The sequence below is a fragment of the Triturus cristatus genome, chromosome 11 (genome assembly GCF_964204655.1).
Source record: "Triturus cristatus chromosome 11, aTriCri1.1, whole genome shotgun sequence".
NCBI classification, from domain to species: Eukaryota; Metazoa; Chordata; class Amphibia; order Caudata; family Salamandridae; genus Triturus; species Triturus cristatus.
The window spans coordinates 534,262,895-534,407,073 of record NC_140594.1 but is presented as its reverse complement, the minus strand read 5'-3'; the positions used below and the strand labels follow the sequence as shown (position 1 = coordinate 534,407,073).

General features: G+C 44.7%; 1 long non-coding RNA gene across 2 annotated transcripts; it reads left to right on the top strand.

Moving 5' to 3' along the window:
• Nucleotides 1-51,252: 51,252 nt before the first annotated feature.
• LOC146784532 (uncharacterized) lies at nt 51,253-134,621 on the top strand. 2 transcript variants are annotated; one of them, XR_014970891.1, is made up of 5 exons: nt 51,253-51,319; nt 52,087-52,198; nt 89,474-89,618; nt 89,870-90,035; nt 134,404-134,621. It is a non-coding gene; the product is annotated as an uncharacterized LOC146784532 (long non-coding RNA). The 2 variants fall into 2 exon arrangements; XR_014970890.1 differs by lacking the exon at nt 89,474-89,618.
• Nucleotides 134,622-144,179: the final 9,558 nt, after the last annotated feature.

Here is a 144,179-nt window from a genome sequence, read left to right as displayed (position 1 = left end):
GATTCAACAAAACCTTAAAGGGCATGATCAAAGGTCTCCCAGAAAAGCTTAGGCGCAGATGGGACATCCTTTTGCCCTGCCTTTTATTTGCCTACAGGGGGGTTCCTCAAAAGGGGGTTGGTTACAGCCCTTTTGAACTTTTGTTTGGACATTCTGTTAGGGGTCCATTGTGTCTGGTGAAGGAGGGATGAGAGTTACCTCTCAAATCCCCTAAACAGGACATAGTGGACTATGTACTTGGTCTCCGCTCCAGGATGGCAGAGTATATGAAAAAGGCAACTAGAAACCTTGAGGCTAGCCAGGAATTCCAAAAGGCCTGGCATGACCAAAAGGCTGTGCTGACTGTTTACCAGCCATGGCAGAAGGTGTGGGTGTTAGAGCCTGTGGCCCCAGCAACCCTCCAAGATAAGTGAAGTGGCCCCCATACAATTGTTGAACAGAAGGGAAAGGTTACCTACTTGGTAGACCTTGGAACCTCCAGGAGTCCCCATAGGGTACTCCATGTCAACAGACTGCAACCATATGTTGACAGGGCAGACATGGGCTTGCTCATGGCTACTGATAAGGGACAGGAGGAAGAGAGTGACCCACTCCCTGACCTGCTCTCTCAGAACCCTGATGATGGATCAGTAGATGGTGTAGCCTTGGCAGGCAGCCTCACTGTCTATCAACAAACTGACTGCAGAAAAGTTCTCAGCCAGTTCAGACATATGTTCTCACTGACTTTAAGTCAGACTACCTGGTGCACTCATGAAGTGGACACTGGGGACAGTCTGCCTGTTAAGAATAAGATTTACAGGCAACCTGATCATGAAAGGGACTGTATCAGGACAGAAGTCCAAAAGATGTTGGATTTGGGAGTTATTGAACCCTCCGATAGCCCTTGGGCTAGTCCAGTAGTCCTTGTGCCTAAACCTCACACCAAAGATGGCAAGAGAGAAACGAGGTTTTGTGTGGACTACAAGGGTCTCAATGCAGTCACTAGGACTGATGCCCATCCCATCCCAAGGGCAGATGAGCTTATAGATACTTTGGCCTCAGCCAAGTTTCTCAGCACATTTCACTTGACAGCTGGCTACTGGCAGATCAGACTAGCTGATGATGCAAAGCCAAAGACAGCATTTTCTACCCCTAGTGGGCATTATAAATGTGTGGTGATGCCCTTTGGTTTGAAGAATGCACCTGCCACTTTCCAAAGGTTGGTGAATAAAGTCCTTGCAGGCCTGGTAGCCTATAGTGCAGCATACCTGGGTGACATTGCTGTCTTTAGCTCCATCTGGGAGGATCACCTGGTCCACCTAAGGAATGTTTTGGAGGCCCTGCAAAAAGCAGGACTAACTTTCAAGGCCACTAAGTGACAGATAGGGCAGAGTCAGGTTGTGTACCTGGGCCACCTTGTAGGTGGAGGCCAGGTTCAACCATTGCAGAGCAAAATCCAGACCATAATGGACTGGGTTGCTCCACCACCCAGACTCAAGTCAGAGCTTTTTGGGGCCTGACTGGGTACTACAGAAGATTTTTAAAAGGTTATGGGTCCATAGTGACTCCATTGAATGACCTTACTTCTAAGAAAATGCCCAAGAACGTTCAATGGACAGTTAGCTGTCAAAAGGCACTTGATGACCTGAAGCAGGCCATGTGCACTGGTCCCATTCTGCAGAGTCCTGATTACTCCAAAAAGTTCATTGTGCAAACAGATGCATCTGAGTTATGGGTAGGGGCTGTACTGTCACAGTTGAATCATGAAGGTCAGGATCAGCCAGTAGCTTTTATTAGCAGAAGGCTGACCCCCAGAGAGAAACGTTGGTCAGCCATTGAGAGAGAGGCCTTTGCTGTGGTTTGGGTTCTGAAGAAGTTGAGGCCATACTTGTGTGGCACTCACTTCATTGGTCAGACAGACCATAAGCCCCTCTTATGGCTTAAACAGATGAAGGGTGAAAACCCCAAACTTTTGAGGTGGTCCATTTCCCTATAGGGGATGGACTATATAGTGAAACATAGACCTGGGAGTAACCATGCCAATGCAGATGGACTCTTCAAATACTTCCACTTAGAACCTGAATACTCAACTGTTCAAGGTTAGTTTAATGTCACTGCGTCTCGGGGGGGGGGTGTAGGAGAGTAGGATCTCCTTCTTATGGTTACCCCCACTTTTTGCTGATGTAAAACTGTTTTTCGACTTTAGTCTGACTGGGGCCCTGCTATCCAGGAACCCAGCCTAGCTGTTCCCTCTCTAAATGGATTTAATGTACCTTAGGTACACGACAGATTGGGTTCTGGGGTACCCTGATAACTTCCTAGTATATGGTATACTATGTACCCAGGGCATAGGTACCCCAGAGGCCTACCAGGGGCTGCAGCATGTCTTATGCCACCCCTGGGAAGCCCTCCAAAATGACACCACAGGTCTTCTACTGCAGCCTGAGTAAGGTGGTGCATCCACCCCTTACTGAGATATAGGTTCACTATATCTCACCCTATCACTGCACATATAAACCTATCAGTCACCCCTATGGAAGACCTTATCAATCCTGAAGGAAGGGTGCTTGGTTTTATGTGAGAGGGTGCCCATGCATGAGCAGAGCCTCTCTGCAGCCTTCGGAATCTATTCTCCGGGGTTGTCTGTAATGCAGCCTGACCATATACTCCTAAGTGCATTATAACCTCGCGGTAAATGCTAACTTTGGGATGGCTGCACGGAAACATGTCATGTTTGGTGTCAAACACCTTGGAATCATAACCCACACCAGTAACTGGTGTGGGAGTATGATCCCACCCTTCTAGAGGTAGAGACATGACAGCATTGGTATACCCGGTACCAGCTAACAGAGCCCTGGCATCACAAAATGGATGCTGCCAGCCACAGACACAAGTCTGGCCTCCTGCTGCTGACCGAAACTCCGGCAGGGGAGGCCTGGACAATAGGTTTCCTGTCACAAGGAGGTGTTATCACCTCCCAGACTGACTTTAGTGGATTAGGGCTGAGTGGGAGCACTTCAGGAGTGCTTTGAAGTCTGCACGGTACAAAAGGGGGTGGTGATGGACGGAGCATCAGAACCTATCAAACACTCACACCCAGTCAACAGATCTGGGTTTGATCCATCACCGTTCTTTAGCCCACTCTGCCACCCCAGTTCAGACATGGCCATATGCAAATCAGTCTGACCCTGTGCCTCATGGGAACAGTCCAGCCCGAACTGCCAAGCCATGCCTTCCCTGGACCGGAAACAAGCTTCCTAGGACCGGTTTCTGGCATATCAGCTTTGAAGTCTGAACAGGGGGCACATTTGGCGTCCCTCTGCATAGTCCAGCTCAAACCGGTTGCAGGGGCTACCAGCCCCTGCTCTGGTGTGAAACTGATCAAAGGAAATGGGTGTAGCCACCCCTCTTTCCTGACCGTCCCATAGGTGGGTCCCCAGAGTATGTCCAACCCCTTCCTTGGGTATAAGAAAGGAACCCCTGGCTACAGGAATTTAGATTATACCTGGACAAAACTCTGATACAGAAATCCCAGAACTTCAATGATCTACACGACTAGATGACCGAAGAATCTCCCTATGAGTAAAGGAGTTACTCCCCTGCAGGGCAGGCACCGAAGACGCATCTGACCGGTTTGCATCTCCAAAGCTCCCGCCGGACTCCAAAGTATTTGCAACACAGGAGGTGGATTTCCAGACTTCCCAGAGGCTGACCCGAGTCCCCAGCAAAGCTGAGATCCGTAGCCCTCGTGCGTACCGCGGAACCGGAACCCCTAGACACGTGCACATTTGCAAGTACATCATCGTCTTGATGTCCCTTGAGGCTTGCATTGGGTTACTTGTAGCCCAGACTCCGAGCACCTTTTCCCCCGAAGATCGCTGGCCTACACTCCACAAGTGTCCCGTGAGCCGGCCCTTTGTGTTTTTGCTCGAGGTACCTTCACGATCACTGGTCCGTTGACTGGTGGGTCCCTGTGAAGGCAACTCTAACTTTAATTGGGCTTCCCTGGTTGCTCGAGATGTGCCCTGACTCTCCATCGCTTGGGGAGTCCCCAGGACCTTGCTGGTCCGCAACAAAGCATCTTTCCTCTTCCTGCGTAGGTTGTTGTTGCCAAGGCTTATTGTGTCCAATCCTGGCACCGACGCTGCAACACTTGACATCCTTTGTGGGACAGCTCGAATCCAGCTCCTGGTTGTCCTCGATGGCTCCTGGTCCTCGTGGCTGAAGAGTCAAGCTTCCACTCCTCGCACCTGAATCACCTGACATCGGTGGGCATTCATCTATAATGCCCCTGGTCACTGGCAAGTGACCCAGACTCTGTCCCCTCTGCTTTCAGGTTCTTTACATCTTCAATCCAGGCTTGGATCTCTTCGGACACTTCTCCTCTTCCCGTCATCAGCACTTTTCTGCATCCTGCCATTGAAAACGACGACGCGACCAAACACCATTTGACATCTATGCACCCGGCTTCCCTGGGTGAGGTAACACAAGTACTCCGGTGCTCCCATGGGTGTTGGCCCTAGAACCATCTAAGTCCAAAAGGGTTTGTTCCTAGTCCACTCCTAAGTGTCCTTAAACTTTAAAATTCTAATGGCGACTTTCCCCATAGAAGCTAACGGAGTTGGTGGCTGTGTTCACACACTGCACACGTCCCCCGAGGGTCCCCTGTGTCACTACCTTGGGTGGTTACTTGGGGCACAGCGATTCTACCGTCTCTAGGCCTTGTGTCTAGTCAAGTCATGATATTTTAATTGTCACATATGTGCTTTGACCTCTAGCCTCATAAAGAGACTAGTGAGGTGTGTTCAGTAATAAATACATATATTTTATATATATACCTCGTGTGGTTCTCCTTTCATTTGGTCATTCAGGAGATTATAGACTGATAAAACAAGCTGCTTTTCATTACTCCAAGACTTAGCCTGAAGGCTGCGCTCCATAGCTACCACTAGGATAGCTTTCAAATAAGGTTGTCTTTAACTTATCATCTCTAAGGGGTTGTTTGGACTGGTGCAAGGTTCCCACTATTACTAGTGGACAGCATATACCAGGCCAACATCTCACATTGACCAAAATTCAGACTTGGCTGTCAGTCGGACTTGGAGCTGGCTGTGTGTCGGGCACAGTTGGAGCACTTGACTGGGGAGAGGGAGGCCCAGCTGAGTAGAGCTATCAGTGGCTTGGCAAACCGGAGGGCTTCTTGGACCAGGTGGTGTAGTGGCACGTGGAGGTGGAGTCATGCAGACGTGAGACACAGTGAGGGTGGGAGATTGTGGAGGGGTGCCTTTCCACTTCTTGGGGATTCTAAATGGCTTGCCTGACTTTGGATCAATGGAAAGTGGTGTGGACACAACAGGCACACTCAACACCAAGGCTGCAGCAGGTGCAGACGCTGGCCCTCCCTCTGGAGACGTGCAGGATCCAGCGGTACGCTTCGTATGGCCTTGCCTTTTTCCCTCCATCCCCTGTCTACCAGGTGTTCCCCCTACAGTGCCCTCCTTTCCCTGCTTCATTGGGTTTAGAATGAGAGTCGAGGTAGTGGGCGAATCTGCCTTGGAGCCCTTCTTATATATACACTTGGCAGTCACCACCTTCTCAGTGGGCACGGAAATTGTCTGCTTGTCTTTGCGAGACGCTTTTGGGACAGGAGAGTCGTTGGCTGGGGATGGCTCAGAGGCATGTGACCCTGAGGTCTGCTTCTTTGCTTTTTGGCCCCTGGTGTCACCTGACGGGCTTTTGTCTTTGCGCTCTGGGGTGGCTTTGGTTTTCTGTGGGGATGGTGTCTGCGGCCTGGACCACTTAGGCTGCTGCTGCTGCTGTGTGCTACATGTGCTGTATCGTGACCTTGAGGTCTGTGGAGCATGGTCACTATCATCAGATGTAGCCACTGGCATTGGGATGGACAAAGGGACTGGAGCTGGACTCCGAGATTGTGCCAGTTGAAGGGCTGCCGTCACTGCGGAGGACAATGACTGGACAGTCCGGTGCAGCCCAACTGCGTCTAAATGTATGCCCTCCATGAAAGCAACAACCTGAACCAATTTTTTGTCGTGGTCTATGAATGCATTGAGGAGTGCTGTCTGGCCTACACACAACTGGTGCAAAAGGTCCACAGACTCAGCACTGATGGCAGCAGGGGGGACAGGGGCAGGGGCTGCGGTGCCTGGGGTGAAGGACACTCTTCCCCTCTTACTGGTACGAACACGGGCAGCACCAGAGGAAGTGGCTGGGAGGGTAGGCACTGTACGCTGTGTGGTAGAAGACGATGCAGAGTCCCCATTCTCTGTGCCCGCCAACATGGATGCGTCACTGCTGGCATCAGATGACGTTGAACTTTGCGTCTAGGGCTGTGATTTCTCTAGCAGACTCCTGTCCCCCTCCGAGGCGCTGGTCACATCTTTGTCACTGGGCTCCTGTGCAGCTGTTGTGCTAGTTTCCCCACCACTGGTGTCTGTCCCTTGTCCCTCCGTGACCACGGGAGATGCTGCATGAGAGAGAGAGATGTAGGGTCAGTTCAGTGGCAGCAACAGAACAAACATATGCAAGCAAAGCAACCATGAAGATGACTAAATCTACATGTTGCACGCCACCCTGTGCAATAACATTGTGCAAACACCTTTGTTACTCAAACAGTGCATTTAAACAAGAAAACCAGGCCTAAGTGAGCCATGTGATGACCACACAGCACAACATCCTGCATATGGCTCCGTTAGAACAGTAAACAAAATAACTCAGACCTGAAGCCCACCACCCAGAATGCTATTGAAATGCCCAGTACTCAAATACCCTTGGGAAGTACAGGCAGCACAAACGCATGACAGCTGCACCCAGCACAGAGGCCACTTACAAGCCACTGTATCACACTACCAAATTCACATAGCCCCGCACTGGCACAGGCTGTGTACACATGCAGCCACACACAGCCAAAGTCACCCATCCCAGAATACTCACCCCTAATTTGCTGCTGATGTTCCTTCAATCGTGCATCCAGCTCAGGGTGTGTCACGGCCAAGATGCGGCACATTAGTGGTGTCATGCTGAACCGTGCCAACCTGCCAGTGCAAGGGAGCAGCCCCAGTGTCATCTCTGCAATGTTCTTTGCCAACCGTGAGATGTCGTCCCACCTCTTGTGGCAGTGGGTGCGCCATCGGTTTGAGACACCCAGAGCCCGCACCTTGCTCGCAATGACCCTCCACACGGCCTTACGCTGGTGTACTTTGAGCTGCAGGCATGGGAGACAAGAGGGGGAAAACATCAGTGACACAGTGTCATGTAACAAAATCACTCAGAACAGTAGCATGAAACTGATTTATCACAAATCCACATGTTTGTCTTGCAGAGACAGGATTGCGTCTCACATGGTACATCTGCATGTGAGAAGCACACGTAAATGCATGCAGGTGTGAGGGGGGACACAGTACCTGCACATCTCATGTACAAGCAGGATGCCAGCACAGAACGCCATGTGTAATCTGCCCACATCTACTGTCCATTTCAAGGTAGAGCAAGACATACGTCACATATCAACATGTGTTTGGGGGAGACTCACTGTGTCCAACACTGCTCAGGCCTCAACGACCTTGCCCTGTGAATAGCTCACTGTGTCATGTATGTCACATTGAGGGACATGATCTCACAAACCCACACCCTTCTCACAGGGTCTGTCGTGTGCAATCTACAGGGCTGATATGGCTCATTGATGGAGAGTCCTGCAAAAAACACACATGTAACACTTTGTACATTCAGTGATGTGTCCTTGTCAGATTGGGCTGTGACTGTGCAGGCCAGGTGGGCTCACACTGAGATGGACAACAGGGACCCACACAGCCATTCACACAAGCAATCACTGTCCTGACTCATGCATTACCAACTTGCTGCGTCACTGTATGGCTGACAAGACAACACATGTCCCTCCAATCATGATGTGCAGGCAGGGAAACATATGTTGTAGGGTACACCCCCCTTCACCCTAGGAAACAGCATGTTAGGCAGTGCATGACACAACCCCACACTCTCACGCACATACTGCACCAAACTGACTACATGTGTGCCTCCCCTGCACTCCCAACCCCACTGTTGAAGACTTACCACGACATTTGGGTCACCATATAGTTCTTGGGTACTGTGTGAGCACCTCGTCCACCAAGACCTCCAGCTTCTCGCTTGTGAAGGGACTGGCACGGATCTTCTCAGTCCTTGCCATCACCGTGGACATGAGACAGCAGGGGTGGCAGTGGGGGGTGAGGGGTCTCAGGCAGCAGTCCCTGGAGGCAGCAGCAGGTGAGGGGTCTCAGGCAGCAGTCCCTGGAGGCAGCAGCAGGTGAGGAGTCTAAGGCAGCAGGCTCTGTGAGCAGTGGAAATGTGGGGCTCTCTCCCACACATATATAGCCCCCTGTTGTCGTTTCAGTGGTTCTAAGCTGCTGCAATTGGTGTTCCAGGTCAGCCGTTTTCAAATGCATCCAATGACTGGCTCCGCGATGGCGGAGCACGCCTGCCGCGATTTTCAAAATTGCATCATGCTACCTCGATAGCGGATCCCATTGGCTGTAAGGGCATGGTCCATGGTGGTGACACACCGCAGGGGCCAGGCGGGCACTACCGCGGTGGTGCATCTTTCAATTGCATCCACTGAGCAGCTCCGCGGAGGCGGAGCATGCCTACCGCGATTTTCAAAATTGCATCAGGCCACCGCGATAGCGGATCCCATTGGCTGTAAGGGCATGGTCCATGGCGGTAGCTTCCACGAGTTAAGTGCCATACAGAGACATGGGTGACTGGGATTTGGGTAGCGGAGCATGGCAACCGCCATTTCACCATGTGCATATGCCTATCACTACCACAATTGTTTCCCAGGTATTGGTGGTGACACACCACAGGGGCCAGGCGGTAGCTACCGCAAGTTAGGTGCCGTACAGAGACATGGGTGACCGGGATTTGGGTGGCGGAGCATGGCAACCACCATTTCACCATGTGCATATGCCTATCACTACTGCGATTGTGTCCGGGGCCAGGGGCCAGGCGGTAGCTTCCGCGAGTTGGGTGCCATACAGAGACATGGGTGACCGGGATTTGGGTGGCGGAGCATGACAACTGCCATTTCACTATGTGCATATGCCTATCACTACCGCAATTGTGTCCCGAGCATTGGTGGTGACACACCACAGGGGCCAGGCAGTATCTACCGCGAGTTGGGTGCCATACAGAGACATGGGTGACCAGGATTTGGGTGGTGGAGCATGGCAACCGCCATTTCACCATGTGCATATGCCTATCACTACCGCAATTGTGTCCCGGACATTGGCAGTGACACACCACAGGGGCCAGGTGGTAGCTACCATGAGTTGGGTGACATACAGAGACATGGGTGACCGGGATATGGGTGGCGGGTGACTGTGACAGCACCAATGGACACATCATGCTGTGTCAATGGCAATCTGGCAGTCACCCACAGTGCACAGTGGCCACATGGTTGATGGCACGTCATAGTGCACACAATGCCAATGTGCCATGTACCCCACTGCTGAGTACACATACCATGTTTGTGAATGTGATTCCTTAGATTGGCATGTACTCCCTCACATGTCGTTTGTGATATTGATGGGCCTGTACACAGGACAGTGTTGTTATGGACTCCCCAATGTGTACACATGTCAAGGTGTAAAAGTGCTGGGAAAATCACTGCAATGTTTTTCAAGATGAAGATTGTCCATATGTGCCTGTTCGCTTATGTTTAACCATGCACACACTCGTCATGTACGCTCAGCCTGTGGTCATTGTGTTGTTGATGTGTGCCAGGTTCGACTAACGTCTGAAGGTGTGTCAGGTGCAGCAGCTAGGTGTGAGACAGTGGTGTTGCATTTTTACACTAATGCTGGATGATATACTCCCAGGTGTGCCCATGGTGAATGTGGCCATATCCCTGTGTGCATTCTTATATGGCGAGTATGATTTGGGGGTAGTTGCTGTGTGTCAGTTGACAGGTGTATGATTAGTGTAGCTGAAGGAGTCCCTACATGTCAGCTGGTCTGTAACACAATTTTGATGACAGTCATTGTTGGTGTTGTGTCCTCCAAAACGTGAGATGCTGTGCCCATCTCATGATGTATTGCATTGACATGTGTCCACTTTCATCTCAACTAGGAGGAGACCAAATCTGCATTGTCCCTTCACAGTGCTGGCAGACATGGAGAATGAGATCATCCAGAAATTCCGTCTGGATAGAGCCACCCTATATACCCTTTGGGCTCATTTGGAGTCCCACCTGCAGCCTCGCCGAACATATCCAACAGCTTTCACCCCACCTCTAAGGTGATGGCGGCCGTACATTTTTTGGCCACTGGATCATTCCAGCACACAGTGGCCAGCGCAGGTGGGATGTCGCAACCGATGTTCAGCATGGTGCTACGGAATGTCCTGTCCGCCATGATGATATACAAGGACACATATATCCATTTCCCCAGGGGCTAGGAATTGGCTGCTGTGAAGGGAGATTTTTATCCCCTTGGACACATCCCCCATGTTGTTGGTGACATTGATCGCACCCAAGTTGGGATTGTACCACCACAGGCACGTGAGCACATCTACAGGAATCATAAACATTTCCACTCCATAAATGTGCAGGTGGTGTGCAAGGCATATATGATCATCTCGCATGTGTGTGCCAAATTTCCAGGCTCGGCCCATGACTCCTACATGCTGCATAACAGCATTGTACCACAGCTAATGGCTAATCTGCATGGATTGTGGGTGAGTATGCCTAGTCAAATAGCGTGCTGTGTGTGTGACATGCTGTCTTCTGACCCAGCAACATTGCAATGTGTATCTGTGTTTGTCACACATAGGTGACTCTGCATATCCCAACTGTCCTTGGTTGCTGAGCCCACTGCGGAATCCCTGGACACCAGCTGATGTCCGCTACAATGATGCCCATGGGAGGACATGTCATGTGGTGGAGCGTACCTGTAGTCTGCTGAAGTCACGTTTCCGCTGCCTGCACAAGACCGGAGGTGCACTGATGTACTCGCCCGGGAAGATGTGTCGGATTGTAGTGGCATGCTGCATGCTCCACAACCTAGCCATTCGCAAGGAGATCCCCTTGATCCAGGATGATGATGAGCAGCAAAGGCCCCCGCCTGCAAACCATCCCATGTCCAGTGATGAGGACAGTGGAGAGGAGGAATGGGTTGATCTGCGTCAACAGTTCATCGCCCGCTAATTCACTTGAAGGTGAGTGACAATGTACAATGGATCCATTGTCTGATGATGTTGCTGTTGTTGTGAAGGTGTATGTGGGCTGTGTGACTGCAGCCGCTTGTTGACTCAGTGGTGGCAGACAATGTTTCTGGAACAGGGTAGTTTTGTACATCGACAGGATGTGTATGCTGGCAATTGTTGCCCATTGTGATGTGTGCATGTTGGATTATCTGGATGGTAGGTGTTGTGTGATGTCTGTGATGCCACACCCAGACTAGTGAATGTTGTTCTGTTCTATTTTCCTAGGAGCCTTCAACCTCTCCTTGCCTACATAGATTCCATACTCCTGGTACATTGTAATCATGTTGAAGACTGTACATCCTGGAATAAAGGCGGGGTAGACACAACAACATGTGTGTAAGGATTTATTATTTACAATGTTGACATGTGAGGGGGGAGTGAACATTTACATTGAGGTGATTAGTGGAGCAGTAAGTTGACAGTTGTGGTAAATGAGATAATCGAGTGGTCACAACATTAATGTGGTGACCCAGTCCAACAGACAGATGCCATTCACAAGGCAGTGTGGAGAAGGACAGTCCAAAAAGTCAATTCAGTGGTGAAGAGGGTTGCCATCATGGCTGGCTCCGTGACTGGCGTTTGGCAGGTGCTTCACCTCCAGTTACTCCTAGGGTTTTGTTCAGACGGCCCCTTTGTCGCTTGGCAGGGGGGGGCCTGCTGGAGGGCCAGTGGGGTCTGAAGACTCACCCCTCTCTGTGTCCGCAGGGGAGGATGGTGAACTGTCATCCTGCAGCCCACCAGAGGGAGGTGGAGATGTTGGTTGTGGCGCAGGCCTGTCCCTCAGTACCGCCCCTTGCTGGCCCAAGAGGTCCACAATTTGTCCCATGCGGGTGTCGATGGACCTCATCAGCAGGATGAGCTCGTGGAACACTTCTTCCGACCGGCCCGTTCGTCCCTGGGCACGTTCATATTCCCCAAGGACTCTGTTAATGTGGTCCAGGGATTGGGTCCCAGCCTCTTGGTGTCTGTGAGTGACCCTGCCCCTCCCACCTTCCCTGCTGCCACGGACCTGTTGCCTCACCACTGTAGGCACCCGCATCCTCTCCTTTCCCTCCTCAGTCGGTGGTGTGGGGTGGTCATCCTCTGGGACAGGGGTAGTGTTGCAGGCAGCACTGGTGGTGGTGATGTTGGTGGTGATGGTGGTGGTGGAGGATGCACAGGCAGTGACAGCAGGGGTCTGCAGAGACGTTTGTATTGCAGCAGATGTGGTGGGGGGACGATGGGGTCCCCGGACCTGTTGCACCCTGGCACACCAGATGGGCCGGCTTCGAGCTCATCGTCCAGAGAATCCCGGGAGTCAACATCCGAGAGTCCATGTACCGGGGGGGAGACTGGCTCTGCAGGTTGCTGGTGTTGTCCTCTGCAGTGAGTTCTTGGTCACCTGTGGGTCAGATGGGAGATAGTCATTGTAGTGCACCCCAAAAACTTTCTGTTAGCTGTACATCATCCACAGTTTGTATACCACACAGTTGACTATTCATCAAAAACATTTCTATGTGCACTACAGTGCCTCCTGACATGATGCTGTGGTACATGCATTACTTGTCCATGGTGTGAGTTGTCAATTCCTACCATGCACAACGTGCATAATTTGTGGGTACAGGGACATGTTGCCATCTAGGGACTAGCGCAACTAAAAATTTCAGTGAGGACTATTTTTGGCTTACTCTGCCCTGTCAGATGTTACATCTGGACATGAACTGGCCATTGTCATCTCCTGCATACCTTTGTCTTGTAATGTGCATATCTGGATTTGTACCAACAACCATGCTTTCTTGTTTCTCATTTGGTCCTTGCTGCTCTGGCCCCATGGCACTTACACATGGAATTCAGTGTTGTGCATGATTGTGCCCAGACTTTCTACTAAATGTGCATTGGTGTGTCACACTTTGGTTGCTGTGACAGTTTCATTTGCTTAGCTGTGTGCACACTGTGAGTGGCAATAGGATCTGTGTGTATGTGTGTGCAATGAGAGGGCTGGTGTTGTCATGTGACACCATGCTTTTTGAGGAGAATGGCTGTGTGCACATACTGGCTACTTACCTGTTATGTTTTCCCATTTGACTTTGACTTGACACATCTGTGTGTGTGTGTGGTGGGGCTTGCATTCTGCTCAGGGGTGTGACAAGCAAGCTGGATATGTCTACTTACCTGTTAGTTTGTTTGTAGTGATACAATGGCTGACACATGCATCTGGGTGGGAGGGGATGCCCCATCATGATGGTCTGGGAGACGAGTCGGCCTGCGGTGAGTTGTTGTTCAGGCATCACACCCCCAAACAGACCTCCCAGGGAAGATGTCTGCCTACCTGTTGATTTGTTTGTAGCAAGCCAATGGCTTGGAACTGCTTCTGGTTGTGGAGTACTCCATCCTACTTGTGTTGGGACAGGGCTGCCTGTTGGGAGTTGTAGTGCAGGACCACCCCAGACCTCCCTGTGAAGATGGCTACCTACCTGTTAAATGACGGTCAACAATGCAATGGCTGCAACATGCTTTTGGGTGGGGGTGGTGCTCCATCGTGCTCAGGTGTGGGACAGGGTGCATGGTGGGAGTAGTAGTGCAGGACTCCCACCCCGAAAACGGTACCACCTTGGTAACTCTCTAACTACTTGTTAGTTTGTTTGTGGTGAGACAATAGCTTCCAAGTGCTTCTGGTTGTGGAGTGCTCTATCCTGCTCAGGTGTGTGCCTGGGGGCCTGGTGGGAGTATTACTGCAGTCTTCCCACCCACATACACCCCTCCCTGTGAAGATGGCTACCTAGCTGTTAGTTTTTCTGTAGTGAGACAATGGCTTCCAACTGCTTCTGGGTGGGGGGGCAGTGCTCCATCCTGCTCAGGGGTGGGACAGGGAGTATGGTGGGAGCTGTAGTACAGTCTTCACACCCACAAACACCCCTCCCTGCTAAGATGGCTACCTACCTGTTAGTTTGTTAGTAGTGGGACAATGGCTTCCTGATGCTTCTGGGTGGTGTGGAGTGCTACAGCCTGCTCTGGGGTGGGACAGGGGGCATGGTGGGAGTTGTGGTGCAGGCCTCTCACCCCCACAGAGCCTCCATGGCAAGAAGGTACCTACCTGTCAGTTTGTTTGTGGTGGGACAATGGCTTCCAACTGCTTCTGGGTGTGCAGTGCTCCATCTTGCTGAGCTGTGGGACAAGGGGGCCTGGTGGCAGTTGTTGTGCTGGCTGCCTGTGCACATGCCCCCATGGTAATTTTGCTACCTACATTTGGGGTGGATGTGAGTGAGTGAATGTTGGATCTGTGAGACATGTGTTGGGGAGTGTGTGGTGCATATGAATGTACTTGGGCCTAGGAGGTCTAGCTTTGTGGTTGTGCAAGACAGTACATAGCAGTGTGGTGGTAGTCATTTGTTTGTACTTACCAGCCTCCACTCCCCCGGCTACTCCTGTGAGACTCTCTGGATGCAGTATGGCAAGCACCTTCTCCTCCCATACATTGAATGGTTTTGGTGGGATGGGAGGGTCACCGCCAGTCCTCTGAGCCAGCTCACGGTTCTTGCTCCTCTTCTGTTTGACAACCCTCTTCAGGTCATGCCACCCCTTCATGATTTCATTCTTTGAGTGCGGAATGGTCCATACTGCATTAACCTTATCAACTATCCTTGCCTACATTTGTGCTCCTGTAGCTAATGGTGTCTGTTGGACCAGGATACAGGTGTTTTTTCTTGGCCTCGTTCCACCGCGGTCGGTGTTTTTTGGCGGTTGCTCCTAATTTGGATGCCGGATTTTCCACGGTGCCATCCTAATAGGCCCCTAAGTGTGAGTTATAGAAAGTTAAAAAAAGAATTTTTTTAATTATTAAAAAAGTCTAAAGCACATATTCTCTGGGATGGGATGCTTGCGAAATAGGGGTTTTGGGTGTGGGGTGTTTTAATATTCAAGTAATATTTTTTTGATTAATACATTTTTTATTTTATTTATAGTGATATAATATTTTATAATATTTTAATTTAAATAATTATAAAATGTTTAGGCATCTATAATTTGGGAATGGATGCATGTGAAACATGGGTTTTTGGGTGGGGGAATGAATTAATAGTGAGGTATTAATTTTAATGCTGAGTATTATTTATTACTTAATTTGTACATGTTTTTATTGTAAAATCTTTAATTATTTATAATTAATAAAATGTATCAAAGTAATTTGCAGATGAATTCGTTTTTTTTTTTTGGGCAGTTCTAGAGAATTAATTGATATTTAGATTTAATGATAGTTCAATATAAAAATATTTTTGAGTAATAATATTTTGAAAAAGGCATTGGATGCATGGTAAACGGGCTTTGGGTGGGGGAGGGTATTAATAGTCAGGTATTCATTTTAATACTTGAGTATTATTTATACTGTAATTTATTAAAAATGTTAATGTAATTTTTTTAATTAATTCAAATTAATAAAGTTTATAGAAGTAATTTGCAGATAAATTCAGCATTTTTTGGGTAGTTCTAGAGAACTGATATTTAGATTTAGTGATAGAAAGTATAAAAATATTTTTAAGTAATTATATTTTGAAAAGGTATTTACACCTATCCTCTGGGACTGGATGCATGGGAAACAGGGGTTTTGGGCGGAAGAGTGTATTAATACTCAGGTATTAACTTGAACACTTGAGTAGTATTTACTACTTCATTTATAAGTATTTTTATTGTAACCCCCCACCCGCGTATGTCCGCACCGTACCCCAGGCGTACCGCCCACCCGCGTATGTCCGCACCGTACCCCAGGCGTACCCCCCACCTGCGTATGTCTGCACCATACCCCAGGCGTACCCCCCACCCACGTATGTCTGCACCGTACCCCAGGCGTACCCCCCACCTGCGTATGTCTGCACCGTACCCCAGGCGTACCCCAATCCTCGCGTATGTATGGACCGTACATACGCGAGGATTGGGGTACGCTTGGGGTACGGTGCGAACATATGCGTGTGGGGGATACGCGCCGTACATACGGGGGGTGGGTGCACGCACCGTACATACGGGCGGGTTTACGGTGCGGCCATACGCGGGTGGGGGGTACGCACCGTACATACAGGGGTGGGGGGGTTCGCGCCGTACATATGCAATGTTGCGGTATGCACCGTACATGATGACACGGACGATGTGGGTGATGGCGTGTACGGCGCATACCGGGCCCCCTTTTCCTCGTGCATCGCGGCGTACTTAGCTTTTCCGGCACTTTTTAGCTCCCGTAAAAATATAGCCGTGCGGAGTGCTGTGGGTACGAATCGTACTTGCTGGTCCGTAAAACGCTGCCTGACTCCGTGCGGACGTTGCGTACGCGCTGTCCAGGATCGAAATTGTATATATTTTTTAGACGTACGGTGTTTTTTACGATTCGTACGGAAATGGTATTTCTGTACGAATCGTACTTGCTGGTTTGTACGGTGGAATTCCCGGGTACGAGTCGTACGGAGAAAACGCTCCGTACGACCATTTGTACCCGGGTTTTACAGGATCGGAATCGGCACCTTTATGGGGGACATGCATCATTGCTTTTTTCGACTGCAATTTTTGCATTTAGGATGCATCATCCCAGATGCAAAAATCTCTATTGATGTAATCGCAAAATTTACGATTATTTATATTGCGATTGAATTTTGGGATTGCTTAAATTGTGATTTAATTTAGGGAATCGCAAATTCCTAAATGCAATGCAACAAAAAAAATTGTGTTTTTGCTATTAAGAAATGCAAATTACCATCAACTTTAAGTTTAACTTTAAGCACGAAAGTGCATTTTTCAAACTTACATGTTACACACACACATGCCCATGGGTGTACATAACAATTTCAGGGGTGCAGCAGGGTGTTCTTTTCGCACCCATGCACCCTTGAAATTGCAGGCGCATTTTGTGAGTACCTAATGGGCACTCGCAAATTGTGCATGCAATTCCCATTGATTCCTATGTGCCTCTGGGCCCATAGGAATGAATGGGAATCAATTCCTTAATAGCAACATGCAATTTGTGAGTCGCAATTAAGGAATTTTAAGGAATTGCATTTTTTTCTTCTCGAATTTTTTATGCATTACATTTTGCGATTTCTAAATAGCAAATTGTTAAATTCGCTACTTAGAAATTGCAAAATGCGAGCTTGATGCATGTGCCCCTTTGATTAATAGGATTACTTTTAAAAGATTGTTTATATTTTCAATTAAAAATAGTGTCATGAAAGTAATCTTTTTATAACTTTTTTTAAATCAACAGGTTTTTAGAAATGTTGTTATTGCGTCGTCGCGTTTTGCAGGATAGGATGAAGGAACATGGACAAAGACTTTGTGGGTTGCAAAAATAATTTTTGGGCCATTTTTAAACCATTGGTATATGGTTTTTCGGGACTTATGCAGGACTTTAGTCTTGAGAGGATTTCAACGATGGATATTTTGGTTGTGATTTTTTACAAAACATTTTTAATTTTTCATGTTTTTTTAATTTACATTTGAGCGAGAGAGGATTGCATTGATGGAAGCAAGTATTCTTCTTTCGGGATTTTTTGAAGGGTGCGTTTTTTGTAGGCAAGCACAGTACATTTTACAGCTCAATTTTTTGCTGTACAATATGCATTTGCCTAACTGTGTCCATTTTGGTTAGTTTAACTCGGGTCATGGCTTATATCACGGATTATGGATTATTTCCAATGGATTAAAGGACTGCTCAAGACTCTTGGTGAAATGTGGGATTGTACGTAAGTCAAAGAGTTGAAAAAAGAAGACAACTGAAGGTGAGAAACCCGAATTTTTATTTATAATCTACATTTTTTTGAAAAATGGCAACTGAATTAGGGGAATTCTTTGTCAAAACAGGCAAGTAAGGAGGTTTAGGAGTTAGTGTAGATTAGAAATGTAGGATGTGCAATACTATCTAGGTAGTCTGAAGCCACCATCAACGAAAATTGTTGAATTGCACCCAATAGTCGCTCGGACATTTCTTTTGTTCTTTTAAAGAGTCTTAGGTTCAGACTTCCATTTATTGATTGCCCTATTCTCATTTTTTGGAAACTTTGCCCCTTCTTCAAAATTTACAAGCAATAATAGAAGTTAGAATGTGGTTTATCGAGAGATTTTTTTGAGGAGTTGTGCCTCCCTCTAAACAGGGCGAGGAGCAGTTCCACCACTTCACATGGAAACGTGGTTTCCTCCTGCAGCCTGACCTGCTTAGATGGTCAATACATGTGTCTTCTAAGTAATTTAGAAAGGGGCTAAAATGTGTCCTCATTTGCAGTAAAATAGTCAGATTCAGTAATAGATGTGTAGTATTCATCTACACTGTCAGGAGGAACAAAGCAAAGTGCATTTGGTTTCTTCAATTCAAATTGTAGTTTACTGTCTGATCTATAATCCTCAGCTAACGATGTTTTTTAAATTTTTTGACAATATGCCTGTGAAAAGTGAAAAAAACATCCTTGAATTGGGTATCCGTGGACATTTTGTTAATTGTGTTAATCATAGGCAATTCAAAATCAATTAACATTATTTTAGGACTTTTTCTCATGGCCTTAGCTTTTATCATTGACAAAACTTCAGTGTATGTTGAGGATTTTTTATCAGAGAGTAAACTGTACACTAAGGGCACTACTGTTTGATTAATGTAGGCATGAATAGTGTATAATTGGGTGAATGGATTAGGTGTGGATTTAAACTTCCCATCCATCATCCAAATATCACTACTCTCCAATTTAAAAAGATTATGGGGTGCACTAAAGATTAGTATTCTTTTTAGATGGATTTTGTTGTCATGCAAAAGAAAGGGTTCATTAGTGATGGTTACAGAAAGTTCGGGTGGAATGTTAATGTCAGAAAAGGTTTGAGGAGTTACACTGTGGGGTTACATGCCTGTTTTTTACGCTGAATAATTCTGCATAGGTTGGGGATTGTGGGCATACAACTTGCTACATTTAATTTCATTTATATTCTCCATTACCTCTATCATACAACACTTTCCTTGTGGCAAGCACCTGTCGGAGTAGGAATAGTAATTATGCCCTACCACCATCCAGCACTTTCCCTGAGGCAAGCACAAGTCGGAGCTGGAATAGTAAATCTGTCCCCCATCACCTACCAACACTTTCCCTGAGGCAAGCACAGGTCAGAGTAGGAATAGTAAATTTGCCCCCACCACCATACAACACTTTCCCTGGGGCAAGAACAGGTTGGAGTAGGAATAGTAGATTTGCCCCACCACCATCTGACACTTTCCCTGAGACAAGCACAAGTCGGAGCTGGAATAGTAAATCTGTCCCCCATCACCTACCAACACTTTCCCTGAGGCAAGCACAGGTCAGAGTAGGAATAGTAAATTTGCCCCCACCGCCATACAACACTTTCCCTGGGGCAAGAACAGGTTGGAGTAGGAATAGCAGATTTGCCCCACCACCATCTGACACTTTCCCTGAGACAAGCACAGGTAGGAGTAGGAATAGTAAACTGGCCCCTACCACCATCCAACACTTTCCCTGAGGCAAGCTCCTGCCGGAGTAGCAATAGTAAATATGCCCCACCACCATCCAGCACTTTCCCTGAGGCAAGCACAAGTCGGAGTTGGAATAGTAAATTTGCCCCCATCACACTCCAACACTTTCCCTGAGGCAAGGACAAGTTGGAGTAGGAATAGTAAATTTGCCCTACCACCATCTAACACTTTCCCTGAGACAAGCACAGGTTGGAGTAGGAATAGTAGATGTGCCTCACCACCATCCAGCGCTTTCCCTGAGGCAAGCAAAGGTCGGAGTAGGAATAGTTAATTAGCCCACACCACCACCCAACACTTTCCCTGAGCCTGTTTCCTGAGGCAAAAACATGAGGGTGTTAAATTAGTAATATTTTAAACATAATTTTGATCTTTGTCTGCTAATGTTTTATTTCTCAGTTCAATAAAGTTTTTTTATTTTGTTCAGATTATTGTTTACATGTTACTTACATTTGAATCTGTAAAGGTGTGTTCCTTCCTGCTAGGTATTTGGTGTTGATTTATGTCCAAACTCTGTTAATATCAAAAGTAAAATGTAATTTAATTTTTATTCTAGCTTATGGGCTTTTTAAATTTACCTACATTTTGGGCCTCATGTAGGTAAATAAATTTTACCGGTTCTTAAATACCGAGCCGTACCGAATCGGTAAATTAGAATCGGTAAGTTATATGTAGGTAAAAATTCGGTAACAGTTACCGATTCGGTAACATTCGGTAAATACGAATCGGAATTCACCGAATCGGTAAATACCGAGGTGATAATTACCGAATCGGAAAATACCGAGGTGGTATCTACCGATTCGGAAAAGACCGAGGTGGTATCCACCGAATCGGAAAATACCGAATCGGTATGTACGGATTCGGTAAATAACAGCACATGACTTGACGAAACAGCTAATCCTGTGCAACGACAGCCCACCCAACCAGGAACTGCCCACACCCAGGCAGGTGTACACAATTAGCCGACGTGGCCACACCCAGGCAGGTGTACATAATTAGCCGACCCTGGAGAGGCTTGGAGTGCAGAGGAGAGGCAGGGAGCAGTTGCATGTGCGAGCGGGAAACGAACAGCATGTCCAGCCAGAGAACACAGAAAGACGGAGGGGAAAGGAGGAGGAAGCTCAAATTCAGCCCCAAGGAACTCCAGGTGCTGGTGGAGGAGGTGGTGAAGCAGCACCAGAAGCTGTTTGGGAGGCAATCCCTGCAAGTGCCTGAGGCCGAAAAGCGCAACATATGGCTGGCCATCCAGGCGCAGGTCAATGCTGTGGGAGTGACCCACAGGGACATTGAGGTCCTCAAAAAGCGCTGGTATGACCTGAGGATTGTGACCAAGAGGAAGATGGGCGACATCCAGAAGGAGGCCAGCCAGACCGGAGGTGGAACCAACAGGGCACCTGCCCTCACCGAACTGGAGGAGCTGGTGGCGGCCACAATCGAGCAAGAGAGCGTCGTGGGTCTTGGGGACGCCGACAGCTCTGCCAGAGCCGCAACACACCAAGGTAAGACGAAAGCACAGCAATGTAGCCCCCCCTACCCCTATCCCACATCCCCCATTGTGAAACGAGAATCACACTGCAGTCCACACGTGTCAGTGCAGACAGGCAATGCATTCCGGGAGATGTAGTCAGGGCAACACTAACCATGACGTAAATGTCACAGGGCAACAGGGCATGTCACGCACTCGAGGCACAAGGAGACAGAGGACAGATTGGAATGTGAAATGATTTATTGTGACGCTTGCAATGCAGCCCTTCGGGGACACTGAGCCAATGTTGTTTTTCTGTCCACAGATGTGACATCATGCAGTACAGGGCATGCTGCAGGGGAGACGGCACACCTGCCACAAAAATCACCTCTAGCCAGCACGAGTTCAGACCAGGGAGCAGGCCCACTGGCAGCCGCACCACCAACACAGCCAGCCTCGCCGCACACAGAGCCAGCATCACCTCACCGAGAGCCAGCATCACCACAACCACAGCCAGCATCGCCACTCATGTTCGAATCACCGGCCACATCTCCGCTTGCAGGTGTGAGAATGAGGAGGCGTCCAGCAGCCAGGCTACGAGCCTTCGACACCTCGTCAGACGACAGCATGGGCCCAGAAGACCGCACCGGGCACCAGGAAGGGAGCCATCCCACTGTGCCCCACACCTCACAGGCAGCACAGACGGGAGCAAGAGGGCGCCGCAGGTCGCGTGTCCAGAGTCCACCAGCACCCACTGACGGCCATGGTGTCTTCTTGGGGCTCGAGGGCCAAATGTTGAAGCAACAGCGCCTGCAATCAAAGGCAGTTATGTCAGTCCAGAGGCACATGCGGGTGATGAAGACAAGCTTAGTCAACATGGACACAAACATTGGCGGCATGGCTGCGGGCATTCGGGACATGTCCCAGTCAATCCAGCAGTTGTGCAGCAAATTAGATGCTGACATCGAAGCACGGCGCCGGGAACGCCAGAGAAGGGACACTACCAGCAGGGCACTCAACCGTCTGGCAACTGCGACTTCCCTACTTTGCCGGCGCTCTGTGACGATGCAGGAGGGCCTAACACAGTGCTGCAGCGACCTGTCTCGGGGGATGGTGCAGGTGACAAGTGCACTAGGGGTGCTATTGACTAGTCAGGCGTCGACAACTGCTGCAGGGGATGCTGCGGAGCGCATCGACACCAGCAGCAGCATCACACCCCCCGTCCCAGAAGCACGCAGGAGCAGCAGGCGGCTTGGGGTTGGCTCTAGTGAGGATGCACAGGCCGTGCAATCCACCACTGCAGCGCGTATGCGCAAACATTGATGTGGCCCTGCTTAGCCACTTCCCATTGGGTGACGTAACCCTGGACATACTCCTTGTATAGATGGTATATTGCCAGATTGGCCTGTTCATGTGTTCATGGCGTGGTGCCACATTAAACTACGTCATGACTTCTCACAACTCGCTGTGTCCCCTCACTTACTCAGAAATAGTTGCATGTGATCTCTGCCCGTCTCTCTCTCCCATCGATTGCAGTTGGCACTCTAGCTGCGCTGCCCTCTGGCTGGCCTGACTCATCCTCGTTGTCCTCAAAATATGTTAGTTCCACATCTGTACCTTTTTTCGTGGCAAGGTTGTGCAGCATTGCACAAGTGGCAATAATCTTGCAGCAGGTGATGGGTTTGTACTGGCGTGCGCCTCCGCTCTTGTGGAGGCAGCGGAACCTGCTCTTCAGTAGTCCAAACGTGCGCTTCACCACATTGCGTGTTGTTTTGTGGGCCACGTTGTATCGTCTCTCACTCTGGGTTGCTGGGTGTAGGTAGGGAGTGAGGATGAATGAACGGCATGCATATGCACTGTCGCCTGGATGAGTAAGAGGGAACCATCAGTTACATGCCTCTATACACTCTGATTTGCAGGTTTCAAGGGGCGTCACTGTTACTTACCCAGCAGGTATCCCTCTCCGAATTCGCCGGCACTCAGTCGTGTGTAGATCCCACTATTCTGGAAGATGTAAGAGTCGTGGGTGCTCCCAGGAAACTTTGCAACAATATCTGTGATGATGTTCCCTGCATCACAGATCACCTGCACATTGATGGAGTGGGTGGACTTCCTGTTCCTGTAGATGTGCTCTGTATCAGCTGGTGGACAGATTGGGATGTGTGTACCATCAATACAGCCGATGACATGGGGGAACTGTGCCATGTGATAAAAGTCTGTTTTTGTTTTCTGCAGTGCAGCCTGTGTGTTTGGGAAGCTTATGTAGTGGTGCATTCTCTGCATCATGGCATCCAGGAACTTCCTGAAGAAACGGGACAGGCAACTCTGGGATACACCACCCACCGCAGCTATCACCACCTGATAACTGCCGGATGCCAGTAGATGTAGGCTGCAGAGCACCTGCACATGTGGTGGTATGGCGTGCGCCCTTCTTGTTGGCTGGTCCAGGAGTGGGTGCAGGTCCCTTATCAGGTCCATGATGGTTTCGGGGTGTAGCCTGTACCTCTCATGTATCTCTGCATCAGTCAGCTGTAATAGTGTGATGCGCTGTCTGTAGATTTGTTCCTCCCGTCGCCACACCCTCAGTCCTGCTGCCTGTAGACGTAGGCGCCTTGCAATGACGTACATGGCGGCCATGTTGTCCACGCTGTTGCATTTTGGGATTGCTTATGTGCATTGTTGATGGTTACCACCTGCTTTCAATCCGTGTTAATTACCGACTCTTATTTACCGATTTTCCTGGATTTCTTAATTACCGCCTGCTCCTACATGTCATTTTAAATTTTTACCACTTCATATTTACCACTTCATATTTACCGATTCGTTAATTATGTATTCGGTAAACATGAATCGGTATTTTGGAATTCGGTAACTATGAATCGGTATTTACCGCCTCATATTTACCGAAAAGTGGTTTTTGGACTCCTACATCTCACTTGTCTGAATACCGGTCGGTAACGGCATATTTACCGAAAATCGGCCGTTACCGACCGGTATTTCGCTACCTACATGAGGCCCTTTGTTCCTTTTTTCACTTACTTTTTATAGTTAAGATATTTTCTCGAATATCTGCTTTAGATTGGTGGCTACTTTTCAAAATGAATAAATGCTGTAAATAAACAAAAAATTATATTGTATGTACTTGTGATTTATGTGTCAATATTTTGATGCTGTTTTATGGAAAACGTACACTTAGGGGCCTGCGATCCGCCCGCCAAACCACACCGCCAGACGGCCTTTTACCCCCGCCATATTAGCATGGCGGGGGGTACCGCAGCAGACGGAAAGACCGTCCCCTGCTTTTCCACCGGTAGGCAATTGTCTCAATTGCATACAGCTCGGAAAAGGCCCATAATATGGTGGCGGTGCCTTGCAGGCACTGCCATCCATATTATAATGTGTGCGGAAAAATGCCTTTCCATGGTGGAGACTCCGCCATGGAAAGGCATGCAAAGTTCTCTTTGAAGGCATGTTGTGGGCCCCCAGGGGGTTGGGGGGCTGCACTTAGGGGGTACCCATGGTACCCCCCAATATTGGCATGGACAAGGTGTCAGGCACCGCGCGGTCTCACCACCCCAATATGATGCGACCGCCACCGTGGCAGTCGCATCTGGCATTTTAACATTGCTGCGGGTGCTGCTAGCTGCATTATCAACTTGGGGATGTAGCAAGTAGGACTTATCTTCAGACAGTGTACGAAGAGAGTGAATATACAGGGAAGCTTTTAGCCTAGCAGGCAAAAGAGAAAAAGGTCCGAAATTGTATTGAACGTTTCTGGGATGAGCTAGCTAAATCACGACTAACTAGAACTGAGGATATTGGTGATGCTTTTGTTAAGCACTACAAGGGAATCTACCAATTAGATCATCATACGTCCTCTGATTATATTACAGGCTTTCTCCATAATCTGCCAGTCCCTCACTTAAATAGGGAATTTAGAGAAGAACTATTAGAAGAATTCACAAATGAAGAACTTGAATTGGTGATTAGTTCTATGGCATACTGTAAAGCAACTGGAGCAGATGGCCTCCCAGTCGAATTTTACAAAAGATTTGCCTCAACTCTCAATGCACAAATTGTAAAACTCGCTAACCACCTACTTAAGGATGGTGACCCTCCGACATCTTTCCATACAGCAGTAGTGGTTAGCGTCCTGAAGAAGGAAAAAACAGGGAGAATGTCAACTCTTACAGACCCATAAGCCTCCTCAATGTTGATTATAAAGTTTTCATAAAGCTACTTACAAACAGACTTAATAGAATGGTGGGCTCACTTATACATGCGGATCAATGTGGATTTGTAGCCGGGAGACAGCTCTCTACCAACACAATTTTTTTTATAGAAGCATTAGATTATTAATAAAAATAGAACAGAGGTTCAGGTATGGTTTTTAGATGCTGAAAAAGCTTTCGACTTGGTATCATGGAACTGTTTATTTTAATTCTGGAAAAGTTTGGCTTTCCAGATGGGTTCACACAATTAATAAGATGCTTATACAAGGATTCAAAGGCGCACATTCTAATTAACTCCATAAATGTGGGCACCTGTCAAATAAATAGGGGTACTAGACAAGGCTGCCCTCTATCCCCGATCTTATTTGCCTGGCAATTGCTATCAGACAGAAAATGGCTCATATTGCTCCACTTCAAGAGATGATTAATATAAAACTATATGCCGATGATATTGTCCTTTTTCTAAATCCTAAAAAAGGCGCCCAGGAGGAAATCCTGGGGATTTTCTTGGAATTTCAGGCAATAGGAGGCTATAAAAAAATAAGGCCAAGACTGAAATTGTACTGTGCAATTGTTCCACCGATTCGCTATTGTCAAATTTTAGATCAGTGTATAATTCTCGTTCAAAGAGATATCTAGGGATTTATGTGACGGAGAAAGTATCCCGCTGATACAAAAAGTTAAACGCCTTTTAACACGATGGAAGCAACTCCCACAATGAATACTATGCCCTGTGTCACTCATATATGTCTATCCTGCCTCTATTCAATTTTTTAATTTCGGCTGCTCTCTGTGCATTACAAACGTCTTTTTTTTAAAGACCTGGACAGTATCCTCTCATCCTTTTTATGGGCTAATAAAACCCCTAGGATGGCACTTAGCACTTTAAATTACTCTATTGCAGAGGGAGGGTTGTCCCTTCCAAACATAAGGAACTACTACCATGCAAGTTTTGCACACAACAGCTATAGATTTTCCTTTCAGTCAGACCCCCCGGAGGTAGATCATTTATTCATGAAAAAGATTTTAATGGAGTATAAAATTGTAGATCCAACAAGAATAGTTAAGTACCCTAAGAAAGTACGATAAAAGACTCTCCAATGGATTTTTAAACAAAAAACTCAACTGTTAGCATTTTATAGCATCCCTAGAATAAATGGTTTTACAAGGCTGTCTCATCTTTACATGGGGAAAGAGTTTATTAGAAACTGTTGTTTTAAGAAAATGGGAAGAGAATGGATATATGCAAGTTAGGGATTTTGCCAATTGCAACTCCTGGAAGACATGGCCAGAGATAGAAATTGGGCTTCTACACTCTAAAAACATGCTTAAATGGTCATTTATTATTATAAGGCACTTTTTGGAAAATGTTGATGCCAGGAATATAACATAAATTATAGGCATCAGTGAAGCTTTTGAAACCCCGAATAAATCTCTACCCATTTATGAAAACATTTTAGACAGATGGTGGAAAAAAGAAGAGCTACAGCTTCTAAGAATAACTTGGAATAGAATCAACAAACTAAATGCTACAGTAATAAGAGGCGCTAATTTCAAATGTATGCAATTCTATACAAAATGGCTAATTTATAGGACACCATTTTTTTTGCATAATATATATCCACAAATTGAAGATAGGTGTTTTTGCTGCGCTAAAGAGGGAGGTGGCACCTAGTCACATATTGATTGGGATTGTCCTAAAATTGGCAATCTATGAGAAGAAATTGAAAATTATGTTAGAGTCACCATAGATTTCTCTATTTCCATTGATAAATATATTGCAGTATTGGGTTGCTCGCCTAATATGACGTTAAGCAATACACAAGAAGAATGCATATACATATCGGCATTAGTAGCAAGATCCTTAATCCTCCAGAACTGGCGCAGCAATAAGATACCTTCCTTTCAAGCATGGAGAGCGAAACTAAGGGCATCATTAGGATGGCGGGCGGACTTTGCCCGCCCACCATCCCGACGGAAAACGGGACCGCCCGCCATATGTGCGGCGGTCCCGTGGGGGATGTTAGGATGCGCCCGCCACACTGGCGGGTGCATCACGCATTTTAAACATTGCGGCGGGCAGTGCTTTCAGCAGCACCCGCCACAATGCCAAAAGTGCATGTTGTGCATATGCATGCACAACGTTGCAGGCACCGTGTGGTGACTGCCATGTTGTGCATGCACATGCCCCCATGTGCCCCCCCACATCCTGGGGGCCCGCAACGGGCCCCCAACTTGAAGATCCTCATGCCTTTCCATGGCGGCAATGCCGCCATGGAAAGGCTGCCGCCCGCCTGCATCCTGATATGGATGGCGGTGTCTAGAAGACACTGCCACCATATTAAACCCTTTTCCGCCCGGTCGACTTGTCGACCAGGTGGAAAAGCGGCGGCCGGTCTTTCCATCCACCGCGGTCCCCCCGCCATACTAATATGGCGGGGGAAATGGGTGGCGGGTATGGAAGGATGTAGAGCGGATCACGATCCGCCCTACATCCTAATGGGCCCCTTAGTAAAGTCAAAAAATTCGAGAGAAGATACGCATTAAGATCAGGGACATCTAGGAAGTTCGAGAAATGTTGGAGCTTCATAGGTAATTAGTCCGGGCTCTAGGGAGAAAGACTGTTAGTATACGGTATAAAATTGGGGAGGGGGTTTGGGATTTGAAGCAGAATAGCTAAAGCCTGGAAAGATTTATGTACTCTCAGGTTAAACTATGTGACCTATGCTATTCTGTATTAAGCACTTATGCACTTTAATATTTGTATTTTGTGTGCCTCTTGCACCTAGGCATTTTACTACTCTTTATGGATTGTTTCTGCTAAGAATCATAGCAATTGAATGCTTTCTTTTTTAATCTTTGTTTATTGTAATGCTGTTAATTGTAAGATATTTTGAGAACCTATACTCTAAAAGCTTTGCACTATGCACTTTACCCTGTAGTACTGTACTGCATAATTATTTTGAACTCTCAATAAAAAATTATAATAAAAAAAAAAGATTCTCTACAAGTTAGACCACTTACACCAAATGAAATGTGGATAAAATTCATATAAGAAGAAAATCATCTCTTTCAAGAATTAAATAATGAAACCCAGGACATGTACACACAAAAGAACAATCTGGGTTTTACACAATGGTGAAAATACAGGGGAGGTGAGTATGATGAAGTTGTACACATAAATCACAATGCATTTATACATAAACAACAATACAGATATAACACAATCATTCAGGTCAGCATTGTTTTATCCACGAGAAACCCCTACTAGACCTAGCATCTATTCTCACAGTTATAAGATCTAATTGGGCAGCAACGCTTGATTTTGTATACATCGATGTTTGGCCCCTTAAGAACATGTGAGTATCAAAACACATCACCTGGGGTTCTTCATCAGGACTACATACAGTATTTGTGTGTTGCCGTCTAAAAGTTGTCCCAGTGAAATGCTAAAATGTATGGACCTTGCCATCAGTACAAGGTGACCAGTATCTCCCTTGACGGGTAATCATCCATAAAGGTTAGCCCAAGTGTGGCAATCCTGACAGAAATAAATCTGATATGGACATTAAGGGCATTGCGTGCTCCCTTAGGATCTCCAGCGACATCGGGGTGTGGTGGATAATTCAAAAATATCATGCAACCTCTGTGGGATTGAGGATTCAAAGTGAAAAAATGGGGTCTGCCGCCTCCGTTTGCAAAATGTTCCTAAATTCAGGAGCAAGCCTTTTACCTTGAAATCTCTGGCGTCTCACGCTCAGAGTGTAATGGTTAATTAAGTATCCCCCTATCTTTGTCGGCGCCGAGCTGCAATCCGTGAAAAAACGCGGCCAGCTGCCTCCGTTTGCATAAGCTTACATACATCAAGAGCAAGCCTACTATCTTGACATCTCCGGCGTAGATGTCATAGAAGGTTGGCATTTTCCTGCCTTAGTAGGAATTAGTACCTGTTCCCAGTCCATGCGACACATGACTGGGTGTAGCTGACAGTGGGGCTTTGTGTATTCCTCCTACACAGCCACAGGCAATAGAGAGCTTAGGTGTGCCTGGATGGCAGGATGGGAGGGCAAAGCTGGGCCCAGCCCTACCTAAACTTCAATAGGTTGTGTCCTGCCTTCACACAAAGGGCTGAAAATCCCCTGCAGTTAGTCTGGGGCCAGGACAGTGGAGGCAGGATATCTTGAGGCTTCACAGGGAATTCTAGAAGCTTCTCCCACGTTCCAGAGGAAGCGCACAAGGTATAAATATTGGACCTCAGACACTACCTCTTAGGGAACACTTCTGGACCTGTGGATAATCTGCCAGGACAAAGGACTGCTGAGCTGCTAGGGGACTGACACTTCTGAACTGCTGCCATGATGGACTACTGTCTTGATGGACTGCTGCCTTGCTGTGTTGACCTGCTGCCCTCTTGTCTGGGTGAGAAGGACTGGACCGGCAACCGTAGAACCCAGGAACACCAGAGTGACTCCAAAGGATAGTCGGCTGGCCTTCTGACTACAGCCTCAGGGACAGAAGGCTCCAACAACCTTAAACACAGCCCCTGGACTCTACCATCTGTGAGTATACCCCGCAAAGTTATGCCACCTTAGTCGTGGAACCTTGGAAGTGGGCCTAAGGTGCTCTGCCAGACTTTGCATTGCAAGTCCTCGTTGATGGGATCGTCGACGACCAGGCAGGACGATGTGTCGCAGTCTCACCGCACCTCTGAACTGACACAGAGCTTCAGCTGTGTAACACATCTTTGATGCATATCCTCGTAACGATCCGCAAACCAGGATTGAATGTACTTTGTTCAGTGGGCCAAACTGGGTTTTTTGTAGCCGGCCTGCGCTCCATCACAGTTAGCCTGAACACATTGCTTTGTCCCAATCCAGTGCAACCAGATATCCACAGTTGCCCTTTGTCCTTTTTTGCACTATTTTTACTGAAATATTTAGACCTGCATATCTCTGGTTCTACTGATTGTATTTTTGTCATTTTGGTCTTGTTTGATTTATTAAAAGTTACTCGGTTATTGCTAAACTGGTGTGGGATTCTTATTTGGTGTGTTTTCACGCTGTTACTGTTTGAAGTGTTGAACAAATACTTTACACATTGCCTCTGAGTTAAGCATGACAGCCCTTTGCCAATCTACCTGATGATTGAGCACAGGTTAATTTAGGGTTTGCTTGTAACTTCACCCTGAGAAGAATTGTGGTTGAGGCTTGAGAAGCATTTACCCAACGCCCACCCAACCCGTCACCCAATGTCTTACACACTTTTTCCAGGATTATATTGGCTCCTAAACAGCAGGAAGATGACCTTCTTAATGAAGCGGGAGAGGTGCCATGTGCTCTTACATGCACTTGCCACATGTTTGCGTGCATGCAAAGCTTTGTTGTCTTTTTTGTCTCACTCCTAAATATGACTTCAAGTCAATACAAGCCAAAAAAAAGCATCGCTCCCACTTGAAGGTGGGTTTAGGCAAGCTGACTTCCTCTCAGGGCCTTTGCTTTTACTTTTCTCTCAATGCCACAAGCTTTGTGACTTGGCAGGTGGAGGAAAGATTCAGACCCTGGCCTACCTCCTTACTACATCAGCAGCAAAAGGGAGACAGCTGAGGATTTAGGGGAGGGAAGATTGATGGGAACAATGGAACATGAACATGGCTCCTAGAAAGCCATGTTTAACTTATTTTCTGGTCTTGTCCTATAATCTCTGAGTCAGAGATTGCAAGGATGGCAGCTAGGGTCACAAAGTGCATACCGGGGGACACAGCTGCTGCCTCTCATAAACCCTAAATGACGTAAATGATTGTTTGCTCCATTATGTGCAAGTAGTATCTAATCCACTTTCTAGTCCACAACATGTTGTTGGTATACCGCTTTAAGTCATACCTGTAAACACAAATTGTGGCAAAATGACTTAATATAAAGGCTAATGAGGACAGAAGTCACCCATTGCATAGATTGACTATTTACATGGCTATTCAGCACAAAGTGTGTTACCATTTGCTGTATGTTGTGTTGTCAGTAGTTCAGCTCATCTAGCTTACTTGTAGCTTGCGTTCATTAGACAAGAGCCTATATTTCTGTGGGCCAATTTGATGGTTGGTATTGTATGCGATGTACTGTAGATTGGCTTTTTCATAACGCACACATATCCTGGAGTGTCCTGGCACTGGGGGCTTCTCGGCATAACATCTGTCTAGGTCCACTTATCCCTTTTCTGTGGTAGTGCATCCATCTAACATGTGCCCAGATTGCATTTTTACCCTGTGAATATTCTTCTTCTAGTGATAGTTAACATTGGACTTTCAGAACTGTGTGTGAAACATATGAATTTATTTGCTGAAAGCACCATTTGATATCATATTATTTTGCTATTTTTGTCGGTGAGGAGAACTACTCAGCCCTACATCAGTTCTCAGACCTGAATGGCTCTGATCTGCCCACTTCACTTGCTCCATGCACTTCAGACACCGATTTAAGTTCCAACACTACAAACATTCACCAGCCAACTCTACTGTCTCTGGACGTGTCTCACTATATTGCACTTTAATGATTTTACACCCACTGCATCTACATTGAAAGAAAAGTATATAATTAATATTAACAGATGAATAGCTATCAATAGTGCAGCAGTGCAAAGGCACCATGGTCCGAGGCCTGAGGAGCCTACAGCATCCCTATTGCAGCTCTTTTCCCTACCAAGCCAGTGGGTGGTGGCCCATTTTTGCTGCATGCACATGGGTCCACAGTACCTTTGCTACGTCACTGATTATCAACTTATACCTACCTCCCGAAATCAGTATGGGTGCAATTAAGAAGAGAACACACATACTGTCCTTACACTGTAGTAGTAAGTCCATATTGCAGATGCAATATTATCAACTCCGTGCTTAATTTGAGCCGGTGATAGCCGGTGGGGAACCAGCACTGAATATTGTGGACCAGCACTTATTTTTCCCCATCAAACATATGCTGAGAACAACTGAGGGAAAAAAAAACTCACAGCAAAAAGATGGAGGAAGATAAAGACGGAAAAAACGTCACAAAGAGAGAAAGCAGGAACCTGCAAGAGTGAGATTAAGGGGTAAGGCGTTCTTGGTACTTGAATACAAAGGCATCAATTGAATTCAAGACTATGAAACCTTGTTAAGTTGGCGCACCAACATTTATTTTCACTGGCCAAGGGCTTTGGGCAACGGCACTCATTCTTTTATAAATTAAGCGCTATGGCAACCTCGATGTAGTGACATACAGTCTTGTCTCTATTAGTACTCCATAGGAAGAACATATGAAATGTGGTCTGATTTCCTCTACACTGCCTCATGGCTTGACATATTGTAAAATGATAAAAGTTTCATGAAAAAGATGGAGAGAAGAAACTGCTGGGTGAAAGGGAAAGGGCAGAAATGTGCCCTATTCCACATCATACGGTGCATTCCTGTCCTTTCCTAACACTGGCGCCATTTTGGCTGCCTACCGCCAACACGGCCACCTTTGCCTCATGTTGCAAGGGTGCCTGCGTTGTAGGCAGGATTGTTCATGTGTGGTAAGGGACACCTTTCTGCACAAAAACAATGCTTGGAGGCATTTTACTCTTCGTATGTGTTTTGCAGAATACAGCACACGCAGAAAGAGGAAAGAACGAGGAGAGACAAAAAGATGCCTGGGGAGGCGTAGCATTTTGACACATTGCCAGGTCTACCACTAATGGTAAATCTGAGATTGTGCCAAAATCCATGGGTTGATGTGTGGGAACACCCATGCTCCAACAAGCAAGCATCTCCCTGGAGCAGAGCAAAGCAAGGTAGCGATTTGCACTTCCTTGCATTACTCCAGATTTAGCAAGCCATGTAGGACCACGGAAAGTAAATCTCACTTATGTTGTGCATCGCCCTTGCGCCCCCTGATAAATGCATAATGCAGTATTTTACTGAAGATGTTACTGATCTTTTATACGCAAAATATGGATGCACTGCAAGCGAAGTCCTTCGTTCTTTTCTCCCTGGTATAATGATTCGAGGTTAATTCGCTCGATTTTACACTTCCAAGAGTTACCCAGTCTGTTTAGTGCAAACCACAGGCTTTTAACATAATCTATATTCATGCATTTGCCCTAATTGCTAAATAGAAACAACTATACGTCTTTTCTATTGCATTTACGTCGTCCAATACTTTGTTGAGTAACATCTTTGGCTGCACAATACTGTTTGTATTTTAAGTAAGTGAACTTGAAACCCGTCCAAGACACCTAGAGGTCCATTAAAGCTCTGGTGATCAATAATGGATTCCAGCGGTTCCATTACGGTGAGAGCGCTGCGCGCTATTGTTTCCCAGAGGCCCCCCATTATGTATTTCATAAATGGAAGGCATCAGGCTACGGCCGACTGTTCAATTTCCCAGAACACTTTTAGTTGACCAACTTTAACTCACAAGCTTTGAATAGCTCAATCAAAAGTAGCTTGTCTTCAAATTTTGGAAGTAGGTTAGACATAAAAGAGGGACTTAAGAGCCATTATGTGTTGACTGTGAAATATTATCAAGTAATGGAAGTCATACCCCCCGGTATTTGTCATTTCTTTGTATACTTTTAATTATGTTTATCTCATGTTTTTAGTTGATATTAGCTGTGTGTTTAATTGTGTTATTTGGTAACAGTGCTATTGTAAGGTGTTTGTAACAAGTGGATTTACAACTGAAAGTGTCTACTTTTTTTGTGTGTATTTTATCCTTTTGTGATTTTATATTTCTGTACTTTTATGGCCCTAGCGGCCGAAATAAAGTTAAACTGAACTGAACTGGAAGTCATAGTTATCACTCAATTGAGTTTTTAGGACCTCAGGATGAATGCCCCAGTAATCCTGCTGGGGCGGGTAACAGGTGTTAGGTAGGTCCTAGTGGCATTTTAACTGGTGTGGTGAAACTACAGCATCACATATTTGGATAGAAACCAGTCCCCAGGTGAGAATCGATCGGAGAAATGTCTTTATCAGCACGGAAACACCCATCCCTCCATGGTATCCCAGAGACTGGATTACATCCACCCTCTTCGGAATTCAATTCAATTCAATTCAAAAGACCTTTATTCGAATTACTTGAATTCATAAAAGTACAAACATAAAAACAATTCATCATTACAATATACAATACAATATCTCTAAAAAATTTTATAAGGAATTAAAACAACAATCTTTCAGGGATTTTCCATCATATTGCGTACACGGATTATTAGTCTTAGGAAGGTGCTAGTACGGAAAATCAGTTCCTCAGAGTCCAGGGAGAGTAACATTTGACAAGACTCCATAAGAGAAAGGGGTCTGTGTTTCCTAAAATAGGGTGTTAAAAACCAGTTGATATATTTTAAGTAAAATTTGCAAAAGAATAAAAAGTGTAACTCATTCTGCTTACTGGTGCTATCACAGGGGCACGGGTTGCGGTCAATAATTAAATTGTAACCCAAAGGGAAACCCAGCATGAATTTTATGGTGCCGGCCCTTAATCGAAATAACAGAGACCTCTCCCAACTAGTCATAGGTAGAGTGAGATAAAGTGGGAGAGGTTGCCTGGGCAGGTCATTCTCGATATATCTAATAACCGTAGCTTTCAATGTTTCCCTTTCCAACCGTTCTGCCTCATAAAGTGCATATAGTGCTTGTCTGACCTCTACCTTGTCTTGGCATCCAATACTGGAGGGATCTACAAAGAGATCACCTTTATTCACGGCGCTTAATGATTTTGAAACTCCCGCTAACCATGGGATTAAAAGCCCATGATCACATTTAAGACAGTCTTTGATTATGTCTTGTGTTAGCGAGGCTGCATTATTCCTCCAAATTCTCAACCAGAATAGAACTGGTCTGCTTCTAATGAAATCACAAACGTAAGGGAGGTTTAGCTCTTTATGGCAGATAAATTCAGAGGACGAAATTGGGGCACCCAAAACTTTTCTACAAAAACGTGTCTCTTCTCGTTGGATGCCGGGATTTTTAGCAGTAGCCCAAACTTCGGCCCCATAGGTGGCAACAGGAACACACTGTAATTTAAAAAATTTTAAAATAGCACTGGTTGCACCTAATTTCTTAGGGCGTGGGAGACTCAATATTGAGTTGATGGCCTTCGAGAACTTGCTCGTGGCGTGGGCAGAATGCCCACTCCACGAGTTGTTCGCAGCGAAGGCCACCCCTAGATATATAAAAGAGTTTACGGAGTCAAGTTTGTCAGACCCGATGTGGATGGTGTTAAGTTTCCGTTTACCAGGTCCGCATGACATAACAAAGGATTTTTTAAAGTTCACACGCAGGTCCAAGCCCTCCATATGATGTACAAAATTTTCCACAAGCACACGGAGGGCATTAGGGGTGCGGCCCATAAGGACCGCATCATCTGCGTATAATAGAACTGGCAAGGGGTGCCCCTGGATAATTGGGACATCTCTGGTTACTTGTTTTAGGGCCTTTGCTATGCCATTAATATAAATGATGAACAACAGGGGTGCTAAAACGCACCCCTGTCTGACCCCCCTGCCAATTTTTATAGCACCAGAGACTTCTCCTCCTGACCCAATCCTGACTTGTGCCCTAAGATCGGTATGGAGATGTGCCAGGAAGTGTACTAAGGGCTCGTCCAGTCCATAACCGAGAAGCATTGACCACAGTTTTGATCTGTTTACCAGATCAAATGCGGATGAAAGATCCATGAAAGCGAGATATATAGGAGAGGATCGGGCAACGGTATACTTATCAATTATTAATTTTAAATTCAAGCATTGTTCAACCGTGCCCACCCCACTCCTGAATCCCATCTGACATGGGTCCAATAGGTCAGAATCTTCAGCCCACTCTACCACCCTATTGTAAATTACTCGCCCAAGTATTTTTAGAGTATTATCCAAAAGCGAAATTGGTCGGTAGTTTGCTGGATCTGACCTATCGCCCTTTTTATAGATTGGAACAATAATACTAAGGGACCATGTCTCGGGGATGGACGCTCGTGTCATACTATTAAAAACATTATATAAAATTGATGCCCATAGGTCTGTGCTATATTTTATAAAATCTATAGGTAGGCCATCTGGTCCAGGGGCCTTATTACCTAGACTCTCTCTAATGGCTAGCGTCACCTCAGGGAGATCAAACCGTAAGTCTCCCAACTGTTTCAGATCCAAGGTAATTATTTCTTCAGCGGGAGCAGCATAAATGTTGGAGAAGTGGGCTTCCCAGGTAGGGCCAGTTATATTACAGCCAATAGGGGATACATTTTTACCCATATCGCGCATTTTCCTAACAGCGGGCCAGAATTGCCCGCTGCTCTTTAAATTGGCGCTATCAACCAGGGACTCCCACTGTTCCATCAGAAGTGCCGCCTTCCTTTCAGCTATTTTTTGTTTGTAAAATTTCCTAGCTGTTTGTACCTCCGCTGTGTTCCTTGGTTTGGTGGTTAGTGCCCTACGTAATTCCCTATTTGCCATAGAGCAGGCCGAATCGAACCATCTAGGGTCCTTCGTCTCAGGGGGTATAGGGACTAACAAATAATTTTTAATTGCCACGCATAATTTCCCAAAATCGGCGACTATTCTGTGACAATCTTCATCCATTGATAGACAAGAGTTTACCAATGCTAGGTGATCATTTATTACGCGGTCAAGTAGGGCTTCACAGTCAATTCTCCTCCATTTAAGACGGAGACCGTCACCCGATGGCGTGATATCTCTTGCGCCATTGAATTTAGCATGTATTGGGCTGGGGCCCAAATACAAGGTGACTGTAAGAGGGTTATGATCTCCATATAGGGTCTCTACCACATTTGAGTCAGTAACACAGTCTGTTAAGTGGGGGGATGTAAAAATAAAATCAATCGTTGATTTTGAATCTCTCCCTCTAAACGTGGGGGCGTGGGTCAGTCCTGGGGATTGGCTTGTTTCCATAACATTACTAAGAATGTGGTCGTTTAAAATCTTAACAAGCTCAATGCCTCTGCGATCTGCTAGATCGGGACAGCTTTTGTCCTCTGCTTGGTATTTACTTGAGATTTTTGCATTAAAATCACCCCCAATAAGGATCCCTGACTTCTCGCCTGAGCCTATATTCATATTTGCATCAAGGTGTACCAATAAATTAGAAAGTGCTGCATAATTCCTATTTGGTGTCGAATTAAAATCATTATTATAAAAATTGATTAAATAAATCAAGGTCTTTCGTTTATATTCGAGGACCTGAATATTTGGGTTCCCCAATGATAGGTCCTTAAAAGTGCCGCCAGCCAATATTCTGATCCCTATAAAGAGTCCTCCCATTGCTCGACCATGGGCGGGCTTAGAGGCGGGTACACTAAAACAGTGATAGCCCTCTAAGTACACATTCCCTGTAGCCCAAGTCTCTTGAAACATGATGACATCTTTGCCATCCAATAGCTGGACCCACTGGGGGTCAGACAGTCTTGATCCGATGCCTGCAACATTCCAGCTAAGGATGGACAGATCGTAACCACTTTGCCTGCCTAGGTGTTTGACACTGGTGGTCTGCTTGTAATTAGGTTGTGGCGTTAATGTTGCGTCCTCACATGCAGCTCGCGATCTGTCAGTAGTAGGCTGTGTGGCCATAGATTGAAATGGGACAGTATTGAAAAATGTAATTCCAGGCCCCACTAATGTCGGAGATACTAATGTAATGCTAACACTAGGGGCTGGTGAGTCAAAGGGCCTGCTACAGACATTCTCCACCAATGATGTGTTGATCGAACTTCCAAGAGCATTGGTAACATTATGGGCCGATAAATTATCCAAAACGGCCCGATTATTCAGTGGCCCATCCAATACAACAGCAGTCAAGGTAGGTAGCTTAAGAGAACTGCAAGCACCACAATCCACAGCCATTGGTTTATCACTAGAGAGTCAATCGACCCCATCCAAGCCATTCAGGCAATTAAAACGATTAAAATGATTAAAATGGAAGTAGGGCCTGTCTTGCACCTGAAAGTTTGGACGTTGTGCATAATCCCTAGATCTATGTCTATGTTCCACCCTCACCCACTCATCTGATGTCGGAATATGATGCATATGGGTTGGGGGGAAGAAAAAGGATACTGGCATGGTCTGGATAGTGGAATCCAATGACCTATTTTTTCCTTTACAAATATGCCGCACAGTGCCCGGATCCTTAAAACTTGTCAGGATGCAGTCCCCTATTATAGATTTCCTAGTTTTACCTAGCCAGGAGACCCTTCTTAACATAATAATCTCATTATTAAAATGGGACGGTAGGGGTCGATTCCAATTCAGCCATTTAATGACCTTATGTTTTAGTGATTGGTAATCCTCGTTCTCCCCTAGTCTTAAGCGGGGGGCACCTGCTAAAACCACCGTTAGACTATTAGCCTCTGGTGGCAAGTCTGGTCTCCGTGGACTTGGGGCCAGCCGACCCGGAGATGGTAGAGAGATACCACCAGCTTCTAAGTTGCCGTCAATAATCCCCAAGTTGGAACTTTGAGAGGCGGGGTTTGATGTCTCTCTGGGCCTATTGGGTGCGTTGCAGCGCGGTACATGGTCTGAAACAGCCATTAATGGTTGTAGAGGAGGGGCAGTAATCACTCTCTGGGGGGAGACTTTATTGTTACCCTTCGTACCTCCCTTTTTGGTAAGGTTTCCTGCGGAGGGATAGGGTCCCATATTATTTGATTGCTTGCTAATTATGATGTTCAAATTAGTAAAAGCTGTTTCCAATAAGGTGAGCCTACTCTCTACTTTTATCAGACTATCGCTAATGGGCTGTAAAAGAGAACGCAATAGCGATTCTAAGCTCCCTATAGCTGTATGAGGGTTAGATGTATCAGCCACTGGGGTGCTTAGAATAGGGGCTCTAGTTGAACTAGAGACCTTTGAGAGAAGAGCAGTGGGAGCGTTCTTATTATCCCTCCCAGGTTGGGGTACAAGCGTAAGTTTTTTACCGAAATCTAAATGCGTCGGTTTGATTTCCCCCCTGCCCCCTGTTGACTTTTTACTCCGTTTACTCGGTGGGGGCTTGTGCAGCTCTACCTCAACTCTTTGTTTAGGCTTGCATTTCTTGGCTGCGTGCGAGGGTGGGATTTGGGTGACCAGATTAACAAAAGTGGGACAAGTCCCAGTAAGGGTTGTATCTGGGGGTTTTCCAGAGGCCAGCTCAGGGGAAGTGGGAATGTCCCGCAATAAAAGAGGAAAATCCTCAAGAGTCAGAGATTTTAAGCTAGGTGGGGGCGTATCATCCTCTTGGGTAATAGGATACGGGATGATCTCTGGCAGGGGCGTATTCTTCAAGGAATCAATGGAGCGCCGCCGCTCAACCCTGCGTTTCTCCAGTGATTTTTCCTTACCTACATCATCTTTAGTAGGTTTAAAGTACTTGTCCAATGTCCCCACGTTACAGCCCCCTTCCTTGGCAGTCAGTTTACAAAGTCCTGGAGACGACATCCTCCTGGACAAGTTATGTTTTGGACGAAAGGGATATGGCCCGGCCCGGCCTCCTTTGGCCCCTGACGGCCACAGACGGCCCGCCCTTTGCCCGGGCTTAGCCCGCGCGCGATCCCGCGTCGCGGGGGGGTGGATCGGTTAAGTAGCGCCTCCGGGCGCGCAAGGTCCGTGGGGTTTCCTTCCGGATCACACGTGGCAGCAAGGGGACCTGGGTAATGTAGTCCAAACAGACGCTCTCCCCTCACAGCGGTCGCGGTGGCAGGCGACGGCGGGGGAGAGTCGTGGGAGACAGAGAGAGAGCAGTGAAATCAGGTGAGCGCAATCAGAACAAGCAGCGTCCTGTAGCTGGCAGCATCCCCCCTTCTAACTGTAATATCTTTTTCCCACTTGAGAAACAAGTTTTAATTCAGGTAAATCATTTACACTCCAAATTAAGTAGCACGTGCATGGTCGTTCAAGGTAAAGAGGCAAAGCAAAATCTGTTAGCGACAGGTATTTTATTCTACCAATTTTATTTGTCTTTTGTTTTCATATGAACATCCAGAGACACAAAGCAACATTGTGTTAAAAAATTGTATCAGTGAACATGTTTGAGAAAATCTTTTCACATTTACTGCAATATACTCTTTCTGGACTATAGCTGCTTTTTCGGTTTTTTAACAAGTACATTTTTTATTGATTGCAAACACAAATCTATCTAAGGGAATTAAAGTGATTTTTGGTGAATCATTTGTACAATTCCCCCAAAACACACCACAGGCATTGCCAATGCCAATCGTTTTTGCTCTGTTACAGCGAAAAGATTTTCTCAAGCGCTATATAAACTTAAAAAAACATGTATCAGATGGGCATTAGCTGTGCACGCTTCCTTCCCCCAGAGAACAGGCAGACAGACCATGCAAAGCAGCAGTTCAAGATAGAAACACAACTAAACCTAATGCCCTATACACACTCAAGGATATATTCAAAGTGAGGCATTTACACGGTCGATAGGCTGGTCTATGGTTGGAGGGCAGCCTGGATAGGTAGACACACTCACAGTGCAGGCAGGCAGTAGGCATGCACAAGGCAGACACACAGGAAAAATACTCAAACAATCCAACTCCCAGCTCAGTTTTAGTGCTGGTGATGCCCGTATAATCAGGGCCTTTGGAATTATGTGGCATGGGAGCACCAAATTATGCTGCAGGGTTTACTAAAGTAGTGTGCCAAGAAAAGGCTAATTAAACACCATAATACAGCACATTATTTGATAGTATTGATTCATTATTTTGTATTTTTTCCTCATGATAATACTGGCTGGGTGAAGAGTTCACCTCATTATTACCAATGTAACAACCAACTACAGAAATAAGCAAGTAAAATATGACCAGTTAGCCTTTGTGAAGGGCCTTTCACTGCACGCAAACACGTCTCCACATTTTTGTCAACTTTTGACCCATTTGAGGTAGAACCTGAGGAGCATATTTTTCATACTTTCACGCAGTCATTGCACCAAGTGACCTTGCTGCGTGAAAGGGAAAGAGTATGAATGAGGCATATTTAACATAATACGGCACATTCTTGGCCTTTCCTTGTGCTGGGGCACAATGTGCTGCCTTGCACCAATGTAGACACCCTTGAGTTATGTTGCAAGGGTGCCTGCATTGTAGGCAGGATTGTTTTTGTGCAGCACAAAAACAATGCTCAGGCATTTTTCTCTTTCTACGTGTGCTGAATTCTGCAGCACACATAGAAAGAGGAAAAAACAAGGCGATATAAAGATATTTCTCTTCATTACGCCTCACCTGGGGAGGAGTACCATTATGAAGCATTCCCAGGGCTACAACTAATGGTAAATGTGGGAATGTGCCAGAATCTATGGGTGGATGCATGAGAACATCCACGCTCGACCCATGGAACGCCTCCCAGGGGCAAGACAGCGATTTTCTCTGCCTTGTGCTATGCCAGATTTTTTCAAGCCATGCAGGCCCACAAAAGGTGACCTTGCATGGCTTGATAAATCTGACTTTAGTGCTGCAATGCCACTGAGCACCATTGTGTGGTGCAAGGGCGATGCAAGACTATGATAAATATGCCCATAATATTTGGGTTCAAATCTGCAATTTATGCAGCATATGCTGGATTATGTGGCAAATGCAGAAAATCCATTATTAAGCAAAAAAAAACATGGCCTCCAATTCACATAGTTATGGTTACCCTGGGTAAGATGATTGTCCTCTGCTACTTCTTGCTAATGTTTTAGGGAATGCAGGTTGCATTGATACAAGCAGACTACAAGGGTGACCCAGCAGAGCGATTGTAGTTGGGGCAGTGTGCAAGGATCATGTAATCAATTCTGACACCTTAGCTAAATTATTAAACAGGTAAAAAAAGTTCATAACACTTTTATTGGCCTCAATCTCTCTCTAAGCGATAGATCCTGCTTAGCCTGTGCAGCTCAATCATTGATATGTAGCACTAGGACACATCCTTACAAAACAGTTGGACCTCTTGCCGCTGTTCAACGCTCTCTACCACTCCATATCAATGCAGTGGCTGAAGTAGGTGCTGGGTTATGATTCTGCTTCAAAGTAACATATGAACTTTTCACGTAGACCCATATATAAATACTTAAGTTTAAATAATATATAAATAGTAATTAATTTATAACACAATAGTGTCTACATAATATGGTTTACATATTTTAAGCATATGTATGCTTACTTTATACTCAATGTATGTGTATACCTGCGACTCTTCCTAAATGCTGCAATACAAATAACAATGAAAACATTTAAGCATTTATCAATATCAGCTCTTCCATATATAAAATGCCCCCTTCTCTCTTATTGTGTATACTAGCATGCCTCCATACTGCTTTATCAATGCTTGTTTCTGAGTTTTAGTTCTTTTAGTGGCTGAGCAGCCTCTCCTTCCAAGTGCAATCACAGACATCCAAGAAACGAATCCTACAACATGACTTTGTCAGGTTTGGGTGGCCTTAATCTTATCTGCTTCCAACTCTTGTCTTGACATGATTACTGTGTAACTTTGGATGAATTTTAGCAAAGATCCCTCAGGGGTTCTGTTTATCATAGAATTTGTTCCATGATGCTTGATAGCAGGTGCGCAGATAGTAACCATGAATTTAAAGGGGAAATCCGCTGAATGGTGTCACAATACATCTCAAAATCCAAGAAGACGTCAGAAGATAGAACAACTCTCTAGAATACCTACTGATAGAGATGCACACTGGGTAAACTTTTTTGTACATTGGATGTCCCCTTTAATGGGGTTTACCTCCAGATTGTGTCCAAGCTGCAGCACTTGCTTAAATCAGGCAGCAGCAACAAAAGCATGGTGTGATGAAGTCCGACATCCATATTGTGCATCTATCTTCCGGGCCCCGTAAGACATCATTTTCATGTTTAGGACACTCAAAATACAAAACAGTTAAATGTTTTGATTGATAAGGAAGTGAATGCCCCATAGGAAGATCTTGGAAATGAAATCTGATTTTCTCCTGTGGGAGGAGAGGAACAATTGCAGAAGCAAATAACTGTGGAACATCTCTATTGTCTTGCCAGTATATCACCCAGGAAAAAGTAATAGTTTTTGCCTTCAAGCGATGAGGATCAGTCAAGACACTTCTTGGAATCCAACAAGTCAGAAGCAAACCTAGTGATATCCATTAATACCTCACATCAGCATCAGTTAGGTGACATAATCGTTGTATGCAAAGCTCTGAGAGGCCTAGCCCACAAACTGTCACCCTGTATTTAATGACTGTCTGAAGGAATCACTTGGCTAAGTACCAATTCGCCTTCCAAGCTAGCTTTGGAAGTGCTTTCGATACTCTCACAATGTTGGAAATGCAGTTGCACAAAGCTCAAACCAGAAAAGAAAATGGCAACTTATTGGAGGATGTCAGAAAGCACTAACTTTGTGTTCTGTAACCAACAAGAGTGATGCACTCTCCTATCTCTTTCCCTCTGAAAAAGTGACCACATGCAACAAGAACACAAGGGCCAGAAGTAGCAATGGAGAAAGGGAACGGGACAAGGAGAGAAAACTGAAGCACTGAACTTCACCACTCTGAGTCTTACCATCTGTTCGGCACTAAAGTCTGCGGGATGAAGCCTGTATTGAAAGGCAATAAAAGCTGTCTTAGTATGAATTTCCTGCATATAACTGTAACAGTGAGCAGATATAGCTTAACTGTATTTGTTTGTAACCAAATCTCCCTGACATTAGGCAAGTTATTTGTGAAACTAAAACATGCAAGGAATGAGTATCTTGGATACATGTTCATCAACACTTCTATCGCTAGTAAGATGACTACCTCAAATTTCATTACTACCTTCACAGAGGAGGATGAGTTTATTTTCTTAATTTACTCTTTGCCCCCCTCCCCGAACCTGTAGTGGCCACATGGAAATCATCATCTGGGGACAAATAGGAGAGGGGAGGGGGTGTGCAACCCTCCCTGGCTGAGACTTACAAAGCCCTGGGGACCCAATTCCCTAGGGCCAGCTCTCTAACTGTGTCCTGGGGGGATAGAAGTAATTGAAATAGGTTTGCCTTTGTCAAGGCAATCCTCCCTTTTACCTTGGTCTGTGTGCTGGTTCAATCTGGAGATGACTTTCCGACAGCACATTTCAGAGACCATCAGATCTTGCAATCACCACTTCTGAAAAACATCACCCAGTTCCTGAAAGTACAGCAATAGACAGCACTGGTCACAGCACTTCCCCACTCACAGCTGGGCATTCTCTTATCAACCCACAACAGACTCAGAAAAGAAATGTCTGGTAGTCCTTGAGACTTGAGATGAAATCTTTAGGCATTCCAAATTGTTGCTGTAAGGAAATTTCACAAAGATTCTTGTGATTTTGCATGTGTAAAATTTCATATCATTATTGCCTGAGCAAGAGTGATTCACATAGAAAGTTTCTTGAGGTACTAGTCAAACTATGGCCAAGATTCTCGTCACCCCCAACCACTTGCCAGTATCTGGATGGATCGAAAAATCAACAAGAAAACATCCCTTCTAACTACAATGAGGGTGTTTGGAAAACACATTTTGATAACTAGATTTTCACCATAGTTTGGAAAACTCCAAGTTATGATTATACCTGAGCAATGGTAACCAATATTCGGGTATTAAAGCACTTCTCCTTATTTCTCATACATGTATACATACATATATACATACATACATACATACATATATACATACATACCTATAGCACAAAAAAACTCTAGACTGCGGCTGACGACAAGTTCAGCACCTCTATCCCAGTAATGCAATTTATAAGAGTCCTGTGCAATCCACCTCCGAGACCCGCCGCTGTTGGGCCTCACTGGAACCCAGACAAATAGGTTTAAGATCATGGAGGGTGCACCACATAGGAAGTCACACTCTGTTAATTAAGTCCTTTTAAATTTCTTTTATTCTTCTTAGTAACACAAACGATAGGACATCAGCCAACGCGTTTCGTTCCTATCAAAAGAACTTCATCAGGGCTGAAAGCAATTGACATGAGACAGCACATAAATAACCACAACACATAAATGTACTACAATAATTGCATAAACAAATATCTACACATAACACAAAATATAATCATAAATGTATGAACATACTATTCTTGTAACATTATAACCAATAACAACATATACCTAAAACACAATACTCAAAATATATATTTCCACAGACATCACACTATGTACAGGCCCACATAAAAAACCTAACATATAAAAACCACAAATACATATATATATATCTTACAAAAGGTAGAATATAATAATTTTATATTTAAAATTGCACAGATCCATGAAAAATATGAAAAGTGAAAAAGGAAAATAATAGAAGATAAGAAATAACACAAAAAATAGGAACATATGAGATAGTGTTTGAGAAAATTGATGAGGAAGAGCAAAAATTATTATAGATAAGTGAAACATAGAGAAACAGAAAAAAAACAGAAGAGGAAGAAGATAGAGAAAAACCAAAAATCACAGAGATTAATGCGGAAAATACAAAAATATAAAGTGAAATATACAATTGCAAACCACACGCAGAAATATATATATAATCTCACCTAAATATTTAAGGTGAAATAATCTGAAGCATCAAGTATTAGAATCTGAATATATTTAAAAGAAGAAGCCCCAAAATAGGGGTTATAAAGTAGTAAACTCCATCCACGATAATCTGCAAAATGACATCACAGAATCCCATAGTAAACATATGAGAATGGCCAAAAGTCTTAGTCAAAAAGTAATCATCTCCACATAAAACTACATCACTATAAAAACCTAATATGTCGGCTTTAAATTAATAAGAAGGCCAACGATTAAAGACATATATGGTGGTCTGAGCCCATACCAAAACACACAAGTAAGGCATCTCAAAAATTTAAGGGTCCCATGTTCACGTCAGAGAAATGTGCACGGAAACCAAATGATAACGTATGGTATCACATGGCTCCATCGTGAAGCCAGAATCCTAAGTAAACTGTAAACGGAGTACACAAGAATAGTATAAAAACGTCTCAGACAGTAGTTTCATGCACTTAATAATACCAACGCCACTATTGTCAATATTAAAGGCATCGACACAATGGTGATAAACTTAACTAGTGCTGGAGGACTCGCGCATCCATCCGTATTAATTATATAAGCTCCGGAAACAAACCAATAGTTCAAGCACTACTTGTAAAGATGCTTCAAGTTAATTATACCAAAAGGTAGCATAAGGCAGAGTAAGAGGACTCGCGCACCTGTCAAAATTAACTCCATGGGCTACAGGAGCACCCTAAGGCCAAAGCGCCACTAGTTGCCCAGAAACCCAAAGTCAACTGTACGCAAAAGGGGGAGGCGAGGCTGAGCATGGCAACACACAAATATAAGCTTCGCATTCTCCGAATCCAAAAACGACACAGCAGTGCAACCCCCCCACCCCACAGAACAACTTACCTGGAGACTCTCCTTCTTCAAATTGGCAGGTGTGCCCGGCTATGGTGTAAGCAGATCTCCACCCCGGTACCAACATTTTAAACGCAGCTGCAACGTGCCGTTTGGACGTGATGACGTCACTGGGCAGAGGTAGAGAAGGTGTATCTATAGAGTCACGGAGGCTCCATCTTAAAGGCGACCTAAAGTGTATACGAGAATGCCGCATATCCATCAAAAAAGACCAAAATGAGACAAAATCTACACAGAATGCCCAACAAAATCAACAAATAGGCACCACGTATACACAGCCCAAAGGAACCTCCGCAGTCCGAATGAGAAGAAATATAAAAGTGAAAGGACCAGACGCTTCTAAAAATTAACATGGAAATCACAGGCGCCATATTGAAAAGTCAATTTTTCCCGAGTCTGAGATTTAAACGGGCGTATTCATAGTGCAGATACCTCATATAGTATTCCCAGTCACATGTGAGCGAAAGAAGTAAATGTTATAACTATAGCAAACTGTTAAGTAACTACTTCACTAGCTGCCTCGACAAGCAACTAGGGAAGTAGTTATTCGAAAGATAGACAATTTTCAAATCATGATTATCATCTGTATCCACACAAAAGTTGTCCCCATCACATTCTGGCGCCGATTACGATCCTGGAGAAAAATTCCCCGTACGACTCGTATCCGGTCTTTTTACCGTACGAATCGTACAAGTGCCGTACAAACTGCCAAGTACGATTCGCATGGGAAAAAGTCCATACGAATCGCATTAGGAATAATTCCCCACACGTCCTCGGGTCGGAAAATGTGTCCGACACATCCTCGGACGATTTTCCGTACAAATGTGAAAAGTGAAGTCCGACCGCGCAAGTACGATCCATCCCGTGCGTCCGATGTTACAACCGTATGGAAAAAACACCGTCCGCACCGAACTCCCATAGCAACCATGGAGACATGTGCCCACATACGCGCCGTACCCCCCCAGCCCCCGCATGTACGCACCATACCCCCCCCAGCCCCCGCATGTACGCGCCTTACCCCCCCTGTGTGTGTACACCAGTGTACGTACGCACCGTACCCCCACCCGTGTATGTACGCCAGTGTACGTATGCACCGTACCCCCACCTGTGTATGTACACCAGTGTACGTACGCACCGTACCCCCACCTGTGTATGTACACCAGTGTACGTACGCACCGTACCCCCACCCGTGTATGTACGGCGCGAACCCCCAGCGCTACGCGCTGGGGGTTCGTGCCGTACATACACAGGTGGGGGTACGGTGCGTACGTACACTGGTGTACATACACAGGTGGGGGTACGGTGCGTACGTACACTGGTGTACACACACGGGGGGTACGGCGCGTACATGCGGGGGCTGGGGGGGTACGGCGCGTACTTACGGGGGCTGGAGGGGAATACGGCATGTACCGGGCCCCCTAATTGGGTCGTTTCGCGGCGTACTTCGCTTTCCTGGCACTTTTTGGGTGCCGTAAAAATATTGCCGTCCGGACTGCTCTGGGTTTGATTCGTACTTCCTTGTTCGTGAAACGCAGGCTGCATGCGTCCCGACGTCACGTCGGCGCTTTCCCGGATCACATTTGTATGTCTATTTTCGTCGGTCGGTGTTTTGTACGATTCGTACGGAAATGGTATTTCCGTGCGAATCGTACTTCCATGTTTGTATATTATTCCGACCGGGTACGCGTCGGACGGAGAATATGCTCCAACCGACGGTTCGTACCCGGTTTTTACAGGATCGTAATCGGCACCTCTATGTTGTGTGTACCTTCTTGGGGCTGGTTGAGACATCCAACTTGCACCCCGCCCCTTTGGTACCTCCCTTTTGTCCTCCTACCTAGTAGGATATTCGTAGCTTTGCTAACTCTTTTTGGAAGGAGGAGGCACCTTCCCCTAAAGGGATCTTCTGGGCAGTGGAGGAGGATGCAGTACTGCTCTGTGATGGATGTATGACGTTACAACGCACACTTTTACAACGCATGCACTTACAACGCATTTTTTACAACGCATAATCCATTACAACGCATGACATTACAACGCATGACACTACAACGCATTTTTAAAAACTACCTTTACAACGCATTTCCATTACAACGCATACTACCTTTACAACGCATACCATTACAACGCATAATATTAAATTGCATTTAAGGTAAGTATTAGATAGTATAGGGGTAAAAGTTACTTTTCTAACTCCAGGGGGTGCAACAGTAGGGTAAGTGTTGGATAGTATAGGGGTAAAAATTACTATTCTAACTCCAGGGGGTGCAACAGTGGGGTAAGTGTTGGATAGTATAGGGGTAAAAATTACTATTCTAACTCCAGGGGGTGCATCAGTAGGGTAAGTGTTGGATAGTATAGGGGTAAAAATTACTATTCTAACTCCAGGGGGTGCAACAGTAGGGTAAGTGTTGGATAGTATATGGGTAAAAATTGCTATTCTAACTCCAGGGGGTGCAACAGTAGGGTAAGTGTTGGATAGTATAGGGGTAAAAATTACTATTCTAACTCCAGGGGGTGCAACAGTAGGGTAAGTGTTGGATAGTATAGGGGTAAAAATTACTATTCTAACTCCAGGGGGTGCAACAGTAGGGTAAGTGTTGGATAGTATAGGGGTAAAAATTACTATTCTAACTCCAGGGGGTGCAACAGTAGGGTAAGTGTTGGATAGTATAGGGGTAAAAATTACTATTCTAACTCCAGGGGGTGCAACAGTAGGGTAAGTGTTGGATAGTGTAGTGTAATATTATGCGTTGTAATGGTATGCGTTGTAATGGTAGTATGCGTTGTAATGGAATGCGTTGTAAAGGTAGTTTTTAAAAATGCGTTGTAGTGTCATGCGTTGTAATGTCATGCGTTGTAATGGATTATGCGTTGTAAAAAATGCGTTGTAAAGGTAGTGCGTTGTAAAAGTTGCGTTGTAAAGGTTGTTCCCCCTCTGTGATGAGACAGAGATGTTGCTCACCGAGCAAGTGTCATCATTTTCATCCCTCTCTTCCCTATTCCTGTTTTTTGTCCTCTACTCTACGTTTATTTCCCTCTCGATTGCCTCTATTTCCTCCTGAAGCTTCGTCCCCTTTTCCATAGCATGCTTAACTAAAATTTGTATCATTGTTTGTGATGCTCCTTCCAGGTTTCTTTCCCATTCCTTTGACAAATTCTCACTAAGGTCCTCGAAAGTAGGAAAGATGAGAATATGTAACCCCCTGGGTATTTTGCCATTCTGTATTGTTTTGGGGTTACACCGTCCCACCACCGACTGCGTTCTTGTTTTTTTAATCTTTCTAATCTTATAAACAATGTTTTAAGACTAGCTTTGTGTGATGTTTCCTGTGTCACTATTTATTTTGAAACACCTGTCCAAGTAGGTTTTGTGCCATCTCCTCGCGACCGTCATTGAATTTCGACATACTGTTACAAATTAGTAACAAGGGTATGAGTGCTTGGACAGTCCATACAAATAGCACAAATAAACTCCAGACTGCGGCTGGCCACAGGTTCAGCACCTCTATCCCTATCCCTTCTCTCCTTACCTCTGTTTTCTCTTTTCAAAAGAACGATGGATTTAACCCGGATCTTTTGACTGGGGGAGAATGTTTGCATTGTCAGCATTCCGTCCATCATTTGTTTGCTATAACACTTTTCGCCCTAAGTGGGATGGGTATGCCCAGATGTGGGTCCCTTGCTCACTGTGCCACTGGATTCAAGCTGGTCTGGCAGATGAAGGGTGACATACCCTGAAACCGGTCCCAGGATGCTTGTTTCCGGTCCAGGGAGGACCTGGCCTGGCAGTTCATTCTGGACTGTTCCAAGACTGATTTGCATATCGCTGGGTCCAAACTGCGGTGGCGTAGTGGGCAAAAGAACTATGGATTTAACCCAGATCTTTGACTGGGGAGAATGTTTGCATTGTCAGCATTCCATCCATCATTTGTTTGCTGTAACTCAATTCATTAGACGGCGCTTGTTGAGGCAGCTAGTGAAGTAGTTACTTAACAGTTTGTTATGGTTATAACATTTACTTCTTTCACTTACATGTGACTGGGAATGCTATATGAGGTATCTGCATTATGAATACGCCCGTTTATATCTCAGACTTGGTAAAAATTGACTTTTGTTTTATTTCCATGTTACTTTTTAGAAGCGTCTGGTCCTTTCACTTTCATCTTTCTTCTCATTCGGATTGCGGAGGTTCCTTTGGGTTGTGTATACATGGTGCCTATTTGTTGATTTTGTTGGGCATTCTGTGTAGATTTGGTCTTATTTTGGTCTTTTTTGGTGGATATGAGGCATTCTCGCATACACTGTAGGTCGCCTTTAAGATGGCGCCTCCGCGACTCTATAGCTACAGCTTCTCTACCCCGACCAGTGACGTCATCACGTCCAAATGGCACGTTGCCGCGTCGTTTAAAATGTTGGTACCAGGATGGAGATCTGCTTACACCATTGCCGGGCATACCTGCCATTTTGAAGAATGAGAGTCTCCAGGCAAGTTGTTCTGTGGGGTGGGGGGGTTGCACTGCTGTGTCGTTTTTGGATGCGGAGAATTCTGAGCTTATATTTGTGTGTTGCCATGCTCAGTCTTGTCTCGCCCTTTTGCGTACAGTAGACTTTGGGTTTCTGGGCAACTAGTGGCACTTTGGTCTTGGGGTGCTCCCGGAGCCCATGGAGTGAATTTTGATGGGTGCGCGAGTCCTCTTACGCTGCCTTATACTACCTTTTGGTATAATTAACTTGAAGCATCTTTACAACAAGTAGCGCTTGAACTATTGGTTTGTTTCCGGAGCTCATAAAATTAATATGGATGTATGCGTGAGTCCTCCAACGCTAGTTAAGTTTATCACCATTGTGTTGATACCTATAATATTGACAATAGTGGCGTTGGTATTATTAAGTGCATGAAACTACTGTCTGAGATGTATTTATACTATTCTTGTATACTCCGTTTACAGTTTACTTATGATTTTGGCTTCACGATAGAGCCAAATGATACCGAACGTTATCATTTGGTTTCCTTGCACATTTCTCTGACATGAACATGGGACTGTTAAATTTTTGAGATGCCTTACTTGTGTGTTTTGGTATGGGGTCACACCACCATATATGTCTTTAATCGTTGGCCCTCTTATTAATATAAAGCCGACATATTAGGTTTTTATGGTGAAGTAGTTTCATGTGGAGATGATTACTTTTTCACTAAGACTTTTGCCCATTATCATATGTTTACAATGGGATTCTGTGATGTTATCTTACAGATTTCGTGACTGGAGTTTACTACTTTATATCCCCTATTTTGGGGCTTCTTCTTTTAAATAAATTTGGATTCTAATACTTGATGCTTCGGATTATTTCACCCTAAATATTTAGGTGAGATTATATATATATGTTTGTTTTTTGTGTGTGGTTTGCAATTGTAAATTTCACTTTATATTTTTGTATTTTCCGCATTAATCTCTGTAATTTTTGGTTTTTCTCTATCTTCTTCCTCTTCTGTTTTTTTCAGTTTCTCTATGTTTCACTTATCTATATTCATTTTTGTTCTTGCTCATCAAGTTTTTCAGGCACTATCTCATATGTTCATATTTTTTGTGTTATTTCTTATCTTCTATTATTTTCCGTTTTTACTTTTCATATTTTTCATTGATCTGTGGAATTTTAAATATAAAATTATTATATTCTACCTTTTGTAATATATATATGTATTTGTGTTTTTTATATGTTAGATTTTTTATGTGGGCCTGTACATAGTGTGATGTCTGTGGAAATATATATTTTGAGTATTGTGTTTTGGGTATATGTTGTTATTGGTTATAATGTTACAAGAATAGTGTATTTATATATTTGTCATTATATTTTGTGTTATGTGCATACATTTGTTTATGTAATTATTGTAGCACATTTATGTGTTGTGGTTATTTATGTGCTGTCTCATGTCAATTGATTTCAGCCCTGATGAAGTTCCTTTGAAAGGAACGAAACGCGTTGGCTGATGTCCTATCGTTTGTGTTACTAAGAAGAATAAAAGAAATTTAAAAAGGACTTACTTAACAGAGTGTGACTTACTTCTAGGTGCACCCTTCATGATCTCATACATACATACAAGGAAATATGTATGGGTTCATATATATGGTGTCCATGTACGGTGGTGGCTTACATTTGTTTTGTAAGGACCTTATATACACATAAATTAGGTAATGCATCAGCTGGTAAGGTTTAATGTTTAGAAAAACATTATAGAAGGCTTTCGGCAAACTTTTGTTAGCTCCCCAATCTGTTCAGTCGCAGGTACAACCAAGAAATATCAAAGGTGAGATTATTTATGTTCCCCACTAACCACGACACTCAATACTTAGTATGAAATGGAAAGCTAGGATTTCAAACCTCCGTGACTCTCAGGGTAGCTGTGGATTAGCAGTTAAGGCTTATGGCCTGGTTTAGATCTTGGTGGGTGGGTTACTCTGTCACAACAGTGACAGATAACCCATCTGCCGAAATATAAATCCTATTATATCCTATGGGATTTATATTTTGGTGGGCGGGATATCTGGCACCGCTGTGACTGAGTAACCCGTCCGCCAAGATGTGAAGCGAGCCCTTAGTTCTTAGGAAATTGAGTCACAACCTAATTGCAAGCTCTGGGGTAGATTTTCAAAAAATAGCACAACACAGCATTGCAATCAATGTTGCTGAGCTGTGTTGCGCTAGGGGCCCACTGCACAAAGGTTTGTGTGCGCTCTTTAGAATAGTTATTTTACAGGAAGGGTGCTTTTCCACTAACAAATCCTGTGTTTAGACTAATTTTTAAATATTTCACACATTCAGTGTGCTGATATTCTTGATAAATCTTCCCCAAAATATGCTTAAAAATGGAGAAAGACTACCCTACAACCAAAAGCTGCTTACCCTGCAATAGCCTCACAGACCTTTACTAAAAAATGACAACACAAGAGAAGCACAGTCGTGAAGTAGATTATTAGAATCTCCTACACTACGTGGTCTGAATTTGTCTCTATCAACTTTCTGATCATATATGAATTGTTAACACTCCCTTGTTGCATCTTGCTTGTGAAAAGAACTTTTTTGTTGATTGTCTGTTAGACCTGACACCCTTGGGTGGTAGTCCCCCAAATATTTTGCCTTCACCCCCCCACTATTTTGCTCTAATCATTTTTGTTGGCTTTATGACTCTGTGCACTTTACCACTGCTAACCAGTGCTAAAGTGCTTGTACCCTCTCCCTAAAACAATGGTAGCATTGTCCTACACCTAATTGGCACATTTAATTTACTTGTAAGCCTCTGGTAAATGGTACTGCATGTATCCAGTGCCTGTAAGTTAAAGGCTACTGGAGGGTCTGCAGAGCAAATTGTGTCTCAGGCCTGCCGAGCAGCCAGGCCCAAGCCTTTCTCTTTAATACTTATAAATCAGGCCCCAACAGCTCTTAGGGCAGTGTGCATAGTATTTAAAAATTAGGACATGTGCACTTAAGTTTTACATGTCCTGGAAGAGAAACACTCCTAAAGACGTTTTTCACAGCGGTGAGGCCTATCACTGCCATTGATTAACACTGGGCTACCTTATTACATTTAAAGAGTGATAGCTTTGGATTGGGAGCAGATAAAAATATGCTGATTAGACTCAAATTCACTTTAATTTAAAATCCTCTAATTGTAAAGTCAGATTTTAAGACACAATTCTGAAAATACCACTTTTAGAAGTTGCCATTTTGTTGTCCTGACCATTTGTGCCTTCTTTCAGTATCCTGGGTCACATGACTGTGAATGGCTTTGCTGTTGGGGTTTGTGCATTTTCCTCAGGCAGTAACACAAAGGGGACTAGGTGTGGGCAAGATGAATCATCCTGCAACGATGGCTGTAGTGAAGCTGAACCCTGCCCCACTTACACATCATTGGGCTTTACCTCCAGCACACACAAAGGAGCCTGACATACGCCTTTTGTCACTCCGACTGTTTGGAGCCTTGACAGGCAATGGTGAGAACTTTACAGAGCCAGATGTGGGGGTAGGACAGGATGTGCCTCCACACTCAAAGGCTGGCACCAGGCTTAAACCTTGGACCCATAGAATCATCACACTTCATATCACTTCTTGCCCTATGGAAAACTTGGCTTTGCTGTGTTGCTGCTAAAAGGACTGCACTGCTGCCCTGCTGTTGTTACCCCTAGGCTGAGACTTGGAACATTTTTCAAGAAAATCTGCCTGGAGAACCAACAGACGACCAGTACTTACCTGCAAGCGATCTGACCAAGGTGCATCTGACTTTGTGGTAGCTCCTGCTATGTCCTTCTCCAAACAAGCAATTCCTCTTCAGTGGGACCTCTCAGTAGCGGTATCTGGCCTCATGGAGCCCTCTTTGTATTCAGCCTGCAGACTCATACTGCTGGGTGAATCCGAGCTTTAGAAAATCTTTGAAGGTAGATATCTTCACCGGCTTCACAATGACCAGTACCCAATGATCATCTCCTCAGCCTGGAAATCTAGTTTCTCCTGCTCTGAGATTTTTTCCACCTTCATCAACAGCTTCACTGAGACCTTATCTAATGGCTCCCTGTCATCGAAGACACATTCTGGGACACATCCGCTTCATGCCCTGCTGAGACTCTACCTTCTCAAGAACATTGTCAAGATGTTTTCTAAGTACAAACTTAAGCCAAAATAGGACACAATCAATCCATTGCATCCAAACTATGCTACATTGTGGTCGTCCTTAACTTTTGACTTTGATCCCGTCTTGTACAACATGATACCTGTGGTTGGCACTTTCATCTTGTAGCCACTAGATTTCACTAAAAACTTTGAAAAATTATAACTCCAGTTCTACTGATTACATTTTTGGTGTAATTTAATTTATTACATTTACTCTATTTCTCCAAATTGGTTTCGGATTTTTCTTATGTTGTGTTTTCACTTTTTTTCTGCTTGAGTGCTACAAAATACTATACATATTGCCTCTGAGTTAAGCCTGACTGCTTTAGTGCCAAGCTACCAGAGTGTTAAGCATGCATACATTTAGTGGCTTTTGTAGTTCACTCTGACAAGGACTGTGGTTGTTGTCTGAGTGGCTCTTCCTACCCCCTCAACCAATAACCACATTTCTTACATTACCTAAATGCCCTGCTGTTCTGATTGCTTGTTCTCCTGTCAATTACTGCATTTGGTTGCACTGTGTTCTCTTTTTTAGCCTGTCTGTCATGTTACTTTCAATTCTGCTCCTCCTTATTTCTACACTGCTGAGTGGCGCTGAATGTCTTATTGCACTAAAACAACTGTTTATCGATGTGTTCAAGGCATAAGTGCCCTTGTGGAATGGGTAAAAGCCTGCAATTGGAATTGGTATTAACACCATTAGTACACATTCAACATGGACATCAATACCGAGAAACTGTTGCAGATACAAACTTCAGATTGCCCTGTTTATACTGTAGAAGAACGATACAGTGATGAGTGTAATGCTCTAATTCATTTCAGCCACCTGTAATTACTCAGAGCTGCATTCCATTGTATTGCGTTTAATACCATTTCAGACCGTGATTAGCCTTATGCAAACCAGTCATGGTCCCGCTCCAACAGAAGTACAGCCCAAACTACCAGGCCAGATCCCCATTTCAGAGCGACATAAAAACACTGGGCCTGACTCACAAAGGGCCTCCGCACTAGTGGCGGAAGCCTCAGAGTCATGGCGGATTTTCCTCACTCGTGGCGGGACCTCTGTAAGTCTCGCCACGAGTGAGGGACCCACGTCACGAGTGCGGAGGCCTTTTGTGAATCAGGCCCACTGTCTTTTCCAAAAGTTAATGGAAGTACAAGGAGGTCTTGCTTTGTAGGGGCCAAGGGCCAGATGTACGATAAATTACTGGGCACAAATTGAGGCCAGTATTTTTGTGACCAGTAAAGAATTTTGCGAACTGGCCTATATACTAATGAGTCGGATCATAAGATTTTAAATCGTAGTAATTCACATTCCGACCTCAGTCGAGGTATTAACGAATGGTCCCTTGGAAAAAAAGGTTTCTTAAAACGAAAGAGAGGAGTTGGTCTACCAGCTAGGGCGGTTGACCTCCAAGCTGGGGAACCGGGTTCGAGTCGTGGCAAGGACGCTCAACATCTGTGATTCTGGGCAAATCACTTAATCTCCCCGTGCCTAACTAAAATGAATGTGTCCTCATGTAACACAACTGGTACTCCTGTAAAGCGCTGTGATAACTGATACCCTTGGGTCAAGTTCGCGCTATATAAAGCACTGTAAAAAAAAAAAGTCAGTGTTCCAGGGTCCCTTACGTCTTGTGACTACATTGCCACCTTTTTTTAGGGGACAGTAAATACAGAAGATACCAATCTGGTATCTGGAAGGGAACCCTTAAACCTGCCGCTTCCAGATACCGTAGAGGATCCCATTTTAGGAGTCAAATTGTCATTTATGACTCCTAAAATGGGATTAGCAAATAGAAAAAATTATTTCAATAGTCCCAAATGCTGAATCGGAGTGTTTGAGACCGTTAAAACGCTTAGTGCATCTGACTCTAAATGCTCAAGCAATGTTTTAAGAGTTGCAACGTTAGTGTCTTGGTATGTTTCACAGTCATTTTGGTTTCTTCCCTACTGAGTTTCATGAAGTACAACTCAAACGTGGTTACTGTAACCGTACAGAGTCTGACGAGCGGAATAGCACTCTATTTCAAACCTTAACTTTTTGAATTATTTTCTTAGATTTCTTTGAATTTCACTCCTAGGGATTCATTTATTTTTCCAACCAGCTCTCCAAAAGCAGTTCACGCCACTGTTGAATTGACATCACACTGTTGTGTAAATATTTTTCGGTCAATATATTTTCTTTCCCTTTCGGTGAATGTCTTTTTATGATATGAAAATATTGTTTCTGTCTCACAAACATACTTTTGTATTTTGATTTAGGGATTAATAAGTCAGTTTTAATTTAAGTGACAAACTCTATTCCACTTTTTTTCAACATCCAATCACCTTGCAATTATTCAAAGGTATTTTTGCTGAATGGATTTCCCCCCTGTGCCATCTTGAAGGTCACAGGGTCAGCCCCAGAGCACCTTCGTTTTTCCTCCTTGAGGCCAGTGACAGGGGACAGACACCTGGAGTGGAACTGAAATGAGGTCCCTCTGTAGCACCTGGGGAAACCCAGAAGGAAAACACGCAGGCGGCATCGAACAAAGCAAGAGTTTATTTACGGCATTTTTCTCATACAACCTTAGCAAGAGGCAGAGTATTTTTAAAGGGACGCGATCTTTAATTTTTTTAACTATATCTGATGATGTTTTCTGAAACGTTGCTAGGTTTAAGATTTCTCAAAAGCAGTGAAACTGCATCACACTGATGAGACCTAGGAATGGGGAATTTTTTTTTTAAATATGTTATGTGATCTATTTATAGCGCACCTACACACAAAAGGTAGCTAGGTATTGTGGAACAAGAGAGGGAAGCGCAGGACTGGTTATAAAAGCCTTGTGTGACTGATGGTGGGAGAGGGGGGGCCTTCATCTCAATTTAGGGTGCTCTCTTTCCCCTTTGACAGAAAGAAAGTGAAATACAAAGGTAGGATCCCTGTAATTTAAACAGGAGGTGCTTTGAATATGAGAGGCCTGCACCCCCTGGACAGAATTTTTAAAACCGCTTTCTCAGAAAGGCAGATTGGTCATTAACCCCTTCGCTGCGGCGGGAATTCCGCCGCAGCGCTGGGGGGTGCGGGGGGGGCAGCGCGGTGGCGCTGTGCTCATGACGGAGCCACTCCGTCATGAGCCACGGTTGAGCTGTGCTCATGACGGAGCGGTTCCGTCATGACTCCGCCCAATTGCGTTGTCCCCCCGCACAGGCGGGGAAACAGCGCCGCGTGGGCGGAGCGGCCGCCAACGGTCGTGGCATGACGGAACCGCTCCGTCATGAGCACACGGCAACCGTGGCTCATGACGGAGCGGTTCCGTCATGAGCGGGGAAGGGGTTAAAAATTGCACAGACTACATATAACCTCTTAAATTGCATTGTATTTTTTCAATTTCTTTATTGAAACCCCACGCAACCATTGAAGTTAGGGGGAAATTGTTGACCACGGACAAAAATGCATGTAAGGAAAACTGTTCTTCAGAAACTTGTTTTCTCAATTGTTTTTCAAATAGAAGGCAGTTCAAGGATTGTGTCTCAATCTTGGTGAAGGCAATTTCTGAAGTTTGTGTTTTTTCTAGGATTACTTGGATTTCTTGTCTCCCCACCCCAAATTCTTGCCCCCCCCCTTGTCTACTCTCTCCTCTGTCCCTTTTTCATTCTATATCTGTCCTCAACTGCTGCCTATGCCCTAGTGCCCCACCTGTATTCGAGTACCTCTACCCTTGCCCATACATCAGTACTACTTCCATATACACCAATCAATACCCCCAATACCTTAACCCTTACATTAACCTTAGTTTTCCTACCCTTACGCTTACCCGTGCTCTTGTACTTTCACGCTATCTGGACCTTACTACCTGCAACCATGTATACACCCTTGTACCTCTACTCTGGCCTATACCATGGTACCTCTATGTGTACCTAAACCCAGGAAGCTCATCACAACTTATGGATTTGAACAAAATATTGAATTAAAGCTATCGTAATACATAAAATATCGTGTCAGGAATAGCTTGATGTTAAAAATATCGTTGGCAGGAATATCATAGGTAAGAATATCGTTTTAAGTGTTGTGTTTTAAGTGTTGTTTTTAATATTGTTGTAATAAATATAAATGTAGAAAATATTCTTGTAAGTAATATCATTTTTGAGTGGTTTTTTTTGTTATGTATTGTAGTGTGTTTGATAATGTACGTTTAATAATTTTTTACTTTGAGTTTTTAGGAAGATAAATAATTAATTACGAAACTATTGAAATAAGTATTTTTTGTCGTTTTAATGTCTAAAATAATGTATTAATAATTATTTTTTGGAAGCGTGATATTGGGGTTTTAGGGGATAACAGTGGGTAGATTAATAAAAAGTGGATAATTTAATTTAAATTTAATGTTCATTATTTTAATGATGTGCAAATTAGTGTAGTAAATGTTTTTGAAACAAATTTTAACAATAATTTTAATAAATAACAGTTTATAATAATTTTAGAACTATATTAATTATATTAAAATAATAAAATATGATTTAATTTAAAATAAAAAATAATAAAATTATAACATATGAAAAAAATAGCAAACATTAATTTATTTAGGCGAAATTTTTAAATTTCCATAACAAAGTTGTTAATGTACGTTTAGACAACATTTTATCGAAATTAAAATAATTGAAATTTCTCTGTGGTGAAAATGATAATGTATATGTAAAAAACGTTTTGGGACACATTTTATTTTTATATTCACATTTAATAGAAATTTGTTTGAAATGTTTAATTATTGAGACAAGGGCGGATAGTAAAAGGGCAAGGCATGCTACAATAAAACTGGAAGGTGCTGTTCGGAAAGTGGGGAAGCTCTGAGATTGGGGAGCGCCTGAGCTGCATAGAGGAAAGGACCACGGCACAGTAGGCAGTGTGCACAAAGGTGAAAGAGCAAATCAAGTTGCAGGAGTACCAAGTCACCGATGTACAATGGAAGCTGGCGGACTTCAAAAACCGACAGCGGAGGAATAACCATCGGTTCCTTAGTATTAATGAAGGCAGTGAGGGGGAGGAAGTAAGCTCTTATATGCTGAATCTCTTAAAGAATGCATTCCCCGAATTCTCAGAGTGGGACTGGGCTATAGAAGTGCAAAGAGTGCACAGGTTCCCTATGACTCGTAACAAATCTGGCCAGGATGGCGTGAATTCAAGACAACCACCCGCTATCCTAGTATTTTTTAGGAACTTTCTGGTTCGCCAGACAATTTTTGAGAAAGTCCGCCTGGATGCGAGACGGACATACCAAGGCTCATCATTTTTTGTATGCCCTGATTTTTGTCACATAACTGTTGAACGCCGGTGGCGCTTGCGACAGATGACTAAGCCATTCCAAGATGCTGGTTTCGAAGCGTATTTATTGGCTCCTGCTAGACTGAAAACTATTGCCTGTGGCTCTGTTCAAGTTTTTTACTTCAGAAATTAAGGCTAAAGAATATCTGTCTCAGTTCGAGTTGGGCAGTGACAATGCATAAGTATGGGGGGGCTCTATTGAGAATTGACCTGAGCTTTTGTAATATTAGTAGTGGCTTACTCTAGGATTTCTTTGCCTCCTTTTTTTCTCTTTCCTATTTTTGTCTACTTGGGCACTGCTCTATGATGGGAGTGAGGGGGTTACAGCTGAAAGGGGAGGGGGGAGTGCCGCTGTGCTGACCTCTGGTCTCCATCACACATACCAGTTTGGTCTGGCAACTTTCACTAATGGGGGGGTAGTGGGAGGGGGTGGGGGTGCGAGACGGGACGGGGGATGTTTCAGGGAGGGGGAGTGGGCAGGAAAATGGGTGAATGGTTGTGGTGTGATGGTATGATATTCAATATACAGCAAGTGGATTTATGTGTAATTGCAATTGTGATGGTGTATTTTTTGTGTAAAACTGTGGTATTGTGCATATGTGTCAAACAACGAAAGAGCGTATCCCATAAGAAAAAATAGAAAAAATGTGTACAAATCACTCTAATTTGATATAAGAACCCTCACTCACCAACCTTGTTGGTGACATGCTTCATCATAGGGTTCCACCAGAAATGCCTACTGCATCCCTGGTGTGCTACAACGCTCAATTAAAGCAGAGCTGGATATTGGTTATGTGTCTATCAAAAAATATGTGATAAGTGCAAGGGGTGAAGTTAAAAAGTGCAAAAGGTTTTAACCAAAACAATTTTAATGGCGGAAAACCCAGCACTGGATAAAAACAGGTAAAATTGGATGTTCCTCACTGGGTTAAATTGACCAGATGCATCCTAATCAATAAAGGTCAACATGTTTCAGCTTCTGAACGTATTACTTGAAGCTTTCTTCAGGACCAAAAGCACCACGGCGGTATAAGCACGCTAAGGCTTACCCTAACCTGTGGTGCAATAAACCGAAGTAACTCACGGTTTTGTAGAGGCCTTCAAGCATTTCCCAAAAGCCAAGAATGTCTGCAGAGACAAAAAAGGGGTATATGTTTTGCAAAACATTTTTCATACTGATATGCATATATCCAACACAAAAGTTTTTTGCTTAATTAAAGTGATTAATCTAGAGGCAGTGTTTATATTTAAATAAGGCACAAGTCGCAAAACAAACAAGTCCATTGACTTGTAATTGTTATTCTTTAGTAGCCAACTGAAAGAGGGCATCTAATAATCAAATTCACCTCTTAGTTGCTCCTAAAAGTCGAATATATCAACCCGTCATACCAGCTTCTATTGTGCTGGTGAAAAAAACGATTTTTTCCCCGTCTTTTGGCAGATTCCCCTTCTTATATATACGTTTTACACTGATATGTAGAAACCTTAACAATCCGTATATATATAGATGTTCGGGGTCTTACGGGTTCATTGGGACACCGTTTCTTCTTTTTTCTTTTTTCCTTTGCTACCACGGAGCACAATGTGCGGAATTTTAAACAATTTAAGCTTGTTGAGTTTTGGTGGGATACCTGCTTTTAGGATGTAACGAGTAGGTTATCAATAGGAGATTGGTCAAAGTAGTGTGTCTGCGCTATTGTTAGGCAGTAACGTTGTTCAATAAAGTTTGCTTCTCACCATCCGTGTGAGAAGTTAGCAGTCTAGCCCTTTTTTTGCATCAATTTCACTCTTCCATCATAGACGTGATTCACGTGACCATGGTGGGTCATGTGATACGATGACAGGTCTGGATGCTGAAACCACTATTCCCCGCCATTTCTACTCACTATATATCGGCTGGCGTGGGAGCCACCGATATCTCTGGGCCTGTTGGGACGGAGTAGGTGTCCAGCTGGTGGTCCATTCATGCTGAGTGAGTACTGACTGAGGGATGTATGACGTTACAACGCACACTTTTACAACGCATGCACTTACAACGCATTTTTTACAACGCATAATCCATTACAACGCATGACATTACAACGCATGACACTACAACGCATTTTTAAAAACTACCTTTACAACGCATTTCCATTACAACGCATACTACCTTTACAACGCATACCATTACAACGCATAATATTAAATTGCATTTAAGGTAAGTATTAGATAGTATAGGGGTAAAAGTTACTTTTCTAACTCCAGGGGGTGCAACAGTAGGGTAAGTGTTGGATAGTATAGGGGTAAAAATTACTATTCTAACTCCAGGGGGTGCAACAGTGGGGTAAGTGTTGGATAGTATAGGGGTAAAAATTACTATTCTAACTCCAGGGGGTGCAACAGTGGGGTAAGTGTTGGATAGTATAGGGGTAAAAATTACTATTCTAACTCCAGGGGGTGCATCAGTAGGGTAAGTGTTGGATAGTATAGGGGTAAAAATTACTATTCTAACTCCAGGGGGTGCAACAGTAGGGTAAGTGTTGGATAGTATATGGGTAAAAATTGCTATTCTAACTCCAGGGGGTGCAACAGTAGGGTAAGTGTTGGATAGTATAGGGGTAAAAATTACTATTCTAACTCCAGGGGGTGCAACAGTAGGGTAAGTGTTGGATAGTATAGGGGTAAAAATTACTATTCTAACTCCAGGGGGTGCAACAGTAGGGTAAGTGTTGGATAGTATAGGGGTAAAAATTACTATTCTAACTCCAGGGGGTGCAACAGTAGGGTAAGTGTTGGATAGTATAGGGGTAAAAATTACTATTCTAACTCCAGGGGGTGCAACAGTAGGGTAAGTGTTGGATAGTGTAGTGTAATATTATGCGTTGTAATGGTATGCGTTGTAATGGTAGTATGCGTTGTAATGGAATGCGTTGTAAAGGTAGTTTTTAAAAATGCGTTGTAGTGTCATGCGTTGTAATGTCATGCGTTGTAATGGATTATGCGTTGTAAAAAATGCGTTGTAAAGGTAGTGCGTTGTAAAAGTTGCGTTGTAAAGGTTGTTCCCCCTGACTGAGCTTCATATCGGCGAATAATTGAAACGAGTCGGGCGCTTGGAGGTTTTCTAAGCCAGTTTCCTCCTCTGCCTTTCTTTTCAGATTTTGGATTTTGAGTCCCGCCACCCAATCAGTACCTAAGGAGCGGTGTGACTCTTGTTTGCACGTAAGCCCTGTGTTCTATATGATATTTTGAAAGCTTTAAGTTGCATTAGGTTCTGCCATATCAACCAACATTTCAATGTTGGTTATTTAGTCATGTTCTTTGAATCGTTTTTTTCAAAAGCACAATAGAAGCTGGGATGACGGGTTGATATATTCGACTTTTAAGAGCAACTAAGGGGTGAATTTGATTAGTAGCCAACTGAAAGAGGGCATCTATTAAAGAATAACAATCACAAGTCAATGGACTTGTTTGTTATGCGACTTGTGCCTTGTTTAAATATAAACACTGCCGCTAGATTAATCACTTTAATTAAGCAAAACATTTTTTTGTGTTAGATATATGCATATCAGTATGAAAAATGTTTTGCAAAACATATATCCCTTTTTTTGTCTCTGCAGACCTTCTTGGCTTTTGGGAAAAGCTTGAAGGCCTCTACAAAACCGTGAGTTACTTTGGTTTATTGCACCACAGGTTAGGGTAAGCCTTAGCGTGCTTATACCGCCGTGGTGCTTTTGGTCCTGAAGAAAGCTTCAAGTAATACGTTCAGAAGCTGAAACATATTGACCTTTATTGATTAGGATGCATCTGGTCAATTTAAACCAGTGAGGAACATCCAATTGTACCTGTTTTTATCCAGTGCTGGGTTTTCTGCCATTATATTATTATACAACAGTCAAGCGGATATGTACTCTCCATCTATGAGCTTCTGATTGGCAATGCAGCTCATGGATGCCTAATGAAGTTTTTTGAGTCAAGTTACTTTAAGCGAACCCGCTTTAAGACTTTATATGCCGCATTTTGAAATTGGGCGGTGGTTCGAAAGAAACTTTGGGTAGGTAGGTATAGCAGATGTACTCCCCGGAATGAACAACTGCCCAGCATATTTCATGATAGCTCTTTTGCGAGGTGGGGGAACGGTGGACTGGGCAGGATTGGAGATCTTCTTGCGGGGAATTTGCGGGGAATTTGTTTGCACCCTTTGATGTGGTTTGTAGAACATTTAAGGTTGGACCACGGGATTGTTTTAAATACCTACAGATTAGAGATTTTGTTTTATGAGAAAGACGGGGGAATAGCTGGCTTTAACAAAATACCTTTACTGGAAGTATTGGTAAGGAACACTGCCCCTTCCATTTTCACAGTTATATGGTGGTCTGATGGAACTGGTTCCTGTCATTTGGAGAAACAGAATGGGAAATGGTAGGACAGACTTGATCTTGTCGACTCTGGCTTTTCTGAATTACTGGAGAAGGGAGTAGCAGTTATGTTCGCCTCAAACTTGCAGTCACAACACTACAAGACGCTGTATGATCTTTATATAAATCCATCAAAGATTGCAACATGGGGTGGTGTTGCAGAGACTAGGTGCCCCAGGTGCCAGGATTCAGAGGCGGATCTGGCTCATATGTTTTACTCTTGCCCTAGATTAAATCTGGTAGGATCACCAAATGTAGGATTTCTGGGGGAAGTTTTGAAATGCAAAATCATTCCATCACCACAACTTATGTTATTAGGGTTGGACAAGAAATCGCCGGGTACTGGGGTGGAAATTATTTTCATTGCTATGACAGTTTTCAGGTTGTGCATTTCATCATCATGGCTAGATCCATTACCCCCGACCTTCCAGCAATGGAAGGGGCGTTTTCTACATGTATATCAATTTGAAATGGCATTGTATGCACGCAAGGCCATTCAGGTTCAAAAGAAGGGGTGGAAGATTTGGGGGGCCTTAAAGACATGGCTGGACATGTTTCATTAAATATCATTGTATGTATTATTTTTATCCCCAGTGCCTGGTGGCAATTTTGAGTGTATGCTGATTTAGCACTGCCACTTTGTTTATCTGTTGAATATTATTTATCATAGTTTATGTTATGGATTCACATGTCGCTATTTATGTACACTTGTTGATCATGTATTTGTGATATTGGAGTGGAAAAATATTTAATAAAAAAAATGTTTAATTATAATTAAGGCTCCCGGTTTTCCGTTTTTGCAGATTCCTACAGATAATTACAGACAGAAAACAAAGTGTTTCCTGTCTGTATTTATTTTTAAAAGAGGAAAAATGCTGAAAAGTGTGATTCTTGTGGGTGACTTTCCATGCTGTATTTCGTGATTTCTGTGACCCCAGCTGAGCAAATAGGCAGCATGGGAAGTTGGAAATAGGTTGAGATTTCCCTAAATGCAGGTGTATGGTAACATATATTTATATTATAATGCTCATATTTACCTGAAGGTGTAGTGTTTTGCTATATTTGGCAGCTTAATGTGCTAAAACACGACACGCAGCAAAGTATGCGTGCATGTTTCTAAGTTCAATAAATGTGGAAAAATACCATTTTATGACTCCATATATTTGCAAAACACAAAATAAATATGGATAAATACCAATAGGATGGGCAAAAAATAAATATGGATAAATACAGAAGGAAATGTAAAAAAAAGAAATACCATAAAACAGGGATCCCAAATTATAATATAGAAATAATATAAATATGTATTTATTATGATCTATTTATTGATTTTTTGCTGTATATTTATACGTTATTGGTTTATTCATGAAAAATATGTTACAAAAAATCAATAATCAGATTTTAATTATGTTTGATATTTGAATAAGTTCTGTTGTTGGGAATATATAGAACTATTGTTTATTAATTGTGATAAAAATTATCTATTATATGTAAATGTTTAATTAAAAATATATAGGTGTGTACTTTGAATTAGTATGTTTTTGAAGTAATTTAAAAATATGTATGAGTATGGAGTATTGATTGTGTATATTATCTTAGTGTGTAGCTCCTTGCATAACATTTTTTAGATTGCATTGTACATAGTAAATGTCACCCCTATAGTGTCCAACATCTTCTCCAAATTGGTATAAATCAGATAAGGGAGCAGTAAATGCCACACCTTTAGTGTTCACCACCTTCCCCAAATTAGTTTAGATTGGAGATGGAAGAGTATATGTCATCCTTTTAGCATCCAACACCTTCCTTGATTGTGTATATTGCATTTTTAGTGTGTAGCGCCTAACATAAAATGTTTTAGATTGTATTGTAAATAGTAAATGTCACCTCTTTAGTGTCCAACACCTTCCTCAAATTGGTTTAGATTGGAGTGAGAATAATCAGGGCCTGATTTAGATCATGGCGGATGGATAACAGATATCATGCCCGCCGAAATATGAATCTCATAGTATATAATGGCATTTATATTTCAAAAGACGGGCTATCCATCATCGTTGTGACATAGTAACTCGTCTGCTAACATCTAAATCAGCCATTGAAAATAATGGGGTAACTACATGCATATGATAACTGTTCCAATATTCCTTAAGTACAGTTATATGGACACACACATATATACTAATTTAAGAGACACAAAATAATTTTCTTTTTGCTGTATTTAAATCCAAACAAATATTGCTACTATACAGAACTGACCAACAGTAACTCAAATATAACATAAGACACTTAGTGACTGATCGTGCTAGATGACATAACATTTAGACATAACTTGACATGAAGAACATATATATACAATGACAAAAAATATTCCTTAAACATAAGTGGTCCAAAATCAATTGCATATAGAACCACAGCATATATCATTCAGTATTCAAATGGTGGAATTGCATGGACCAATTAGACAGGTAACGTCGACGTTTTGACGCTAAGAAGAAGTGCAGCTTTATACGCATCTAAAGCGGGTCTTCATCAGGACAAAAAGAAACACGTATGGCTGCCTGGGAACTAGGAAAAGAACGAATTATCCTAGGGTCATATGCGGAGATGTCAGCCGACCTCTCACTCAATCAGATCAATATGTTCTTGAGATATGTTAGTTCCCGGCCATTGTTTGCCTAGCCTTTGAAGACATCGGACGTTCATTGATTGTGCTCTAAATTTGGGTGATCGTTACGACGGCACCGCTTTAACTTCCGGGAACTAACATATCTCAAGAACATATTGATCTGATTGAGTGAGAGGTCGGCTAACATCTCCGTAATCAGGCTCATATTTGTATGTTTCTAATAAATATTATTAATTATATATTTTTATAGACTGAAGGCATGTAACACATTTGTGTAATTGTGTATATGTTTTCAAAGGTAACTGAATGTATATTTTTACAATTTTCAACTTGTTAATTTCAACTTAAAAAGAAACTTTTATATACAGATAAATAAAACATTTGATGCATGTGTGTACATTTTGACTGTGTTGAATGCACACATATGCATGATACATGAGAAAAAATACCACCTACCCATTGACAGAGTCCGGCCCATATGTGGTCAGTCCAGCAATGGGTTTATGGGTTTTTGGTACAAAAAGAACTGACCTGTAGATCACTGAAAACATGGTTGAATTATTTGAGGTGAAGATGTTGCAGTAAAGGGGGGACCTACAGAAAGGAATCCATATCAAACTCAGTCTGGAAGAGCAGGAGAGGGGTGAGTATACATCCCAAATCCTTCTTTACCGCTGGCACGAAGTTTGCAGTCAAACCTCTGCAGTTGGCTCGTCGGAAAGCCAACTAGTAATACGGACAACAGTGGAGCTTCTCACTAGGGTCCTATGGCAGCTGTCTTTCACCAACTGTGACCCCGGCAGTCGGTGGTGTGCTGGCGGTGTCAGCGGTTCAGTCATGGTCTTTAGGAATCCAATCCGCCCATTTCGTAATACGGCGGTCGGACGACCAAGCTCACCATGGTCCGACCGTCACTGCCGGTACAGCGGTTCACAGACCGCCAAACTCATAATAAGGCCCTAAGTTTAATGCATATGTATTTTTGGGACTATAATGTGTTTTGCAGGTGGGTTTTCTCGTTTACAGGTTTTTGTCAACAAGCATGTTCTATGGGCATTGGGAGTTACCATTTGTTTCAAGGAAATCACTTCCGATCTGTAATAAACCAATATTTTTACCTTTGATTTCCTTTTCTCTGGTTTCCAGGACTGTTTATATTTTTTAACACTTTTTCACGGTTTTTTATCATTCCTGGATTGTGAATGGGCAATGATCACCAGGTCAGGCACGAGGTATGCACAAAGGGTTTATTTATTGTCTCTCGGTTCAAAGGAATAACAACACTCTGTTCTCCCACATCTTCCACTCAGAGGTAGGGGGGTTCACAGTAGTTCTTGGTTCTTACCACCATCTGTGTCGCAGTTTGCAGCTGTGGATTTATGCTGCGATGCATGCCATGGATACCCGCTAAGCATTCAACCCTACCTCTTCGTTGCTAATGGCATCTCAGCGGCTGAGATGCCCTTACTAAACCAACCCTGGATTCGTCCCCGTACCTCTGGGACCAACGCTCCTCCAGGAGCGCAGCTGGCATTCGCGTGATTCCGGATAGGGCTCGGCTCTCTGCAGTTATGGATTCCCAGGCCCTGTAGTCTTCGGGCCGGAGACGGCATCCTCTGTACGTCATCAGCGGGACTTCCTCTGTCTGATTCTTTGAATTCAGAGGTCCTCCACTGATGTGTCTCTGTCCTAGTTTCCTCGTCCGTGATGTCTCCAGGTTTCCCTCATCTCTGTTTCCACGGGCTTCCAGATATGAATGCCCCCCTCTCAACCTATTGGTTCATGTGACGGTGTCACATGGGTCGTCCTCGGTTCCAGGAAGTGAAGCTGTTTAAAGGGACCAACGCCTTCCTCCGCGTACTGACCAAAGGGAGACTGTGAACAAAATACAGGAAAGACATAAGGGGGGAATACATCCTCGTTCTCCTCTTCCTCCCACTCCTGGTCAGGTAAGTTGTGACATAGATATTTTAGATTGCTTAGAGGCTTTGTTGTTTATGAAGATTTTGACTTTACATTGTAGCATGTCGTACATTTGTTTGGTTTGTTTGCTAAGTATAGGTGCAATTTGAGTAACAGATTGCTTTATTCATAGTTGTTGGTAGCTTGGCTGTTTTTGTAATGCTTCTATAAATGCATAGAGTGTAGGGTGGGTTCAAACTAGTGTGGATTGGAAGGCGTTGAACCATCCTTCCACTGCGTTGTTTGTTTTAGCTTCCTCTGCCAAGGTGTTGTCATAGACATTCCACCATAGCATTCGTAATTTAGGTTAGCATCTGTGTCCGGAGCTATGAAGTCTGTTAACCCAAGTGTCTTTGAAATAATCCATTATTGGGGCCTTGTTTGTCTTCATTTTGTTGGTAGAAGGGGCTTTCTATTAGTAAATTGTATTGGGTAGCTACATCTGTGAAAGCGACATAGTCTAGTGCAATATTGTTTTTATTACAACGGTAAATTGACTGTTTGTAGCATATTCTACGCTTGGGGCCTGAGTACAATGTCGGTCGGAAGCTTCCAACTACTGGTTGGAGGCTTTCCGACTGACATGGCAGGTTTAAAGCCTGATGCCGGACAGAATTTAAACGAGCAGGGGAATCCGACGTGGGTCCAGTCGGAAAGCACTCATAATTCCTTAACCTCTTCAGTGCCCATGACGAGATAGTCTCGTCATGGAGCACGGTCGCGCTGTGCCCATGACGAGACTATCTCGTCATGAAACCCGCCCACTAATGTAACGCCCGGCACAGGAGGGGGAAAGGGCGTGGCACAGAAGGGGTTAAGGACAGCATTTCTGCCGTCAATATTATGATGTCCTTTCTGACAGCTGATCCATGTCGGCCTTTCCGACATGGATTAGCCGTCAGGAACTGACTTTGGGGCCCCTAGCAGGGCCCCCTTACTCCCTGGCCCTCTGCATTTGGGCCTGGGGTCACCTTTGGTGCCTCCCAAACATCTCTTCATGGTTTGGCAGGCACCAGGATGTTTCTGCCAAACGGTGAAGGGATGTTTACAAACTTCCATTTTTCAGCGGGAGCTGGTGCTGCGGGTGGTTTCGGCCTGCTACATAAGCTCCCATTGGACAATTGAAGTTTGCGACTGCACCATGTGCGGTCTCATCCTAATGGGGTTCTTGGAACCGCCGAGCTATGGTCATGCGGTTCCTTCCCCATAACAGTGTCACTCGGAGGCAACTCCGAACGACCTTGTAATTAAGTCTTTAGTGCAAATTGTTGGAGATATCTCCATCTGATTTTATTTAAATTGTAGTAACAGCATTGTATGGCTGTGTGACGGTACATTATTAAAATGGTGTGAATTATGGCTTATTCAAAGACTATGATTATTTTTTTGTGGGTAGTAGGTATTTGTTTTATGTTTAATATGGTTTAAGAGTCCGTAGTAAGTTCTGCTTTGTTTACTTGGTAACAAAGCATATATAAAAGGTATATTTGTGTTTTGATATTCACCATGGATGGTGTATATCTCAGTGGATCTTTTGGGCCAATCCATCATCCAGGTTTGACAATGGCTTAGGGGTCTGATTACAAGTTTGGCGGCCTTGCCACCATGGCGGTGGTCCCCTAAAGACTGCCTCCGGCCAACCATATTACGATGTGACTGCTGGTCTAGCAGTGGTTTTTCTGACGGTGATGTGTATTTTTTCATATCTGTTGATGCATGTGTGTATATATTGACTTCACAAGTGTTGAATGTACACACATGCATGACACATGTGACAAAATACCTACTACCCATTGCTGGATTCTGGACCATATGTGCCCAGTCCATTCAATTGGTTTATAGTTCAAAACCTCTTACCTAGATTTCTGCACCAACAGGGTCATTTTCTTTGGGGTCAAGATGCTGTTGTGAAGGGGGGTACCTGGAGAAAGGGATCCACGTGGGAGACTCAAGGGAAGAAAAGGGTAAGTATGCACCCCAATTCCCTAGATTCTGCTGACCCACTGCCATAGTCAGCTTGTCAGAAAGCCAACTCATAATTCAGACAGCGGTAAAACTTCTCTGTATCGCTCAATGACAGTTGCAGTTGAGGCAGTCTGCGAATGACTGTCAGTGTCAGCAATGCTCTGGCGGTCTTTCAAACAGCAAACCTCGAACATTGTAATACGGCGGGTGGACCGCCTAGTCAGCGGCGGTGAATCCGACACCAATGTGATGGCAGAGGTGGGACTGCCAACCTCTTAATAAGGCCCTTAGTTTTAGTACGTTATCTGCTGTAAAGAATATTAGGATTTATTTTTCCTTGTTTAGGTTGCCATATAACAGGAAAGGTTCCTTATTATGTGTCAATTATAAATGTTCAGGTATTTCTATGCCTTGGTATCTTCTGGGGCTGAAGTGTATCTCTGGTGGCTTTTTTAATTTCTGCACTTAATGTGACGAGTTCAGGGACTTTAGAGAGTATGGGTCAGATGTACAAACATTAGTAATATTGATTTACTAATTGCGATGCTCTCCGAATCGCAATTAGAACAACTGTTTTCCGAATGTATGAAACTCATTGAGTTTCATTTAGGGATTCCTTGTAGGTTGAAAATTGACCTACCTCATGAATATAAATATTGGTAGTTGCAGGTGGCAACCCATGAGGAATCACAGCCCTCAAAGTGAGGGCTGAGGTCAGACCACCATGTTTCTGATTGCTTTTTAATAAAGCAATCTTTTTTTATGCAATCCATTTGCCTTAAAGGAAAAGGCCATGTGTTTAAAAAGAAAAAAATGAAACCTTGAAGTTTCATTTTTAAGAGTAGGCAGTAGTCCATGAGACCTCTGCCTGCTCCTAAAAGATATTGGGCCGAATCACAGAACTAATCTGAGATAAAATCCTAAACTTACTACTTTTGGTATTCACAGAAGGCATTTAGTAGTAGTAAAGGTAGGAGTCCTAACTTTACTACTACTAAATGCCTTCTGTGAATACCAAAAGTAGTAAGTTTAGGACTTTATCCCGGTTTAGTAGTAGTAAAGTTAGGAGTCCTGCCTTTACTACTACTAAATACCTTCTGTGAATACCAAAAGTAGTAAGTTTAGGATTTTATCTCAGATTAGTTCTGTGAATCGGCCCCAGAATTATTTACATTCTCAAAGGAGAAGGGGTCCCTCGGGAGCCCCTTCCTGTTTGCGAATAGGTTACCATCAGTACTAAACTGGTGGTAAAGTATTACAGTTGTGTGACTGGGATTCGGTTGCAAAACAGCAACACATATTCTACCGGTTTGGTATTTGTAAGGGGCACCCTAAACATGCCCCTTCCATATACTGAATCACAAATGCAAAACCCGATTCGGTAACAAGTTCCAGAATCGCATTTGGTACATTTAAGAAAGCATTTTTTGGGTCGCCATTGGCCCTATTCAGCAAATCGAGCAGTTTGCGACCGGAAAATGCTTTGAACATCTGCCCTATATACTTTAGGATTTTGGTTGTGGGCTCCTGGAAGCTACTGCATGCCTATCCAATACCTCCCATACTTCTATTTCTGTCACATTTGGTGGGTGGATGTGCTCTCTTATATTAACTACAACATAATCTTTTGTAGTGGCCCATGCATAGCATGCATTTCAATCAATCCATCAGGGGTTTATAAAGTGCGGTAGTCACCCGTGAGGCTCTCAAGGTGCTCGGGGGGGGGGGGGGTGCAGCTTTAGGTCAGCCGAAAAGCCAGGTCTTGAGGCTTTTCCTGAAGGTGTGCAGGGTGGGGGAGAGTCTGATTTTGACTGGGAGTTCGTTCCACGCTTTGGCTGCGGCATAGGAGAAGGCTCTTCCCCCGCTCTGGTTCTGCGGATACGCGGGGTCATTGCTAGGGTGACGCCGGCAGAGCGGATGTTTCTTTTGGGTGTGTGAAAAGAGATTCTTTCGCTTAGGTATTGGTTTCTGATGTTGTGGAGGGATTTGTAGGCATGGGTGAGTAGCTTAAAGGTTACTCTTTTCTCGAGGGGGAGCCAGTGGAGGTCTCGCAGGTGTTGAGTTGTATGCTCATGTTGTGGAGTGCCGAGGACGTGTCTAGCTGCAGTTTTTCTGGATGGTCTGGAGTTTTCGTAGCAGGGATTTGTTGATTACCGCGTTGAGGACGTTTCAGTGGTCCAATCTGACTGTTTTTCGGGCTTCAGGTGGAATCCACTTGAGGGTCTTGCAGAGGATGCGTAGGGAGTTGAAAAAGGTGAAGGCGACGGAGTTGATCTGGATAATATCTGAATATTATCTGGTACATTTCCAATTCACATTTTCTGTCGATGCACTTTCTTGGTTGTAGGTGTAACCCATGTGTTTTAGGGGCTGATTACGACTTTGGTGGTGTGGGAGCAGAGCGGCACGCCACTGGCCCGCTCCCACACCACCAAGGTCGACTGCCGGCCATCCGCCAAATTAGGAGATTCCCCTGGTACAGCAGGTGGTCCTTTGGCGTTCCCACTGTGGTGCCCACCACAATGGGAACAGGAAAGCAAGTTCCTGTGCAGCATGGACTATTTAGTCCATGCCGTGCAGGAACTAGGCATGCATGCACACAAGGGCCAAACCATGTGCCCCACTGCATGAATCCCAGTGTACAGGGCCAACAATCTGCCCTGTAGGACCCCCTTTGTTTCCCCACTGCCAGCCTTTTTATGGCGAGCTCACCGTCATGAAACTCAGAATATACTTGGTTGTGCCACAGCGGCACCACCAAGCATTTTGCTGCCCAAAACCACCACGCCACCGCCGAGAACGGTTGCAGCTGTCCCAAAAAGGTGCGACCGCCATACTTTAATAAGTCGGAACATGGTGCAGTGGTTCCCAACCACCACCGCACCTCCACCACAGGTTTGGCGGTTTCGTAATCAGGCCCTAAGTAACTGTTTTATTTCTGGGATGTTATATATTTAACTCTCTCTGCCATTGAATCTGAAAGTACTGTAATAGTAAAAATATATATTTGTTAAAGTTTATACGTTTGTTATTTACATATAAGATTATGGAACTACTTATAATATTTACACATACATGTATGTACTTTTTAGATGTTTTACACTGTTTTGCAGCATTTTATTGGGGGGCAAAAAGAAGAAAAAAAACTAATTTTCACCTCTGTGCATAAAAAGGAGTAAGCAGGCTGGCAGAACATTTCAGCTACTGGCCCCTCACAATAAAGAAAAATTAAAAATGGGGAGCAGGACATAAAGTGGGATGGGGATCTGGGACAGGAGTGGAATCGGAAGCGGAGGATTAAAAACAAAATCATATGGGATGAGTGGTAGCACTTTGCAGCTTATGGACTGTCATGAAAGAAATTAAAAATAAAAGAAGTTGTGCAAAGAGCAAGGAAACACGTACTCTGTCGGAGTGCTAATACATTAAGAAAATACTCATCCAATCAGATAGCAAGAACTGTGTATAAATTAAAATTTCCATGTATGGAATAAATTTTATTTCAGGTTCCATTTTGTGACACTCAATAGGGGCAAGCCTGCGGAAAGTGCACGGGCAGGTTGGCCTCAAAGTCAGCTGGATCTGTTTGTACTTTTGCTGTAACTGAAAGGCCTTGCGAAATGACCAAGTCACAAGTGTATATGACAAGCTGTTGCTATGCTTCTCTTGTTCATTTTGTAAATCAATGCCCATATATAGCTAAGAATCTTATAATGAAAAGTGATTAGATAAAGGAGTAAAAATTCCTTTAGTTTTGTAAAGCAACTGGTTTTCATTGGCTGTGTACTGTATTCCATAAAACCCGTGTCCGCTTTTTTATTTTGAGCGGGTCCACATGGCACCTGGCTCCTAGGCAGCTGTTGAATAATAAGAAATGTTCGAAATCGTAGGGCCCGGTGTCTTTTATTTATTACAGACTTCCACACATGCTTGGCAGGTGCAAAAGTACAATACCCCAAACTCATAAGGATCACACGCGTACCAGGGAAGCAAAGGCTGGGGTTGAAGTTGGAGCATTGATGCCACTTGACAAAACCTTTGTATCATTTGAGGACACACTACACATTGCCTACAGAGCACAATTCAGGAAACTGCATTTCCCAAGAAGCCACAGAACTCTCATGATGTTATAAATTGCCGCAACAATCTTGAAGGTATTGGACATACATTTTCTCGTGGTCCATTGCATCCTTGCTAGGTATTTATGACACTTTGTTGCTGCAGTCAGGACCTTGTTACCAGAACTTATAAAAACCTTAAAGATTGTATTATTTTTTTTTTTAAGCGTGTTATAGTTGAAATTAATATACAAATAAGTATTCTATGGAATTCAATTGTATTTTGGAACTGCCATTTCATAGTTAAAAGTACTGTTTCAGAGATATTTTTGAAGGAGTACAAAACTCATATTTTCTTGTGAAGATTTGTATATTAACCTACATGAGAAGTATCCTAATTACCTTAAAGATTGCTAATAGTTTCATGATGCGTATATTGCATACTATTCTGAATGTACTTAATTTGTTGTATCAAGTGATAGATGATTTAATACTGACATAAGGGAGTCTAAAGATATTAATCCTGTCTTTAGGTACATACTGAGACCTGGTAGGCACCAGTGCCCAGTGGATGGATGACTCAATATGCCGGTATCTTGTGTCTCTGTATTTTTTTCTTTTGCCATTTTTCTGCTGTTAGCCCTGTGTACCTGCAACCTGTCTTCAGTACACTTCTGGGGTGGGTGACAGCTGGACTTTGTACATTCGCCCTAGAAAGCCACACACAAAGAGAGCTTTGGTGTGACTGAGTGGCCATCCACATCCTGATGGGCCATCCAGGGACGGATGGGAGAGAGGAGTTGACACTAGGCTGTGTCCTGTCACCACACAAAGGGTTGCATAACCCTCTGTAGTGAGCCTGGAGCCAGAGCTGGGAGGAAGGGCATCTGATCATGGCAAAGCCCCTCTTTAAAGTCACTTCCACTTTAAAAGCACAACTGGGTATAAGTGCTGGGTCTCTGACCCCATCAAATCATACACTGCTGGACCTGTGAAGAACTCTACCAGGAAGAAGGACTCCTATGCTGCTCCAAGAACTGACACTCTGCTTGACTGCTGCTCAGGAAGAACTGCTTTTCTGCTGTGCTGCCCTACTGCCTGATACTCTCTGCCCTGTTGAGGAATGACTGGACCCATCTCACTTGAACCCAGAGTGACTGTAAGGGCGTGCTGGCTTGTCCCCTGTTCTAAGCGTAAGGGACATCAAAGACTTCCCATCCATCTGCAACAGCTCCTGCCAAGTGGTACACTTCAGTCCTGGGCCATTGGCAGTGGGTATAAAGTGTTGCAACTGTTGAAAATCCACACATAGATGATGTTGTGCCGACGGAACCGGCGCATCTCCCTTGACACTGACGCATTGACACTGCTGCATGGACCATGGACCTCGCATCGCCAACTGTACGGCGCATCGCCTCCAGTTCCCGACGCATTGCCTTTGATCCTGCAGTTCTATGCTAACACATTGTCCCTTTGCTTCTCGCATCTCGACTCTGTCGATGATGCATTCCAGGTACTTTTGAGTGGGCCAAGGCTGGTCCCTGTATCTGACCTGCGCTCCATCGCGTTTGGCCTGAACCTTTGAATGTACCACAGTGAAGCCCGACCAGAAGCATCTGGCTGGCGCTTTAAGTTTTTAAGCACTACATTTTCATTTATTCTTTAGTACTTGATAACTCCAGGTATACTTATTGGAGTTTTATAATTTTGATTTTACTTTGAGCATTTGCCTCTTAAGTTAGGTCTGACTGCTCTGTGCCAAAGTACCAGAGGGTGAGAACAGGTACATTTAGGGTGTGTATCTGATTTTCCCTGACTAGGATTGTGGTTCCTGCTTGGACAGGGTGCATACCTATGCCAACCAGAAACCCAATTTCTAACACCAACCTTTTCTCTTTCAGACTATTCCTTCTCCATCAGAAACCATTAAAATTCTGCAAGGGATCATTGGCCATTTCAAATTATCTTTATTAATTTTCTGAAGAATCATAACAAGAGCTGGTAACAAGGTCGAGTACAACAGTATATGTGACAAAGTATATAGCTGAGCATAAAGCATTACTAGCGATAGGTGTACATCTGGACAATGAGATGACCCCTTAGTCAACAGCTCAAGAAAGGAAAAGATAGAGTGAAAAGAAAAGGAAAGAGGAAAGGAGAACCAGAAAGGGAAGAGAAGAGAGAGAAGAGACAGTCCAGTGCCCTAACCCATTACGTAGTATGGCATAATACAGTGAGCATCCAGCAAGCACAAGTTCCAAAAATGTAAAGACCCCATAGGAAATATCGAACCAAATAAAGAATTCATGGCGGTTTATGAGAAGCAAAGTAGACGTCCAGGGTAGACCACATGCTCCTCGTTGGGGATTTCCAAGGCGAGTGTTGCAAGACGATGTTGTCTGCCCCCCTGAGGTGTATGACCCAGCTCATCCAGCCGTTGTAAGAGGTCTTGCTAGTGTCTTTCCAATTGGTGAGTATCATTTTGACTGCAGAAATCAACAATAGGTCAAGAAGAGCTCGGTCATCTTCCGATTGCAAGTCCTCCTGTAAAAAAGCAGCTACCACAGTCTGCAAATTCCTGGGGAGTACACAATTAAATAATGTATTCAAAAAAGAAAGGACCCTATCCCAGAAGGGCTTCACTACAGTACAGTGTATTATAAGGTGAGCCAAATCTCCCCTGCCCTGGTTACAATTCCAGCAGACGTCATCCTCCCGGATCCCCACGGAAAACAGCCTAGCTGGTGTCCAAAAAGCCTTATGCAATAACCAGAATTTAGTTTGAGAAAGAACTGGGGAAATCTTGTTGCGTGAAACTGAACCCCATACGGAGGGCCACATCTCTGCAGACAACTGAGTAGGCGAGAGGAAGTTCCAGTAATCGACTACCTTAGCATTAATCTTTGAGGATTTTGGGCGCAACAGTTTGTAAATCTGGGAGACCTGATGGCCAAGCCTATTGAGTTTTGTTACAAATGCGGGCAACGATGGGGAACTAGAGGATATTCTGGATCTCGCAATGGCAGCCCTCACTTTCAGGAAATTATAAAATTCAATATCGGCTAATTGATATCTAGTTTGAATCTCTCTGAATGTCAATGGGAATGCAGTGTTTTCCAACTGATGGAGAAAAAAGATACCCTTTTTGCACCAGGATTCAAAGAATAGTGGTTTACCATTGTAGAGGAACTTGGAGTTTAGCCAAAGCGATTCCATGTTGGAGCCCCTCATCCTGACCTCCGGGGTCCTATCTATTTTCAAGAGAGCTAATTTAGTGTTTTTAAAGATGGGCTTGGAATGGGAGGCGACAAGACGATTGGCAGTGAGAGTCGACAGATGGTGTATGTTATTGAGGAGGGCCTTCTCCACTTCCAACCACACTGGTGTATAATTACCAGGGGGAGAAACCCAAAGTAGGCCTTGTTTCGCCAAAAAGGCGTATTGGTAGAGGCGAAAATCCGCCAGGTTAACGCCTCCCAGTTTCTTATCGAGCCTCAGTTTACGGATGCTAATTCTGGCTTTTTTCCCGCGCCAAAGGAATGACGTTAAAAGGATGTCTAATTTATGATGAAAGGAATCAGTTAGCATAAGTGGGAGCATGCATATGAGGTAATTAACTAAGGGGGTAACCATCATCTTGACAGTCTCAATTCTTCCCCACCACGTGATAAATTTTGGGGACCATGCATCCAAAAGTTTCTTAATTTTCTCTAGAAGCACCTTCTCATTTTGATACAGGGTGTCCATGATGTTGTTCCCAAATTCAATCCCCAAATATTTAATGTAGCCCGCCTGCCATGCCAACCCAGAGTCCCCTAGCATATCGCTAGTGCAGAACACATTTAATGGTTTAACTTCCGATTTATCCCTATTGAGTTTATACCCGGAGTGTATAGAATATAGTGCAATCGTGTCCATCAGGGCTGTAATTGAGGAATCCGGGCACTCAGTGACAATCAATATATCATCCGCGTAGGCGGCCAATTTGACTTGTACGCCACTGATGTCCACTCCTTTAATATCCGTGTTGACCTTAATGGCCTGAAGAAGAGGCTCCAAAGCCAAGAGAAAAAGTGATGGAGATAAGGGGCATCCCTGCCTGGTACCCTGATAAAGGGGGAAGGCCTCCGAAAGTGACCCGTTAACAGCTATACGGCCAGTCGGTTTTTGGTATAGTGACATAACCATTTTAATAAACTCCTCACCTAAATTAGAGAAGTGCAAGCAACGTTCCAAAAACGCCCAGGAGACTCTATCGAAGGCCTTCTCGGCGTCTAACGTGATGGCAACAGAGGGTTCACTTTTAGTTGCCGCATTTTCCAATACGTGGCATAGCAGACGTGTATTATCATTGGATAAACGATTCCGGAGAAATCCCACCTGGGAGTTGCTTATCAATTTATGAAGGACCGAATTTAGCCTAACCGCAAGAATTTTGGCATATATTTTACAATCGACATTTATAAGCGAAATAGGTCTATAATTTTTTGGATATACGGGGTCTTTCCCATCCTTAGGGATAACGACAATGTTAGCTTCGGACATAGAGTCAGGCGTGCGTCCTGTGATGGCACTGTGATTAAAAACCTGTTTCATAGTAGGGCCTAATTGAGCTAAAAAGGATTTATAGAAGGACGCCGTGAAGCCATCTGGCCCTGGCGCTTTATTCTCCTTCAAGGATCTGACCGTCTTTTCTATCTCTGAGCTATTGATTTCCATACCTAACATGGCCGAGTCCGCTTCTGAGAGTTGTGGTAGATTGAGATCGCGGAGGAAAGCAGAGCATCTCTCACTGTCAAAAGTCTGGTTATTAGAATACAGGTCTTGATAGAATTGTTTAAAAGTGCTGAGAATGCCATTATGTGTTGTGTGAGATTGGTTGTTAGCGCCTTTGATTGAGGAGATGACATGTTGGTTTTGTCTATGCTTAAGATATGAAGCTAGGAGTTTCCCAGCCTTATTGGCTTCACATAGATTCAGGGCTTTAAATTTATTAATCCACACCCCTGCTCGTTCACTTAGTATCTTATTGTACTCATATTTCTTCTTTGTCAAAGACAACAATAGAGTGGCATCGTTAAAGGACGCAATGTGGGCAGTTTCTAAATCTCTAATTTCTCGTTCTAGTAGGAGTAGGCTTTGATTCAGGCTTTTATTTATTTTTGTTTTTATTGCAATGACTAGTCCCCGTATAGTGGCCTTCAGTGCATCCCAATGATTGTTTATGTTAGTATCCTTCACCTCATTATGACTAAGATAATCAGTAATGGCCTCCGCAATCTTCTCTCTGTCTGCGGGGTCTGACAAAACATCCTTGTTAAATCTCCATCTTTTAGGAGTTTGTGTCTTGTGGCTTCCCGTTAATTTAAGCGAAATACAAGAATGATCAGAGATCAGCCGTGGAGCTATATCAGTATCCTCTATGAGGCCGGTGTATGCCCCAGATACAAGGATATAGTCAATCCTAGTGTACGAGTTGTGAGGGGCCGAGTAGAAGGTGTAGTCCCTTGTGTCTGGATGTTGGAGTCTCCATGGATCTTTAAGATTAAGTTTAGAGCAAATAGTTGTGAGTATCGCATGTGAGCTCGTGGGATGATACTGGCAGTTAGACTGCCTGTCAATTATCGGGTCCAGGGGCAGGTTGAAATCTCCTGCCATTACCATAAGGTCCTCCTGGGGTATACTGACCAATCTGTCTGAAACGCTGGACCAGAAGGCGGGGTCGTCCGCGTTAGGCCCATAGATATTGACTACATGTATTAAATCCTCTCCTCTCCTCAAGTGAGTGATCAAAAAACGACCATCGTTGTCGTGCGCAGAGGATTCTAGCGTTATGTTAGCAGATTTCGAAATCAAGGTAATGACACCTCGTTTCTTCTTATCAGCTGGAGAGCATGCCTTTTGCGAAAACCAGTTACCTTTAAGGAGGGTAATGTCCTCCTCAGAGAGCTTTGTCTCTTGTAACAACACAATGTCACTCTTTGTCTTGGCCAAATACTCTAAGACTTTACGCCTTTTCACAGGGTGATTAAGACCCTTAACATTTAGAGACACAATCTTCAGATCGCTCGATAGGACACAGTGTTTGTCAGTGGCCATCAGGGTAGGTTGCAAATGGTGAAATCATTAAGTATGGGACTTGACACAGGAACAAATGCGGGTAGTTATAAAACCATATAGTAGGACTCATATGGCAGCCATCAAGAACACATATCTGCAGCAGCACAATCAATTTGGAGTCTCGACATTCAAATCCTGAACATTGTATATGGGATGCAGGGCACCATACATGTCTAACGAGCAGAAGAAGCCTGGAAAAGAGAAGAGTGAAGGAAAAGGATAAAAAGAAGAAAGAAAAGAAGAGAAAGAAAAGTATATGGAGAGCAGCCGAGGAATCAACAATAAAATCAGTGAAAACGTTACTGAAATCATGGGCACTCTCAACCCAGTCCCCCCCCCTTCCCCTCCCTCCCCACCCCAACCAGAATACTTAGCATGTGGGAGGTGCGACGACAGAAGTGTCCGCCCGCACCCCGGAGGAAACCTCAAAAACAAGACATATACAGATCTTCCCAATATCTAACGAGCAGTTAACAGTTAACCTTCGGCTGAAATGCAAGCCTAAATAGGAACAGATATCAACCACCAAAATACCATCTCAACCCATAAAGGGCGTGTACACAGACTCAAGTTACGTATGATTAGTTGCAATACCCCGGGTCCACCGGGTCATCCAAGGGGAGCAATGTTATGAGATACGATGGAGACAGTACCCTCATTACGTCGGCCCAGGTGAGGACTTTCTTTTATTGGCAGAAATCTGTGACGAGTCCATGTCTTGAGCAGGAGGACCCTCTAGATAATTCTCAAGATCTCTGGGGTCGGTGAAAAAGAGGTGTCTACTCCCATCAGTGATCTTAAATCTAGTAGGGCCAACAAAAGAAAACAGAATACCTTTGCTCTTCAGCTTGTCCCTTAGATTAAGGAAACCCTTACGCAAATCAACAGTAGGTTTCGAGAAATCTTGGGTGAAAATAATTTTGTGACCCTTCCAGATGAGTTGATGGTTTTTCCGGGCATAGGTAAGTATTGCTTCAACCTGTCGATATCGCAGAGGCTTACAGATAATTGGACGAACCCCCTGCCGTGCAGAGGACTTAAATGATGGGATTCTGTGTGCTCTGTCCAATTCAAAGGGGTGGTCAAACGTTATGCCAGTAAATTTCGGGATCCAGTCCTCAAGAAAGGCCAAGCAAGAACCTAGAACCTCCTCCGACCCCTCCGGAACACCAAGTATTCGAATGTTGCCTCTCCGATTACGGTCTTCCAACTCAGCCGACTGTCTCAGGAGCATAGACGACACCTTCTGTAAGGATTTTACCTCAGAGCGTGACTTGGCAGCGATGTCCTCCACGTCACTGATCCTCTGTTCAGCTACAGAGAGTCTATTATTCACCGTGTTCATATCTGCTCTAATGGCCGTTATTTCCAACTGCATAGAGTCTGTAGTTTGTTTAGTTGATTTGGCTAGCTCGTGAACATCGGCCAGTTTTTTGAGAATTAAGTCTAATGTGTTGTTGATATCTGGTTTCAATTTGATGGGCGAATCCGACTGTGAGGGTTCACCTTTATTCCTTTTGTGCATCAACTTAGAGTCGCGGTCCGCCATATTAGAGGTAATGAGAAGCGGTATATAACTGGATAACTTGGTGGTCGCCTGCCTGGGCAATGAAACCGTCCAGGGACTCTCGGGAGCTCCGCGGTGGGAGCAAAGAAAGTCACATAGAGGGCCCTTATAGATCTGGCAGCAGATCAGAGTGACAATGCATGGTCATAAAGTGTGATCATGTGAAGGGCTATTGGACCAGGTAGCCGTGAACACGGCGATTGCAATGCTAATTTACCCAGGTAGAGTAGGAAAAGCCGGCCTGCACCCACGCATCTGTAGAAAGGAACAATCCTGTCTCCGGTTTGGTGTATAGATCCTTCCCTCTACAGTTCGCGTCAATAGAGCGCAGTGCTTGGTGTGGCAGAGCTAGGCGTGCAACACCCACCCTCCGCAAATCTCAGCAGAGGAGCACACACTAGGGTGACAGGGCACAAAGATAGGGAAAGCAGGAGAGTCCAGGCTGTTACCAGATACCAGGGCCCGAGCCATGTTCAAGTGGCTGATGGAACGGCGTAAGAGGACCCCAACCGGGACACAAGCGGACCCATGTCATGCGCTGGGCTCAGGCAGGCTGCTCGAGAGCAAGCGAAGCTGAAGGGCCGAGATCGGATCGAGGATTAATGCAGCCATACCGCCATCTTGAAGTCAGGCATGACGGTACCCCAACACACAGCTCACCAGGTCATCCAAGATTCTGAAAGGACCTTGGCCTCACCTCGACATCAGCGCGATTGAGCAGTCGTGCTTCTCCGATCTCCATGTACCTGTCAGGAGATGACTTGTCAGCCGCACGGGACCGTCACAACGAGACATTCAGGACGGCGCCATTTTGGTCCTCCTCGCAGCGCGTCGGGAAGCGGGTCTCACTCCAAAGTCGAATTTCCAGCCTTCACCGTCAGCTGCAAGGGGCTCCCCGAACACCACACACCTTATAGAGCGATATCAGCGCCATCCGGTGCACGCCTAATCGGTCACAGGGCTCAGGGAAGACAGCGTATTCCTCCGGTCCGACGGAGCGGCGAAATTAGGCGGCCATTTCCACTGCCGTCCAAGCCACGCCCCCCCCGCAAGGGATCATTGGCAAATGCATTTGGCCAACAAACAAATCAAGAATAGCCAATCAATATATATCCCTACAAAGAAGAGACTTGAGTTACCCAATAACCAAATATTTTAAGGCAGCGGGACTATGTTATATGGTGTAAGGGAAAGCCCTAAATCACAGAAACAAGGGTGCTTTATGGATCAATTCATTGCAAATATAAATATTTAGAAAGTCCTCGGGATGGAAAAGGTTCACAGAGCTGGATGACTCTATGCATCCTCGATCACCAGATTTACTTTGGATGTATGAAATCGAATAGCTACTAGACTAAGTATGCCCTCCTTCTTTGCTGCACCTCTCATGCCTGTACTTGGGAATCCATATTTCACTTACGCTTTAGAACAATCCTTTAGGAGTTAGAGAAATAATTGGAGAATAACAGTAGGGAAATTATTTTGGGAGAATGACATTGAGCATTTTGAGATGATTGAAAAAGAATTGAACCTAGATGAAACAGAGATATTTAGATATTGCAGAGTTCATCAGTGGTATTAAACAAAACTGAGACTGTACAGTACCCATCCTCTAACAGAAATTCAAAAATTGCTGCTACTGATATAAGAAGAACACATTATTTCTGAAATATGCAACGTTTGGTTGGACCGACTAAAGACGAATAAAGCACCTGGACTGACACAAAGAGAAAAAGGGTGTGATTACCAGGTAATGGGTAGGATACTTGACAGAATACACACCACAACTAAATACTTTTCAGAATAAAAGGATATATTTAATTGGGCTAAATGTAAAATAATTTAATGTTGGCAAAGTTTTGGGAATCAAAGAACACTGAAACACAGTTTATAGGCGCGTCCTTAACTACAAACATACTGGTCAGAAATGCTAGACACAATAGACTCCAGTGTTCAATTTAAACATCCCTAGACTTCAAGTATATACCTTTCTAGACTTACTAAATAATTAAAACAATTTTCAACCTGAGTGAAAAAATGTGGTTAGCACTATGTGGGGTCAGACAATCGCTCACCACACTATAGGGTAAAACCAGAATCCCAGATGTTAGAAACAAGTTACATAGGAATTGGCAGATCCTGGGGACAGAAAAGATCAGCCTTTCAATTGAACATAACCAAGGAACATTTGCAAAATATGGGACCCATTCTTGGACTTCAAATTTAGGAAGCTCACGTGCTCCCAATATGCAGAATTCCTATAAATCATACCAGTGGATTGATCCCAGTCATTCATTGGCACAGAAGGAGACGAGAGAATGACAAGAGACAAGACAAAAGACCCATAAAGCCATACGTTAGAGGGTGGTAACCTTGAACATCAAATATGCCCATGCTTACCAAGTGTCAAACTCCTAGATGTTGTGTTTGGTGTGAAGTGAGTTTGGGGTAATTGATTATGACTTGTGACTCATTTGGGTTTTGTTGTGCCCCTTGCCAGTCTCAAAATGTAGGTGAGTGTAAGTGTTAACTGTCATATTACACAGTAAAAAGATTTGTTCCAAAATCATTGCCCCTGCCAGAGATAGTTCTGTTTACTTTTTAACCAATGTGAATTAAGCATAGTTTTAAAAAATGTTTAGGCACCAGGGCCGGACGGACTACCGGGCGTTTTGGAATTCTGCCAAGCAGGGGGCTGATTTCACTGCGGTGGGGGCTGATTTCGTTCATGGAGACCTGCGTGTACTTCGAAATAATTAAAGCAAAACGAATTTCGTTCAGTACACGCAGGTCCCCATCAACGAAATCAGCCCCCAGCTCAGCAGCATTCCAAAACGCCCGGTAGTCAGTACGGCCCTGTTAGGCACCACAAGCATGTTTTGTAGGAGTAAATGTTGGATGGGTGTTTAAATGTATGTGATAATGTGATATATAAGCACAAACAATATTTTTATTAAAAATAAAAGTATTTTGAATAACATACAGCAATACATGTTTGGGGTTATTCACAATGGTAGCTTCCACTTGTGAGTAAATGTACATGTGTTACTTATTCTTATACTATTGAGTAAATGTACTTCTTTTGGCTATTCACAAAATCCAAGTGTAAATGTACTTAAAAGTGTAAACTTACATGTCTCCACCCCTCCGTCTGGGGGTTGGAGTCAGGATAATTGTAAATTTTGACTGTATAATTACTACATGTAACATACAACAGAATTGAACATAATTTCCACACTTGTGGTGGAGACTACGCTCAATGGGCAGAGACTCCGCATGGTTGTGAATTGGAGATCTCTGCACATGGGGCAGAATCTTCGCTTATACTACTCACACCAGAGGATCTGCATCTTTCCTCTTCAACTTCTGGCTCATGTAGCCACTGCTACATCTTCTGCAATGCAGCAGAGCCACACACATGGCAGCTCTTACAGTCAAACCACCTTCACAGACAGGTATGTCCTTTACTAACGCACTATAGAGGATGGTTCTCCCATGTTTTTTGTTTCCAAAGTAGAAATGTCAATTTGTGTTTTGCCATGTCTTTTAATAACAGACTGTAGAGAATTGTTCTGACGTGTTTATTATATACAAAAAAGAAATGTCAATATATGTTTTGTCATGTCTTTCAAGTGTACTCAAATCTCACCTTCTCATGCATAATGGTTACCTGATATATAATAATGTTGTTGTCCCCCCCCCCCCCAACACCTACCACAACATCTACTTTTGCTCCTCGTAGTATTATACCTGCGGGACTAGCACCACACAGAAGACGGATGGTACACACTAGGCTCTTTTCCCTAAGTATCTAAAATCTCTTTTTTCACAGTGATGTGGAGGTCCTCCTCCAATGCGTATGTAAACTGACTGGCCTTGGCAGGAGTGAGCACCCTATCAGAAAAAAATTAAACTGTGTTAGTCAAGAAAGGGAAACCCTGAGTAAAAACTAACTGGTAGATGGGACTACAGGCATGGGTTTGGGCAGACGAGACATAGTAGCTGCCGTCAAGGAGGTCATGTCTCCACAGAAACTCCCCAGTTAAGTCCCGGATGTCCTGAGAGACGACTCCCTCAGTCTCTGCATTCCTTGAAAGAAGCCACTAACACAGATTCTAGGGGAAGGGTTTGGACAGCACAAGTGGGCCCAAGTTTATCTGGGCAGGCCCAGGAAGGTGGTGGTGAGGCAGGGGTTGCAACTGAAGGCCCCAATAGAATGGGGGACTCAGGAGTAAATGTGTTGCAGGCCCAGATGGTGTTGGGACATGCTCTTGGAACACCACAGTCTGTTCTTGATCACGGCCAGAAGAAGAGCCAACAACTTTGTCAAGTAGCTGTGCCAGCCTCTAAGGTGAAGATCTTTGCTCTTGACTCTGATCATGCTCAGATATTTGTTGCCTGCCCAGTCCATTGAAAAAGAATGTGAAGACTTTGGTAAATCAATGGGCAATAATGCATGTCCAGATCATTTTAGCAAACAATGTGGAGACTTTAACAAACTTCTCACTATCCTGTGCTTTAGTACTTAAATGTCGGTAAATTGAAGTGCTTAAAATTGTTAATTCACAACATACCTGCGGATCAACCACTCAAAGTAGGTGAAAGGGTTGGCAACAGTTGAGTTATGTCAAAAATCGTTTTAACCTATTGGAAATGTAGGTTCACAACATGATCCACGCATGGGTTATCTGAGAGGAGACCTTTTTCCCACGAGCCTATAAAGCATTTTAAAGGATGTTGAACTGGCCTATATTTTTGGTCATCAAATTCCAACAAATTATTCTATAATTGTGTGAACTTAAAAAGCTAAACTTTGCAAACAGATGGTGTTAGCAAGCGAGGTAAAGGTGCACAATGTTCTATAACGTCTAAAACAGATAAGTAGTCCAGGGTCTTATTAATTTTGCTTTGAAAACTTACGTCTACGTTTGCAACCGACACTGGGTCATTTTTTGTATTTTGCATTTCTCTGGTCTCCCATCATATCATGCATTCCAGGTCCTTGTGGGAGAAGATTGAGGATGTTACCTCTGCCACCCCCCATACCCCCCCGCACCAGGAATATTTGTGTCTAATGGGACAAAATAGGATTGCAGGGGAGGGCAGGCAGCCAGGCCCAAAGCATGCCTCACTCTTCCTCTATCCATCAAAGTTCATTTGGGGAGCATGACAGAGTTCTTTCCGAGTACCAGACCCCTGCAGGGACCATAACATCCCGATATGTAACTAGAGATCATTTTTTGTCTAACATAAACAAAATAAACGGAGCAAGAAGCTTAGCGTCCTGGCACATCTACAGCCTTTACCCACCACAAACATGTTGGTTCCCTAAGAGAGCAGATAAGGGACATTACACTTGCACCATCATGAGACATTAAATGTCCCATAAGCATTAGAGACATTAGAGATATGTTTGTCTAATGACAAAATGAAACAGTAGAAAGACCCTTGTATTGTAGCACAAGGAGTGTGTCACTGTGACATATACCCACCTCCTGCATTCCAAGTCCCAAGGGGCAGCAGATCTTTGCTGCCATCCTCCATTCTGTCACCCTCAGAGAACATGACATGCTCCCTTGCCTCAGGGATTTTTTTTGCCAAATGGATAAAAAGAAATGGAACAAGGAGCTACACATTGAGGCACAAAATGTGTCTTACTAAAGCCAAGGTGCCATATTCATTGTGTGGAGAAACATTTTGTACTTATACAATATATTTTCAAATGAGTTATTTTGCTCCTTTTTTGTACTAGATTAGATGCACTGCAAAATTAGCATATTCAATGCAAAAGGGGGGGAGCTGGAGCGGTCAAAACAGTTCATTGCACCTAGTCCAGTGCAGAATACAGTAAAAAAAACTGTACAATTTAGTGCTATTGGATAAAGTGAAGGAGATTCAAAGAAAAGTCAACACTAGCAACCCCAATAGGTCTGGTTTTGCTGCCAACCTTTGTGTTTATCAATGCTTGTCTTATTTTGTCATAGGTTTTGCACAACTTTATTGTTGTGGAAGCTGCTGGGGTAAAAGCAAAAGGATTTTTTGGCCTCAAAAAGCACCCAGTGCCTTAGTAGTTTCACCGCCACTAAATCAGAACAATGGATGGAAGGGGGCGGCTGAAAGCCCTTAAACGTAGGTATATTCTGCAAATAATCTTAGTAAAATCAAATGATCTTGGCTCACACCATTCTGAACTGACTGTTATGTATCAAAAGTGTGCTCAAGGCCTATCATTTTTCGCACTATCTACTACTTTTTTCCCAAAAATTGTTTTAAAAGTAGTGTCTCCATGCGCTTTCTGCAAACCTGTCAAACCAGAGCTCCTCTGGAGAAATTGCGCTTCTGACATTCGCATTATGTTGTCACTTATGTTTGCTTTTCAGAAGTGAGAGTGGAAGAGTAATCTCAGAAAGAGCAGTGGGTGAGGAAAGTTTCACAGCTGGGAATGGGCAAAGTGCAGGAAGTGGTGCCCAGGCAATCAGCAACTCTTCCCAATTGGGATTTGTGTGTGCCCTTCAACCAGAGCAGCTTCACAAATGTCAAGCAGCGGTGAGAATATCCCCTTTTAAAGTTAAAATATTTGTCTCACCTCAGTCAGGATGTATTTATACAGTAGTTCCTTATAGAATAAGATTGAAATAGGTCATTCAAATATAAAGAGTTGTGTATGTGTGGGGTGCTATAACAGCACAAACAGTTGTGCGTCAAATTAGATTTTTTGTCAACAGATCACCCTTGTTTTATGTAAAAACGTCTACTAATTTAACCAGAAGGTTTGTTATAAGGGACACCCACAAAAGGGGCATTTATTGACACTAGGAAATCTCAGTGACAAAGGTCTGGCAGCTCATTTCATTCCATTCCGCACTTTTGTAATAAGAACACTACCTCAGACTCAATGGCATAGATACCCTACTCATGAAAAAGACATAAGGTCCAGGGTGGAGATTTCCATACCACCTCAACATACTTTTACGTCTCAGAAGTAAGATTTAAAAGGTTTCCAGGCGCAATATTTGGAATATCATATTATATCTTAGCAAGAGTTGCTGTTCCCCCTCTGTGGCATTCTACAGAACCCCGAATTATTCGCGGGAGGAATGTAGTCCCTTTGCAAACATATACTTGTTTCTATTTTCTCTATGGGAGTGGTAATTTTCGCCGCGGAGACCCTAAAATGTGGTGAAATCCATTCCCCCTCCCGTCATCGATGGGGGTTACTCCAGCTCTGTGTTGGAGTAAATCTCTCACCATTTCCATGGTGGAAAGGGTTGGATTGGAGTTTGGGAATAGTCACAAACGTATGTTTTTGGGAGATCCCAATCTGTCATGGAAAACATTGCCTTGTAATGCCCCTTCCCACCTCTTGAGTTGTATTTACAACTGTGGATTTCGCCACAATTCTAGCAGAGACATTTGGAAAAGTAAATCTGTTTACTCCTGCCAGAAATCCTTTTGTGGATTCATGACAGACAAAAACTTGGAGGTATTTTCAACCATAAGCATACTTGTACTGCTGAAAATATCTTCACAGGAAGGAACTTTATTACAGATACCCGAAATTATTTTGAAGTACAAACAAAATCTTCTTTATAGATATCACAGCTCTTCTGATGCTAATTAATGCCAGACAGTCTCCAGAACATCAGCAACATGAACAATGATAAAAGGCTCACGTGCATTAGAAACAAGAAAATCGAAATAAAATGTTCATGCAGCCAGTGCCTTTATTTGTCACAGAATAAAATAGAAGCAAATATCCACTCTAGCCAGACCGGATATAAATTCAAACTGTGAGGACCAATGAAACCCTGCCATAACGAGCACATGAACACCTCTGTAAAAATTGAATATGTATACAATGGTCATTACCTTGAAAATTCGTAGGTTTTGTCTCCCCGTGCAAAGCAAGAGCAGTCCAAGAGGCCTGTGTATGGAAGTTACAGGCATTGACTGAAAGAATGACCCGCTCACCTCCCTGGCTATATGACCTGCTAACTAGTTGAACATCAATTTAGGCCTCATTTGGAAGATGAGACGCATCACTGAGTCAGCGATGAGTCAAAATCACTTATGAAATGCTACGTCATTTTTAAACACCATGGATGCACCATATTTACGGTGTGGCGCACCATGGCGTAAGCTGCGTGCTACGTGAAAAAAATGAAGCCTGGTGACGGCGTTATGGCACAGAAATGGCTCACGTATCAGCCAAAAAAGTGCCGTAAGGCAGATATACGCCATGTAATGTTACCTAAACCACCTTAGAGTCACTTATCACTGGGCATAAAGTGAAAAAAAGTATACCAACATACACATAATTAAAAAAAAAAATGCCACTCTTCACAAAAGGAAGTCATGTAGCAGCGAGAAGAGACCATCAGCCAGGACAACAACCCCATCAAGCCCAGCACGAGCCAGAATGTCCAGGCAGATCCCCGGGGGAAGAGGAAGAGGAAGTGCAACTTCAGTGGGAAGCAGATTGAGATCCTTATCACTGAGGAGATTAGACCACCACCATGAACTGTTTGTCACCTCAAAATTGCCATTAGGAAAGAAAGAGGCCATTTGGCAGCCAATATTAGACACGGTCAACAACGTCAGACAAGGGAAGAGAACAGTAACCTACTTGAAGAAACACTGGCATGACATAAAGCGCAGGGCGAATGACAAACTGGCCAACAACCTGAAGGCTGCAATACAAACCGGAGGAGGAAGTCCGGACCAACAGGAGGAGCTAGATGGCTTGGAGCAGCTTGCTGCAGCAGTCATCCAGTAGGAGTTGGTGGCAGGAGATCCAGGAGAAGACAATACAGCCCATGAGGAAAAACAAGCACTACAGGGTAAGTCGCACCAAGGGGCAATGTAGGCAAAAAGGTCATATCATGCAGTGCAGCTAGCTAAGTACCAGCGCTCCACTATAGGGGAAAGGGCAGGTATGTGGGTCATGTACCTTTTAGCATCACATAATGTATGTCACGCTGCCTAGTTACATCATGCACAGCTCACTCCATTTCCGTCATGTTTCTCCCTTCCATGTGTGAAGTGCTGCACCAGTCCATGGTCACCTCTATAAACTGTCTCTTGTAGTCAGTCGTATGTACAATGTGAGTCACCAGAACTGCAAGTCTCACAATACCATACAAAAATGGGGCCTCAGTTACATGAGGGCTGTGCTGCCGTACCCTCACTTTTAATGACACTCTGGTGGAGCAGGCCAGTCAAGGTATAGGAAGAACTAGTTTGCCACCAGAAAGCCCTTGAGTCAGGGATGGTAGGAGGCTGAGGAGGATGGGCCCAGTTATGTGGCAAACCTGGGTAGGCACATGTCATCAATTCCAGCACTACTACCATGTGGGGTTCAGGTTGACCCAGAGCCCTCAAAAACAGGCTACCATGTCAATCTATATGATATGGTCACGCATTTTGTTGGTTTTGTAGGCACATGAGAGTCAATGTAGGATCTGGGTTCCATTTGTGTGTGGCAGTAAGTTGTGTCCCTGGTCCAAAATACGAATTGCCAGAGGAGACAAATAATGTGTGATACTCCGAAGATAAACTACTCTACTAATGTTGTAAGGGGTGAGTGTCCGTGCTAGCAATCTATATTGTTTCACTGGGCCCATCCCCTCAGAGTTGCTACACCGTGGCCACTGTCCACTAATATGGAGTCAACTATGTGTGTGATTAACTCACACCAGTATACACTGAGAACTTGCCCTCACACATTCCTGCAGTGTATAAATGTTGGAAACTGTGTAGAGGTGTGCAGGATATGTGTGACATACAGAACCCCCGACCACATGAATGCACAATGTGAATGTAAGAAGGCGCAACAAAGCAGTGCTGTGGTGTACTGTGTGAAAGGCAGACAGCAGGTGCATAACTAATTAATGTCCCAAGCCACATCACTTTCGCTGGAGTGAAGGGTTGAGTATTAGTCACGGGAATGCAGGCTCCTTTGGGATTAGGTGCAATGTGCATAGTAGTAGTGTCAATACGTCCAAAGACATGGAGGCATATTTTCAAGCCCAGTGAGCCAACAGAACTTCACTTTCAAAGATGTTGCAGCCATGCACTGGACTTACCCATATCTGCAAGGCCAAGTAAAGCTACCCTGTGTGGATTTTCATGTCCTTGTAGCTATGGAGTGAGGCAAAGCAGCACAAAACGCTGCGTTGCCTCACACTATGATGGCGAGGTATGCCGTCGGCTTTATAGTGGGTGTTCCCAGGTACCACCCATGGCATTTGACACATTCTCAGATTTACAACAAGCTGGAAACCTGGAAATGCGTCAATATCTGAAACCTTCCCAGGGGAGGTGTAGGGGAGGCATAACGATGTGAAATAACATTATTTCTCCACTATTGTTTCTCTTCCTATATGTGCTGCATTCAGCAGCACAAACAGAAAGTGGAAATTGTCTCCATATCTTGTTTTTGGGCAGGAAGGGGTCATTCCAAGGTAGTGATACTTGAGTTACATGTCATTAGGGGCAATAAAGAGCACTCATCACTCATTGCATCCCACCCACATGAGTAGCCATGTAAATGTGTCTCAGACCTGCTACTGCAGTGTCTGCATGCGCCGTTGCAAACTACCATGCTGACCTGGCAAGTGCACCCACTTGCTATGCTCTACCCTTCCCTTTTTTGACATGTAAGGCACCCATCAGGTAGACTCAAGGTAGCCCTGTGGGCAGGGTGCAGTGTATGTGAAAGGTGGGACATGTGCTGGTGTGTTTTACATGTCCTGATAGTGAAATACTGTGCATTTCATTTTTCACTATTAGAAGGCTGTTTGTCTGTAGGTTAATATGGAAGCTACCTTGTAAGATCTTACAAGTGGAACTTGCTGTTGGAACAAGATAGAGAAATTGAGTTTAGGCTCTCTGAACTCAGAATTTAATGGCACACCTTTTAGTAAAGGTGATCTGTAAATTGAGTGTTTGAAAATGCCACTTTTAGAAAGTGGGCATTTTCTTGCTTTACTATTCTGTGTGCCTCTGCCTATTTGTGTATTCACCGTCTGGATTTGGAGTGACAGAAGCTGGGGATGTGCATTTACTCTAGACAGTTACAAGGGGGATTGATGTCTGTCCTCCCTTGCCTGGGTGACTCATCGCTAAGCTGCATAGAAGAGTCTGCATTTAGACTGGTAGGAGGAGTTTTGCTAGCACCTGAATAGGCTGTGTCTCCTTTGCACAATGCTGTCTCTACCCTCTGTAGTCAAGCTGGACCAAGGAGGACAGAACTGGTTTGTACTGAGCTCAGAGACTCTGAAGTAAAGACAACAATGTGAAAATGGGGTATAAGTATGAGACCTTAAACCCCAGGATTTTATATTACATCTGGAAACAAGAGGACCCTGCCAAGATGAACACCTGAAGATCTGTGAGAGGAGTGCCACCTTTTATGCGTGAGGGGTGGGTTGGCCTCCAGTTGCTGCTTCTATCTGTGGGCAGAAAAAAAGGACTGACTCTTTTTGCCATGCTGTGGTATCCTGCTTGTGATGGTCTCATGGGATTATGTGTGTGAAAGACTTGAAGAAGGATCCTCGCTGGATCCAAAAGTAACCTGCCTGGAAGGATAGCTTGGAAAGCTGTGTGAGGAGTGCTGTCCTTGATGTGCGTGTGCTGGGATGGCCTGCAGTTGTTGCTCCCATCCAGAGCAGGAGAAGAACTAAACTGTTCGGGAGAGCTTTGGCAGGAAAGTGTGTGTGGAGCATTTTCCCCATCCAGAGAGAAGCTGCCTGGATCAGCGTGTGATGAGCGTTCTATTCTACCTGTTGTTTGTGCCAATTAGTGCATGTTGAGGACTTAGTGAGCCAGCATTTCCCCCGGCCTGGCATCTCCCTTGTACAAGTCATGAGCACTGAGCCTTGGCTTCCAGCGCGTGTAGAGCACCTTCCTCCTTTGGAAACCACTCCATGAGCGAGGCCCGGCACCACACCACTGGTGGAATAGCCACCCTGCTCTACACACAAAGAAGCCTGTGACCTAGCTAGGCTGCGGGGGCGCTCCCAACCCGTCACAATCCTGAGCTCCGAGGGAGGAGCACCTGAAGATCAGCACCTCCGAACCCGGGCACCACAAGGATTTGGGAGCGGCGTTGGCACCCCCCAGTTGCCTTGGCAACCACAACACGCTGGGTGCTCATGCATCAGCCGCTACGGGGCCGAACAGCTGCATGTCTTGAAAGCATCTTGAAAGCGGGAAGCAGCTTCTTCTCTGGCAACACCACCAGTTAGCAAAGCCCACCGACATTGCTCAGAGGGCGTGCTGCAGGAAGGGCGCCGGCATGCAGACGCAGCCCTTGGGCTTCTCGCAGTGGCTTCGCATGTTTCCAGACAGCTGCCCTCTTGTCAATTGTAACAGTGGGGAATCTGGAGAGGTCGCCATGCCATCCTCACCCTGAGTGTACCCCCCCCCTGTGCCAATTGGACGTACTTTGTGGGGGTCCTTGAGCAGTCTTGTAGGGCGGATCCATGACAGAGACCCCGATCGTCCTTAGGGGCTTCATTTATTTCTGAACTTGCCGCCTGAGGAAAACTGGTAAAATTACAGTAATCCATGTAGTAGTCATACAGGTCTACCTGTGGACTACATGATATATCTGCCTTCATCCAACAGGGCTCATGGGCCAGGACCAATACCGCACAACATGTGATAGGAGTGCAGGTTCACTGTAAGGGATTACTCTATGTGTTTATGATGTTATGTAGTGGGCCCAAGGACTGATGGTGATTAGCATGCCTTGACACAAAGTGCTTGTGGTCTTACACTCATGTGAGGATTCCTGTTTGCATTTCCTTATCTGCTGCATTTCATGCCCTGATAATCTGTCGTGCCATTTTAGCCTTGCAAAGAACACCAAGTATCATTTCAGGAGCAACATAATGTGAGTGCAGTGATGATATTGTGATGTCATTTGCAAAATATAAGTAATCACCTTATTGCACTAACTGTACTGTTATGGCAATTGCCTAGTTAGCAAAGTGATTTATGGTTTATGTGATTGTGATCTATGTGTTTATATACAATAAGTGATATTTTTATATAACCTGGTGTGGAGTCTCTTTTGTGGTGTATTTATTGTGTCACTGGTGTGTGTATGTGTTGCGCAAATGCTTTACATCTTGCCTCTGGGATAAGCCTGACTGCTTTGCCAAGGTACCAAGGGGCTGAGCAGGGGTTATCCTGGATGTGTAACTTCCTTACCCTGACTAGAAGGCTGAATTCTGCCTGGCTTAAATGCATACCCTAGCCAATCAGAAAACCCATTTCTAACATTGCTTTTGTGGCCTATGGAATTGCCTGGAGGCTCTTCAGTTGGGGACACTGCAGGATTTGGAATGTCTAAGAGTGACATGACCTCTGTAAGATCGGTGACGTGTTGTGGTTTGTTGTGGAGATCAAAGGTCAAGCCAAAATGATATGTCAATCGATACTTAATGTGTTCACTCCTCAGTTTGTCAGTCACTGGACAGAATTGTTGCCACCTGAGTAGTGTCGCTGGGGCAATATCCTGAAAGAGAGAGCAAGAGGAATATGATTGATTCTACCCTCCAGACCACCAAGAGGATGGCTTAGTTAGTCTTAAATGCATGTAGCTTGGCTTAGACATCCCGTGAGTGCCCTCTCTGGCCCAGAGACGGTGGGTCTACCTGATGGACCCTTCACACTTCCTGGTTTGCAGAAGGAGTGAGCCATTGCATTATTTCCTGTGTGGCTGCATCAAGCTTCCAATGTATGTGTCAAGTTTCCCACTAAAGCATCCTTTTGCTGACGCTTCGCTAGAGAAAAAGCCAAGTCACGAGTTACACTATGGCCAAAGCATTGTTTTTGATGGATTACCCTTGATGCGTGACTTCCGCCTGATGCTCTTTCCACTCAAGCATTTTGTTTAGTGGTAAAGCATCAGTTTTCCTACAAAAGCATCCCGTTTACTATGGAAAAGCCACCTTTCATACTAAAGAGTCACCTTTCCTACTTAAATGTCACATTTTGTGGTAAAGCTTATAACTTGCCATACCAAAGAGTCACGTTTACTGCAGAAAAGCCACATTAAATACTATAGAGTCATCTTTCCTACTCAAACTTCATGTTTAGTGGGGTAGGAAAGCTTCACTTTCCATACCAAAGAGTCAGGTTTACTACAGAAATTACAATTTTCATACTATAGAGTCACCTTTCGTACTCAAGTGTCACGTTTAGAGGTAAAGCTTCACTTTCCACACCAAAGAATCACATTTGCTACTAAAAAGTCACTTTTTGTGCTACGTCACCTTTCCTACTAGGGTGTCACGTTTAGTGGTAATGTGCGACTTTCCATTCCAAAGAGTCACATTTGGTGAGTAGTTCCCAGTAATCCAAAGGACCTGCAGGTTTGTTGGACAACATAAACTTTGGGTGAGGTGCCTAGACTGATTCTGAGCACCCCCTCAGGATATGTTGGTCTAGAGACTAATTAGCTCATAGTGCCACTGTAAGCCCCTCTGACATTACCAGGGAGCATATGGTTTCTAGCAGCCACTGAACATGACAACCTTGACCCCTCAGGGATCGTGGAAACAGATCAGAACCTTTCACTCAGTTCACTTATGCTTACTTGTGCTCAGAGAAATATACAGAAAATACACACTGGAACGCTTCCAATATATTTATAGACCCAACGTTATTCTTGTATAAAATACATGTGCTGTGATGATCAGTATATAGAAGCAGATGAAAGTGATTACAAGCACCAACAGAGTAAATAGTAGATACAGTGCTACAATTGTGCTGAAACAGTGTATATATGCAGTGTAAGAAACTAGCTTTATATATACTGCACCAAAGTGAGGTACAGTGTGTATAGAGTCCAAGAGTCTCCAGAGGTTTGGCAGACGTTAAAGTTACTCTCTAAAGTGGTAGCTTAGTCGAGCAGTAAGGCAGTATCAGAGGACAATGTAAAGCATTTGATGTACACACTCAGTCAGCAGATGGTCTCACACACTCAAGAACTGAACTCTAGGCCAATTGTTTTGTATAAAAAATATACTGTTGTTTTATTTCTAGAACCAAGCAAGCCTGGTACAGGTAAGCATATAAATAATTGCAATAGTAATTGACTTGTTTGAACACAGTTCAGAATTGCAGTATAACTGGTACTGGTATTGATTACAGGTTTAAGAAAGCAGTTTGCAACACTTTGCAGGTATACTACATTCAATGGAATGGGCTTTTTAAGTAAAATGCAGTTAATTTCTTTTCAGATTACTTTTCTAACCACAGGACTGGATCCTAGATTCAGCCCTGGGAAATTTCCTGAAAACAGGTGAATAACTGTGTTTTGGTTAAAGGTATGATTTTTAAGGAATATTATTGTATTTCAAAAATTGACACTTAGAAACTTTTTCACATAGAATCACCAATGTTATCCTGTGGGAAGAAATTCACTTAGCAGGTAAGTTAGGTTATCACTACTTTTTCTTACTCAGTGCTGGATCCTGGATTCAGCACTGGGACATTTCCTGAAAACAGTTGAGAAAATGCGTTTTAGTTAATCAGATGAGAAAAAGTGTCAATGTTCTCCTATGAGGAAAAATGAGTAATCGGTTTCAAGGTGAGTAATCAGTCTTTTGAGTTGGGGTTCTGGGGTTAGACTCAGGGGTCTCCCAGGGTCAGTGATGCACTCTTGTTGCACCTTCAGCGGCACTCGGGCGGCCAGGTGCAGAGTGTTGAGGCCCAATGTTATCCTTTGGGGGTTAGGGGGACTCCGGTTGGTGGCTGCTGGCAAGCAGGCCACAGGGTTGAGGGAGCAAAGCTCCGAGGTTTAAGCATTGGGGACCAAGTTAGCACCAAAGGGGCACCCTCAGCGGCGCTAGGGCAGCCGGGTGCAGGGTACAATTTTGAGGTCGGGTGCCCTGTTGAATTCAATGGAGATTCTCCGGGACAAAGAAACACTGCAGGCTCGGGAACGAAGATCTTCCAGGAGTGACCACCACTTCGAGGGGTAAGTTGGGATGTAGAGTGATGGTTAGGCACCACTGGGTTGGGCACACAAGGCCGTGGGGCGACGGATGCAGGTGTGACTTTGACGTCGGATTTTCTTACCCGCTCTGGTCGCGGTATGTTTGAGGCTGCAGGCATCGTCTGGAGGCTTGAGGTAGGTCAGGGGTCGCCGGATCTCAGGTCAGGATCGCCGGCGGGACCTCCTCGTGGTGTTAGTTTACTCAAACACAGGCCGGGCTCGGCGGGTGCAGAGTGTGCTGGATTCGTGGTTTCTGGCTGGCACCAGAAGCTGCAGTTCAAACACGTCCGGTGTTCACGGGAGAAACAGATTGGAGAGTGAATACAGCAGGTCCTCCGGGGTTTTTGGAGGTTGCTGGCCGCTGGACACGCCGGGGTTTTGCAGATGCAGGTTTGAGGGTAGACAGGCCTGTAGGGCTGGGGCCAACTCAGTGGGCGTCGTCCTCGTGTTAGCTCTACACAGCTTCTCGTCCTTCTTCTTTTCTTGCGGTTGCAGGAAGGAAGGTTAAGGGTGCCCCTAAATACTAAATTTAGGGGCGTTACAGGTAGGTAAAGGGCAGGGACCAATGGGTCCCTTCCTTGGGGTGGGTACACCCCCTATTCTGACACTCTCCAGTGGGAGGGGGGCAGGAGCCTGTCCCTGGTTGGCTGGGTCCCCCCATCCTTAGGGGTGGAGTTGGCAGAGGTGGGCACACCTCTCTTCCTCACTTTGTTTTTCTCGCCGGGTCTCCCGCCCAAAGTGGGGGGTAGAACCAGTGGGGACCAGTTGCTGAGTACAGCAAGTGGTCTGGAGAAGCTCACAAAGGCGGCATGCCTTTGAAGCTTCTCCTTCGTAAACCCTGCCCATCCTGGGGGAGGAGGCTTGTCATCTTGAACCAGGATGTGCATTGTTTCAGGCCCCCGAGAGCAGCAAGCTCTCGACCCAGGGGTCCAAAAACATGTCTGGTGGTGGCAGCCTGCACAGCCACTCAGTCAGGTCACTGGGAGTTGGTCGAGTTTCAGGGGGCATCTCTAAGATGCCCTCTGTCGTGCATTTTCCATTAAATCCCACACTGGCATCAGTGTGGGTTTAATGTGCTGAGACGTTTGATACCAAACTTCCCAGTCTTCAGTGCAGCCATTATGGTGCTGTGGAGTTCATAATGACAACCTCCCAGCACCATATACTCTTAATGGCAGCACTGCACTTACAGGGCCCAGGAATGGACCTGGGCACTGTAGGGGTACAGGGTTCATGCCCCTGTACCCTCACCACTGGCATAGGGCACCCAGCTCGAGGGGTGACTGAGGTATGCCAGGGCAGGGGTTTGTGGGCATGGCACACAGGGATGTGTGCCATGTCGTCTCTTTGTTTTTTTCTGCACCAAGACACTCAGCCTGCAAAGGCAGTGTGTGTGTCAGGGCACAGGGCCTCTAAGGGTGGCACAGTAAGTGCTGCAACCCTTAGGGGCCTTCTATGGTCACAGTGCCCTGGGTTCCTATGATACCATTTACCAGGGGCTGACATGTGGCCAGAGATGCCAATTGGGTTTAGGCTTCAATGCCGTTTTAGGGAAGGAACACAGGCCCTGGGTACCTGTTTGTCAGGAGCCCAGGGCACACTCAGTCAAAGTACATCAGCATTTCAGCAAAAAGTGGGGGCATACCATGCAAGAAAGAGGGCACTTTCTCACATGCAGGCATATAAACAAGTCAGCAATCACGTGTACACCTACTATGCAAACCCTACTCTGAGTGTACCTTGAGTATGTGTGTGGGTATACAGCTAAGAATCCCCCCAAGGGGCGATCCAACCCCATTATCTAGCCAGAGAGAATGTAGGAGCCTGTCTTTGTTACAATCTGAACACCCCTCACAGAAATGTCAGACCGCTGAATGGTGAAGTCTCAGCATGCAGGGACCTTCAATGAAGGGCCTCCTCTGCTAATCTTTTGGGATGCTCATTATTTATAATAGAAAGCATCCTTGTGATGTGCGTATAGATTAGTGATGTTATGGATACGTAGTTAGCACTGTTGCCCTGTGGATGAAGATAGAATGACATTTGTACATAGTGTGCCAAGAGGCCATGCACATGGTGTTTGAGGCATCGTAAAAATGTTATGTGAAGCTAGCTGTGTAAATAAAGTAGTTTCAGAGAAACTGATCCAACATTGTAGTGCACGCAAGTATGTGCAAATGGTCACAATGTCAATGTCAAATATTCTTCTAGTCTCAAGGCACTAGCAGCAAAAAGACAGAGAAACAGACAGTAACCTGAATACCCAAAGCAAAAACTATTATGAAAAAAGCCAGGTTTTCAGCTTTTTACAAAAACATGGATGGTCTGCTATGGATAAAAGCTCTGATGGCAATTTGTTCCAAAGCATGGGGGCAAGGTAAGAAAATGAACGGCCACCATTACGAAGAGTTCAAATTCGCGGCTGAGCAAGGTAAGATTTAGTACCAGACCTTAAGGAACGTCTGGGTACATACCATTGCAATTTTTTTGCTAGATAACGAGGACCAATACCATACATTATCTTGTAGGTGAGACTTAAGATCTTGTAATGTCCTCTTTGACGAACCGGGAGCCAATGCAGGGTTCTGAGAATCGGAGCGGAAGAGGATCTGGGGGGGGAGATTGAGAATAAATCTGGTGGCAGTATTTTGAAGAATCTGGAGTTTGGAGAGCAAATCTTGATTAAGTGCCGTAAACAGAGCATTGCCATAGTCGAGACGAATAATGACAAGTCCCTGTACCAGAGGTTTCCTTGCTTCGATGGGTAACCACTTAGAAATTTTACGAAGATTACGCATAATCCCAAAACAGACTCCTAGGACCTGGTTAATATGGGCTTTCATAGACAAAGAATTATCAATGATAATGCCTAGGTTGCGTACTGTTAACTTGGGGGAAGGACAGGTACCCAGCTCCGGGGGCCACCAATCCTGTGTCCAGAACTGCTCGGCTCTTCCAAATAGAATAATCTCAGTCTTGCTGCCATTCATCTGTAGTTTATTTAAGCTCATCCAGTTGTTAATTTGGACCATGCAGCTCTTAAAGCGGGATCGTGCGCCATCATAATCAGAGCCACATGTAACGAGCAGTTGGGTATCATCAGCATACGACAGAGTCTCAAAGCCATATGATCTAATGATACCGGCTAAAGGTGTTAAATATAAATTAAACAGCATGGGACTGAGAATGGATCCCCGTGGAACCCCGACCGTTACTGGGTAGGTGCGCGAGACCATTTCATCTACATGAACTGTGGTGGACCGGTCAGCCAGGTAGTTCTCAAGCCAGTCTAAGGCCTTCCCTCTAATACCCACCTCCCACAGTCGATGTTTCAGGATACTGTGGGAGATGGTATCAGAGGCCGCAGACAGGTCCAAGAGAACCAAGATTGCAGTTTCTCATTTTTCCAAAGCAAGCCTGATGTTATCTACTATCTAGATAACCGCGTTCTCCGTACTGTGGGCAGCTCGGAAGACAGATTGCGAAGAATCGAGGAGGCCATGGTTCTCTAGATGGGGAGTAAGACGTTTATTAACTAAGTGCTCCAGTACCTTCCCAAAGTAAGGTAGCAGTGAAATGGGACGGTAGTTTACTGGTAAATTGGGATCAGCCAAAGGTTTTTTAAGAAATGGCTTAACCTGAGCATGTTTCCACCTATTCAGTACCTTAGCTTGCTTTAGTGACATGCTAAAAATAATAGTTAAGACATTCGCGAACAGGGGTGTAATCTTAGTACAAGATCAAGGAGGAAAAGGATCTGCTGGAGAACTGGATTTGATCCTAATTAAACCTTCCACTACTTCAATATTAGTTATGGGTTCAAACTCCATTAATAGGGGAACATTATGTGTTTCCAACAGGGAAGGTGTCTTAAGCATCTTACTGGTAGAGTGGTTATGGTCATTGTCCTGATGAGGAAAAGAGGCATAAATGGTTTTAATTTTTTTATCAAAAAAAGAGGAAACAGAATCAACCCACTCTTGCGTAGGAGAAAAAGAGGACTGTTCAACCCGAGGGGAAGTAAATTCCTTCAATATTTTATCAAGTTCTTTGCTCGAATGTGCGGTGGTATTTATACGCTGGGTTAAATAGATCTTTTTAATAGATTTAATGTTTTTTATATAAATTAAATGAAAATGCCTTTAATTCCTGCGATCTTCCTCGTTTTGGTTTTCCTCCACTGGCGTTCAGCAGCTCGACTGAATTGTTTATCAATTTTTAATGCTACTGTAAACCAGGGTGAAGCATTATTTTTTACTTGAACCTTGGTAAAAGGGACAGCTGAAATGTTATTGTGCAAAATTAGGACAATGTAAGAAAAATGTGTAGCTCCGTTACTTTGGCCAAACCCAGGCACATAACATGCTTACCACGAAAAAGTCACCTTTTGTGCTACAGTGTCACCTTTCCTACTAGAGTGTCACCTTTCCTACTCAAACATGTTTTTTACTGACACATTGCTATGGAAACTGCCAAGGTGCAAGTGACACAAAACACATGGCAATGCACATGCATAGTTTCTGAGGCTTGGAAGTTGATGCCTGGCTTCCGACTTGATTGTAAACTTCTGAGGGCTACTTCTAGCTGATGAAATGTGTGTACGTAGATGTTTCCTGAGATTGCGACATAAAGGCATAGAGAAGTTATGGTTTCAAAATTTTATTCGCATGTTGAACCTTAATGACATGTTGGTTCATTTTCAGTTCCCAAACATGTGGATTACGTAAAGAAATGTTGAAGAATGTGTGTGCATCGACGATTGCCTGCAGCTGTGTTTTGGATGGCTCCACCCTTACCATCCTCCTCCTCCTCCATTGGGTCATGCAGTTGTAGGTCAACGTCCCAGGGGACATTAGCATGCCCACATATATTGTGCAGTATGGCACACACTAAGATCATTTTGCAGACCATTGGGGGGTATTAGAGCAAGTTACTCCCTGAAATGTCCAGGCAGCAGAACCTGGCCTTGAGCAGTCTGGATGTTTGTTGAACAATGTTCCTGGTCTTGCTGAGAGCCTGGTTGTAGACCTTCTCTTCCTAAGTATGGGGGTGTGCATAAGGGATCATGACCCATGGCTGGATCCCATATCCATATCAATACTTTTGCAACCTGTTGCGGATACATGGTAGGCCTTGTGTGCTATGTAGAGTTATATTGTCATACAGATCTAACATTGTTTTCACAACCATGTGTTAGTTAACCAATTGTTGATAGGTTAACACGTTTCTCTTTCATTACTCTGTGTTATAGTAAATGCTGAGCATGGGCTGATACATCGTGCACTTCCACATCCTGTAGTTTTCTGTGACGTCTACTTGGAGATGTGCCTGACCACTCAATGTTATCTGCTCCCACTACATATGTTAACTTGCCGATTATGGATTTAATAATCCTCCCTTGATAGATAATGACATAGGACACATGCCTTACACTGACGCATGCATATGTCCTTGGTAAATCACAGATGTTGGTGTTGGCATACATGACATGCCTGATGAACCATAGAAGTGGCATGTAGACAACCCCACAACCCCCATGGAACCCCTCCCTTGCACACATTGATGGTACACATAATTTGGCCCAGCAATGCATTGCTCTGTACCCTTCCACCATTAAACGGCAGCCAAAGTGGCTTTGTGTGCCTTGGCATTAGTAAATTGTGAGTTTGCAGGACTCATGTACCATGATGCATGGTGCATGGTGCATGTATGATCTACACCCCTCTTACTTATGTTCCTATCTGCATCAACAGACACAGTGATGGGCATTATGTCATTCATTTTTAACTGTAAGTGGGTGTGTTAGGTGTTTGAGTTTTTCTTTCCTGCAAATAGGCCATTCCCATATTGTCCATTCTGGATCCCAGTAGCATGGTCCTGGGGTTGGTCTGGACTGGAAGTGGAGGTGTTCTGTGGTGGCGTGGGGGTCGCTCATGTTGGAGGTGGAGAGTCGAAGGGAGGTTTTGTAAGCGATGGTGAGTCCTCCTCCAGGGCGGTGGGGGCGGTCCCTTCTCTGGCTCTTGTATCCGTCGGGGATGACAGTGGCGATGTCCAGGCCGGACGTGACGTTAGTCCAGGTTTCAGTGAGGAAGGCGACATCAGGCGAGAGGGTGTCGAGCAGGTCCCAGATTTCTAAGGCGTGTCTGTGTAGGGAGTGTACGTTGAGGAGGATGCATGTCAGGGCTCCGGTGGTGCGGGCGTGCGGCGAATTTTCGGCGGTCTTGGGGCGCAGTTGATGGTGAAGGATTCTCGCCAGTTTCTGCAGGAGAACTGTCTTTGGGTGGTGTTCGGTGTTGCTCTTTGACAGTCATTGTGTCCTCGAGGGTTGAGTGCGTGGAGGGTGGCAGAGCTATATCGGCGGGGTTCCGGAGATTCAGGGTTCCTGGCGCAGCCGCGGTCGGGTCGTGGATGGGCACAGACAGGCTTGTCTTAGGCACGCCCTTGGCGTGTCAGCAGCGTGCCCGCGCAGCGGGCGCCAAAAAGTAGGGGAGGGGGGTGGGACTGGGGTAGGAAGGCCATCATCACAACCTGGACCCCGGCCACCATCGAACACACCACTGTGACCATGAAGAAGACCCACTCAGGAGCCCCCACTGACCCCTGCCCACCGCACATCTACTACAGGGCCACTGCCGCCATCGCACCTTAACTAGGATGGACCATCCATGCCTCTTTCGAATCCGGCATCTTCCCAGAGGACTGGAAGCGGGCGGAGGTCAAACCCCTCCTCAAGAAGCCCACAGCCAACCCGACAGACCTGAAAAACTACCAGCCCATCTCTCTCCTCCCCTTCGCAGCCAAAGTCACAGAGAGACTCGTAAATACCCAACTGACAGCCTTCATCAAAGAGAACTCCATCCTAGACGCCTCCCAGCCCGGATTCCACAGCAACCACTGCACTGAGACGGCCCTCCTCGCTGCCACCGATGACATCCGCATGCTACTAGACCAGGGACACACCTCAGCCCTCATCCTACTAGACCTCTCCGCAGCCTTCGACACCGTCTCACATCGCACCCTCGCAGCAAGACTCCACGACACTGGGATACGAGGAACAGCCCTCTCATGGATCCAATCCTTTCTCTCCAGCAGAACCCAGAGGATCAGACTCCCTCCATTCGTCTACGAACCCACACAGATCAACTGCGGAGTACTCCAAGGATCTCCGCTCAACCCCACGCTCTTCAACATTTACATGGTCCCCCTCGCCGCCATCGTCAGACAACACAGGCTCAGCATAGTTTCTTACACCAACGACACCCATCTCATCCTCTCCCTCACAAAGAACCCCATAGACACCAGACACTGCTTCCAGGAAGGAATGAGGGACGTAGCCACCTGGATGAAAAGCAGCTGCCTGAAGCTCAACTTGGAGAAGACCGAGGTCCTCATCCTCGGACCCTCCACCTCTGCCTGGGACAACACCTGGTGGCCCTCCACCCTTGGGAGTCTGCCCACCCTGACAGACCACGGACGGAACCTCGGCATCATCCTCGACTCCTCCCTCACCCTGACCTGCCATATCAACTCCATCGCCTCCACCAGCTTCAACTGCCTTCAGATCCTCCGCAAGACCTTCAAATGGATACCCCCAGAATGCAGAAAAACCATCACCCATGCTCTCATAACCAGCAGATTGAACTACAGCAACGCCCTCTATGCTGAATCAACAAAACCCTCCTCCACAAGCTCCACACCATCCAGAACGTCACAGCCAGACTCGTCCTCGGAACACCTCGGCACGAACACATTACCCAACACCTACGTGACCTCCACTGGCTCCCCGTCGAGAAGAGAGTAACCTTCAAACTGATCACCGACGCCTACAAATCACTCCACAACATTGGACCCAAATACCTTAATGGGAGAGTATCCTTCTACATACCTAAGAGGAAGCTTCGTTCCGCAGACCTCGGCCTCGCAGAAACCCCCCACATCCGCAGAACCAGAGCAGGCAGAAGAGCTTTCTCCTACATCGCAACCAAGGCCTGGAACAAGCATCCTGTCAACATCAGACACTTCCCCAGCCTCCACATCTTCAGGAAGAACCTTAAGACCTGGCTCTTCGACTGAATCAGAGCTGCACCACCCGCGCCTTGAGACCCTCATGGGTGAGTAGCGCGCTTTATAAACCCCTGATTGATTGATTGATTGATTGATTGATTGATTGATTGGAAGTGGTCACTAATGATGGAGTGCCCGAACATGTATATGGTCAACTTAGGCCTGGACATTTATGGAGTGGGTGTGCTTTGGGTTCCTGTAGAGATGGGATGTGGCTGAAGGGGGTACCAGTTGCACATGTGTGCAGTCCATGGCACCAAGCACATGTGGGAACCCAGTGATGGCATAGAAGCCTTGTTTGGACTTCAACTGCCTTTCCTGGGTATGGGGGATGAGGAGGTGGCGGGGTGTCAGACAGATGATGGCATCCAGCATTGAGGGAAATAGTGATGTGAAAGATGACTGGGGGATTCCAGCTACTCTGGAAGATGTTATCTGGAAGGACCTGATGCCAGCATGTGTAGTTCTGCCATGAGCTTCACCTATGGAGGGATGTTTCTAGACCTATCAGTTGTTGGCTGGAGCCTTGGGCAATCAGATGTAGCAGCTCCACAATGGACTGTCTCCTGAGCCATTAATAAGTAATTGCCTCATCTTCCCTGAGTCCTATTAGAGTAGTCCAATGATGATAAACGCACTCCCTTCTCTTACGTTGCCTTCGTGGTGGTGAGGGGGGTGGGGTGGATGGTGGTGGTCATCTTCTTGCGATTCCCAGGTGCAAAATGACTCCCTCCACGGTATAGTTGTAGTTGCAACACTGACCTGTCAGGCTTCTCTTTATATAGCAATGTCAATGGGTCATTTCCTATGCATGGGTTTCACAGGCACAGGATCTTTGAAGTTATCAGACCTCTGCACCACTCAAGCCAGCGCATCACTTTGCTAAAGTGTCCTAAATATCAATGCAAAAGACACACAATTGATGGACGGAATTCAGAACAAATCAAAACATTCACCCCCAGTCAAGAGATCTGGGTTAAATCTATGATTCTTTAGCTGACAATGCCACCCCAGTTTAGACCTGGCCATATGCAAATCAGTCTTGACCCTGTGCCTCATGGGAACAGTCCAGCCCGAACTGCCAAGCCAGGTCCAAGATAGGTCCTCCCTGGACCGGAAACAAGCATCCTAGGACCGGTTTCGGGGTTTCACCCCTCTTCAGCCAGGATAGCTTGATTCCAGTGGCACAGTGAGCCACGTCTGGGCATACCTGGTGCACTTAGGGTGAGAAAGCAAAAGACACACAATTGGTTTTGCTAAATATCAATGCAGCCGTTTTACAGTGGAATTTCCAACGGAATGCCTATCTTGCATATATTAATATTTACGTGACACAGGTGATTCTGATGCAAGTTCCTTTTAGATGCAGAACTCCAAAAAGTGACGCATCCTCACAGATATGTCACCTTGTAATTATGGAGTAGTGATAGCGCCACCAAAGCATCAAAAATATATTCATGCATGGACAGCACAAGCTCTTTGTAAATAAGCCCCTTTGTTTTACAGAATTGAAGTACGCAGGCCCCAGAACAATTTAGATTAATCTATTCTAAAAACATAGAATTAAAATGTAGCATAATGTATATGACGCTTTATAGAAAATTGGGATTTTGGTGTTCTGACTGAACAGGTATGTGTTTGTTCACCTGAAAGCATCCTTCCTGCATGTGACAACCATTTTCACTTAAATATCCTGTCCACATTAGAAATGCAAGTAATTGCCCTTTATAACTCTGAATTTTGCCAACAGCCTCTTGCTATTAATTCACTTGCAAATATGCCTATTTTGCCACTGTCCCATTCTTGGTAACACCCTGAATTATTATTTTTTAAACTCTGATTTCTTTCTTGGATTACCATGTTGGCAATGAGTGAATAATCGATGTGGTTGTTTGTATTGCTGAGCAGCTGAATGCAATAATGTGTCAATGATGGATGAGTGGACGACTACGTGGGTGCGCGAATGCATAAATGGGTGAGTCAATAGTTGGATAAATAGATGTAAAGACGTGGTGCAAAAATGAATGCGCCTGTGTGGATGAATGGTGAGTAAATACCTGGATTTATGAGTTGGTGACCGAATACATGAGGAATGTCTGGATAAATTGGTTACTGCATGCTAAATGAATGGACAAGTGAGTGCAAGTCTGGAGGAATGTGTTAGATGGTGAGTGAGTGTATGGATGACAGAGGGTATGGTGAGGGGTCAGGGTTCCTTTAGGGACAGAAGGCTATTCACCCCTCTGACCACTACTACTCTCTTACTTGTATCCATGTCCTAAGTCATTCACCTGTTTATTAATCCATGCAGTCAGTTACTCATTCAGTCACAAACTCGCAGCCTATCACTTTACCCAACCATTAAATTAATCTTACATTGCCTTACTCGTGCATCACGCAAGCGCACACACAAAATAGTGAAAAATTAAAATGTTTCAGTAAATAAACAAAAACAGATCAATGGACTTTGTCAATGTGCCATGCACAAACTCCTAAACTCATGGAAAGATCATATTTATTTGACCCAGAAGCTAGAGGTGTTATGCATATTCTTGCTTTAATTCCTTTTTAAAAACGAACTATTTCCGTTCAACACTATGATAAAAGTCCTCTCTCCTTTAATACTTATAGGGTATAATGAGAGACCAAAGAGTTATCTTAAACTGAGTAATTTAATTTTTCCAGATTTATACGACTCAAATATTTTTTTTTTTAACTAAATAAGATTATGTCTCTCTTCGGAGACTGGAAGGCACTGCAACCATCTATTGTAGAGACGATTCCATTAATTAGGGTGAATGTGAATACCACCCTTGCACATTTTTTAAAATCGAATTGAAAGCTTTCCAGTCAGTTTAACATGGGATGGTAAATGAGCAAGAAAACTTTCCAGTGCTTATACCTGCCAACGGGTAAAGTAATGCTAGGACTGCCCAGTTTGGGTTTATATTATGCAGTGGCGCAGATATCTATTTATTCGCGGTCCTTTGGCATTTCAAAGAAAGCATGACCAAGGAAACGGGAAGTCTTGTTCACTAATTGTTGCGAACCTGAAACTTATAAAAATTTGGTAAGTTTAGTTGTGCGTCAGAAGGCTCTATAAAAAGCTCACAATACCAGTGGTCCATGATGAAAACTGCTACTACAAGGATTTCATGCCTAAGTACTAAGCGGTGGGAAAGGATAGGCATCTTCAATGCACTGGGGCCCAGAGGTCACAGGAGGCCCAACAACAGCAGCCCATGAGCTCTGAGAGGCCACCTAAATATTCATGCCGAGTTCCTAAAGTGGAAGAGCTTTCAAGAAAACCTGGGGGCATATTATCAAGGGCTGGCGATAACATTATCGCTGCTTTAGCATCCGTTTTCGGGCGAAAAGCGGCGATAACATTATCGCTTTATTAACAAGGACACGCTAGCGCGTGTTTCCTTGCCTTAGCGCCCATTGTCAGCACGCCTCGCATCGTTAATGAGATGCAAAGGAGGCGTGCCTGACAAAACTCCATGGGAAAATATCGCTAACCCAGCTTTGCGATATTATCAACGAGGGGTAGCGATATTTGAAATCGCGTTAACTATGCCTTAACGCAGGAATTTAACGTCTGTTATATTCCTGACTAATGCATACCTAACATGGGAGGTGGATTGTGGGGCTAAAGCCATAGGGCCTTATCATCAAGTTATCGCCGTTTTCCATGGAACATCGCTGGAAAGCCAGCGATGTTCCATGGAAAACCCCGATATCGCTGGAATATTAACGCCATAGCGCTAAGCGTTGATAATGCAGCGCTAGCTTGGCGATATATTCCAGCAATAGCCGGCAATAATTTAATTTAATTTAAAGCGCTATCGCTGGGGCTTGATAATATGCCTCCTTGTTTTTGTCCTGTCATATTTGCTGTGCGTTCAAATGACTGTCTAATCTACTGACAAATTGCTGTTTATTGGTATAACTTGGAGACTGGTGTTTACTTTTGTTTGGCACATGGCAAAGTTTGGGGATTTTGTAAAATTAACTATTTGAGAATCTTGCTAGTGTGAAAGGAAAAACTGTATGATGTTTTTTCTAAGACTACCATATTTAAATATCTATAAATGACCAGTACAAATATTTCAAAATAATTAAATATTTTGGAAAGTACAAATTAAGTGCTTTTTTCCTAGCTCTGAAGTTAGATCGAAACAATGATTTGAATAGGAACAGAACAAATCAAAACACTTTACTTGGTGATACACAAATGGTTATGCACAAATGACAAATATTCACTGGATCCAAATTCCCACACATTATTTTTTGTACGGTATGTAGTTTTATCAGTAAAACTTTAGGGCTGTGCAAATTTAGTGGTTATTTCGATGGAAAATGTGGTGTCTGTTAATGACAGTGGCTACCACAACATGCTTTAGTGAAATATTTGCGACAGTATGCTCCTAAATGCAACACCAGCTACATATTACACCATTACCACGCTTCTGCTAAATGGATATGGCACATTTGTGACTCTTTACCTTTGTGTGATGCTTGTCTTTTTGAGAATCCCCATGAGTTCACTATCTACTAGGGCCACAGGGGCTCTACTAGCACTGGGAGCTTAGTGTTAGATCTGTCTGATTCCCTTAGCTGCAGATGTCACGCTCCGAGCATTAGAATCTACTGAAGCATCTGCAGAGGCACTACAAAGGTCTCATTACGCGTGTTCTCAATGGTCGTGCAGTGCACATGCTCACTTTTATAAATGCACAGTGCACCATTCAACCCTGACTACCTGACACCAGCAGTAGTCAAAGAATGCCCATGCTGCTGGGTGGTTTCTGAAGACAAGACAGTCATAGTAATCTCTTTGGTCAGCATGACAGGTGAAGGGCAAACTATGGCAGTTAGTAAAAGTACTTAGACTTACTTAGGAGAGAGTGCTGGAAGTGAGAAATGTATGATATGAGTGTTGTTGTTTCACTTTATGCTACAAAATGGAAAGCAACTTTAAAACAACTTATTGATGTTGCCAATGTACACATCTTCATTATTAATACTAGAAATGGGAATAGTTATCCTTCTGAGACCAGAGGAAACCTACTAGAATCTCAGGAAACAAGATGTTGCTCCCCAGACAATGTACTGAGAGAGGGGGAACTAGAGTACCTGTTATACAGAGGACTGTGGTAGAAATGGGTGAGCCAACAAATTTGAAGGGAGGGGCAAACCAAGGGTCTATCTTTGGCTTTAAGAGCCCAGGCACAAGCTGAATGATGGGAACATTTAGCATGGAAATAAAGTACCAGATAAAATATAAAAATTTGATATGTGTTTCCAAAATTCAAAGAATTATATTTATTTGACAACTGTTTCACCTTAGTGCAACAGATTATATCACAGCATTGGAAGGCTTTTACAAAAAGTGATCGTTTTTAAACATGAACTTGGAAACAGTCAAGCCCCCACCTCCCACTCCAATAACAAAGCCATTAGCGAACTAAGAGGCAAGTTAGTTGTCATGTGCTCCCGTTGTGTGGGCTATATTCTTATTTTACATGGAGGAACATAATAGTCAATTAAGCCAAACACGAGAGAGAATTTTGTACAACATACATCTTCACGTATTGCAAGATTGTCTCATATGCAGTAATGAAAAAATAGGAGAAACGATAAAATAAAATAATTGCCTAGAATCACACAAATTCATCAAGTGGCCAAGCTGGGATTGAATCCAGGTTATTTGGTTTCACACTGTGTAATTCAGCCACTAGATTGGCATCCCTTTCTCGCTCCTGGTTGACATAAACGTTTATTGGTTTATCTTTCATTCTTAATGCATTAGGTTAGAACATTGGGCAGCAGCAGAAGCCACAATAAAGTTCCACACATTTTGAGCTCCAAGGCTCTGGAGGAACTCAAGCTGAACTAGAGTCTAGAAACTGGCTGGAGACTTCAGTGGCTCACCCACCTCTATACCTTACTCTTTGTATTCTGTGCCTGAAATAAGCTTAGATGCTGCTGCCAGTTTGATACCGGTTTTGTTTATGAGAATATCTTAGATTGCACGACTGATGACCATACTACATTGGCTGCCAATTCACAAACGCGTCCTGTTCAAAGTCCTCACCATTACTTTTAGGGCCTTTCATTCCTCGGGCCCCCAATATCTTCGAACAGGTTCCAAACGCTATGTTCCCTCCCGAAGTTTAAGATCAGCAAATGCCAATCTGTTGAAAATACCAGCCTTCAGATTGGTTCGAAGGGAGGAAAATCACTCACAGTTATAGGCTCAAAGGCATGGAACAAACTTCCTCCACAACTTCGCCAGATTGCATCCGAGTCCCTGTTTAGGAAGGCCCTAAAAACCTGGATTTTCAGTGCACTGGATACTCTCTGCAAAACTCTGATCTGATCTCCTGTTTTTACCGTTAGCAGTCAACCAGGCTCTTTTGCTTCCAACCCTGGTTAAGGGTGTAGCTAGGTTGCCATGGGTCCATGTGCAAGCAAAGTAACTAGGTCCCCTCACTAGGGTGACATCTCAGTCTGTCATCTGCCCCTGGCACTCCTCAACCTGCTTTGACAGAGACTGCATCTGCTTGATCAAATTCACTACAATTCCCATACTATTTGCTCCATACTGTATTTCTGCAATTCAAAGCCATATCCTTAGAAAGCACTAAAAAGCCAATAGGGTTTTTTTAAATGGTTTTTTTCACATTCTCACTGCTGCTGTGCTTTATGTTTTTTGAGCTTTCGGCATTGTGGGTTGCCATACATTAAATGGAAAATGAAGGTTATTTTTTGTCTGCACATGTCTGTTGGTGAGTAGGGTCTTGGTGGCACCTGGGGTGAATGTGAATGTAGCCAGTGTGTTCCTTTGTTCTCTGCTACCCATAATTTCTTAGGAATGTGTGTATGTGTGCTATGGTTAATATTGCATTTTCCTTTTTTCTGAAGCTTTTACAAGTATTGTGGATGGGCAATTGATATTGCCTTGGGCTTTGTATGGTTGTGGAACTTTTAAAGTGGTTTAAATGTTCTTTTCTGACATTGCTCATTTACTGGCTGTGGGTAAAGGGCAATGCCATGTGTGGACCCAGACACATTTTGGCTGCACAGTCCTTTCTCCTTGATGTTAAAAGATATATTGGGTGGAGAGGCTGTGGTCATTTTGTATTGCCACTATGTGTGTTTGTCATAGGCTGCAATTATTTCTTTGTTCCCTCCTCGAGGTACTTTCCCAGGATATAATGGGCACCTCTGGCACCCTGAACTTCTGTGGATTTGGAGAGGGAACCAAGAGAGTAGTGTCCTGCTGCCTTTGAAGCTGCATGAAGAGAGGCTGCACCGTCAGAAAGACTGCACCTGCTGCACCTTGGGCTAGTGTGACTGGATGGTACCCATGGCTCCTGGTTCAGGGAAAGGTTGATTCCCTGCCCCAAGGGTCAGTTGGCTGTCCCCATGGAACAGCACCAGGGACACCAGAGCTGTGGAAACCCAAACCGACAAAGCAGTAGCAACTCCTGAGGGATCGCCACTGGTCGACGCCGGGCATACTAAGAGACAAGTCCTAGATAGCCAAAAGTTGCACCTGTGTCTGTCGGACATGGGAGCGCTATCAGAGAGTGCATTTGTCACCCAAGATGGACACTAGTCCCCACCAAGGATCTTTGCTGTGACCGCTGTGTCACGAGATCGGAAGCCCCACCACAGCTGGCCATCTACTGTCATGAAGAGGACCTTGTGAGATACCCAGTGCTGAGGTCAAAGTTGTCTCAACCCACCCGTCAACCGAGGGATCAACTGCACTTCGCTACTATTGACCGCATAGCTCCAGCAGCATCATTGAGCGTCTTTTCTGCCTAAATCCACAGCACTAGGACCACTCCATTGTTGTCTAGGGCGGTCATTTCCTAAAGGCTGGAACTTGACTGGAAAAGGCTCTGTTGGCCAGGTAACTGTCCAAGGTGAAGCTACTGGACTCATAGACCTCTGTTCTGTTGGATTTTGTCACCCAACCTGCGTTGAAGTCGCCAAACTAAGGGCCGAAAGTATCATTATTGGAAATAGTGATGACCTAATTGCTATTCTCTGCGAATCACAATTAGGTAATCAATATTGCTAATGTCTGAAACTCCACGAGTTTCATTTTGTGATTCCTAGTGGGTCGCAAATCGACCCACCTCATGAATATTAATGAGGTAGGTCAAAATTTGCAAACCATTAGGAATCGCTAAATGCAGCCTGGTTGTGCATGATACATTTGGCCCTAACTGTTTCAAACTATTCAAAAGTTTGCAAAGATTTTGTTGACTAGCGCTTCATTGCGGTTGCATTTCAAAGCATTTATAACTTCGAAAATATGTATCTCCGGAATCATCTAGTGGATTTTGATGATCAGGGACTCTAAAAATTCATAGGAATATGCTCTATTTTTATAAAGTTTTGCCATGTCTCTTTCTTGCTGTGTGACTTTCTTATTTTGTTTTTTGGTGCTGTTAAATCATAAAGCTTTACATTAAGTTCCTTTGTCAAGCCTTGCTGCATCGAAGCCACAGCGACCCAGTATTGAGCTTAAGGTCTACAAACAAGCCCGACGGGATCCAAGAAAGTTTATGTGAGTATATTACACAATAAGGCCCACAGCCATATCATATAATACACTCAAATCCTCACAATTACAATTTCATAGATCCCAAACACAAAATGCTCACCTGTCCACAATCAAAAGTTAACACTCATCAACTGTACTAAGGCAACGCAATGTTATCCTGAGGAAGAGGTAAGCCTTAAAATAGTAAAACAATGTAGAGGTTTTTGACTATCAGGACATGCAAAACTTAAAAGCACCTGTCCAACTTTTAATTGCAATTCACCTTGCTCTAAGGGGTACCTAGGGCCTACATTTGGTGTGACTTATATGCAATAAACGGGAAGTTTAAGGCTTGACAAGGGGGTATAAAGAGAAAGTCACATTGCCAATTCAAAACTGCAGTCAGACTGTAATGGCAGGCCTGGGACATGTGTTAAGGGGCTACTTAAGTGTGTGGCACAATTAGTGCTGCAGGGCCACTATAAACATTTAATTTGAAGGCAATGGATCCATAGTATAGTCCTCTACCAGAAACTTATCAGTAAATTGAAAGTACCAATTATGTATAAACCAATTTTACCATGTTTATGGACGTCAGCACAAGAAATTTAGCACCGGTTAGCAGTTGTAAAGTGCACAAAGCACTAAGGCCAACAAAAACGAATTTCAGCAAAAATGAAGGGGAAAAATGAAAAAGGTTGCAGGAGAAGACCACCTTAAGGCGGACAGGTCTAGGAATTTGTATATGGATCGTAAACCAACTGAGACCCACCACAAACAACAAGGGAATTGGAAGATTCCTGAAACCCTTTGACGTGAGGAAGGTTATGATGAGTAAGTAATTGTTATTGTGGAGAGTGACATTGACGAAGTACAGGTCACCTCTATTCAACCTGCTCAACTCATAGAAGGAGGTGGTGGTGAGAAAAAAGAGGAGGATATCTGTATCCTATAAAAGCAGCCCTATGACTGTCAAAAATGGGGAGTCATTACAATGGTGGAAGGACTTTAGTCCGTAAGCCATAGTCATGGGAATTGGGACTGGCTGCCTATGTGGTGGCAGTCCCGCACATGGAATTACAATGCGACCACCACGGTGGCACTTGCATTGGGCATGTGGCACGCGGTGCCTGCCACATGGTGCAGGGAAATGTTGGGGGGCACCATAGATGCCCACCAAGTGCAAAACTGGAGTGCCCCTGCTGAAGGGTGGCCCACTACGGGCCCCCAAAGTCAATCCCTGCCAGCCTGCTAGGCACCGCCACCATTCTAGGTATGCTTTCGCGGTCCACCAGGCAATCATAACCATTGCCTGAGTCGGACCCGTGGAGGACGGTCTTCCTGTCCACCATGCACACAGCTGGCCATTGTAATCTGTTGGGCGGAAAAGTGCTTTGCGATGGTAGTGAATCCACCACCGGCAGGCTGCCGGTGGTGGGTTCACTGCCATCGTAATGAGCCCCATGGTGTGCAGTCATCACCTGCAGCAACCTCAGAATGGCACATGGGACAGAGGAATATTGTCACCCCCAAAGTATCCAAGAAGCCTATCTGCCCCCGTAGACCACTACTACTGGAGGGATAACATAGAAGACAGCCAAAAAAAAAACTATTCAGGCTTCACCAAGGTGTCACCATACCACCAAACCCATGAGAAATTCCATTTATACAATGAGAAGATGTTAAAAATCACTTGACCTCCTCCCTTTTCTTCGTGGAAGGAGAAGGGTTTCTTGAATTAGTGGAGACTCTCTGCTCGAAATGGAAGGTACCAAGCCAGGCCTATATTTCTATTGTTGCTGTGCCTGCATTGCACCATTAAGTGCAATTGGTTGTCAAGGCTTTGCAGGAGAGTACTGTTAGTACATCCACCTCAAGAAGGACATGTGGTGAGCAGCTTAATCCTTCACTTGAATACTAAATAAAAATTACAAAAAGAGATTGTGTCCTCCGAAGAGTACATCTGTGCAAGAATAGTGTATGTCAGGTACAAAAAAGAGATGGCCATTTTCATTCCTTTAACAGATATGGATGTCTTAGTTTACAAGATTGTAGGTAAAGCAGGTGATCTAGGAGAATAATTAATTCAAATTTGAGGGCAGGACAAGACTGAAGTACAGCCTTCAACATCCAAAGAGGGTGGTGCTTTTGGCTAACAGTCTGAGCAGCAGCAACCAACACTATTGCAGGCTACTAAACCCACAGCAACACCTTCAAGTTCACTGCCAACCTCTGCAAGGGCTTGGCTTCATATGGCAGGACTTAATTCAAGTGCACAGGAAGTGCAGGCACAGCAAGTGGCAGCACCAATAATATGTCAGAATATGATCCAATACTATCTGTATGACCCAACACCAACAGAGGTGTACATGAATCAAGACTCATTGACTTATTAGCATTGGTAAAAGGAACAGTGGTCAGAACTCAGCAGTCTGCCCAAAACAGTATTTGTCATGTTCGGTAGCCAGACTGTCTTCGAAGCATGTATTCAGTGCAGCTGACCCAGTTGTCTCAGTCAGAAGGACTAGTCTCTCTCCTCAAAACATGGAGATATTGATGATGTTTACAATGAACAAAGACTTCATAGGAAAAAAGAATATTGCTACTTAAGACAGAACCGTGGATGAGGAGGGTAATTGTGCAGCTTCTGTTGGCTATTGTACATATACTTCAATGGAATGGACCAGTGTGCATTATGCACATATAGTCAATTAAGAAGGACACACCAATTATTTGGCTGGGCTGACTGAGTGGTGAAAGGTATGAAAACAAATTCAACATTTAGTTCAACTGTAGAGTTTGAAATGATATAATATTGACAGTGTGCAATGGCAGGCTCCATGTCATAAAAAGAACAAGAAGATGCCTCTGATCCCTAGCCTGTGTTTCATTCCCTTGCTGGACTACTAGTCAAGATCTAAAAGACTGCTCTACATTGTGTGTCTCATCCATAGGAAAGAGAGACACATGAGTAAGTGGACAGCACACTTGGAAGAGGTAACTTGCACCAATGAATAATACCAAATGACGATGGGTCATGTGATAGCTGAAATGTTTTTGAATATTTGTGGATCAATCCTTACCATCTATTTGTCACTGGGACAGATAGAACTTTACAGTAGTGTCATTTTATTTTTGATTCCATAGGCCTTCTCTTGTTCAAGAAAGGTGCTCCTGCTCTGTGGTTCAGCCCGGAACCCAAGGTGGACAATGGCAGAAGAATGCAGCTGCCCTGTGTATAGTATCATTATGTAAATAGATATATATCGCTGCACCTGCAAAAATGGAATGTGAGTTGGACAACCTGGAAGTTTATACTGTGGCCTAACTCAAGGATTTCTGCAAGGGGTTTGGGCTCCCTACCACCAGGGAAATGGAGCTGCAAAAGGCGATGAAGGCCTGGGCAGAAGTTTGCGCTACTTTGAATGTAACCCTAGGAGAGGATGATGAGTTGAATGTCCCTTAGGGGGACCCCATCTTAAGAAACACCCATAGAGGAGGAGGAAGAAATAACCCCCAAACTGGAGCTTCCTGTCAGGGCAGGGAGCAGTGTCTCTTCCCACTGTCTATCCCCATAGGAACTGGCTGAGAGTAGAGAGGAGAAAGAGGTCAAAATACAAATGGCAAAATTAAATTTGGAAGAGAGAGAGAAGAAAAGACCCTTGGAGCAGAAGAAATTGGCTATAGAGGAAATTAAACTATTGTTGTCTCATGTACTGAATCAAAATGAGCTAAACATTAAGGGCAGGCAGGTTGAGTCCTGCAGGGATGGTGTCAGTATTACCCCAGTGCCCTAGGCGAGACATGATGATCCGCACACCAAAGATGACATTGACAAGTGGTTTGAGTCTTATGAGATTGGATTACAGATGCACACGATCCCTGAGGAGGATTGAGGGGCTAGTCTGAGCAGGTAAATCCCTAGTGAGGGGAGGGACACCCTTTTGGCCTTAGATGCTGGTGACAGGATGAGGTATCCCCCCATGAAAGATGCACTTGTCAGGAAGTATGGTCTGACCCCCAAAAAGAACAGACAAACATTTAGGGACAGCCAGAAATTGCCCTAAGAGACGTTAGTGGTTGTGTGGATTCTTTTTGCAAGGCGGGTGGGTGTAGGGCAGTGAAGTCACAGACTCTCAGGGGCTGCATAACTTGATCTGCGCCAATACCTGATTGATAATACACTCACTGACCCCAGGGAGTTTGATAAGGAGAAGGACTTCTGGATCAGTACCAGGGTCAAACAGAAGGTACCTAGGAGTGACCTCAAGAAGGTGGTTTGGGCTCCCCCAGCAGTGAGGGAGAGATCAAGGGAGACACAGACATGTCTCAGGATAAGTGAGGAGGAAAGGGTTTACATGCCCCTTCTGAGAAACAGGGAGGAGGCTTTGGTGAGCGGTGGCCCAGGGTGTACCATTTCCAACCCCGCTACTTTGATTGTTCCCAGATAGGACACAAGCATGGGGACTCTGTCTGTCCTAAGAAACCACCCACTGGTGGGAACTCTACAGGGATGGCCAATGTGGCCTTAGGAGTAAGTAGTCACCAGAAGAAAATCATATGGCATGCTATGATATCCCTTAGGTTGGAGGTGGGCTCAGAGGGTGGGATAGTGATCACTGAGGGTGGGAATGGGGTCCAAGTCACTGCCCTGAAGGACACCAGGATTAGCCAGACCATGTTTGTGGAAAGGATAGTTTCCCCAGAGCAGTACACAGGTCAGGTGTGTAGGGTGGCACAGGCCCCGGGCAGGTCTCCTTCCGCCCTGTGGTCTTGGTAACCCTAGAGTGGGATGGGAGAGTGACCCAGAGGAGGGTCATAGTTAGTCCCCAGATGCCCATAGACTGCATTCCGGGGAATGGCCTGCCCCCAGTGTCAGGGGAACTGGGAAGGTTGGCCCCACCAGGTTCCCTTGACAGTTCAGTTTTCTGGGAGTACCACTCCCAAGTGGAGGGTACAGGACTCCCAGTGGAGGGGCAGGGTGATGGAGACAGCCGGGGCCCGTGCAAGTGAGAGTGGTGGGGCCAGGTTGGGGGGGATTCGAGAGACGCCCAAGAGGGAAAATTAAATAAATATATAATTTTCCCTCGTCCCCCACCCGCCCCAATGCACCACTGCTCCACAGCTCTTACCTGCACACCAACGGCTGGATGGAGAACTCACCCTTGTCCCCTGTTCAGCCTTAGGGTACATACCTCTAGCTGAGTGACCAGTCTCAGAATACCACTCCTGAACTGGTAGGAGGTGGAGTAGGAAAAGGGCACAAGACACCTGGAGCTACTGCCACCCACTTTGAGAAACCACAGAGGTCAGAGACCCATGGAATGCCTGGGGCCTGGCTCTGGACACTGACAGCTGTCAGTGGCCTCTGTTGTTCGTTGTCCTTGGGGTCAGACTTTTTCTTGGGATGGGGACAGATGACAGGCCCAAGGGGTGGAATGGACCACATCACTTTGTTGCGCATGGTGGTACTGTCTGTCTACTGGGATCCATCTGTGAGCAAAGAAAGGTTAGGTGCTGCACAGACGTGGTCAACAGATGAGGAGAAGGGTTATCCATGGGCCAGTTCAGTGGTTTAGGATGGTATAGACAGAGGGATGCAACTGAGTTCAGAGAGGAGTAGAACTGACAAGTGTCCCTGCAGTAGAGGGCCATTGTCCATGTTATATCACCTAAGCAGAAACGTCCATGAGGTATTGATTAGTCATGGGCATTTACAGACGACACAAATGTAACACCCAATGTGAGCATTCCTGTTACAGTGTTTGGAAAGGTATAGTGTGCCAATGGCTCGGTTCCAACAAACCAGGGGGTCCACCGCAGAACACCCCTGACCGCATGATACCAAACCCAGGAGCCCCTGTAGATCACATAAAGTTGGGCATTAAGATGCCAAAAACTGAGAGTACACAGAAAGTCTGGAGCGCATAGGGGACAAGGTGAAGCATAATGTGTCTGAATGTGCGTATTGCCAAGTGTTGACCAAATGTAATGTATGTGTACTTGCACACTGAACTCTCTTTCCCAGGAAGCACCATGTCGGAGGCTTAAAGAGAGACCCTGCAAGAAGTCGACTTCTCAGTGGCCATTTTGGAATGTTAGGTCTTAAAAGCCACGCCTTCACTACCGCACCCTGCTAAGCAATCCTGCCTTATCGGAAAACAGTCCTTATTCGTAGCGGCTCTTCCCTGCTCAGAAAGCAGCCTGATGGAGTCTCTCGACTGACTGGTTAAGACAAGAGCTTCATTCCTCATCGCTGCATCAACTCTCTCGCTGGCACGATCATTGCGGCAGACCACACTCTCCTCTACTGCTTGTTGCAAATGTGAAGACCGGCAAAAGAAATCAACAGCTAAGTGCAGCAATATGGTTTATGCATGTGCGCACATAACAAGGAAAGACTAACAACAGAGCTGCTTATAGACTTTGCGCTCTAAAGAGCGATTTATTCTTCAAAGTTTGGTGCTAAGAACATTAAACCTTGTTATTTTAGAGGTGTGCGGTTGATAAAGGCTACCCAATAATACTAACCACAAGGCTAATCATAGACTCTACCATAAGTCTTGCTCATACACATTGCGCTCAACATTAGTCTCAAGTTATAAAGATTGCATTGTGTTTATAAAAGGATGTTCAAGAGGATCCTCTGAGAGGATTTCAAAAACCCCAGGGGGAGACTGAGAATTATTGGGTGTAATAGTGGAGTGAATCACAACTCTTCACATGACTCTGTCATCAAGATAAACAGGCATACAATTTGTGTGAGTGAGTGAATATATGATTGTACCTACTAAATGAATGGATGCGTGCAGGTGGCAGTAGATATATCAGTGTTTTGCTAATAGCATTTCCACTATTTCCTTTCTATGCAGACAACCATTATCACCACTTCACTGGCTTCATTCAGAAGTTGCTTCTTAGAGATGAATCCCTGTGGAACACCAAAGGGAGATCCATACATACTGAAGAGAACCTGTAGGCTGTCTCTTATTATTTTATCCACACCCTCATTCCCTTTTGGCATTCCTTGCAGAACGGTTTATTCTGTTCCCTGTGCAGAACACTAAGGGGAGTGGGTGGACTATCTTCACACTGTTATTCCCACTAGGCCGGGGCACCAGGTTAGTGCTTGTCTGTATGTGCAGGGTTTTAACATCTTCCCTGACTGTACGCTGGAGGAGGGTCGTGTGTGTTGGAAATGGCCCTTTCTGTAGGGTCACCTACAAACCTTTTGCTTTCCTCCTCCCCTGTTTGCTGAATTCCTTTTTATTGGCTTTAGAACTCTGGGCACTTTACCATTGCTAACCAGTGCTAGAGTGCATGTACTCTCTGATTAAAACATGGTAACATTGGCTTATCCGTAACTGGCATATTTAATGTACTTATATGTTCCTAGTAAAGTGGACTACATGTGCCCAGGGCCTGTAAATTAAATGTGCCTTAAGCACTGATTGTGCTACCCATTTAAGTAGCCCTTTAAACATATCTTTAGGCCTGCCACTACAGAGCCTGATTGTGCAGTTTACATTGCCATATCAACTTGCCATTTGAAACCACTTGCCTAGCCTTAAACTCCCCTTTTATTACATATAGGTAACTCCTAAGGTAGGCCACTATAAGAAAGATATAATGTATCTGCTCCTAGCCCTGTGTGAGTGCTGCCTGTCTCCAATACACATCTGGGGTGGGTGACAGCTGGACTTTGTGCTTTCCTTCTAGACAGCCACACAAAAGGGGAGCTTAGGTGCGACTTGATGGGCCATCCACATCCTGATTGACCATCCTGGGCAGGTTGGGAGGGGGGAGCCAGACACAGCCTCACACATATACCTGAATAGGCTGTGTCCTGCCCCCACACTAAGGTCTGCATAGCCCCCTTTAGTTAGTTTGCAGCTAGAGCAGGAAGGGCAGGGACTTACTGCACTTCAAAGTCATCTCTTTGAAGTCTCCCCTACTTCAAAGGCTCAACTGGGTATAAGTAATGGACTTCTGACACCACAACTCAGTACGCTTCTGGACCTATGAAGATTGCCAGGAGGAAAGACTGCTGTGCTAATGAAGGACTGCCACTCTGCTGGACTGCCACTCTACTGAACTGCTGCTTTGCTGGACTGTTGCTTTTCTGTGCTGACCAACGTCCTGCTGTTCTCTTGCATGGGTTAGAAGGACTGAACCTGCATAATTTGTGCCCAGAGTGACTCCAAGGGCTTGCTGGCTTGCCTCCTGTTTTGAAGTCTCAGGGACATCAAAGACTTCCAACCCACCCTCCTATGGCACCTGGCCTTTAGCATCTGTGAGTCTGCCCTGCCAAGTGGCCAACCCAGTCCTGGACCCTTGGAAGTGTATCTGAAGTGCTTTTCCAGCAGAATCCATGCATCACAGTTGATGCAAAGTCCTCAGAACTGGTGTATTTCTTCAACTGCGGATGCATCACCCTGGTGCAAGAATCGTCCGCAACATATCGCCAACTGTGCAGTGCAGTGACTCAATTCCCAAAGTATCTTCAACTTTGCGCGGATCAGAGCCAACACATTGCCTGCATCCTGTGGGACGTCAACAAGGTACTTTGCAGCTAGCCAAGGCTGGTCCCTATATCCGACCTGCACTCCATCACAGTTGGTCTGAACTTTTGCATCTGACCTGGTCTACCAGATAGTCTGGGTTGGCACTTTATGTGTTTAAGCACTACATTCCACTCTGTTCTTTAAAAATTCCTAACTCTGGTTCTATTTATGTGATTTTTGTTCTTTTGCTCATGTTATGTTTATTTTATTAGGCTCCATTTTTCTGGGCTGACGTTGCATCTTTTCATGTGGTGTGGTCACTGTTTTACTGTTTGAAATGTTGCACAAATATTTTATACATTGCCTCTTAAGTTAAGCCTGACTGCTCTGTGCCAAGCTGCCAAAGGGGTGAGCACATGTTAATGTAGGGTGTGTTTGTGACTTACCCTGACTAGGATTGTGGTTCCTGCTTGGACAGGGTGCATATCTCTGCCAACCACAAACTTGATTTCTAACAAGCCTGCTCCGATGGGAACAGTCCAGCCCGGACTGCCAGGCCAGGTCCCACCAGAACCAGAACACAAGCAATCCATGACTGGTTTCACCCTAATGGGGGATCATCAGCCAGAAATAGCTTGGTTCCAATGGCACAGTGTACATGGGACCCACGTCTGGGAATACCCATCCCACTTAGGGTGTGACACTGAAGTATATACAAAAGTGATGGATGGAATGCCTGAATTAATCTCAGCCACAGCTAATTACTCAGTATACATCCCAATCCATTATTATTTTGCACAACATGCCACAGTAAAATCAGTTTTGACCTTGCTCCAGAGCGAAGAGTCAAGCCCAAAATGCCAGGCCTGCCCTGAAGTGAAACATGCAGCCCAAGACCTGAAGTATACACATAAGTGATGGATAGAATGATTGAATTAATCTCAACCACTGGTTGTTTCTTTGGCTGCATCCAGGTCCATCGTTATTTTGCTCACCATTCCACCATGCCATTTTGCACAGTATTGCTCAAACAACAAGCCCCAATCAGGACGAAATAGGTCCAGTTCAGTGACTGCCTGGCAGTTTGTAGTGGATTGTTCTTATTGGAGCAGGGTCAAGAATAATTTGCATATGACTAGTTCCAGATGAAATCTTAGGTGGTATGTTGAACAAAGGAATGATGGGTTGAAACTTGGAATGCACCCTGAGTAATTACCAGCAGTTAGACGTATTGCAAGGATTCCTCGCATCACCTTTTGTGTCTCTGACCCATTTTTTGGAGGGGCAGGTGAACAGCTGTCTTCCACCAGTAGTGGGACTCCAGGGCAGGTCCTATGGCAGGAGCAGCTAGATGATCCAAAGAAACAAGAAATAAACATGAATTGTAGTTCCCAGGGCAAACATTAGCTTATAAAGTCATTTAGTAGGACAAAATTACTGGCCTTCTAGGACCTTTGGAAATTTTTTGATGTGATTACTTGTCACGGCCCAAGTTGTTTATCCCAATACATACTTCACATAATGCATTAGCAGTGCATGTATGACTTAATCAATGAACACCACTATAATCAAAAATAGATTTGTTTCTAAAAAGGATGAAAAGTTAAAATGGTTTCATGTGATGACCCTTGAGGCACAGACTTAGCCCTCGATTACGAGTCTGGAGGTTCTCAGACCGCCAGAATCACTAGGGCGCGGCAGTGGCAGTCTTCTGGCTGCCCAATCACGATATGGGTGGTGGGACCATTACAGCCCCGCTGCAGACGCCAGGGGTGTTGCGGAGGTCAACAGGCATGAATATGCTTGGCAGGACTGCCACGGTCCCACCAAGAATAGTACACGTTTCCTCTTCGCCACAGTTTTCATGGCGGTTCCACTGCTGGGAAAACTGAGACAGAGAGGAAGCAGAGGGGGCCCTGTAGAGCCCCCTGATGCCTCACACCCTGTGGATGTACACAGGCGGGTACAGCATGTACCCCCCACTGTGCATGCACACCTGTTCCAGCATGGTATGAACTTTTCAGTCCATGCTGTGCAGAAACTGTATTTGCCGTTCCCATTGCAGTGCCCATTTTCAGGGCACTACCGTGGGAGTGTCAAAAACAAAGGCCGCTAGACAGGAGGAAACTCCTAATCTGAGGGGGGGGGGGTTGTAGCATGGCTTTGGCAGTGCATCAGCGGGGCAGACCCAGCCACGGCCGTCTTAACTACATATTAGGCCCCCGGACAAAGCAGTGCACTGGGCCCTGGCTACACAGCCACTCACAGGAATAAAAATGTTTGAAAGAGAAATTAGTGTTAAATTCTGGTCTGCATGGGGCCCCTATGCTTGTGGTGTCCCCGGGCAACTGCCCAGCATGCCCATGCATTAAAACAGCACAGGACCCACGCTGAACCGCCAAAGTCGGAATCGAGCCCTTAGTGTGTGTTAATAGATTAATTAGGTGCCAAATATAACAGCACATTACATTGATAAATATGGCACATTAAATTTATGCTGTACAATTTTCTTGACTATGTTATATAAAGTGCCACAGTAATAGAGCCATTCTTACGGGGCAGCTAATGGCATGTCTTCATATATTCCAGAGGCCCTGCTCTTAACTTACAACGTGAGCCCAGGCTTAATCCCAAACTTTAACCTCCATCCAAAATAATGCGCAACAAATACTTTTTCTTGAGCTATGCATCATGAAAATGTAGAATAAGGTAAGTTATAATAAAACATCAGGTCTGTGACTAAGTTTAGCTTTGGCTGTGGACCGGCTAGGTGTCATGTACTAGCAGGCTTAGTCGCATGGTCAATGGATTGTAGAAGATGGAACAGTAATGGGAACCATGAAAAGTAGTCACTTAAGCAGAAACTGTGGTAGTGATGATGTGCATTATACGCATGCCAAGATGGTATAGTCATTTGTGGGCTGAATGGGATAGAACGAGGGAAGTGGTATGATAGAGCGCCATGTGATTCTGAGATTTGTAGGGGTGCACCATATTCACTGTTAGTCGGCACCCGCATATAATCAATGTATATTTAGAAGCGTTATAGAAATGTATTTGCTATAATCATGTAACATAGAAGTGTTAGAATGTAATAACGTTTTGTGAAGTTTAACGTTGCAAGTATTGTGAATGTATTCATTATAACGTATCTGATTAGGTTTCACAAGCAATATAATGCGAATTAAATGTATGTCATGTTAGAATTAAAGTGTAGGTTGCTTATTTACATGATGGTAATGTCGAATTAATGCCTAGAATGTGAGTTCGTAGAGTGTTTAATTTCGTAAGGCCTAACCGCATATGTAGAAGAGAAGGCCTGTTTATTTCTTATTTTAGCTATGTTGTAGGCCTGCAGGGTTTTCTTGGTTAAGGCTTGAGTTGCAGCGAAGTGTAAAACTTCAAGATGCAAAGAGTTTTACTTTTTCGTTCCCATGTTTCTGTTGCAGGTGCAAGGACATTTAGCTCGTTAGTGAGAATAAGTCTTTGTTTTAGGAGTTGAGATACGGTGTGGAGCCAACAGGGGAGTGCATTGGAATGTGCAACTGTAACTCTTGGGATGGAAGGTGCCTGGGACCCAAAGACAAGCTAACGGACGATGGAAGATGGACAGCTTTGGATGGAAATTTACCGGAGGAAGACCTGGCTGAAGAGGGGTGTCAGAGGGCGTGTTCTGAATTATTGGGATTTTGTATTAGGGGCAGTGCCCTGTGGGTTAAGCAGACGAGGCTTAGATGGGAAGCTAGAAGGAGCATCCAATATCGAGCTCTCACTAAGTGAAGCCTTCTTAGGGAGTTTCACTTCTGACACCTTTTTTCCAGTGATTATCTTGCATGGGAAGGAATGCTAAGTAGGGATGCCACTTTAGAATAGAGTAGGGACAGAAAGGCTGTGACTGATGATTCCCAGTATTGACATAAGTATTTCGATTTTCTATCTGATGCTTTTAGAATCTGTAATTCTTTTCATTTTTAGTCGAATGTGAATTCTTCGTAAGCTAGCTTTTTTGTTAGTGCCCATTTATCTTTTGTGCCTGGTACTAAGGTGCCTTTATGTTCAGATGTTTTTGCTCATAATAAAATCTCGGAAATTCTAGATCTTGAGTCCTTAGTCCTTTAATGATGTCAACCTGTGGTAGTTATCTGTTGATAATTGTGTTTATTCCCTCTACGCCATTTGGCAAGTAAAAAGATCCTGGCGACCTGAAAGGGTTCTTGTAGATAATTGGGTAGACAAGAATCCGGCCCTATCAGGTATGAGTGGGCACTGGGTACCGCACCTTTTCTTCTACAAATTACTTTAATGATAGAAAGGATGAGACAGACATAGGAGGATGGAAGATTTGTAAAATGATTGCTAACTGGGCTTCTAAGAAAGAAAGGAGTACCTTTACAAATGCCGTCGTTGTCCTTGAGGAACCAGTCAGCCCAGCAGCCACTTCTTCCCCCTCCACGGGATGGTCTGTGCACTCCTCCTCAGCAGGACCCTTGAGTACATCAGGACCAAGATAAAAATGTAATGCACATTTCCAGATAACCTTGACCGCCGCTTTATTTTACACAACTTACAAAACACATCACCTCACTAATATAAAGTAATTATCTACCCAAGGTATCACTTTGAAAGCTTTACTTGACATTTAAAAAACAAGTAGTCCATGATACAATGTTATAATACTTGTCTTCATAATAGAGTGACATGGCTCTGAAATAAAAAAAAATCATGAAAAGAATGAAGCGGTGGAAGGGAGTGGTAAGTAACTATGGCATTGGCTTCGAGTATTGTCATGACACCGTGGAACCTTACATGACGTCCTGTTGGGGTCCATGACAATCTATGTTCCTGCACTATTTAATCTATAAAGCCTTCTGTCAACCTTCATGTTGTGAATATTTAGGCCTGAGATCCTGTTTATTTTAGCAACAATCATTTGTTAACATAAAACAAGATATGTAAAAGCAGGGTGAGGGAATGGTGACAGAAAAGGGAGGGAAAGAAAGCTACAGATAGAAGGAAGTCAGCTGCGCAACCTGAGGGAATATAAAAGAAAACCCAAGGTATCTTGGTTCAAAAAGGACACTTAAGTAATAGAGGAAAGTTGAAAAAGATGGAAAATATAGACCACCATAATGCATCCTAGTTGTTAAACGTTAGAAATATTAAACATGACTTGCTAGCATCAGCAGCAGAAATGACTGTGGAGTCAGAGACTGAGTCGGTTACCATGGTACCTGGGGGTGGTGATGGTGTCAGGCTGTTCTGAAAGGAGGGTAGATAAAGAGGAGACTGAATAGTAATTCTTTTTCCCACAGATTCCCCGTGGGTCGCGGGACGCTTTAGGATGCCTGATGCGACGTTGCCCATTGTTGGTGCGGTGTGGTCCTCCCGCCGTCAGTGGGCATAGTGCGCTCTCTGTGGGTAGCGCGAGTTTCAAATTCCTCACAACGGGTTTGGGTCGAGCGCTGCTCTCAGAGAGTTACCTGTCCCTAGCTACCCAGTGTGATGCCTGGTTAGGGTCTGTATTGTCCTCCTTTTACCTGACTCCCACTGTGGGACAGTATATTTTCTTTTGAACACCCTGAGGGTAGGAGGATGCTTGCACGAAGTTGGCAGCTCTTATCCCAGCTACTGCTGCGCCCGCCCCTGTTCCTCCACCCTCTTCTCCCCCTAGCAAGAAACCTCGCACCCAGGGGGTTGATGTAAATGCTTTTTCCCACTTGAAAAGTGCCTTTTTGGTGCAGGCGCCCCCTGAACCTGACCCGCTGTCCCCTGTGGATGACATCCCTGCCACTCCGCGTACTGCATCTCCTGAGCCCTTTGACACTGGGGACTCCCCTGACACAGATGAGGAGGCAGGCTCCTCTAGGTCGTGGCTCCCTACTTCTACCTCAGCCGGGTCTTCGGACATGTTGGATCCGGATGATATCGTCCACCCTAGGTCTTCGGACTGGGTCCCTGGGGACAAAGTAGCACAGTATGTGGTGAGCCATCTGCGTAAGCCCATGGATAAGGATGCTCGTAGCTTCTTTCGGGTGGAGTGTCCCCAGCCCAGTTTGAAGGGGAAGGTTGGCTTGAGCCCAGAAATAGACCCCAAGATGGCAACCTTCTTGGCGAAGTATGTTAGGTACCCTAAGAAGGGTATTGGCCGGTCCTGGTAGACCTGCCAGGACAAGCTGCTGGATGCTGAAGGGCCTGTTACTAAGATTCTGTACATGGCAGAGGAGGCTAAGGTGTCGGGTGCCCTCATCTCCCCGTAGGTTCTCTCCAATTGGGCGCAGTGCGCAATCGTGTTCATTGGCAATGCGAATTGCGCGCTCTCCACAGAGAGGCGGAGGTCCCTCCTGATCAAGGTGGACCCCAAGTTGGGTGACCTAGCCTCCTCGGAGGTTGGCGCGTGGCCCAGGGGGGCCTGTTTGGTGACCCGTTCGTCAAAGAGTTGGGGAAGTTTGTCGCTACTTTAACCTCTCTTAACAGGGCGCAGTCCAATAGTCGGAAGGTGTTTCCCCTCGGGTTTTTGACAGGGCCGGATGTGGCAGGGGCCGCTCGTCCAGCTTCTTTGGCAGCTCCGATCGGGGGCAAGGCTCCGGTCGCGGGCAGTATCAGGACAATACCCGCTTCAATAATTTCTATCCCACCAGAGAGCAGAAGTTCCGTGGATATGGAAGTCAAAGAGGCCAGCAACAAGGTGCTGGAAGAGGTGAGTGTGCTGCCATCAGCGAGCTTGTGAGTGGGGGGGCACTTAGCACAATTCCTCCCGGCATGGGTTTCCCTTACAAGCGACGCATGGGTGCTGCAGATGGTCCAGGGCTTCCAGATGGAGTTTCATGGCCGTCCCCGTCAGCTATTCGGTCCCCGCCCCATTTCTTTTTCGCAACGCGATGCAGATCTGGTGCACAAAGAGGTTTCCGCCCTCCTCAAAAAAGGGGCGATCTGGTGCTCAGTGGAGTATCCAGGTGGGTTTATCAGCAATCTCTTTTTGGTCGACAAAGTCGCCGGCACCCGGTTATCAATTTGAAGAATTTCAACGCGTGCCTGGTTTACCGTCACTTCAATATTGAGGGCATTTACCTTCTTAGGGATGTGTTGAGACCTTTCGGTTGGATGGTCCGGCTCGACTTGAACAATGTGTACCTCACGGTGCCCATCTTCCCCCCCTGATCAGAGTTTTCTGCAGTTCAGGTGGGAAGGTCAGGTTTATGAGTTCACCACACTCCCTTTCGGACTATCCTCCGTTCTGTGGTGCTTCACGAAGGTCCTCAGACCAGTAGTGGAGTTCCTGAGGGCACTGGGTGTGCGATGATCGTCTACTTGGACGACATGTTGTTCCTGGACCAATGTCCCGGGAGGCTGTCTACCCAGCTCTAGACCACGATCAACCTCCTTCAGGGTTTGGGATTCATCATCAACGAAGCAAAGTCCCTGTTGATCCCCGTCCAATGCACAACCTTTTTAGGTTTCAATATTGATTCTGTGTCTTCCACTCTGAGTCTTCCCGCCAGGAAGATGGCAAATATCAGGCACGAGCTACGTCAGACCTTGGCGAAGTCGCAGACCTCTTTATGCCAGTTGGCGCGTCTTGTCGGACTTCTCCCTTCCTCGATTCAGGCCATTTTTCCCAGGCCTTTGCATTATCGAGCCATGCAGCGCCTGAAGGCGTACCATCTCAGACAGGGTTTGACGTACTCCCAGTTGATTCCCCTGTCGGTCGAGGTACGGGACAAAATGAAGTGGTGGCTTACGCACATGGAGGCTTGGAACGGTCGTGCGATTTTTGGATCTGCTCCAGATATTGTTATCGAGTCCGACGCCAGTCGCTCCAGCAGGGGGGCCAGGTGCGGGTAATTTTCCACCGGTGGAGCCTGGTCAACTCACGAGCAGTCTTTACACATCAACTGCTTGGAGTTGCTGGCGGGGTCGTTTGCGGTGCAGTGCTGGATGAAGGATCGGGTGCAGTTGTGTGCCCTTCTCAGGATGGACATCTCAGCAGTCCGCTACATCAACCACCTGGGAGGCACCAGGTCCAAGATGTTGGCGAACCTCGCCAAGGACTTCTGGCACTTCTGCCTGGACAACCACATTTCCGTGACAGCAGAGTACCTGCTGGGGCGGCAGAACGAGGTCGCCGATTGGCACTGCCGTCACCTGCTGGACGCCAGCGTCTAGAAGCTGGACCCTCAGGTTTTCTCCAGTCTGTCGGAGAGGTGGGGTCCCCTTTCAGTAGACTTCTTTGCGTCCAGACTAGATCATCAGTTACCGAGATTCTTCAGTTGGTGGCCAGATCCTCTGGCCGAGGCGACGGATGCTTTCCTCCAGGACTGGCAGAGGGTTATGCCTTCCCTCCGTTTTCCATGATCACACGAGTGTCAGCTTTACTTCGCGGCCAGCAGGCGGAGGTGGTGTTGATCACGCCCCGGTGGAGGTCTCAAGTCTGGTTTCCAGTTCTACTGGAACTTTCTTTGGATTCTCCAATCCGACTCCCCCACTTTCCTCACATTCTTTTCAATCCCGACCTCATTCCGCATCGTCTAGTGGAAGAAGGAACGTTGAAGTGGATGGCCTGGAGGATTTCCGGCATTGCTGGATGCCCTCAGGACTTGCTCGCCAAGGCGTGGGCAGACAGCACGACCAAGAGATATCGATCAGCCTGGCACAGATGGTGTCGTTGGTGTCAGCGATGGAGTGCCGATCCCGTGGGGGCGGATGTAGTCTATGTCCTCAATTTTTTGGTGGGTTTGGAGGAGGATGGCTTGGCCTATTGGTCCATCAATACCTTCCGTTTGGCAATCTCGGACGGCCACATTGTGGTGCAAGATTCTTCTATAGGCGAGCACCCTTTGGTTTGTAGGCTCCTTAGAGGAATTTGTCTTTCACTTCCCCCGGAACCACGGTATTCCGCCTTTTGGGACGTGAAGCGGGTTTTGAACCTTTTCCTTTCTTGGCAACCAAATAGGCTTCTATCTCGCAAGGAGCTGAAAGCCAAGTTGGCAATGCTGTTGTGTCTAGTGTCATGCAGGCGCGTCTCTGACATAAGAGCCTTAGACATTTCTGCCAGAGTGTTTTCCCCGGAGGGGGTGACTTTCACGATGAGTAGAGGAACCAAGAGCAACACTATGGTCATTTCATACACGGCTTTTCCAGACTCCCCTCGTCTTTGTGTTGTGCAGTGCCGCCGTGCTTATGAAGAGATCACTGACGAAACTCGCCCTCCGTGTGAGAGGCAACTACTCATCGCACTAAGCAAGCCCTACAGAGCAGTCTCATCCCCGACCATCACCCGATGGGTGCGTTGGGTAATGCAGGAGGCTGGTATCGATACTAAACAGTTTGGTGCTCACTCAGCGAGATGTGCAATGGCCTCTAAAGCTTTTGCCTTGGGAGCACGGTTGGAGAATCTCATGCATGTGGCCGATTGGTCCTCGGATTCCACCTTTAAGAGGTTTTACTTCAAGCCGGTCCTGGATGTGGCAAGGCTGGTTGTCGACAAACTTTGAACTGGCATAATCCGAAGCCTCCGGTCCTGCCATAGAATGAAAATTTGCCGAGCCTTGGTGCTTGTAAGTTTCAATTCTATTAAGGACACGGAGGCGAGGATTATCCCACCCAATGACTTCTGAAGCTGTGGACCCTCCCCGTATTGCTGTAGGTAAACCATTCATGGGTCTGCGTAGATGCAGTCTTAAGTTGTTCATATTGTTTCACAATTGAAGTTTGGCTTGTGTTATGCTACAGTGGTTTCCGTCTCAGCCTCTTACACTGCCTTTTTTGCAGGAAATGATGGTTTCAAACAGGATGCGTGAAATCCGTCAGGACATGCCTCGCGCAAGGAAAGAGGAAGAGGAGACAGCGTAGAGGGACTATGATGGCTGGCTGGAGTGCGGACAGAGAGGAAGGACTTCTATTGAGACTCTCTTTTGCTTTCCCGAGTATTCATGGGAAATGTAGTTTTGTTGTGATATTAAAAGTTGCTGCTGTAAAAAATAAAGCGAAGGAAGAAGTCATAATCCTTGCCTCCGTGTCCTTAATAGAATATAAACTTACCAGCACCAAGGCTAGGCAAATTTTCATTATTAGTACTCTTTTTAAAAAAGGTAATTTTACAGACAAACAAATGTACTGCCTGATTAGCCAACGCTCCCTTCTCTTCCACCCTAAAAATAAAACAGTTCCCTGTCTTACACACAGTTTCCTACAAATTATATTGCTCCTCTATTCGCTTCGTTGAGTTTTGCTATATTGTCACTCTGAAAGCTACAGGCAAAGTCAGTCACCCTTCATGTACTGCATCGCACAGAGGTGATCTGATCCACAGGTCCATACTTATGAGGTCATGAACTCTGTGTATTTAAAATAGTGTGTTGGACAGCAAAGAAAATAGTTGCCTGGGCATTCACAATATTATTGGCTTCTTTCCCTGCCTCAGGAACTTCCACTTGTTGCAGGAGGTCCCCTCTTTATGTACATTCAAATCTCAAAAATGTTACATTTTCATTCCTTTTCTATTGCCTGTGAGTCATCCAAATAACAAGCCCTGTGTAATCCATATAAGGGCTGATTCACTAAAGTAGGTTTGCATATGCAAAATCTACTCAGGTGCAGATCAACCCCTACACCTAGGTGTAAATCTCTACTTGTTTGCTTTTCACCATTTCAGAGTGGATATCTTACACCTAGATGCAGACATAATTGTCTCCAAGTTTACAGTTACTATTAGTAACTTTCCACCTGTTTGTGGAGATCTCTGCCACTGGGGCAGAGGTATTCTTGTAGGAAAGTACAGGGGAATTTAATAAAGTTTATGAGTTTAAAAAAAATTAATTTAATTAATTTAATGTAAAATGCAAAAATAGCAGATTATTTCCTAAAATTAACCCACAATACATTCAATTTAATGTAATAAAATTAATAATATTAATACATTTTCAAACATTATTACTTGAGAAATACTTTAAAATTGAAGTCACCCCCCACATTTTTTTTAAATTTTGTAACAATATTGGTTCTAATTTGTTTTAAATTAATTTTAATACTTTTTAGACTTTTTAAAGTAAGTTAAAATATTCATTTTTGCATCCTATTAAATCACAAAATAACAACACATCGCATATATTTGTATATATATTTTAAATCTGGTATTAATGTAATTTATTTTACATGAATAGGTTGTCCCCGTAACGCAGTGCTTTGCCATGTGTGCTATTCACTCTTAGGTCTGCAGTAGAATTAGAAGTGTATTTTGTGAACAGTATTTGCCGTCTTACACTATCAGTGCTTAATTTGTAAAAAGATAAGTGCCAGGGCTCTCGTCAGGAGCCCACTGTAGCTTGCACCACACATTGCCCCTGTCATGCTGCCAATGATAGTAGCAATACAACTACTAACCATCACACTCCCACAAGTGTGATACTTAAGACTATTCCAGGCCCCCAAAGCTTTAAAAATGGCTTGGCCGGCAGGAAATAGTCATTTTAATGTATATTGAATTAATAGTTAACTAATGTTGTTGTCATCTCTAAATTATCCAGACAGCAGCCCTCTGGCAGACTGTTACAAGCGCCGGTGTTGCCATTTAAGTGCTGTCTGGTGTCGAGCACCGGAAAGCACCGGCTCAAATTTAGCACTATTTTCTAGTGATTATTCCCCGGTTTCGCACCTCGCCCCACCCCTTGTCTCGTCCACATCTCCGACTAAACACTATACCCACGTGTGCAGTGGTCCACCAATGGAGGATCTCTGTACAGAACGATGGAAGAGGTGGAGGTGTCTCCAGTCACAGGTTATGATTTGTAGGTGAAGCTGTACTACTAGATCTCTACTTCCAGTGTCTAAAATACCTTTTATGAATCCGGCTAACAGGCTGCTTCATGCGCACTTTTAGAAAGTCGAAATAATAGTCAGTCAAAATGATGCTACACAATTACCCTAATGAAATATATTTAACATTAAATTGGTTTGCAGCTCAAATGCAAGGTTCGGGAAAAATATTTAATGCAAAGTGAATACCAAACTTAACCAGTAGATGTCATAAGTCACCTTTCTGTTGATGTTTTCCTACCTTCTAACTGCCAAAGGAATTCAAACATTGAGACTTCGAGATAGTGCACCAGCTTCCATGGACAGAAACTCCTACAAGCTTTGGAACATATGACTATGGTGCTCTGCAACCTCATCGCCATTTACACAATAGTCATGACGCCTCACCTATCATTTTACAGAAACTACTTGGTGGGCAACCTCTACAGTTCTCAATCCATTTTCAAAATGCATGCCCATTAGTTTTCTATGATGGAGTCACAATAGCTCACAAGGAACAAAGGAAAAATAAATTGTGCTTTTATTCTGCAAGGTGAGCGCAATGCAGAAAATTAATAAAGGAAAGTTCTATTTTGCACTTTTTCTCTTGATCACCCCTCTTGACCACAACATTTTACACTGGTGTTTTGTGACTGTAAAGTTTCAGCATAAAAAAACCTGCCATTCGCTGGATTTGCACTGTTTGCTCCAACAGTACAGTTAGTGTTGATTTTAATGCCTAGTTGGCTCACACACATGAATTGCTCTATATCAGCATTTCAATAAATATACCATAAATTTACTATTGAGGGTATAAAATCATATGGAGCAACATTTTTGCCTGAATGTTGATACTGAAATATATGTGTCTCCGTTACCCCACAGCTCTAGCCACTGACTCCAAGCTAGTAATAATTAAGGTGTTATTCATCACAGGGTTCATTATTTGTCAGGTGCGATAAACAGCACCTATCAGGAGTTTTTGGCGAACAGCGAGAGGATGATGGTGCTTACCGCACCATGTTTTGCATGGTGCGGTAAATACCGTGGGGCAGATTTACAAGCACCTTGCGTCACCGGTGCATCACGTTGCATGCCGTACCGGTGGCGCAGTCTGCTGAGTGACATTTACAAGCACAGGTAAAGTCACCCTGCATGATTCAACCTGTGCTTGTAAATATCGCCCCTGTTCACGCAACACTTTGCGTGTTAGGGCCGTGACATGGGTGTTGCTGTGGGTGTTCCCACACAACACCCATGTCCACTGAGGCATCTCCAGATTTACAAGAAATTGTAAATCTGGAAATGCGTCAGAATGCTACGCAACCCTAGGGGTGGCATAGCGAGGTGCAATGAGGAGAAATGTTTTCTTTTCTCCTCGTTTATTTCCTCTTTCAATGCGTGCTGCATTCTACAGCACACATTGGAAGAAGAAATAACCTCAATTCATTGTTTTTGTGCAGGAAGGTGAAGCACAGAGATGCGACATGTTGTAAATATGTTGCATGCCTGTGTTTCGAAACTAACGCAGCACGGCGCAGCAAAATGACTTGCGGCACCGCTCTGCGTTAGTTTCTTGTAGATCTGCCCCCATATGCTTATATCCTGTTAAACTCCAACTGGGTTGACCTGCCTACATTTATTGAAGGGTGAGATATTCAAGGCACCCAGAGATCACTGGGTGAGCTGAACAACACACAGCTAGTAATTCCAAGCCCTGCGCAAACAGAAGTGTGTGCAGTGGTCTGAAACCACTGTTCAGTTCAAGTTTAATTAAACACCACTTTACTACTTTTTATGTGTTTTATTATTTTATATGTCTCTGTTATCATGTTCTTGAATCCTTAGTCTTTGTTTCCTTTTTCTATTGCTTTATATTTAATCTCTTCATGTGAGGGAAAATCCTCTTCACTGTTAGAAAGTTCCTCTTTTTGAGTGATAACCCCACTTTCGTTTTTGCTGGTTAACTGGATGGGCACTGTGCCACTGCTGATCACTTTAATTGTAGGGAAGAGGGCTCTGTACCTAAATTATTATTATTTTTGCCGATGTATATAGTGTGAACTCGACCCGAAGGTATTGGAGCTCTTCACATGAGCACCAGTTACGTTGCACAAGGACATATTCATTTTATTTTTTATTTTTGGTAGGCACGGGAGCTTAAGGGCCATATACTTACAAGGAGCTATCGCCGAATTAACTGCCCTTTATTGCAGCCAAAGTCGTGATGAATTTACCTCCCCATTCACAAGCTGGTGCTAACAGCCCACAGCACCAGTTTACCCGCGATAGCAGCCGCAAAAAACATCACCATAGAGGATCACCGCAACTATCGCTAATGAGATGCAGAGTGGGCGATCCGGTGCCAAAATCCACGACCACACCACACCTCAACATTCTCAACGGCTAGACAGATCGGTGATAAAAACACAAAACAGGCGATAAGGCGCGTTAGCACCAGGAAATCTACACCTGCTCTGACCTGGTGTTAAGTCGGACGGCAGCCAGCACCACAAAAGGGAGCACAGCCCAGGGCCACATCGGAAGTGCAACAGATGTCAGGAGCCACTCATCATGCGACCTGGACACCCTAGATGGCCACAACACCCGCCAGCGTAGGAGTGTCAAAAAAAAAGGATGTAGCTCTAGGCGTGGTCCTCTTCCGGAAGCACAACGTCTCTGCCAGGGTGGCGCCTCTCACCCCGCCACGAGGCCGACGCCGTCCTCATGAGCAGAGTTGCCTGCGATGCAGTGCACCTGCCGGACTCCGGCATGCTGGACCACAAACCCGTCAGGTCCACCCCTGCGCAGCCAGGCCACACTGATCACCTACCGACACCGGCGTGTGTCAAGGAGGGCCCACCACGTGCCGGCGCAAGCTTCAAGAGCGAGGGCCTTGACCTTGGCAGCCTCCTCAGTCTTTCACGGCCTCCACGACACAGGCCAGCTTCAGTCCTTTCTCGTTGACGTACTCTACTGCCGCCTTCGGACTACTCTTCGGCCCAGTTGGTCACATGTGTGAAAATGTGTCCAATTCCGGGCCAGCAGCCACAGCACCAGATTCACCCCAATCAGTGAGGCATAGTTCCATATGGGCTATTTGCGACACGTGGTGCCACTAACCCTGCTCAACACCAGCCTGCGACACGTGGTGCCACTAACCCTGTTCAACACCAGCCTGCGACACGTGGTGCCACTAACCCTGTTCAATGCCAGCCGGCGACACGTGGTGCCACTAACCCTGTTTAACGCCAGCCTTCGACACGTGGATGAGGGACCGGGACTACCCTGCGGACCAGTAGGTCCCACATCCGGCATCCTGGCGCAAATCACGAATGGCAGAGTCTGTGGAAATATGGATTTTTCTGGTCAGTTATGTCCCCTATCTTGGACCCCAACGGTTTCATGTATAAATCACAAGTACATGTATGTTCCCTCCAGTTCCAGTTATGAAGACGCAAACACATGTGCGTCCACCGCCAACATGTCCTCTTTCAGATCCGCCATGAATGGGCCGGATATTCCATTCCTGAGTACGAAAGGCCACCGGCTTTATATGGTTCACTTATGACATTTTACAGTCCAGGCAAGTAGGCCCTGATTCTGCCATCAAGCTTTTCCTGCCTTCTGCCTCTGAAAGCTTCAGTCTGAGCTCGCATCTGTATCCATGAACTTTGTCCTACTCTCTGCGCGGCTAACGGTGCCTGACATCAGCCTGTTGCCTGCCAAAAACTGTATTTCACCTTCGAAATTATCTGCTCCGCTCCTTACCCAATGCATTCCTGTCTAGTAGTTTAAGTAAACATTCTTCCAGCTACCGAGCAAAAGGCCCGGCTTCTCTGTCTTTATGCAAGTAATTCATAGCCCTGTTACTATGGAAGATTTCTGCCCCCGCATATTGTGTAGACACTTAGACGCTTGTACACGCACTCATAGTCAGTATAGAATAAGATTCTACTCTAAGAGACCTCCCTTTTGGATAACATAGTTCTTTAAACATAGGATGTTAGATATGATTTGGGATTAGGTTGACTTGACTCTCCAGACTTCTGTCGCCACATGTAGAGCTAAATGTCAAGTCCCCTTCACCCCCTAGTTGCACGTCAATCACACGTCATGCTGCTGCGCGCGCATTTCTGCCAAGTATTTCTTCTGACATTGCGAAATTCTTTCATGGAACCACCCTATTATGACATCATACCTGATGACGTTCTTTAGTTACGCCCAGTTACACCCACTCTAGCTACGCATGTATGTTTTATCTTTACTATCAATTGTTACGCCTCCTGCATTTGCTTCACTGTAATGCCTATTGTATAAAAATGATTACTTGTCAATAAAGTAACGTCTTCACTTCCTGAACCTTCGTGGTGATGGAATATGGAGCGCCAATTTAAATTGATTCTGGAATAAAGCCCGTTCCGAACCTCTAATACCACGGATTCTGCCTCTTATTTTACTGAGCTATTGTTATAGATTTTCCGCATCAAATTAAGTCCCGGTAATTAAATTATTTACCACATAAATGGCGCCCGAACAGAGACACTTTCTCATCTCACGCGCCGGCGGTGCGTTGCAGGCCCGGTCTCCTGTCACAGCTGGACGGACAACAACGCGTACCCACAGGATTTCCTGTATCTCCCTCCTGCCGAGCGGGGGTAACTGAGGCTGCGATCAACACCCAGACGAGGCGGTGAGAAGTGCGAAGTATCCCGACCAGAGCCTAGCTGAGAGAGCAAGATCCGAGGTATACAGAGGCCCACCAGTTTTCCGAAGTTTCCGAAGTTCCGAGTCGAGTCCAGTCCGGTTCAAGTTCAGTTCAGTTCCGAGGCCTTCCGTTCCGAGCTACCCGGTGAGTACCATTATCGGGGAGGCGTTCTGACGTGCACATAGGTTGTGCCGGTCAAGACGGGTTTGGGTACACAAATCCGGTCTGCACTGTTTCAGCAGTGTATCCGTACTGTTTAGCAGTATATCAAGTATGTCTAGTATATGATTCAGATTTACCTAGTTAGTATCGAGTATTATGCTTAGTGACTAGTTCCCTAAATGACCATCATTGTTTATTCATTAAATGTTAAATGTTAAAATGTTTTAAATACGTTCTGTATATTGTGGTGTGAATGACTGTTCATTATTGTGTTTTATGGTATTAAACGTGTTCAAAATTAGGTATCAGATCAGTTCTCAATATGCCGCTCTTTTCGAAATTAAGACAGATCAAAACCAGAAAAGGGGTACTCGAAGAAGCTGTTCCCATTCCTCCTAGGGACACTCCAGGGTACTTCATGTATCATAAACATGGCCTAGACGCCATATTATTTCTTGATCTATGGGTAGACTACACCAAGGAATCACCAGAAAGTCAGAGGTGGCCCGCAGCTGGGACCTGGGATGCAGATTGCATTATGAAAGTAGAAGAAGAATTATGGAAAAGGAAAGCTAGACAGTCACAGAAAGATGCCATTGAATTATGGCGTAAAGAATAATATAGACGTACAGAAAAAGCGCTCAGACAGGAAGAGAAAAGTAAGGAGAATTCAAATAAAGTTCGAGAAAGTGTATTAATTGAAGAAGGTACTCGAGTAAAGTCAGAACAAACAGACAGACAAAGAAATGCCCTTGTGAATGGTATGTATCCTCTTCTGGCCGAAGGACTACCTAAGGCTACCCCGGAGATACCAAGAGACTTGCCACCCCCATTGTTTCCGATAAAAGCACATCCCAAAGGGCATCCCAGAACCGCAGAAGATGTTTTTCTTTCCTCTTATTTAGACGACGCAGCTCCCGAGTATGCTAATGCTGCGCCACATAGACCGCCTGCCGAGGGGGTTCAACGCCAAGACCCTCCTCCGTCTGTACCTCTGCAACAGCAAACTCCGACACAAGTTCCGGCAAGCACATCTGTTTCTACATCCACATCCACACCTATGGTTGCTATATCCCGTTCAACGAATCCTTTCACATCCAGCACCCCAGGTGGTGCTACCGGAGGTACATCAAGCATTTTTTCTACGCCACCCAGAACAAATAAACTTTCCTTTCAAGAATTAGCCCACCAACGTACGCCCAAACTGGTAACTCCCAACACGCTCAAGGAACTTCTAATAGACTGTAGATATGACCCTGTGCCCGGAAAAGGGGACGAAATGATGCTGGCATCATTACGTATCCGACGAGCTGCAATATATTTAGGGAAGCTACCAGGAATGACTGCACATTTAGAAAATATATATCACTTTGTTCAGTCAGGGCGAGACCCTGAGAGTATTAACAGAGCCATGGAGTACCAAAAGGTGGAAATACAGGGGGAACTGTTACGTTTCCTCATAAACTGTGTGATCAGAAATCAAGATCAACCAGGGGTAAATCCGGAAGAAATGCAGATTCTTACCACATGGGGTAAGAATATATCAGAGGGGAGACATGATAAACGATCATGCATAGTAGCTATGAGCCGAAAGATCCGCAAAGAAATAGAACGAATACACGAGGAAAGATTAGCAGTAGACGAACCAGAACAAATCGAGGACGAGGAAGAATTAGAACTGCCCACAGGACAGTTAGAAACCATGGCCTATGTAGGTAGAGGAAGATCTTGCAATAATACTAGATGCTTTACTGATCCGATATGTCCGATACGTCCAGATAATAACAGAAAATTCCAAACTCCTATAATAAATATAAGGTCCCCCGAACATTCATTCCAAGCCGCTGACATATTACTCCGAGAACGAAGGGGTTATCATATACTCGATTCTATGGACGAACAAGAATTAGCCAGGTCAGCCGTTCACTGGGTTGATAGTCCTGGAAAATATGGTGATGATACACTAGTACATACGTTTTTGAACCTCGCCCCAGATGAACAGCGTTTAGCTGGTATCTATATGATTCAACAACTCCTTATATTATATAAAAGCCAACACTCCGATCCTGGCCCCTTACCTGATATATTGACTGAATTACTCACGAATAAATGGAGAGGTTCCGGTACTAAGTTAATTAGAGAAATACTAGAATCCAGAAAGCAGTACATCCTTTTTGTATGTCCTGAACATGTCTCACTGCCCATCAAGGAAAGAACGACGCATTACATGGATAGACAGAATCCCTTACGCGAAGTGCACCCGATAAAGGGTGATGACAATGAGTTTAAACGTGTGTTTGTATACACACCCATATCTAAAATAGAACTATTAGAAATGAAGAAAGTGGTACCCAGTCATGATAAAGACCCAGCAGGTTTCCATCGTGAAATTAAAGATATGTTACTCATGGGAGAATATACCTACCCCGACATTATGACAATATTGAAGGTATTAATGCCTGCGGGCATTTACGAAAAACTCAAGGAAAAGGATTGGGAGGTGGGAGACCAGAAGATAGATTGGACGGCATTAGAAAACGAAGAAAAAGCTCGAGGTCCAGGTTCAGGGCTCGGGGACAAGATCAAAGCACTACCAGGTCTACTAGTACAGGTACTGCCACGTTTATTAACTACGAAAAAGGAAGACTGGGGTGCAATCTCAGCCTGTAAACAAAAATCAGATGAAGACACTAGTGATTTCTATTCCCGATCTGAGAAATGTTTTGGTATAAATAGTGGAATAAAAGCAAGTAGCGAGTCGTATCCACATCTGTTTGTGACAAAGTTAGTTGAAAATGCCTTGCCCCAAGTTAAGAATAGAGTATTGAAGTTCGAGAGTACCTGGCAAGGTAACACTCCGTCACAAATGTTACAAATGCTACAG